The sequence below is a fragment of the Pseudophryne corroboree genome (assembly GCF_028390025.1).
Source record: "Pseudophryne corroboree isolate aPseCor3 chromosome 3 unlocalized genomic scaffold, aPseCor3.hap2 SUPER_3_unloc_16, whole genome shotgun sequence".
NCBI lineage: Eukaryota > Metazoa > Chordata > Amphibia > Anura > Myobatrachidae > Pseudophryne > Pseudophryne corroboree.
In genome coordinates, this window is record NW_026967504.1 from 1,889,478 (window position 1) to 2,003,799 (window position 114,322).

General features: G+C 47.5%; 1 protein-coding gene and 1 long non-coding RNA gene across 3 annotated transcripts; one reads left to right on the plus strand and one right to left on the minus strand.

Moving 5' to 3' along the window:
* Positions 1-49,041: 49,041 nt before the first annotated feature.
* LOC134983497 (uncharacterized) lies at positions 49,042-55,903 on the plus strand. The gene is made up of 3 exons (XR_010191653.1): positions 49,042-49,127; positions 49,246-49,347; positions 55,511-55,903. It is a non-coding gene; the product is annotated as an uncharacterized LOC134983497 (long non-coding RNA).
* Positions 55,904-61,840: 5,937 nt separating this feature from the next.
* Positions 61,841-100,540, minus strand: LOC134983487 (zinc finger protein ZFP2-like). 2 transcript variants are annotated; one of them, XM_063949157.1, is made up of 7 exons: positions 100,464-100,540; positions 99,543-99,574; positions 93,982-94,060; positions 93,766-93,867; positions 93,069-93,608; positions 66,075-67,292; positions 61,841-63,374 (listed from the first exon to the last, which is right to left on the minus strand). In XM_063949157.1, the coding sequence occupies exons 3-7, from the start codon at positions 94,013-94,015 to the stop codon at positions 63,106-63,108; spliced, it is 2,163 nt and encodes a 720-aa protein (XP_063805227.1). In that variant the 5' UTR covers positions 94,016-94,060; positions 99,543-99,574; positions 100,464-100,540; the 3' UTR covers positions 61,841-63,105. The 2 variants fall into 2 exon arrangements, with proteins under 2 accessions (XP_063805227.1, XP_063805226.1); XM_063949156.1 differs by having other exon boundaries at positions 63,305-67,289.
* Between the last annotated feature and the right edge of the window lie 13,782 nt (positions 100,541-114,322).

Consider the following 114,322-nt stretch of genomic DNA (forward strand, 5'->3'; position numbering starts at 1 on the left):
GGTCACATACGTCTCTTCTTCTCCCTCTGTATCTTCTGCCTTTATATCACTCACATACGTCTCTTCTTCTCCCTCTATATATTCTGTTTTAATATCAGACAGACGTTCTACCTAAAAACACAAAAATTTGCACAGTCAGACTTAACTGAGGTGAAACAGTATAATATCAGTGTATAAGACACACAGCTCCTCTACAGATCATATAGTGACAGTCACTGAGGTATATTGGAGAGACCCTAAATCCCACCTACCTGATCCTCCTGTGGGATCCTGTGATTCTCCTCTGTACAATCCTGGGAATACAGAGGACGGGGACATCTCTCTGGGGTATCTCTGTTACTGGGCCCATCTGTAGGAGACACACAGTGACTGAGTACAGTGTATATATGTGATTATCAGATGGTGTGTGTATATAGGAGCCCCCATACCTGCTCTACCCTGTACAATACATGACAGTCTCCTCTTACCCAGTGATGTGAGGGGCCGGTGATTCTCCATCATCACGTCCTTGTACAGACCCCTGTGTTCCTCTATATACTCCCCCTCCTGCATGGAGACATAGACCGTGACATCCTGACACCTTATAGCAGGCTTTCCCAACCACGGTCCTCAAGGCACACCAACAGTGCATGTTTTAGTGATATCCAGGCATCAGCACAGGTGACTTAATTAGTAGCTCACTTATTTTGATTTAACAGTCTGTGCTGCAGCCTGAATATCACTAAAACCTGCACTGTTGGTGTGCCTTGAGGACCGTGGTTGGGAAAGCCTGCCTTATAGGAACCTGACACCCACAGTGATACAGTCATCACCCAGACACATCCCCTGGTGTTACTGTATAATGTCCCATTCCCAGCAGTCACCTCTCCAGTCATCACCCAGACACGTCCCCTGGTGTTACAGTATAATGCCCGATTCCCATCAGTCACCTCTCCAGTAATCACCCAGACACGTCCCCTGGTGTTACTGTATAATGCCCCATTCCCAGCAGTCACCTGTCCAGTCATCACCCAGACACATCCCCTGGTGTTACTGTATAATGCCCCATTCCCAGCAGTCACCTTTTCCAGTCATCACCCAGACACATCCCCTGGTGTTACCGTATAATGTCCCATTCCCAGCAGTTACCTCTCCAGTCATCACCCAGACGCATCCCCTGGTGTTACTATATAATGTCCCATTCCCAGCAGTCACCTTTTCCAGTCATCACCCAGACACATCCCCTGCTGTTACTGTATAATGTCCCATTCCCAGCAGTCACCTCTCCAGTCATCACCCAGACACATCCCCTGGTGTTACTGTATAATGTCCCATTCCCAGCAGTCACCTCTCCAGTCATCACCCAGACACATCCCCTGGTGTTACTGTATAATGTCCCATTCCCAGCAGTCACCTCTCCAGTCATCACCCAGACACATCCCCTGGTGTTACTGTATAATGTCCCATTCCCAGCAGTCACCTCTCCAGTCATCACCCAGACACATCCCCTGGTGTTACTGTATAATGTCCCATTCCCAGCAGTCACCTCTCCAGTCATCACCCAGACACATCCCCTGGTGTTACTGTATAATGTCCCATTCCCAGCAGTCACCTCTCCAGTCATCACCCAGACACATCCCCTGGTGTTACTGTATAATGTCCCATTCCCAGCAGTCACCTCTCCAGTCATCACCAAGACACATTCCCCAGTGTTACTGTATAATGCCCCATTCCCAGCAGTCACCTCTCCAGTCATCACCCACACATCCCCTGGTATTACTGTATAATGCCCCATTCCCAGCAGTCACCTCTCCAGTCATCACCCAGACACACCCCCTGGCGTTACTGTATAATGCCCCATTCCCAGCAGTCACCTCTTCAGTCATCACCCAGACACATTCCCTGGTGTTACTGTATAATGTCCCATTCCCAGCAGTCACCTCTCCAGTCATCACCCAGACACATTCCCCAGTGTTACTGTATAATGCCCCATTCCCAGCAGCCACCTCTCCAGTCATCACCCACACATCCCCTGGTATTACTGTATAATGCCCCATTCCCAGCAGTCACCTCTCCAGTCATCACCCAGACACATCCCCTGGTGTTACTGTATAATGTCCCATTCCCAGCAGTCACCTCTCCAGTCATCACCCAGACACATCCCCTGGTGTTACTGTATAATGCCCCATTCCCAGCAGTCACCTCTCCAGTCATCACCCAGACACATCCCCCCCGGTGTTACTGTATAATGCCCCATTCCCAGCAGTCACCTCTCCAGTCAGCAGCTGAATTATCTTGTTAGGGAGTTCCAGGATCTTCTGGTCAATGTGTCTCATGTGTCAGTGAGTGAGGTGGAGGCACCGTGATGGGGCACTGGGGCCTGCGCAGTCCTCCTGACACACAGGGATGGCTGCTCGGTGTCTCACACTCACCGGATGTCTTCTTCACTACTGTGTAACCCTGCGAAATGGGGGGAGACATCACTGTAAATACACACGGATCCCCTCACCTCCCCAGTCATGTCCCTGTATTATTAATATAGATATGTGATGTCACTGTGACGCTCCCAGTTCCCCTCACGTCCCCAGTCATGTCCCTGTATTATTACTATAGATATAAGTGATGTCACTGTGACGCTCCCAGATCCACTCACCTCTCCAGTCATGTCCCTGTATTATTACTATTGATATGTGATGTCACCGAGTCTCCCAGATCCCCTCACGTCCCCAGTCATGTCCCTGTATTATTACTACTGTGCCAATAGACACACTCATCCCAACCCACACAGTGCACCTGTCCTGTAACGGGCACATTTACCTCTGCATTATGATTACCTCCTTTCTACTCAATGTACCTACCAGACATACACACCAGGGACGTGCAGTGAGGTACATTTATCAGGAGGCACTGGCTAGTACAAGAGCCAGATTTACACACAATATATGAGCCCAAGGATTACACATAGGTGCAGCGGTATACACACGTGGGCATTATACACAGGTGCAGAGGTATATACACACGTGGGCATTATACACAGGTGCAGAGGTATACACACGTGGGCATTATACACAGGTGCAGAGGTATATACACGTGGGCATTATACACAGGTGCAGAGGTATATACACGTGGGCATTATACACAGGTGCAGAGGTATATACACGTGGGCATTATACACAGGTGCAGAGGTATACACACGTGGGCATTATACACAGGTGCAGCGGTATACACACGTGGGCATTATACACAGGTGCAGAGGTATATACACACGTGGGCATTATACACAGGTGCAGAGGTATACACACGTGGGCATTATACACAGGTGCAGAGGTATACACACGTGGGCATTATACACAGGTGCAGAGGTATACACACGTGGGCATTAGACACAGGTGCAGAGGTATACACACGTGGGCATTATACACAGGTGCAGAGGTATACACACGTGGGCATTAGACACAGGTGCAGAGGTATACACACGTGGGCATTAGACACAGGTGCAGAGGTATACACACGTGGGCATTATACACAGGTGCAGAGGTATACACACGTGGGCATTATACACAGGTGCAGAGGTATACACACGTGGGCATTATACACAGGTGCAGAGGTATATACACGTGAGCATTACACACAGGTGCAGTGGTATACACACGTGGGCATTAGACACAGGTGCAGTGGTATATACACGTGGGCATTAGACACAGGTGCAGAGGTATACACACGTGGGCTATATACACAGGTGCAGAGGTATATACACGTGGGCATTATACACAGGTGCAGAGGTATACACACGTGGGCATTATACACAGGTGCAGAGGTATATACACGTGGGCATTATACACAGGTGCAGTGGTATACACACGTGGGCATTAGACACAGGTGCAGAGGTACACACACGTGGGCATTAGACACAGGTGCAGTGGTATATACACGTGGGCATTAGACACAGGTGCAGAGGTATACACACGTGGGCATTACACACAGGTGCAGAGGTATACACACGTGGGCATTATACACAGGTGCAGAGGTATACACACGTGGGCATTATACACAGGTGCAGAGGTATACACACGTGGGCATTATACACAGGTGCAGAGGTATACACACGTGGGCATTATACACAGGTGCAGAGGTATACACACGTGGGCATTATACACAGGTGCAGAGGTACACACACGTGGGCATTAGACACAGGTGCAGTGGTATATACACGTGGGCATTAGACACAGGTGCAGAGGTATACACACGTGGGCATTACACACAGGTGCAGAGGTATACACACGTGGGCATTATACACAGGTGCAGAGGTATATACACGTGGGCATTATACACAGGTGCAGAGGTATATACACGTGGGCATTATACGCAGGTGCAGAGGTATATACACGTGGGCATTATACACAGGTGCAGAGGTATATACACGTGGGCATTATACGCAGGTGCAGAGGTATACACACGTGGGCATTATACACAGGTGCAGAGGTACACACACGTGGGCATTATACACAGGTGCAGAGGTATATACACGTGGGCATTATACACAGGTGCAGTAGTATATACACGTGGGCATTAGACACAGGTGCAGAGGTATATACACGTGGGCATTAGACACAGGTGCAGTAGTATATACACGTGGGCATTATACACAGGTGCAGAGGTATACACACGTGGGCATTACACACAGGTGCAGAGGTATACACACGTGGGCATTATACACAGGTGCAGAGGTATATACACGTGGGCATTATACACAGGTGCAGAGGTATATACACGTGGGCATTATACGCAGGTGCAGAGGTATATACACGTGGGCATTATACACAGGTGCAGAGGTATATACACGTGGGCATTATACGCAGGTGCAGAGGTATACACACGTGGGCATTATACACAGGTGCAGAGGTACACACACGTGGGCATTAGACACAGGTGCAGAGGTATACACACGTGGGCATTATACACAGGTGCAGAGGTATATACACGTGGGCATTAGACACAGGTGCAGAGGTATACACACGTGGGCATTATACACAGGTGCAGAGGTATATACACGTGGGCATTAGACACAGGTGCAGAGGTATACACACGTGGGCATTATACACAGGTGCAGAGGTATACACACGTGGGCATTATACACAGGTGCAGAGGTATATACACGTGGGCATTATACACAGGTGCAGAGGTATATACACGTGGGCATTATACACAGGTGCAGAGGTATACACACGTGGGCATTAGACACAGGTGCAGAGGTATATACACGTGGGCATTATACACAGGTGCAGAGGTATACACACGTGGGCATTATACACAGGTGCAGAGGTATACACAAGTGGGCATTATACACAGGTGCAGAGGTATATACACGTGGGCATTATACACAGGTGCAGAGGTATACACACGTGGGCATTATACACAGGTGCAGAGGTATACACACGTGGGCATTATACACAGGTGCAGAGGTATACACACGTGGGCATGATACACAGGTGCAGTAGTATATACACGTGGGCATTAGACACAGGTGCAGAGGTATATACACGTGGGCATTATACACAGGTGCAGTAGTATATACACGTGGGCATTAGACACAGGTGCAGAGGTATACACACGTGGGCATTATACACAGGTGCAGAGGTATATACACGTGGGCATTATACACAGGTGCAGTAGTATATACACGTGGGCATTATACACAGGTGCAGTGGTATATACACGTGGGCATTATACACAGGTGCAGAGGTATACACACGTGGGCATTATACACAGGTGCAGAGGTATATACACGTGGGCATTATACACAGGTGCAGTAGTATATACACGTGGGCATTAGACACAGGTGCAGAGGTATATACACGTGGGCATTAGACACAGGTGCAGTAGTATATACACGTGGGCATTAGACACAGGTGCAGAGGTATATACACGTGGGCATTAGACACAGGTGCAGAGGTATATACACGTGGGCATTGTACACAGGTGCAGAGGTATATACACGTGGGCATTGTACACAGGTGCAGAGGTATATACACGTGGGCATTATACACAGGTGCAGAGGTATACACACGTGGGCATTAGACACAGGTGCAGAGGTATACACACGTGAGCATTAGACACAGGTGCAGAGGTATACACACGTGGGCATTATACACAGGTGCAGTGGTATATACACGTGGGCATTATACACAGGTGCAGAGGTATACACACGTGGGCATTATACACAGGTGCAGCGGTATACACACGTGGGCTATATACACAGGTGCAGAGGTATACACACGTGGGCATTAGACACAGGTGCAGAGGTATACACACGTGGGCTATATACACAGGTGCAGAGGTATATACACGTGGGCATTAGACACAGGTGCAGAGGTATATACACGTGGGCATTATACACAGGTGCAGAGGTATACACACGTGGGCATTATACACAGGTGCAGAGGTACACACACGTGGGCATTAGACACAGGTGCAGTGGTATATACACGTGGGCATTATACACAGGTGCAGAGGTATATACACGTGGGCATTATACACAGGTGCAGAGGTATACACACGTGGGCATTAGACACAGGTGCAGAGGTATACACACGTGGGCATTATACACAGGTGCAGAGGTATAAACACGTGGGCATTAGACACAGGTGCAGAGGTATACACACGTGGGCATTATACACAGGTGCAGAGGTATACACACGTGGGCATTATACACAGGTGCAGAGGTATATACACACGTGGGCATTATACACAGGTGCAGAGGTATACACACGTGGGCATTATACACAGGTGCAGAGGTATACACACGTGGGCATTAGACACAGGTGCAGAGGTATATACACGTGGGCATTAGACACAGGTGCAGAGGTATACACACGTGGGCATTAGACACAGGTGCAGAGGTATACACACGTGGGCATTATACACAGGTGCAGAGGTATATACACGTGGGCATTATACACAGGTGCAGAGGTATATACACGTGGGCTATATACACAGGTGCAGAGGTATATACACGTGGGCATTATACACAGGTGCAGTGGTATATACACGTGGGCATTATACACAGGTGCAGTGGTATATACACGTCGGCATTATACACAGGTGCAGTAGTATACACACGTGGGCATTATACACAGGTGCAGTAGTATATACACGTGGGCATTATACACAGGTGCAGAGGTATATACACGTGGGCATTAGACACAGGTGCAGAGGTATACACACGTGGGCATTATACACAGGTGCAGTAGTATATACACGTGGGCATTATACACAGGTGCAGAGGTATACACACGTGGGCATTAGACACAGGTGCAGAGGTATACACACGTGGGCATTAGACACAGGTGCAGAGGTATAAACACGTGGGCATTAGACACAGGTGCAGTGGTATATACACGTGGGCATTATACACAGGTGCAGAGGTATACACACGTGGGCATTAGACACAGGTGCAGAGGTATACACACGTGGGCATTAGACACAGGTGCAGAGGTATAAACACGTGGGCATTAGACACAGGTGCAGTGGTATATACACGTGGGCATTATACACAGGTGCAGAGGTATACACACGTGGGCATTATACACAGGTGCAGAGGTATATACACGTGGGCATTAGACACAGGTGCAGAGGTATACACACGTGGGCATTAGACACAGGTGCAGAGGTATACACACGTGGGCATTATACACAGGTGCAGAGGTATATACACGTGGGCATTATACACAGGTGCAGAGGTACACACACGTGGGCATTATACACAGGTGCAGAGGTATACACACGTGGGCATTATACACAGGTGCAGAGGTATACACACGTGGGCATTATACACAGGTGCAGAGGTATACACACACGTGGGCATTATACACAGGTGCAGAGGTATACACACGTGGGCATTAGACACAGGTGCAGTAGTATATACACGTGGGCATTATACACAGGTGCAGAGGTATACACACGTGGGCATTAGACACAGGTGCAGAGGTATACACACGTGGGCATTAGACACAGGTGCAGTGGTATACACATGTGGGCATTATACACAGGTGCAGTGGTATACACACGTGGGCTATATACACAGGTGCAGAGGTATATACACGTGAGCATTAGACACAGGTGCAGAGGTATATACACGTGGGCATTAGACACAGGTGCAGAGGTATACACACGTGGGCATTATACACAGGTGCAGAGGTATACACACGTGGGCATTATACACAGGTGCAGTAGTATATACACGTGAGCATTATACACAGGTGCAGTGGTATACACACGTGGGCATTAGACACAGGTGCAGAGGTATACACACGTGGGCATTATACACAGGTGCAGAGGTATATACACGTGAGCATTAGACACAGGTGCAGAGGTATACACACGTGGGCTATATACACAGGTGCAGAGGTATACACACGTGGGCATTATACACAGGTGCAGAGGTATATACACGTGGGCATTATACACAGGTGCAGAGGTATACACACGTGGGCATTAGACACAGGTGCAGAGGTATACACACGTGAGCATTATACACAGGTGCAGAGGTATACACACGTGGGCATTATACACAGGTGCAGAGGTATACACACGTGAGCATTATACACAGGTGCAGAGGTATATACACGTGGGCTATATACACAGGTGCAGAGGTATATACACGTGGGCATTAGACACAGGAGCAGAGGTATACACACGTGGGCATTAGACACAGGTGCAGAGGTATACACACGTGGGCATTAGACACAGGTGCAGAGGTATACACACGTGGGCATTATACACAGGTGCAGTGGTATACACACGTGGGCATTAGACACAGGTGCAGAGGTATACACACGTGGGCATCAGACACAGGTGCAGAGGTATACACACGTGGGCATTATACGCAGGTGCAGAGGTATACACACGTGGGCATTAGACACAGGTGCAGAGGTATACACACGTGGGCATTAGACACAGGTGCAGAGGTATGCACACGTGGGCATTATACACAGGTGCAGAGGTATATACACGTGGGCATTATACACAGGTGCAGAGGTATATACACGTGGGCATTATACACAGGTGCAGTGGTACACACACGTGGGCATTAGACACAGGTGCAGAGGTATACACACACGTGGGCATTAGACACAGGTGCAGAGGTATATACACGTGGGCATTATACACAGGTGCAGCGGTATATACACGTGGGCATTATACACAGGTGCAGAGGTATACACACGTGGGCACTATACACAGGTGCAGCGGTATATACACGTGGGCATTATACACAGGTGCAGCGGTATACACACGTGGGCATTATACACAGGTGCAGAGGTATATACACGTGGGCATTAGACACAGGTGCAGAGGTATACACACGTGGGCATTAGACACAGGTGCAGAGGTATACACACGTGGGCACTATACACAGGTGCAGCGGTATATACACGTGGGCATTATACACAGGTGCAGCGGTATATAAATGTGGACATTATACACAGGTGCAGCAGTTTACACACATTTGGGCATTATACACAGGAGGAGTAGTATAAATTTGGTGAGTGCGGGTAAGGTAGGTGGAGATGGGGGGGGGGGGGCACTGCCTCACCTACCATAGAATTTTTACTTCAGACTTTTGACTACAGAAATGATTAGAATAATACAAAGATGATATTTATATGTTCTTTGTATTTTTTATATACTGTATACAGTCTAAACTGTGGCGTATATGTTAGTATGACAGGAAAAGCTCCGTCTCCCCGCACGTCACTGATGCACAGGTACATCCAACCCCATGTGTGCGGAGCGTTCTACCCTCACTTCTGCTGTGCACACTTCTCCCACCACAACCTAACTGTGATGTGTGCGCATCCTGCCCTCACTGATGTGCACACTTCTCCCACCACAACCTAACTGTGATGTGTGCGCATCCTACCCTCACTTCTGCTGTGCACACTTCTCCCACCACAACCTAACTGTGATGTGTGCGCATCCTACCCTCACTTCTGCTGTGCACACTTCTCCCACCACAACCTAACTGTGATGTGTGCGCATCCTACCCTCACTGATGTGCACACTTCTCCCACCACAACCTAACTGTGATGTGTGCGCATCCTACCCTCACTTCTGCTGTGCACACTTCTCCCACCACAACCTAACTGTGATGTGTGCGCATCCTACCCTCACTTCTGCTGTGCACACTTCTCCCACCACAACCTAACTGTGATGTGTGCGCATCCTACCCTCACTTCTGCTGTGCACACTTATCCCACCACAACCTAACTGTGATGTGTGCGCATCCTACCCTCACTTCTGCTGTGCCTACTTCTCCCACCACAACCTGTGATGTGTGCACCTATCAGTCACACATCCTACCCCCAATACTGCCACCATTCACGCACCCCTCCCCCATGAAGCCACCGGTCACACACACCCCTGCCCCATGCAGCCACCGGTCACGCACCCCTCCCCAATGCAGCCACCGGTCACGCACCCCTACCCCATGCAGCTACAATCACATCCCACCCTCACTATGCTGTGCCTGCTGGTTATACCCCCAATGCAGCCACCGGTCACGCAACCTCACCCCCATGCAGCCACAAGGTCACACAACTCCTCCCTCATGCAGCCACCGGTCACGCAACTCCTCCCCCATGCAGCCACCAGTCACGCCGACAGGTGACGGCCAGGGGGAGAGAGGCGGGAACGACAGGTGACGGCCGGGGGGGGGGGGGGACACATGTGACGGCCGGGGGAGGCGGGTGGCGGGGAAACGACAGGTGACGGGGTGGGTTTGAAACGACAGCTGACGGCCAGGGGGGCGGGGGAGAACGACGACAGGTGACGATCAGGGGTGGGGGAACGACAGGTGACGGCCATGGGGGGGGAACGCCAAGTGACAGTCAGGGGGGACGGCAGGTGATGAAAAGGGGGTGGCAGGAGAGGAAGATGCGTCAGGGTACAGCCAGGCAGATGGAGGAGAGGCAGGTGATGAGTAGGGGGCTGCAGGTGAGGCAGCAGGGTACAAGCAGGAGAGCCAGGTGACGGACATGTGGGTGGCAGGAGATGCAGGTGGTGGAAGATGACGGGCAGGGGGTGGTAGAAGGGGCAATGGAGGAAAGGTACAGGCAGAGAGGCACAGGTAAGACAGGCGGTGGCAGGTGAAAGACAGCGGGTGGTAGTAGAGGCAGGTTACAGGCAGGAAAGTGGCAGGTGATGGGCAGGGGGGTGGTAGGAGAGGCAGGGGGCAGGGGGCAGCAGGAGTGTCAGGCAACTGGCAAGCGGCTGCAGACGACTGGCAGGGTACAGGACAGGGTGGTAGGGTATAGACTGAGGACGGCAGGTGGTGGCAAGAGAGACGGGTGACAGATGGGGTGGTAGGGTACAGGCAGGGGATGGAAGGAGCGGTGGGTGGCAGGGTACAGAAGGGTACAGGCAGGGGGTGGCAGGTAAAGGCGGGTGACAAACAGGGAGTGGCAGATGACATGCAAGGGATGGCATAAGAGGTGGGTGACATGCAGGGGGTGGTAGGAGAGGTGGGTGACATGAGAGGCAGGTGACATACAGGGAGGGGCAGATGAAAAAGCAGTGGATGGCATGAGAAGTGGATGACAGACAGGGGGTGGTAAGGTACAGGACAGGGTGGTAGGGTATAGACTGGGGGCGGCAGGAGAGGCAGGTGGTTGGCAGGAGTGGTGAGTGACAGGCAGTGGGTGGCAGGGTACAGGCAGGAGGTGGAAGGAAAGGTGGGTGACAGGAGTGGTGGGTGACAGGCAGCGAGTGACAGGGGGAGGCAGATAACATCTAGGGGATGGCATAAGAGGTGGGTGACATGCAGGGGCGTCAGCAGAGGCGGGTGACATACAGGGAGTAACAGATGACAGGCAGGGGATGGCATGAGAGGTGGGTGACAGGCAGGAGTGGCAGGGTAGAGGCAGGGGGTGGCAGGAGAGGCGGGTGACAGACGGGGTGGTAAGGTACAGGCAGGGGGCAGCAGGTGATGGGGCATTAGGACAATGTCAGGGGCAGGAGAGGGGGCATTAATTAGGAGAATGTCAGGGGCAGCAGGTTAGGGGGCTTTAGGAGAATGTCAGGGGCAGCAGGTGAGGGGGCTTTAGGAGAATGTCAGGGGCAGCAGGTGAGGGGGCTTTAGGAGAATGTCAGGGGCAGCAGGTGAGGGGGCTTTAGGAGAATGTCAGGGGCAGCAGGTGAGGGGGCTTTAGGAGAATGTCAGGGGCAGCAGGTGAGGGGGCTTTAGGAGAATGTCAGGGGCAGCAGGTGAGGGGGCTTTAGGAGAATGTCAGGGGCAGCAGGTGAGGGGGCTTTAGGAGAATGTCAGGGGCAGCAGGTGAGGGGGCTTTAGGAGAATGTCAGGGGCAGCAGGTGAGGGGGCATTAGGAGAATGTCAGGGGCAGCAGGTGAGGGGGCATTAGGAGAATGTCAGGGGCAGCAGGTGAGGGGGCATTAGGAGAATGTCAGGGGCAGCAGGTGAGGGGGCATTAGGAGAATGTCAGGGGCAGCAGGTGAGGGGGCATTAGGAGAATGTCAGGGGCAGCAGGTGAGGGGGCATTAGGAGAATGTCAGGGGCAGCAGGTGAGGGGGCATTAGGAGAATGTCAGGGGCAGCAGGTGAGGGGGCATTAGGAGAATGTCAGGGGCAGCAGGTGTGGGGCCATTAGGACAATGTCAGCGGCAGCAGGTGAGGGGGCATTAAGAGAGAGAGGTGGGGGCAGGAGACAGGTGGGATGAGAGGACATTACCTGGAGGATAAGGCAGCAGCTCACACACTGGCCTGGACGGAGAAATGTGTTCAGGAAGTGGGCGGGACGGCATTTCCGTGGGATCGTCAGCATAACGCATGGGATTATGGGTAGTGACTACCACGGTAACTCAGCAACCAGGAGCAGCCCCGCCCACTCACTGCTTATAGGCCGCAGCTTCCAGTCACTATCACACTCAGCCCCGCCCTTACTCCCTCTCATAGGCCGCAATGCTCTGTCACTCATTTACCTCCAGCCCCGCCCACTCATTGCCCATTGGATGCAGCTTCTCATCACACAACAACCTCTCCCTGCCCGCCCACTCTCCCGCCCATTGGCCGCCGTATCCTATCACTCTCCTGCTGTACATTGGCCGCGGCCACGCCCACTCTGCTGCTCATAAATCGCAGCTTCCAGTCACAGTTACATCCAGCCCCGCCCTCTCTCCCTCTCATAGGTCGCAATGCCCCGTCACTCAACTATCTCCAGCTCCGCCCACAGCACGCAGATTCCCGTCACTCAGCCATCATTAGCCCCGCCTACTCTCTGTCCCCGGCTCCCTGTTACGTCATTATCAGAGCTCAGAATCATTCCCACAAGGCAGCAGGAGCAGAGAGCAGCCATTGCTGTGTCTGGCAGCAGGTAATGATATTATTATTATTATTATTATTATTCTATAGGCTGAGCAGCCTCTGGTGTCAGGTTCTGTACTACAGGGGGAGCAGCCTCTGGTGCCTTGTTATAGTGCAGCTGGAGCAGCCTCTGGTGCTGCATTATCCCTGTACAGGTGGCTGACACTAGTGTCCTATTACCGTAATACAGGTGGTGCAGACCCCGCCGTTACCGTAATACAGGTGGCGCAGACCCCGCTGTTACCGTAATACAGGTGGCGCAGACCCCGCCGTTACCGTAATACAGGTTGTGTAGACCCCGCCATTACCGTAATACAGCGGACGCAGACCCCGCTGCTACCGTAATACAGGTGGCGCAGACCCCGCCGTTACCGTAATACAGGTGGCGCAGACCCCGCCGTTACCGTAATACAGGTGGCACAGACCCCGCCGTTATCGTAATACAGGTGGCGCAGACCCCACCGTTACCGTAATACAGGTGACAGCCCCCGCCGTTACCGTAATACAGGTGGCGCAGACCCCACCGTTACCGTAATACAGGTGGCGCAGTCCCCACTGTTACCGTAATACAGGTGGCGCAGACCCCGCCGTTACCGTAATACAGGTGGCGCAGACCCCGTCGTTACCGTAATAAAGGTGGCGCAAGACCGCACCGTTACCGTAATACAGGTGGCGCAGTCCCCACTGTTACCGTAATACAGATGGCGCACATCCCGCCTTTACAGTGATTCAGGTAGCACAGAACCCGCCGTTACTGTAATTCTATAAACGGGACATTACAGGTGTTGTGTCCTGTGGCATTGTACTATACAGGTGGAGCGGCATATGTTGTATTAATATTCAGTGGAGCTGTATTAAAATACAGGGGAGTGGCATGTGTTGTCCTACTGTACAGGGGGAGCGACCTGGGGCATCCACCTATACGGGGTAGTGGATTATGACATCCTACTATACAGGGGGAGCAGCCTGTGTTGCCCTTTTATACAGGGTAAGTGGCCTGTGGTGTCTTGTTACTTTTATTATATAGGGTGAGCGACATGTATTGTCTTTCTATACAGAAGGAGTGGCCTGTGTTGTCATATTACAGGGGTAGCATCCTGTACTGTCATAGTATACAGGGGGAGTGGCCTGTGTTGTCATAATATACAAGTGGAGGGACCTGTGGTGTCTTGTTACTATTATTATATAGGGTGAGCGGAATGTATTTTCTTTCTATACAGAATGCGTGGCCTGTGTTGTCATAATATACAGGGGCAGCGGCCTGTGTTGTCATAATATACAGGGGCAGCGGCCTGTGTTGTCATAATATACAGGGGCAGCGGCCTGTGTTGTCATAATATACAGGGGCAGGGGCCTGTGTTGTCATAATATACAGGGGTAGCATCCTGTGTTGTCATAGTATACAGGGGGAGCGGCATGTGTTGTCATAATATACAGGGGCAGCGGCATGTGTTGTCACAATATACAGGGGCAGCGGCCTGTGTTGTCATAATATACAGGGGTAGCTATCTGTGCTGTCATAGTATACAGGGGCTGCGGCCTGTGTTGTCATAGTATACAGGGGTAGCTTCCTGTGCTGTCATAGTATACAGGGGGAGCGGCCTGTGTTATATTTATTAGCAGTTTCTTATATAGTGCAGCATATTCTGTTGCGCTTTACAATTAGAACAGCAGTAATAGAACAAAACTGGGTAAAAACAGACAGACATAGAGGTAGGAAGGTCCTGCTCGCAAGCTTACAATCTATAGGGAAATAGGCATTGATACACAAGGATAGATGCTACCTGTTGCATAATGGTCCACCAGCTTGCCAGTTTCTTAATGGGTTGTATGATATGATCACCCAGCAATGAGATGAGGTTACAACAGAGGACCCAAGACTGAGACTTGCGGTACTCCAACTGATAGAGGTAGAGAAGAAGAGATAGAATCAGAGAAGTGAACACTGAAAGAGCGATTAGATAGGTAGGATGAGAACCAGGAGAGGGCTGTGTCCTGAAGACCTAAAGATTGTAGTAATTGAGAAGAGAGTGGTCAACAGTGTCATAAGCAGCAGAGAGATCTAGAAGAATGAGTAGTGTGTAATGGCCTTTAGATCTAGCAGTGACTAGATCATTCACTACTATGGTCAGCGCCGTCTCTGTGGAGTGTTGGGCATGAAAGCCTGACTGAAGTGGGTCCAATAAGTTGTGAAAGTGTGTTAGGCGAGTGTAGGCAAGTCTCTCAAGTAGCTTGGAGGGATATGGTAGCTGAGAAATGGGACGGTAGTTAGAGAGTGTGTTTGGGTCAGAGTTGTGTTTTTTTAGAATGGGAGTAATCACTGCATGCTTATACAGAGAAGGAAAGATACCAGTAGAGAGAGAGATTACAGATTTTAGTTAAGGTTGGGATAAGCACAGGAGACAAAGTTTTACTGACCTGTGAGGGTATAGGATCAAGAGGAGAGGTAGTGGAGTAGGAGGATGGAAAGAGTGTTGATACTTCATCTTCACTTGTGGGATCAAATGAAGAGAAAGTGCCAGAGGGTTCAGGTAGGGAATTGAGCAGGTCACTGGCTGAGGAAGAGCATACCATTTCATCTCGGATTTTATCACTCTTATCCTTGAAGTAGGAAGCAAGTTCTTGTGCACTGATACACAAGACACTAATATTTGCAGCGCCTGCATCAATTAAATAAAATCAGAAAAAATATTTTAAAAAATGAAATGGTGGGGACAATGCTTGGTATACGTTCACCAATATATAGGAGTTGTGTATTGCTCCTATTAGGAATAACTAGACAAAAGAAATATGATAGGGGCGCTCATATATCAAAACACTGTACCCAACAAGATAACAGCCATGGAGTCCCAATAGTTATTAAAATTACTTTATTATAAATAACAAATACTTTTGTATCTGTATATATTGCTATTAAATATTAACTATTCTTGTACAATTGTGTAGCAATTTCATAACACTTGTATAATTAATTAACAGTACTTACAGATTCATATAAAAAGCAGCTAGAAACCAAATACATATATTAATGTAATTGTTCAGTGGTAATATGACCAATATATCCAACCGGGCGTCCCCGGAAAGAAAATATTGGTTGTGGCTTAAAAACAACTGCTGGAAGATAAAAACACGTTTATATGCCAAGCCCAGGTGGGTGCCGGCGCGGAACTGATGAGAAGAGAACCGTCAAGTCCAGTGGTGGAAAATCCGTTATGCGCTTGATGTATATTCTCCTCCAGGATTACATCACCTCTTCCACTATAGCTGTATTGTATGGGTAACGGTCCCAAGATGTTATCACTGTTGATAGAAGCGGCGTGTGGACCGTGTCCACAGCGGGGATGGAATTGCCGCTAAATAGTGAAGATCTCGTGGTGGATATATAAACCATAGTCAATTTTTCAGACTGGGGGCAGTTTGGATTCCCGTCTCTTATATGGGACTTGAGGTGACTCGTACCTTGTTTGTGCTGCCGATACAGCTTTACCATTGGGCTGATTGGCCCTGGGATATGGGCGCTGTTGGTATTGTCGGCATGTGAACCGCTGTTGCGGCGAGATCGATAAGGCCGCTGTATAAGGCCGTATGGTGAGAGTCCCGTGGTGGATTGTCAGAATTCGTTTGGATCTCCCAGTGTGAAAACATATTAGCAGGGACTGAGGTTCACGGAATAATAACTAGTTTATTAAAGCAACGTACAACTGTAAACAATAAATATAAAGCAGGAATAACTAGAGAACACAAAGGGAAAACTGAGGAGACATGGGATGCCAGGAAACTGTGAGTACATGAGAATGATGTAGACTGTGGTAGAGTATGCACGTACCAGGGTTGCAGGATTGCACTGTAACTGGAACACAGGATGGCACTGATGATTTGTAAACTTGTGTACGGTGACCAAAGGTGCTGATGAGTTAAGGAACTTGTGAATGATGATTGAAGACACTGGTGATTTGCAGACTTGTAAATGGTGACTGAAGATCATACATGCCTACCTGGCCCTCTCCATGAGGGAGAAAATGCTCTGTTCCTGGACTTTCCTGGTAATGTATGATTGCCATCACCTGTGGTGAGCTAGTTCATTGATAAGAAAGGTGTTTCACCACAGGTGATGGCAATCATACATTACCAGGAAAGTCCAGGAACAGAGCATTTTCTCTCTCATGGAGAGGGTCAGGTAGGCAAGGATGCTGAAGATGCTGATGAGTTAAGGAACTTGTGAATGATGATTGAAAACACAGATGATTTGCAAAGTTGTAAGCGACGACTGAAGACGCTGATGATTCCAGGAACTTGAGAATAATGGTTAAAGACACTGGTGGTTTGCAGAGTAGTACACGGTGACTGGAGACACTGATGATTCTAGGAACTTGAAAATGATACTTAAAGACTGATGCAGACACTGACTCCCAGCACGCTGATGACCGAGACACATTAAAGTCCAGAAGCTGCTTGAGAACACTGGAAGCTGTGCAGCAGTTAATGCTGGAAGCACCGGAGACACTGGCGTAGACTGCGGAGAAACTCGCCGGGAACGAGAGCACTGGCAGTTCTTTGGTCGATTTAGCAGCAGAGATCAGCATGACCAGGACCAGGAGCTATAACAATCTTGACTCGATGAATTGGCAACAGGGAGCCTGTGTGGCTGGCCTAAGTAGTGAGTACAGGTGCTGCTCACAGCTGTGGTAGCAGCTACTAATCAAGCTGCAGATACAGAGCAGCACTCTGAACACCGGAGCAGAGAGCGCCACCCCAGGCATGGAGGAGAAACTACATGGGATTGATCGGTAACATTCAAACAGGGCCGGTATATGGAGTAACCACCTGGACTGGTTTGTGCTGTTGTAGGCACTGATAGTAGCTAGTGGGGGAGGTGAGGGAGGGTAAAGAAGTGATTTAAATGTATTAAAAAGTTGCTTGGGGTTGGTGGCATGAGAAGAGATGAGAGATTAGAAATATGTTTGGCAGTGTCCAGGGCCTGATGATAGGAGTGGTAGGTGGTCTTATATCTGAGGATTCTGAGATTTACGCCACTGACGTTCTACTTTACGTGACAGTTTTTGTAGGTGTCTTGATGATTTAGAGTGCCATGGTTGACATCTAAGCCTACGTGGAGTGTGATGGGTAGCTGGAGCCACTTCATCAAGGGCACTCTCTAGGGTCTTGTGCAGGTGGGATACAGCAGTGTCAGGTGTGGTAAATGTAGAGATTGGTGAGAGCAGTTTTTGCAGAGAAGTGGAAAGTTGTTGAAAATGTATATTGTTAGTATTTCTGTGGGTTAGAGGAGGCTTGCTAGGTTTTAGTGTCATAGAATTTAGAGTAATAGAAGAGATTGTGAAGGTGATCAGGATGTGATCAGAGAGAGGGAAAGGAGTGTTAATGAATTCAGAAACTGAGCAGTGCCTGGTGAACACAAGATCAAGGCAGTGGCCCTCCTGATGAGTAGAGGAGTCAGACCATTGGGTGAGGCCAAGAGAGGAGGTTAGAGAGAAGAGTTTGGAGGCATGAACAGATTGTGGACTGTCAAGAGCTAAATTGAAATCGCCCATAATGATGGTGGAGATGTCAGAGGATAAGATGTGCAGAAGCCAGGCAGAAAAATCTTCTAGAAATTGTTGTTCGAGTTGCCCAGGAGGGCGATAGATAGCTGCAAAATGCAGAGAGAATAGGTAAAATCCTGATAGAGTGAACTTTAAATGATGTGAATGCGAGTGATGGAACCTGAGGTAGAACAGTGTATGTGAAAAATTGGAACAGTAAGATTCCAACCCCACCACCTTTATAATTACCAGGCCTGGGGGTGTGTGTGAAGTGGAAACCACCGTGTGACAGTGCTGCAGGGGAGGCCGAGTCTGATTGTGTGAGCCAGGTTTCTGTTATAGTCAGCAGATTTAAGTTGTGAGAGATAAAGAGGTCATGGATGGATGGTAATTTGTTACAAGCAGAGCATGCATTCCATAAGCCACATTTTAGTGACTTGGAGGGGGATGGGAGACACGTGATATTTATGAGGTTAGATGGATTTCTATGTTGTTATGAGATAGCTGAGTGTGAGAGGGACAGGTGGTTGGGGCCTGGATTTGGTGATATGGCACCAGCTAATAAAAGCAGAAGAGTGAGGTAAATATTGTTGGATGTTTGCGAGTGTTTATTCTGGTGGCCAATTGTGGTTGTCAAAGTACTTGCAGAGAAGTAAGTATAAAGCTCATGAGTGGTTAGAAGAGGGGAGTGGAGAATAGAAGCTGTAATGTGCACAGAGGGGTGAGTTTTAGGGTGAGTGTAGAATGTGTTCAATTTGGTGAGAATTCCATGAATTGAAATAAGAAACAGTAGTTTGATGAACATGCTGTGGTCGTTTGTGAGATAAAAGTTCTTTAAGTAAATTACCTTTCCTTAATGGTGCTCAATGTTTGTTCAACTGTTTATTTAACTGTTCGGATAACACACTATATTATACATTATTACATTATACAGTAACACCAGGGGATGTGTCTGGGTGAGGACTGGAGAAGTGACTGCTGGGAATGGGACATTATACAGTAACACCAGGGGGGGTGTCTGGGTGATGACTGGAGAGATGACTGCTGGGAATGGGGCATTATACAGTAACACCAGGGGAAGTGTCTGGGTGATGACTGGAGAGGTGACTGCTGGGAATGGGACATTATACAGTAACACCAGGAGATGTGTCTGGGTGATGACTGGAGAGGTGACTGCTGGGAATGGGACATTATACAGTAACACCAGGGGACGTGTCTGGGTGATGACTGGAGAGGTGACTGCTGATAATGGGACATTGTACAGTAACACCAGATGTGTCTGGGTGATGACTGGAGAGGTGACTGCTGGGAATGGGGTATTATACAGTAACACCAGGAGATGTGTCTGGGTGATGACTGGAGAGGTGACTGCTGGGAATGGGGCATTATACAGTAACATCAGGGGATGTGTCTGGGTGATGGCTGGAGAGGTGACTGCTGGGAATGGGGCATTATACAGTAACACCAGCGGATGTGTCTGGGTGATGACTGGAGAGGTGACTGCTGGGATGGGACATTATATACAGTAACACCAGGGGATGTGTCTGGGTGATGACTGGAGAGGTGACTGCTGGGAATGGAGCATTATACAGTAACACCGGGGGATGTGTCTGGGTGATGACTGGAGAGGTGACTGCCGGAATGGGGCATTATACAGTAACACCAGGGGATATGTCTGGGTGATGACTGGAGAAGTGAATGTTGGGAATGGGACATTATACAGTAACACCAGCGGATGTGTCTGGGTGATGACTGGAGAGGTGACTGCTGGGAATGGGGCATTATACAGTAACACCGGGGGGCGTGTCTGGGTGATGACTGGAGAGGTGACTGCTGGGAATGGAGCATTATACAGTAACACCAGGGAATGTGTCTGGGTGATGACTGGAGAGGTGACTGCTGGGAGTGGGACATTATACAGTAACACCAGGGGACGTGTCTGGGTGATGACTGGAGAGGTGACTGCTGGGAATGGGGCATTGTACAGTAACACTAGGGGACGTGTCTAGGTGATGACTGGAGGGGTGACTGCTGGGAATGGGGCATTATACAGTAACACCAGGGGATGTGTCTGGGTGATGACTGTATCACTGTGTGTGTCAGGTTCCTATAAGGTGTCGGGATGTCACTGTCTATGTCTCCATGCCGGAGGGGCAGTATATAGAGGAACACAGGTTTCTGTACAAGGACATGATGATGGAGAATCACTGGCCCCTCACATCACTGGGTAAGAGGAGACTGTCATGTATTGTACAGGGGATAGAGGGTATGGGGTCCCTTATATACACATCACCTGATAATCACATTTCTCTGACGTCCTTGTGGATGCTGGGACTCTGTCAGGACCATGGGGAATAGCGGCTCCGCAGGAGACTGGGCACAAAAGTAAAAGCTTTAGGACTACCCGGTGTGCACTGGCTCCTCCCCCTATGACCCTCCACCAAGCCTCAGTTAGATTTTTGTGCCCGAACGAGAAGGGTGCATACTAGGTAGCTCTCCTGAGCTGCTTAGAGTAAAAGTTTAAATTAGGTTTTTTATTTTCAGTGAGTCCTGCTGGCAACAGGCTCACTGCATCGAGGGACTAAGGGGAGAAGAAGCGAACTCACCTGCGTGCAGAGTGGATTAGGCTTCTTAGGCTACTGGACATTAGCTCCAGAGGGACCGATCACAGGCCCAGCCATGGATGGGTCCCAGAGCCGCGCCGCCGGCCCCCTTACAGAGCCAGAAGACAAGAAGAGTCCGGAAAATCGGCGGCAGAAGACGTCCTGTCTTCAATAAGGTAGCGCACAGCACCGCAGCTGTGCGCCATTGCTCTCAGCACACTTCACACTCCGGTCACTGAGGGTGCAGGGCCCTTGGGGGGGGGGGGGTATTCCCTGAGACGCAATAAAAACACTTTACATGGCAAAAAATACATCACATATAGCTCCTGGGCTATATGGATGCATTTAACCCCTGCCAGTTTTCCATAAAAAAGCGGGAGAAAGGCCGCCGAGAAGGGGGCGGAGCCTATTTCCTCAGCACACAAGCGCCATTTTCCCTCACAGCTCCGCTGGAAGGACGTCTCCCTGACTCTCCCCTGCAGTCCTACATAGCGCTCTGGTGTGTGCTGGCAAACTCTCCCTCTGTCTCCCCAAAGGGCTAGTGGGGTCCTGTCCTCTATCAGAGCATTCCCTGTGTGTGTGCTGTGTGTCGGTACGTTTGTGTCGACATGTATGAGGAGGAAAATGGTGTGGAGGCGGAGCAATTGCCTGTAATAGTGATGTCACCCCCTAGGGAGTCGACACCTGAGTGGATGGTCTTATGGAAGGAATTACGTGATAGCGTCAGCACTTTACAAAAAACTGTTGACGACATGAGACAGCCGGCAAATCAGCTAGTGCCTGTCCAGGCGTCTCAAACACCGTCAGGGGCTCTAAAGCGCCCGTTACCTCAGATGGTCGACACAGACCCAGACATGGACACTGACTCCAGTGTCGACGGTGAGGAAACAAACGTGATTTCCAGTAGGGCCACACGTTACATGATCACGGCAATGAAGGAGGTTTTGAACATTTCTGATACTACAAGTACCACAAAAAAGGGTATTATGTGGGGTGTGAAAAAACTACCCGTAGTTTTTCCTGAATCAGATGAATTAAATGAGGTGTGTGATGAAGCGTGGGTTTCCCCCGATAAAAAACTGATAATTCCTAAAAAATTATTGGCATTATACCCTTTCCTGCCAGAGGTTAGGGCGCGTTGGGAAACACCCCCTAGGGTAGATAAAGCGCTCACACGCTTATCAAAACAAGTGGCATTACCGTCTCCTGATACGGCCGCCCTCAAGGAACCAGCTGATAGGAAGCTGGAAAATATCCTAAAAAGTATATACACACATACTGGTGTTATACTGCGACCAGCAATCGCCTCAGCCTGGATGTGCAGTGCTGGGGTGGTTTGGTCGGATTCCCTGACTGAAAATATTGATACCCTGGATAGGGACAGTATATTATTGACTATAGATCATTTAAAGGATGCATTTCTATATATGCGAGATGCACAGAGGGATATTTGCACCCTGGCATCAAGAGTAAGTGCGCTGTCCATTTCTGCCAGAAGAGGGTTATGGACGCGACAGTGGTCAGGTGATGCGGATTCCAAACGGCATATGGAAGTATTGCCGTATAAAGGGGAGTAGTTATTTGGGGTTGGTCTATCGGACCTGGTGGCCACGGCAACGGCCGGGAAATACACCTTTTTACCCCAGGTCACCTCTCAGCAGAAAAAGACACCGTCTTTTCAGGCTCAGTCCTTTCGTCCCCCTAAGGGCAAGCGGGCAAAAGGCCACTCCTTTCTGCCCCGGGGCAGAGGAAGGGGAAAAAGACTGCATCAGGCAGCCTCTTCCCAGGAACAGAAGCCCTCCCCCGCTTCTGCCAAGTCCTCAGCATGACGCTGGGGCCTTACAAGCGGACTCAGGCACGGTGGGGGGCCGTCTCAAGAATTTCAGCGCGCAGTGGGCTCACTCGCAAGTGGACCCCTGGATCCTGCAGGTAGTATCTCAGGGGTACAAATTGGAATTCGAGGCGTCTCCCCCTCGCCGGTTCCTGAAGTCTGCTCTACCAACGTCTCCCTCTGACAGGGAGGCAGTATTGGAAGCCATTCACAAGCTGTATTCCCAGCAGGTGATAATCAAGGTACCCCTCCTGCAACAGGGAAAGGGGTACTATTCCACGCTGTTTGTGGTACCGAAGCCAGGCGGCTCGGTGAGACCTATTTTAAATCTGAAATCCTTGAACACTTACATACAAAGGTTCAAATTCAAGATGGAGTCACTCAGAGCAGTGATAGCGAACCTGGAAGAAGGGGACTATATGGTGTCTCTGGACATCAAGGATGCTTACCTCCATGTCCCAATTTGCCCTTCTCACCAAGGGTACCTCAGGTTTGTGGTACAGAACTGTCATTATCAGTTTCAGACGCTGCCGTTTGGATTGTCCACGGCACCCCGGGTCTTTACCAAGGTAATGGCCGAAATGATGATTCTTCTTCGAAGAAAAGGCGTCTTAATTATCCCTTACTTGGACGATCTCCTGATAAGGGCAAAGTCCAGGGAACAGTTAGAGGTCGGAGTAGCACTATCTCAAGTAGTGCTAAGACAGCACGGGTGGATTCTAAATATTCCAAAATCGCAGCTGATTCCGACGACACGTCTGCTGTTCTTAGGGATGATACTGGACACAGTCCAGAAAAAGGTGTTTTTCTCCCGGAGGAGAAAGCCAGGGAGTTATCCGAGCTAGTCAGGAACCTCCTAAAACCAGGCCAAGTGTCAGTGCATCAATGCACAAGGGTCCTGGGAAAAATGGTGGCTTCTTACGAAGCGATTCCATTCGGCAGATTCCACGCAAGAACCTTTCAGTGGGATCTGCTGGACAAATGGTCCGGATCGCATCTTCAGATGCATCAGCGGATAACCCTATCTCCGAGGACAAGGGTGTCTCTCCTGTGGTGGTTGCAGAGTGCTCATCTTCTAGAGGGCCGCAGATTCGGCATTCAGGACTGGGTCCTGGTGACCATGGATGCCAGCCTGAGAGGCTGGGGAGCAGTCACACAGGGAAGAAACTTCCAGGGCTTGTGGTCAAGCATGGAAAAGTCATTTCACATAAATATCCTGGAACTAAGGGCCATTTACAATGCCCTAAGTCAAGCAAGGCCTCTGCTTCAGGGTCAGCCGGTGTTAATACAGTCGGACAACATCACGGCAGTCGCCCACGTAAACAGACAGGGCGGCACAAGAAGCAGGAGAGCGATGGCAGAAGCTGCAAGGATTCTTCGCTGGGCGGAAAATCATGTGATAGCACTGTCAGCAGTGTTCATTCCCGGAGTGGACAACTGGGAAGCAGATTTTCTCCGCAGACACGATCTCCACCCGGGAGAGTGGGGACTTCATCCAGAAGTCTTCCAAGTAATTGTAAACCGTTGGGAAAAACCAAAGGTGGACATGATGGCGTCCCGCCTCAACAAAAAACTAGACAGGTATTGCGCCAGGTCAAGGGACCCTCAGGCAATAGCGGTGGACGCTCTGGTAACACCTTGGGTGTACCAGTCAGTGTATGTGTTCCCTCCTCTGCCTCTCATACCAAAGGTACTGAGGATTATAAGACGGAGAGGAGTAAGAACTATACGCGTGGCTCCGGATTGGCCAAGAAGGTCTTGGTACCCGGAACTTCAAGAGATGCTCACGGAGGATCCGTGGCCTCTACCTCTAAGAAGGGACCTGCTTCAGCAAGGACCCTGTCTGTTCCAAGACTTACCGCGGCTGCGTTTGACGGCATGGCGGTTGAACGCCGGATCCTGAAGGAAAAAGGCATTCCAGATGAAGTCATCCCTACCCTGATCAAAGCCAGGAAGGATGTAACTGCACAACATTATCACCGTATTTGGAGGAAATATGTTGCGTGGTGCGAGGCCAGGAAGGCCCCGACAGAGGAATTTCAACTAGGTCGTTTCCTGCATTTCCTGCAAACAGGACTGTCCATGGGCCTAAAATTAGGATCCATTAAGGTTCAAATTTCGGCCTTGTCGATTTTCTTCCAGAAAGAATTGGCTTCAGTTCCTGAAGTCCAGACTTTTGTAAAGGGGGTACTGCATATACAGCCTCCCTTTGTGCCTCCAGTGGCACCCTGGGATCTCAAAGTGGTTTTGGGATTCCTAAAATCACATTGGTTCGAACCACTTGCCACAGTGGATTTAAAATATCCCACATGGAAAGTGGTAATGCTGTTGGCCCTGGCTTCAGCCAGGCGCGTATCAGAATTGGCGGCTTTATCCTATAAAAGCCCTTACCTGATTTTTCATTCGGATAGGGCGGAATTGAGGACTCGCCCTCAATTTCTCCCTAAGGTGGTTTCAGCGTTTCACCTGAACCAACCTATTGTGGTGCCTGCGGCTACTGGGGACTTGGAGGATTCCAAGTTACTGGATGTAGTCAGGGCCCTGAAAATATATGTTTCCAGGACGGCTGGAGTCAGGAAATCTGACTCGCTGTTTATATTATATGCACCCAACAAGCTGGGTGCTCCTGCTTCTAAGCAGACTATTGCTCGTTGGATTTGTAGTACAATTCAGCTTGCACATTCTGTGGCAGGCCTGCCACAGCCAAAATCTGTCAATGCCCATTCCACAAGGAAGGTGGGCTCATCTTGGGCGGCTGCCTTAGGGGTCTCGGCTTTACAACTTTGCCGAGCAGCTACGTGGTCAGGGGAAAACACGTTTGTAAAATTCTACAAATTTGATACCCTGGCTAAGATGGACCTGGAGTTCTCTCATTCGGTGCTGCAGAGTCATCCGCACTCTCCCGCCCGTTTGGGAGCTTTGGTATAATCCCCATGGTCCTGACGGAGTCCCAGCATCCACAAGGACGTCAGAGAAAATAAGAATTTCCTTACCGATAATTCTATTTCTCGGAGTCCGTAGTGGATGCTGGGCGCCCATCCCAAGTGCGGATTGTCTGCAATACTTGTACATAGTTATTGTTGCCAAAAAATTCGGATTTTGTTGTAGTGAGCCATCTGTTCTGGAGGCTCCTCATGTTATCATACTGTTAACTGGGTTTAGATCACAAGTTATATGGTGTGATTGGTGTGGCTGGTATGAGTCTTACCCGGATTCAAAAATCCTTCCTTATTGTGTACGCTCGTCCGGGCACAGTATCCTAACTGAGGCTTGGAGGAGGGTCATAGGGGGAGGAGCCAGTGCACACCGGGTAGTCCTAAAGCTTTTACTTTTGTGCCCAGTCTCCTGCGGAGCCGCTATTCCCCATGGTCCTGACGGAGTCCCAGCATCCACTACGGACTACGAGAAATAGAATTATCGGTAAGTAAATTCTTATTATATATACTGTACTCAGTCACTGTGTGTCTCCTACAGATGGGCCCAGTAACAGAGATACCCCAGAGAGATGTCCCCGTCCTCTGTATTTCCAGGATTGTACAGAGGAGAATCACAGGATCCCACAGGAGGATCAAGTAGGTGGGATTTAGGGTCTCCCCAATATACTAAAGTGACTGTCACTATATGATCTGTAGAGGAGCTGTGTCTTATACACTGATATTATACTGTTTCACCTCAGTTTAATCTGACTGTATGCAAATGTCATTATAGTGTTTTGTTTTTTTAGGTAGAATGTCTGTCTGATATTAAAATAGAAGGTACAGAGGTAGAAGAAGAGACGTATGTGACTGATATAAAGGCAGAATATATAGAGGAAGAAGAGACGTATGTGACTGATATAAAGGCAGAAGATATAGAGGGAGAAGAAGAGACGTATGTGACTGATATAAAGGCAGAAGATATAGAGGGAGAAGAAGAGACGGATGTGACTGATATAAAGGCAGAAGATACAGAGGGAGAAGAAGAGACGTATGTGACTGATATAAAGGCAGAAGATACAGAGGGAGAAGAAGAGACGTATGTGACTGATATGAAGACAGAAGATATAGAGGGAGAAGAAGAGACGTATGTGACTGATATAAAGGCAGAAGATATAGAGGGAGAAGAAGAGATGTATGTGACTGATATGAAGGCAGAAGATACAGAGGGAGAAGATGAGACGTATGTGACTGATATAAAGGTAGAAGATATAGAGGAAGAAGAAGAGATGTATGTGACTGATATAAAGGCAGAAGATATAGAGGGAGAAGAAGAGACGTATGTGACTGATATAAAGGCAGAAGATATAGAGGGAGAAGAAGAGACGTATGTGAGGGGTGATCAGCAGTGTAAGGAGGAGGAGATCCCTACAGATATCAGCACAGGTTAGTAATAAACACTTATTACAGAAGTCACATATTCTCATTGCTCAATCACTACAGCAATCTCTTATCCTACACCCTCCTCTGTCATCAGCCCTGTTCTCAGTTGGGTGTTTCTAACACAAGGCTATCCATGACAAATATCACATGTAGAGCGTTTTCTCATACGTCCTAGAGGATGCTGGGGACGCTTTGAGAACCATGGGGTAAAGATGGGATCCGCAGGAGACATGGGCACTTTAAGACTTTAAAAGGGGTGTGAACTGGCTCCTCCCTCTATGCCCCTCCTCCAGACTCCAGTTAGATTCTGTGCCCAGCGATACTGGATACACTTAGGAGCTCTCCACAGTTTCTCAGAAAAAATACTTTATTTAGGTTTATAATTTTCAGGGAGACCTGCTGTCTACAGGCTCTCTGCATCGTGGGAGTGAGGGGGAGAAGCAGGACCTACTTCTGTGAGTTCAAAGGCTCTGCTTCTTAGGCTACTGGACACCATTAGCTCCAGAGGTTCAGATCACTTGGTGCACCTAGCTGCTTGTTCCCGGAGCCGCACCGTCACCCCCCTCACAGAGCCAGAAGACAGAAGCCGGATGAGTAAAGGAAGATCAGAAGACTTCAGTGACTGCAGAAGACGGCAGTGGGATCCGACGACACGCCTGTCGTTCTTGGGTATGATTCTGGATACAGAATTACGGAGAGTTTTTCTTCCAGTGGAAAAGGCTCTGGAAATACAGAACATGGTAAAACAGATTCTGAAACCGGCAAAAGTGTCAGTTCTTCAATGCACTCGATTGCTGGGGAAGATGGTGGCGGCCTACGAGGCCATTCCTTATGGCAGGTTCCATGCGAGGGGTGCTTCAGAGACCTGTTGGACAAGTGGTCCGAGTCTCACCTGGACATGCACCGGAAAATACTCCTATCTTCCAGGACCAGGATCTTCTTTCTGTGGTGGCTGCACAGTTCTCACCTTCTGGAGGGACGCAGGTTCGGGATTCAGGATTGGATCCTGGTAACCACAGATGCAAGTCTCCGAGGCAGGGGAGCAGTCACACAGGGGTGAAACTTTCACGGAAAATGGTCAAGCCAGGAAGCTTGTCTGCACATAAACATTCTGGAATTAAGGGCCATTTACAACGGCATTCTGCAAGCGGAATATCTTCGCGGTCTGCCCGTCTTGATTCAATCAGACAACATAACAGCAGTGGCGTACGTAAACCGCCAGGGCGGAACAAATTTCAGCCTTATCAATTTTCTTTCAGAAAGAATTGCCCTACCTTCCGGAAGTTCAGACCTTCGTCAGGTGTGCTGCACATCCAACCTCCATTTGGGCCCCCAGTGGCACCGTGGGATCTTAAGTAGTCATGTTGTTGGCCTTGGCGTCATAAAGGTGAGTTTCTGAATTGGCGGCTTTGTCTCACAAAAGACCCTATTTAATCTTCCATGCTGATAGAGCGGAGTTGAGAACTCATCAGCAATTTCTACTAAAAGTGGTTTCCTCATTTCACGTAAACCAGCCTATTGTGGTGCCAGTGGCTACTGATGCCTTGGCGGAATCGAAGTCTCAATGTGGTCAGAGCTTTGAAAATCTATGTCGGCAGAACGGTGCAGATTAGGAAAACAGAGGCTCTGTTTGTCCTGTGGGCTCCCAACAAGATTGGGGCTCCTGCTTCCAAGCAGAGTATTGCGCGCTGGATCTGTAATACGATTCAGCAGGCTCATTCTACTTCAGGGTTGCCGTTACCGAAATCGGTGAAAGTTCATTCTACCAGAAAGGTGGACTCATTCTGGGCGGCTGCCCGAGGGGTTTCTGCATTACAACTTTGGCCAGCTGCTACTTGATCAGGTTCAAACACCTTTGTGAAGTTTTACAAGTTTGATACCCTGGCTGAGGAGGACCTCATGTTTGATCAGTCGGTGCTGCAGAGTCATCTGCACTCTCCAGCCCGTTCTAGAGCATTGGTATAAACCCCATGGTTTTGAAGCATCCCCAGCATCCTTTAGGACGTATGAAAAAATAGGATGTTAATACCTACCGGTTACAGACCTAGTCTCTACAGCTACTGCTGGAAAATCTTAATTTTTACCTTATGTTCCCCCAAAACATAAGAAAACGCATCATCAAATGCAGTCCTTTCGGCCCAATAGATACCGAAGAGGAAGAGGCTCTGCCTTCCTTGCTGCTAGAGGCAGGGAAAGAGGTAAAAGAAACCCAGGCTTCTCTGCCTCCCAAGAACAGAAGTCCTCCCCGGCTTCTGCCAAGTCTACCGCATGACGCTGGGGTTTCCCTGCGGGAGTCCTCGCCGGTTGGGGCACGTCTCAAGCTCTTTAGCCAGGTCTGGGTTTGCTCGGGCCTGGAACCTTGGATTTTAAAAATTGTGTCACAAGGGTACAAACTAAAATTTTAAGACGTTCCCCCTCGCCGATTATTAAAATCAGCCTTGCCAGCTTCTCTGACTGGCAGAGAGGTAGTGTGCGACGCAATACAAAAATTGTGTCAGAACCAGGTCATTATCACGGTTCCCCCTGCGCAACAGGGACAAGGCTTTTATTCCAGTTTATTCGTGGTTCCGAAGCCGGACGGCTCGGTCAGACCGATCCTCAACCTTAACCTAAATTACTTTCTGCAGAAATTCAAGATGGAGTCTCTCAGAGCAGTGATCTCCAGTCTGGAGGAAGGGGACTTTATGGTCTCCTTAGACATAAAGGATGCCTACCTACATGTTCCCATTTATCCTCCTCATCAGGCCTTCCTGCGCTTTGTGGTTCAGGATTGTCATTACCAATTTCAGACGTTGCCATTTGGGCTGTCCACGGCTCCGAGGATTTTTACCCAAGTGATGGCGGAGATGATGATTCTTCTTCGCATGCAAGGTGTCATGATTATCCCATACTTGGACGATCTCCTGATGAAAGCCAGATGCAGGGACAAGTTGTTACAGAACATTGCACTGTCCCTGAAGGTGTTGCAACAACATGGCTGGCTCCTCAACCTGCTGAAATCTCAGTTGATCCCTACGACCCACCTGTCGTTTCTGGGGATGAATCTGGACACAGAACTACAGAGAGTTTTTCTTCCGGAAGAAAAAGCTCTGGAACAAATCTTAAAATCAACCAGAGTGTCGATCCATCAATGCACTCGCTTGCTGGGAAAGATGGTGGCGGCCTACGAGGCCATTCAGTTTGGCAGATTCCATGCCAGAGTATTCCAGTGGGACCTGTTGGACAAGTGGTCCGGTTCCCACCTACACATGCAACGGACGATAGTCCTGTCCTCAAAGACAAGAATATCACTGCTGTGGTGGCTGCACAGTTCTCACCTCCTCGAGGGACGCAGGTTCGGTATTCAGGATTGGATTCTAGTGACCACGGATGCAAGTCCCCGGGGTTGGGGTGCAAGGAAGATGGTCAAGTCAGGAGACTTGTCTCCACATAAACGTTCTGGAATTAAGGGCCATTTACAACGGCCTTCTACAAACTGAACGCCTTTTTCAAAGTCGACCCTTCCTCATCCAGTCGGAGAATGTAACAGCAGTAGCTTACATCAACAGCCAGGGCGGAACAAAAAGCAGAGCAGCAATGACAGAAGCCACAAGGATTCTCCGCTGGGCGGAGAAACATCTAAGCGCTCTGTCAGTTATCTTCATTCCAGGAGTGGACAACTGGGAAGCAGACTTCCTCAGCAGACACGATCTCCATCCAGGAGTCTTCACAGAAGTGACAAGTCGCTGGGGTACTCCCCAAGTAGACATGATGGCGTCTCGTCTCAACAAGAAACTCCAAAATGATTGCGCCAGGTCAAGGTACCCTCAAGCCATAGCAGTGGGCGCTCTGGTGACACCGTGGGTGTTTCAGTCGGTATGTGTTCCCTCCACTTCCTCTCATTCCGAGAGTGTTAAAAATTATAAGAAGAAGAAAGGTTCCAACGATCCTCATTGTTCCAGATTGGCCAAGGAGGGCTTGGTATCCCGATCTTCAGGATTTACGCATAGGAAATCCCTGGCTGCTTCCTCTACGAGAGGACCTGTTACAGCAGGGGCCGTGTCAGTATCAAGATTTACTGCGGCTACGTTTGACGGCATGGCGGTTGAACGCCAGATTCTAGCCCAGAAGGGTATTCCCAGTGAAGTCATTCCCACTCTTATTCAGGATAGAAAGGATGTTACGGCAAAACACGATCACCACATTTGGAGGAAATATATTTCCTGGTGCGAGTCCAAGAAGGCTTATGCGGAAAAATTTTTACTTGGACATTTTCTCCACTTTTTACAAGCTGGAGTGGATGCGGGCCTTAAATTAGGATCCATTAAAGTACAAATTTCTGCATTGTCAGTTTTGTTTCAGAAACAATTGGCCTCACTTCCTGAGGTGCAAACGTTTGTAAAGGGGGTGTTACACATCCAACCACCTTTTGTGCCTCCTGTGGCACCTTGGGACCTTAACGTGATGTTACAGTTCCTTCAATCTCACTGTTTGAACCTTTTTCAAAAGGTGGATTTGAAATTCCTCACTTGGAAAGTGGTCATTTTATTGGCCTTGGCATCTGCACGGCGGGTGTCCGAATTGGCGGCCTAGTCTCACAAGAGCCCTTATTTGATCTTCCATGAAGATAGAGCAGAGTTGAGAACTCGTCAACAGTTTCTGCAGAAGGTGGTTTCTTCTTTTCATATAAACCAACCTAATGTCCGTCTCCCTCGGCACAGTTCCTATAACTGAGGTCTGGAGGAGGGGCATAGAGGGAGGAGCCAGTTCACGCCCTTATTAAAGTCTTAAAGTGCCCATTTCTCCTGCGGATCCTGTCTATACCCCATGGTTCTATTGATGACCCCAGCATCCTCTACGAACTCAGAGAAAAAGATTTACCGGCAGGTATTAAAATCCTATTATTTATAAGTGCGCAAGCAGGACAGCATTTTCTCTTCTTTGGTGTTTTATTATTACAACCATGTCTAGTAATCCCACATGAGCGTCCTTGTCACCTCCAGTAATCCCACACGAGCGTCCATGTCTCCTCCAGTAATCCCACATGAGCATCCATGTCACCTCTAGTAATCCCACATGAGCGGCCATGTCTCCTCCAGTAATCCCACATGAGCGGCCATGTCACCTCTAGTAATCCCACATGAGCGTCCATGTCACCTCTAGTAATCCCACGAGCATCAGTGTCACCTCCAGTAATCCCCCATGAGCGTCCATGTCACCTCTAGTAATCCCCCATGAGCGTCCATGTCACCTCTAGTAATCCCCCATGAGCGTCCATGTCACCTCTAGTAATCCCCCATGAGCGTCCATGTCACCTCTAGTGATCCCCCATGAGCGTCCATGTCACCTCTAGTAATCCCCCATGAGCGTCCATGTCACCTCTAGTAATCCCCCATGAGCATCCATGTCGCCTCTAGTAATCCCACATGAGCGTCCGTGTCACCTCTTGTAATCCCACATGAGCGTCCGTGTCACCTCTAGTAATTCCCCATGAGCGTCCATGTCACCTCTAGTAATCCCCCATGAGCATCCATGTCGCCTCTAGTAATCCCACATGAGCGTCCATGTCACCTCTAGTAATCCCAGATGAGCGTTCAGTGTTGATCAAGCTCCAGTCTAAGCATCCTATCTTTTTTTTTTTTTAATACACATAAAAATGATTACAGGTAAAACATGTCAGTTATAGAATTATATATTGTATCCTGTAACACCCTGGGTCTTGTCTACTTATTTTATATTTCTCTGACGTCCTAGTGGATGCTGGGAACTCCGTAAGGACCATGGGGAATAGCGGGCTCCGCAGGAGACTGGGCACAACTAAAAGAAAGCTTTAGGACTAACTGGTGTGCACTGGCTCCTCCCCCTATGACCCTCCTCCAGACCTCAGTTAGATCTTTGTTCCCGGCCGAGCTGGATGCACACTAGGGGCTCTCCTGAGCCTCCTAGAAAAGAAAGTATAGTTTAGGTTTTTTATTTTCAATGAGACCTGCTGGCAACAGGCTCACTGCTACGAGGGACTAAGGGGAGAAGAAGCGAACCTGCCTGCTTGCAGCCAGTTCGGGCTTCTTAGGCTACTGGACACCATTAGCTCCAGAGGGATTGAACGCAGGACTCGACCTCGATGTCCGTTCCCGGAGCCGCGCCGCCGTCCCCCTTACAGAGCCAGAAGCAAGAAGGTCCGGAAAATCGGCGGCTGAAGACTTCTGTCTTCTCCAAGGTAGCGCACAGCACTGCAGCTGTGCGCCATTGCTCCTCATGCACACCTCACACTCCGGTCACTGATGGGTGCAGGGCGCTGGGGGGGGGCGCCCTGAGCAGCAATAAATAACACCTTGGCTGGCAAATATACACCATATATAGCCCCAGGGGCTATATAGGTGTAAATTAACCCCTGCCAGATTTCCTAAAGTCCGCCAAAAAGGGGGCGGAGCTATCTCCCTCAGCATACCGGCACCATTTTCCCTCACAGCTCCGCTGGAAGGAAGGCTCCCTGGCTCTCCCCTGCAGTCCTGCACTACAGAAAAGGGTAAAAAAGAGAGGGGGGCACATATTTTAGGCGCATTATAGTTATTCTATGCAGCTATAGGGGAAAACACTCTGTATAGGTGTCACCCCAGTGTATATAGTGCTCTGGTGTGTGCTGGCATACTCTCCCTCTGTCTCTCCAAAGAGCTTTGTGGGGTCCTGTCCTCTTTTTTAGAGCATTCCCTGTGTGTGTGCTGTGTGTCGGTACGGCTGTGTCGACATGTATGAGGAGGAAAATTATGTGGAGGCGGAGCAAATGCCGGTAAATGTGATGTCACCCCCTGCGGGGTCGACACCTGTGTGGATGGACTTATGGAAGGAATTACGGGAAAGTGTCAACTCCTTACATAAAAGGCTTGACGACATGGGACAGCCGGCAACTCAGCTTGTGCCTGTCCAGGCGTCTCAAAGGCCATCAGGGGCTGTAAAACGCCAGTTACCTCAGATGGCAGACACAGACGTTGACACGGATACCGACTCCAGTGTCGACGATGAGGAGACGACTGTAACTTCCAATAGGGCCACACGTTACATGATTGAGGCAATGAAAAATGTATTACACATTACTGATATTACCCCAGGTACCACAAAAAAGGGTATTATGTTTGGTGAGAAAAAACTACCAGTAATTTTTCCTGCATCTGAGGAATTAAATGAAGTTTGTGAAGAAGCATGGACTTCCCCCGATAAGAAATTAGTAATTTCTAAACGGCTATTGGCAGCGTACCCTTTCCCGCCAGAGGATAGGTCACGTTGGGAAACACCCCCTAGGGTTGATAAAGCGCTCACACGTTTGTCAAAGAAGGTGGCACTACCGTCTCCGGATACGGCCGCCCTTAAAGAGCCTGCTGACAGAAAGCAGGAGACTATCCTAAAGTCTATATACACACACACTGGTGTTATACTACGACCAGCTATAGCCTCAGCATGGATGTGTAGTGCTGCGGTTGCGTGGTCGGATTCCCTGACAGAGAATATTGAGACCCTGGATAGGGACAATATTTTACTGACTTTAGAGCATATAAAAGATGCTCTCTTATACATGCGTGATGCACAGAGGGATATTTGCCGACTGGCATCAAAAGTAAGTGCAATGTCCATTTCCGCTAGACTGGATTATGGACTCGGCAGTGGTCAGGGGATGCCGATTCAAAAAGGCACATGGAGATTTTGCCTTATAAAGGGGTGGAGTTGTTTGGGGAAGGTCTGTCAGACCTCGTTTCCACGGCAACAGCTGGAAAATCAACTTTTCTGCCCCAGGTTACCTCGCAGCAAAAGAAAGCACAGTATTATCAAGCACAGTCCTTTCGGCCCCATAAGGGCAAGAGGCGCCTCTTTTTTGCCAAAAGGCAGAGGTAAGGGAAAAAAGCTGCAGCATACAGCCAGTTCCCAGGACCAGGAGTCCTCCCCCGCTTCCGCCAAGTCCACAGCATGACGATGGGGCTTCACAGGCGGATCTAGGTACGGTGGGGGCACGTCTCAGGAATTTCAGCACACAGTGGGCTCGCTCACAGGTGGATCCCTGGATCCTTCAGGTAGTATCTCAGGGGTACATGCTGGAATTCGAGACGCCTCCACCACGCCGTTTCCTAAAATCTGCCTTACCAACAACACTCTCTGACAGAGAGGCAGTGTTACAGGCAATTCACAAGCTGTATTCCCAGCAAGTGATAAACAGGGTACCTCTCCTTCAACAAGGAAAGGGTTATTATTCCACAATGTTTGTGGTACCGAAACCGGACGGTTCGGTGAGACCCATTTTAAATTTAAAATCCTTGAACAAGTATATCAAAAAGTTCAAGTTCAAGATGGAATCGCTCAGAGCGGTTATCTCCAGCCTGGAGGAAGGGGATTACATGGTATCTCTGGACATCAAGGATGCTTACCTGCATGTCCCCATTTACCCTCCTCACCAGGAGTACCTCAGGTTTGTGGTACAGGACTGTCACTACCAGTTCCAGACGCTGCCGTTTGGGTTATCCCGGCACCGAGGGTCTTTACCAAGGTAATGGCCGAAATGATGATTCTCCTTCGAAAGAAAGGGGTTTCAATTATCCCGTACTTGGACGATCTCCTGATAAAGGCGAGGTCCAGGAAGCAGTTGCTGGTGGGGGTAGCACTTTCTCAGGAAGTGCTACAACAGCATGGTTGGATTCTCAACATCCCAAAGTCACAGCTGGTCCCCACGACACGTCTTCTGTTCCTGGGGATATTCTGGATACAGACCAGAAAAGTGTTTCTTCCAGAGGAAAAAAAAAAAGGGGGTTGTCATTTCTAGTAAGAAACCTTCTAAAGCCAGGACAGGTGTCAGTGCATCAATGCACGAAAGTCCTGGGAAAGATGGTAGCTTCGTACGAAGCAATTCCATTCGGCAGATTCCACGCAAGAACCTTCCAGTGGGACCTGTTGGACAAGTGGTCCGGATCGCATCTTCAGATGCATCGGCGGATAACCCTGTCGCCAAGGACCAGGGTGTCGCTACTGTGGTGGCTGCAGAGTGCTCATCTTCTAGAGGGCTGCAGATTTGGGATACAGGACTGGGTCCTGGTAACTACGGATGCCAGCCTTCGAGGCTGGGGGGCAGTCACACAGGGACGAAATTTCCAGGGACTGTGGTCAAACCAGGAAATTTCACTTCACATAAATATCCTGGAACTAAGGGCCATCTACAACGCCCTAAGCCAGGCAAGACCTCTGCTTCAAAACCAGCCGGTACTGATACAATCAGACAACATCACGGCGGTCGCCCATGTAAACAGACAGGGCGGCACAAGAAGCAGGAGCGCGATGGCAGAAGCCACAAAGATTCTCCGATGGGCGGAAAATCACGTGTCAGCACTGACAGCAGTGTTCATCCCGGGAGTAGACAACTGGGAAGAAGACTTCCTAAGCAGACACAACCTCCACCCGGGAGAATGGGGACTTCATCCGGAAGTTTTCCAAATGATTGTAAACCGTTGGGAACGACCAAAGGTGGACATGATGGCGTCCCGCCTCAACAAAAAACTAGAAAGGTATTGCGCCAGGTCAAGGGACCCTCAGGCGATAGCTGTGGACGCTCTAGTGACACCGTGGGTGTACCAGTCGGTTTATGTGTTCCCTCCTCTGCCTCTAATTCCAAAGGTACTGAGAATTGTGCGAAGGAGCGGAGTAAGAACGATGCTCGTGGTTCCAGAGTGGCCAAGAAGAGCTTGGTACCCGGAACTTCAAGAGATGCTCACAGAGGACCCATGGCCTCTACCGCTAAGACGGGACCTGCTCCAGCAGGGGCCCTGTCTATTCCAAGACTTACCGCGGCTGCGTTTGACGGCATGGCGGTTGAACACCGGATCCTGAAGGAAAAGGGTATTCCGGAGGAAGTCATCCCTACCCTGATCAAAGCCAGGAAGGATGTCACGGCAAAACATTATCACCGCATTTGGCGAAAATATGTTGCTTGGTGTGAGGCCAAAAAGGCCCCAACGGAGGAGTTTCAACTGGGTCGTTTTCTGCATTTCCTGCAAGCAGGAGTGAATATGGGCCTAAAATTAGGGTCCATTAAGGTACAGATTTCGTCTCTGTCAATTTTCTTCCAAAAAGAATTGGCTTCACTGCCTGAAGTTCAGACATTTGCGAAGTGCGTGCTGCATATTCAGCCCCCTTTTGTGCCTCCAGTGGCACCTTGGGATCTCAATGTGGTTTTGGGGTTCTTGAAATCACATTGGTTCGAGCCACTTAAAACCGTGGATTTGAAATATCTCACGTGGAAAGTGGTCATGCTGTTGGCCCTGGCTTCGGCCAGGCGTGTGTCAGAATTGGCGGCCTTATCTTGTAAAAGCCCTTATCTGATTTTCCATACGGATAGGGCAGAGTTGAGGACTCGTCCTCATTTTCTCCTGAAGGTGGTATCAGTTTTTCACTTGAACCAGCCTATTGTAGTGCCTGTGGCTACTAGGGACTTGGAGGATTCCAAGTTACTGGACGTGGTCAGGGCCCTGAGAATTTATGTTTCCAGGACGGCTGGAGTCAGGAAGACTGACTCGCTGTTTATCCTGTATGCATCCAACAAGCTGGGTGCTCCTGCTTCAAAGCAGACTATTGCTCGGCATTAGGAGAGGATGGGGGCGGGAGAGGGGGCATTAGGAGAGGATGGGGGCGGGAGAGGGGGCATTAGGAGAGGATGGGGGCGGGAGAGGGGGCATTAGGAGAGGTTGGGGGCGGGAGAGGGGGCATTAGGAGAGGATGGGGGCGGGAGAGGGGGCATTAGGAGAGGTTGGGGGCGGGAGAGGGGGTATTAGGAGAGGTTGGGGGCAGGAGAGGGGGTATTAGGAGAGGTTGGGAGCAGGATAGGGGGTATTAAGAGAGGTTGGGAGCAGGATAGGGGGTATTAAGAGAGGTTGGGGCAGGAGAGGGGGTATTAGGAGAGGTTGGGAGCAGGATAGGGGGTATTAAGAGAGGTTGGGGCAGGAGAGGGGGTATTAGGAGAGGTTGGGGGCAAGAGAGGGGGTATTAGGAGAGGTTGGGGGCAGGAGAGGGGGCATTAGGAGAGGTTGGGGGCAGGAGAGGAGGCATTAGGAGAGGCAGGAGAGGGGGTATTAGGAGGGTTGGGGAAGGAGAGGGGGTATTAGGAGAGGATGGGGGCAGGAGAGGGGGTATTAGGAGAGGATGGGGGCAGGAGAGGGGGTATTAGGAGAGGATGGGGGCAGGAGAGGGGGTATTAGGAGAGGATGGGGGTAGGAGAGGGGGTATTAGGAGAGGTTGGGGCAGGAGAGGGGATATTAGGAGAGGTTGGGGCAGGAGAGGGGATATTAGGAGAGGATGGGGGCAGGAGAGGGGGTATTAGGAGAGGTTGGGGCAGGAGAGGGGGTATTAGGAGAGGATGGGGGCAGGAGAGGGGGTATTAGGAGAGGATGGGGGCAGGAGAGGGGGTATTAGGAGAGGATGGGGGCAAGAGAGGGGGTATTAGGAGAGGTTGGGGGCAAGAGAGGGGGTATTAGGAGAGGTTGGGGGCAAGAGAGGGGGTATTAGGAGAGGTTGGGGGCAAGAGAGGGGGTATTAGGAGAGGTTGGGGGCAAGAGAGGGGGTATTAGGAGAGGTTGGGGGCAGGAGAGGGGGTATTAGGAGAGGTTGGGGGCAGGAGAGGGGGTATTAGGAGAGGTTGGGGGCAGGAGAGGGGGTATTAGGAGAGGTTGGGGGCAGGAGAGGGGGCATTAGGAGAGGTTGGGGGCAGGAGAGGGGCATTAGGAGAGGCAGGAGAGGGGGTATTAGGAGGGTTGGGGCAGGAGAGGGGGTATTAGGAGGGTTGGGGCAGGAGAGGGGGTATTAGGAGGGTTGGGGCAGGAGAGGGTGTATTAGGAGAGGTTGGAGGCAGGAGAGGGGGTATTAGGAGAGGATGGGGGCAGGAGAGGGGGTATTAGGAGAGGATGGGGGCATTAGGAGAGGATGGGGGCAGGAGAGGGGGTATTAGGAGAGGATGGGGGCAGGAGAGGGGGTATTAGGAGAGGTTGGGGCAGGAGAGGGGGTATTAGGAGAGGTTGGGGCAGGAGAGGGGGTATTAGGAGAGGTTGGGGCAGGAGAGGGGGTATTAGGAGAGGTTGGGGGCAAGAGAGGGGGTATTAGGAGAGGTTGGGGGCAAGAGAGGGGGTATTAGGAGAGGTTGGGGGCAGGAGAGGGGGCATTAGGAGAGGTTGGGGGCAGGAGAGGGGCATTAGGAGAGGCAGGAGAGGGGGTATTAGGAGGGTTGGGGCAGGAGAGGGGGTATTAGGAGAGGTTGGAGGCAGGAGAGGGGTATTGGGAGAGAATGGGGGCAGGAGAGGGGGTATTAGGAGAGGATGGGGGCAGGAGAGGGGGTATTAGGAGAGGTGGGGGCAGGAGAGGGGGTATTAGGAGAGGATGGGGGCAGGAGAGGGGGTGTTAGGAGAGGTTGGGGGCAGGAGAGGGTATTAGGAGAGGTTGGGGGCAGGAGAGGGTATTAGGAGAGGATGGGGGCAGGAGAGGGGGTATTAGGAGAGGTTGGTGGCAGGAGAGGGGGTATTAGGAGAGGATGGGGGCAGGAGAGGGGGTATTAGGAGAGGTTGGGGCATGAGAGGGGGTATTAGGAGAGGATGGGGCAGGAGAGGGGGTATTAGGAGAGGATGGGGGCAGGAGAGGGGGTATTAGGAGAGGATGGGGGCAGGAGAGGGGGTATTAGGAGAGGATGGGGACAGGAGAGGGGTATTAGTAGAGGTTGGGACAGGAGAAGGGGTATTAGGAGGGTTGGGGCAGGAGAGGGGGTAGGAGAGGTTGGGGGCAGGAGAGGGGGTATTAGGAGAGGTGGGGGCAGGAGACAGGAGGGATGAGGGGACATTACCTGGAGGATAAGGCAGCAGCTCACACCCTGGCCTGGACGGAGAAATGTGTACCGGAAGTGGGCGGGGCGGAATTTCCGTGGGATCAGCATAACGCATAGGATTATGGGTAGTGACTACAACGGTAACTCAGCAACCAGGAGCAGCCCCGCCCACTCACTGCTTATAGGCCGCGGCTTCCAGTCACTATCACACTCATCCCCATCCTTACTCCCTCTCATAGGCCGCAATGCTCTGTCACTCATTTACCTCCAGCCCCGCCCACTCATTGCCCATTGGATGCAGCGTCAACAACCTCTCCCTGCCCGCCCACTCTCCCGCCCATTGGCCGCCGTATTCTATCACTCTCCTGTCCATTGGCCGCGGCAACGCCCACTCTCCTGCTCATAAATCGCAGCTTCCAGTCACTGTTACACCCAGCCCCGCCCTCTCTCCGTCTCATAGGCCGCAATGCCCCGTCACTCAACTAGCTCCAGCTCCGCCCACAGCACGCAGATTCCTGTCACTCAGCCATCATTAGCCCCGCCTACTCTCTGTCCCCGGCTCCCTGTTACGTCATTATCAGAGCTCAGACTCATTCCCACAAGGCAGCAGGAGCAGAGAGCAGCCATTGCTGTGTCTGGCAGCAGGTAATGATATTATTATTATTATTATTATTCTATAGGCTGAGCAGCTCTGGTGTCAGGTTCTGTACTACAGGGGGAGCAGCCTCTGGTGCCTTGTTATAGTGCAGCTGGAGCAGCCTCTGGTGCTGCATTATCCCTGTACAGGTGGCTGACACTCTAGTGTCCTATTACTGTAATACAGGTGTCGCAGACCCCGCCGTTACCGAAATACAGGGGGCGCAGACCCCGCCGTTACCGTAATACAGGGGGCGCAGACCCCGCCGTTACCGTCATACAGGTGGCGCAGACCCCGCCGTTACCATAATACAGGTGGAGCAGACCCCGCCGTTACCGTAATACAGGTGGCGCAGACCCCGCCGTTACCGTAATACAGGTGGCTCAGACCCCGCCGTTACCGTAATACAGGTGGCGCAGACCCCGCCGTTACCGTAATACAGGTGGAGCAGACCCCGCCGTTACCGTAATACAGGTGGCGCAGACCCCGCCGTTACCGTAATACAGGTGGCTCAGACCCCGCCGTTACCGTAATACAGGTGGCGCAGACCCTGCCGTTACCGTAATACAGGTGACACAGCCCCCGCCGTTACCGTAATACAGGTGACACAGCCCCCGCCGTTACCGTAATACAGGTGGCGCAGTCCCCACTGTTACCGTAATACAGGTGGCGCAGACCCCGCCGTTACTGTAATACAGGTGACACAGCCCCCGCCGTTACCGTAATACAGGTGGCGCAGACCCCGCCGTTACCGTAATACAGGTGGCGCAGACCCCGTCGTTACCGTAATACAGGTGGCGCAAGACCGCACCGTTACCGTAATACAGGTGACGCAGCCCCCGCCGTTACCGTAATTCAGGTGGCGCAGACCCCGCCGTTACCGTAATACAGGTGACACAGCCCCCGCCGTTACCGTAATACAGGTGGCGCAGACCCCACCGTTACCGTAATACAGGTGGCGCAGTCCCCACTGTTACCGTAATACAGGTGGCGCAGACCCCGCCGTTACCGTAATACAGGTGGCGCAGACCCCGTCGTTACCGTAATACAGGTGGCGCAGACCCCGTCGTTACCGTAATACAGGTGGCGCAAGACCGCACCGTTACCGTAATACAGGTGGCGCAGTCCCCACTGTTACCGTAATACAGATGGCGCACATCCCGCCTTTACAGTGATTCAGGTAGCACAGAACCCGCCGTTACTGTAATTCTATAAACGGGACATTACAGGTGTTGTGTCCTGTGGCATTGTACTATACAGGTGGAGCGGCATATGTTGTATTAATATTCAGTGGAGCTGTATTAAAATACAGGGGAGTGGCATGTGTTGTCCTACTGTACAGGGGGAGCGACCTGGGGCATCCTCCTATACGGGGTAGTGGATTATGACATCCTACTATACAGGGGGAGCAGCCTGTGTTGCCCTTTTATACAGGGTAAGTGGCCTGTGGTGTCTTGTTACTTTTATTATATAGGGTGAGCGACATGTATTGTCTTTCTATACAGAAGGAGTGGCCTGTGTTGTCATATTACAGGGGTAGCATCCTGTACTGTCATAGTATACAGGGGGAGTGGCCTGTGTTGTCATAATATACAAGTGGAGAGACCTGTGGTGTCTTGTTACTATTATTATATAGGGTGGGCGGAATGTATTTTCTTTCTATACAGAATGCGTGGCCTGTGTTGTCATAATATACAGGGGCAGCGGCCTGTGTTGTCATAATATACAGGGGTAGCATCCTGTGTTGTCATAGTATACAGGGGGAGCGGCATGTGTTGTCATAATATACAGGGGCAGCGGCATGTGTTGTCATAATATACAGGGGCAGCGGCCTGTGTTGTCATAATATACAGGGGTAGCTATCTGTGCTGTCATAGTATACAGGGGCTGCGGCCTGTGTTGTCATAGTATACAGGGGTAGCTTCCTGTGCTGTCATAGTATACAGGGGGAGCGACCTGTGTTATATTTATTAGCAGTTTCTTATATAGCGCAGCATATTCTGTTGCGCTTTACAATTAGAACAGCAGTAATAGAACAAAACTGGGTAAAAACAGACAGACATAGAGGTAGGAAGGTCCTGCTCGCAAGCTTACAATCTATAGGGAAATAGGCATTGATACACAAGGATAGATGCTACCTGTTGCATAATGGTCCACCAGCTTGCCAGTTTCTTAATGGGTTGTATGATATGATCACCCAGCGATGAGATGAGGTACAGACTGAGAACAGCAGAGGACCCAAGACTGAGCCTTGCGTTACTCCAACTGATAGAGGTAGAGAAGAAGAGGTAGAATCAGAGACGTAAACACTGAAAGAGCGATTAGATAGGTAGGATGAGAACCAGGAGAGGGCTGTGTCCTGAAGACCTAAAGATTGTAGTAATTGAGAAGAGAGTGGTCAACAGTGTCATAAGCAGCAGAGAGATCTAGAAGAATGAGTAGTGTGTAATGGCCTTTAGATCTAGCAGTGACTAGATCATTCACTACTATGGTCAGCGCCGTCTCTGTGGAGTGTTGGGCATGAAAGCCTGACTGAAGTGGGTCCAATAAGTTGTGGGAGTTAAGAAAGTGTGTTAGGCGAGTGTAGGCAAGTCTCTCAAGTAGCTTGGAGGGACTGGGTAGCTGAGAAATGGGACGGTAGTTAGAGAGTGTGTTTGGGTCAGAGGTGTGTTTGTTTAGTAATGGGAGTAATCACTGCATGCTTAAACAGAGAAGGAAAGATACCAGTAGAGAGAGAGAGAGATTACAGATGTTAGTTAAGGTTGGGATAAGCACAGGAGACAAAGTTTTACTGACCTGTGAGGGTATAGGATCAAGAGGAGAGGTAGTGCAGTAGGAGGATGGAAAGACTGATGATACTTCATCTTCACTTGTGGGATCAAATGAAGAGAAAGTGCCTTAGGGTTCAGGTAGGGAATTGAGCAGGTCACTGGCTGAGGAAGAGCATACCATTTCATCTCAGATTTTATCAACCTTATCCTTGAAGTAGGAGGCAAGTTCTTGTGCACTGATACACAAAACACTATTATTTGCAGCGCCTGCATCAATTAAATAAAATCAGAAAAAATATTTAAAAAAATTCATTGGTGGGGACAATGCTTGGTATACGTTCACCAATATATAGGAGTTGTGTATTGCTCCAATTAGGAATAACTACATGAAAGAAATATGATAGGGGCGCTCATATATCAAAACACTGTACCCAACAAGATAACAGCCATGGAGTCCCAATAGTTATTAAAATGACTTTATTATAAATAACAAATACTTTTGTATCTGTATATATTGCTATTAAATATTAACTATTCTTGTACAATTGTGTAGCAATTTCATAACACTTGTATAATTAATTAACAGTACTTACAGAGTCATATAAAAAGCATCTAGAAACCAAATACATATATTAATGTAATTGTTCAGTGGTAATATGACCAATATATCCAACCGGGCGTCCCCGGAAAGAAAATATTGGTTGTGGCTTAAAAACAACTGCTGGAAGATAAAAACACGTTTATATGCCAAGCCCAGGTGGGTGCCGGCGCGGAACTGATGAGAAGAGAACCGTCAAGTCCATTGGTGGAAAATCCGTTATGCGCTTGATGTATATTCTCCTCCAGGATTACGTCACCTCTTCCACTATAGCTGGATTGTATGGGTAACGGTCCCAAGATATTAACACTGTTGATAGAAGCGGCGTGTGGACCGTGTCCACAGCGGGGATGGAATTGCCGCTAAATAGTGAAGATCTCGCGGTGGATATATAAACCATAGTCAATTTTTCAGACTGGGGGCAGTTTGGATTCCCGTCTCTTATATGGGACTTGAGGTGACTCGTACCTTGTTTGTGCTGCCGCTACAGCTTTATCGTTGGGCTGATTGGCCCTGGGATATGGGCGCTGTTGGTAATGTCAGCATGTGAACCGCTGTATAAGGCCGTATGGTGAGAGTCCCGTGGTGGATGATATAAGCTGCAGGGGGATTAGCTTCCTGACTCCCATGCAGGGCTTGAGATGGATTGATCGGTAACATTCAAACAGGGCCGGTATATGGAGTAACCACCTGGACTGGTTTGTGCTGTTGTAGGCACTGATAGTAGCTAGTGGGGGAGGTGAGGGAGGGTAAAGAAGTGATTTAAATGTATTAAAAAGTTGCTTGGGGTTGGTGGCATGAGAAGAGATGAGAGACTGGAAATATGTTTGGCAGTGTCCAGGGCCTGATGATAGGAGTGGTAGGTGGTCTTGTATCTGAGGATTCTGAGATTTACGCCACTGACGTTCTACTTTACATGACAGTTTTTGTAGGTGTCTTGTTGATTTAGAGTTCCATGGTTGGCATCTAAGCCTATGTAGAGTGTGATGGGTAGCTGGAGCCACTTCATCAAGAGTATGATGGGTAGCTGGAGCCTCTCTAGGGTCTTGTGCAGGTGGGATACAGCAGTGTCAGGTGTGGTAAATGTAGGGATTGGTGAGAGCAGTTGTTGCAGAGAAATGGAAAGTTGGTGAAAATGTATATTGTTAGTATTTCTGCGGGTTAGAGGAGGCTTGCTAGGTTATAGTGTCATAGAATTTAGAGTAATAGAAGAGATTGTGAAGGTGATCAGGTTGTGATCAGAGAGAGGGAAAGGAGTGTTAATGAATTCAGAAACTGGGCAGAGCCTGGTGAACACAACATCAAGGTAGTGGCCCTCCTGGTGAGTAGAGGAGTCAGACCATTGGGTGAGGCCAAGAGAGGAGGTTAGAGAGAAGAGTTTGGAGGCATGAACAGATTGTGGACTGTCAAGAGCTATATTGAAATCCCCCATAATGATGGTGGAGATGTCAGAGGATAAGATGCGTAGAAGCCAGGCAGAAAAATCTTCTAGAAATTGTTGTTCGAGTTGCCCAGGAGGGCAATAGATAGCTGCAAAATGCAGAGAAAAGAGGTGAAAATCCTGATAGAGTGAACTTCAAATGATGTGAGTGCGAGTGATGGAACCTGAGGTAGAACAGTGTATGTGAAAAATTGGAACAGTAAGATTCCAACCCCACCACCTTTACTATTACCAGGCCTGGGGGTGTGTGTGTGAAGTGGAAACCACCGTGTGACAGTGCTGCAGGGGAGGCTGTGTCTGATTGTGTGAGCCAGGTTTCTGTTATAGCCAGCAGATTAAAGTTGTGAGAGATAAAGAGGTCATGGATGGATGGCAATTTGTTACAAACAGAGCGTGCATTCCATAAGCCACATTTTAGTGACTTGGAGGGGGATGGAATACACGTGATATTTATGAGGTTAGATGGATTTCTATGTTGTTTTGAGATAGCTGAGTGTGAGAGGGACAGGTGGTTTGGGGCCTGGATTTGGTGATATGGCACCAGCTAATAAAAGCAGAAGAGTGAGATAAATATTGGTGGATGTTTGCGAGTGTTTATTCTAGTGGCCAATTGTGGTTGTCAAAGTACTTGTAGAGAAGTAAGTATAAAGCTCATGAGTGGTTAGAAGAGGGGAGTGGAGAATAGAAGCTGTAATGTGCACAGAGGGGTGAGTTTTAGGGTGTGTGTAGAATGTGTTACATTTGGTGAGAATTCCATGAATTGAAATAAGAAACAGTAGTTTGATGAACATGCTGTGGTCGTTTGTGAGATAAAAGTTCTTTAAGTAAATTACCTTTCCTTAATGGTGCTCAATGTTTGTTCAACTGTTTATTTAACTGTTCGGATAACACACTTCTTAATTCCACACTTATTAAATTCCACGCAAGCTACCCCCAGAAAGCTGACCCCTTGACATTACACAGTGACACCAGGGGATGTGTCTGGGTGATGACTGGAGAGATGACTGCTGGGAATGGGGCATTATACAGTAACACCGGGGTCGTGTCTGGGTGATGACTGGAGAGGTGACTGCTGGAAATGGGGCATTATACAGTAACACCAGGGGATGTGTCTGGGTGATGACTGGAGAGGTGACTGCTGGGAATGGGGCATTATACAGTAACACCAGGGGATGTGTCTGGGTGATGACTGGAGAGGTGACTGCTGGGAATGGGACATTATCAGTAACACCAGGAGATGTGTCTGGGTGATGACTGGAGAGGTGACTGCTGGGAATGGGACATTATACAGTAACACTAAGGGATGTGTCTGGGTGATGACTGGAGAGGTGACTGCTGGGAATGGGGCATTATACAGTAACACCAGGGAATGTGTCTGGGTGATGACTGGAGAGGTGACTGCTGGGAATGGTACATTATACAGTAACACCATGGGACGTGTTTGGGTTATGACTGGAGAGGTGACTGCTGGGAATGGTACATTATACAGTAACACCAGGGAACGTGTCTGGGTGATGACTGGAGAGGTGACTGCTGGGAATGGGGTATTATACAGTAACACCAGGGAATGTATCTGGGTGATGACTGGAGAGGTGACTGCTGGGAATGGAACATTATACAGTAACACCGGGGGACGTGTCTAGGTGATGACTGGAGAGGTGACTGCTGGGAATGGGGCATTATACAGTAACACCAGGGGATGTGTCTGGGTGATGACTGGAGAGGTAACTGCTGGGAATGGGACATTATACAGTAACACCAGGGGATGTGTCTGGGTGATGACTGGAGAGGTGACTGCTGGGAATGGGACATTATACAGTAACACCAGGGGACATGTCTGGGTGATGACTGGAGAGGTGACTTCTGGGAATGGGGCATTATACAGTAACACCAGGGGACGTGTCCGGGTGATGACTGGAGAGGTGACTGCTGGGAATGGGACATTATACAGTAACACCAGGGGATGTGTCTAGGTGATGACTGGAGAGGTGACTGCTGGGAATGGGGCATTATACAGTAACACCAGGGGATGTGTCTGGGTGATGACTGGAGAGGTGACTGCTGGGAATGGGACATTATACAGTAACACCGGGGGATGTGTCTGGGTGATGACTGGAGAGGTGACTGCTGGGAATGGGACATTATACAGTAACACTAGGGAACGTGTCTGGGTGATGACTGGAGAGGTGACTGCTGGGAATGGGACATTATACAGTAACACCAGGGGATGTGTCTGGGTGATGACTGGAGAGGTGACTGCTGGGAATGGGACATTATACAGTAACACGAGGGGACGTGTCTGGGTGATGACTGGAGAGGTGACTGCTGGGAATGGTACATTATACAGTAACACCAGGGGACGTGTCTGGGTGATGACTGGAGAGGTGACTGCTGGGAATGGGACATTATACAGTAACACCAGGGAACGTGTCTGGGTGATGACTGGAGAGGTGACTGCTGGGAATGGGACATTATACAGTAACACCGGGGGATGTGTCTGGGCGATGACTGGAGAGGTGACTGCTGGGAATGGGGCATTATACAGTAACACCAGGGGATGTGTCTGGGTGATGACTGGAGAGGTGACTGCTGGGAATGGGGTATTATACAGTAACACCAGTGGATGTGTCTGGGTGATGACTGGAGAGGTGACTGCTGGGAATGGGGCATTATACAGTAACACCGGGGGATGTGTCTGGGTGATGACTGGAGAGGTGACTGCTGGGAATGGGACATTATACAGTAACACCGGGGGATGTGTCTGGGTGATGACTGGAGAGGTGACTGCTGGGAATGGGACATTATACAGTAACACCAGGTGACGTGTCTGGGTGATGACTGGAGAGGTGACTGCTGGGAATGGGACATTATACAGTAACACCAGGGGACGTGTCAGGGTGATGACTGGAGAGGTGACTGCTGGGAATGGGACATTATACAGTAACACCAGGGGACGTGTCTGGGTGATGACTGGAGAGGTGACTGCTGGGAATGGGATATTATACAGTAACACCAGGATATGTGTCTGGGTGATGACTGTATCACTGTGTGTATCAGGTTCCTATAAGGTGTCAGGATGTCACTGTCTATGTCTCCATGCAGGAGGGGGAGTATGTAGAGGAACACAGGGGTCTGTACAAGGACGTGATGATGGAGAATCACCGGCCCCTCACATCACTGGGTAAGAGGAGACTGTCATGTAATGTACAGTGGAGAGCAGGTATGGGGGCCCCTATATACACACATCATCTGATAATCACATATATACACTGTACTCAGTCACTGTGTGTCTCCTACAGATGGACCCAGTAACAGAGATACCCCAGAGAGATGTCCCCGTCCTCTGTATTCCCAGGATTGTACAGAGGAGAATCACAGGACCCCACAGGAGGATCAGGCAGGTGGGATTTAGGGTCTCACCAATATACCAAAGTGACTGTCACTATATGATCTGTAGAGGAGCTGTGTGTATTATACACTGATATTATACTGTTTCACCCTTAGTTTAAGCTAACACTATGCAAATGCCATTGTATTATTTCTCTATCGTCCTAAGTGGATGCTGGGGTTCCTGAAAGGACCATGGGGAATAGCGGCTCCGCAGGAGACAGGGCACAAAAAGTAAAGCTTTTACAGGTCAGGTGGTGTGTACTGGCTCCTCCCCCTATGACCCTCCTCCAGACTCCAGTTAGATTTTTGTGCCCGGCCGAGAAGGGTGCAATCTAGGTGGCTCTCCTAAAGAGCTGCTTAGAGAGTTTAGCTTAGGTTTTTTATTTTACAGTGATTCCTGCTGGCAACAGGATCACTGCAACGAGGGACAGAGGGGAGAAGAAGTGAACTCACCTGCGTGCAGGATGGATTGGCTTCTTGGCTACTGGACATCAGCTCCAGAGGGACGATCACAGGTACAGCCTGGATGGTCACCGGAGCCACGCCGCCGGCCCCCTCGCAGATGCTGAAGTAAGAAGAGGTCCAGAATCGGCGGCTGAAGACTCCAACAGTCTTCTAAAGGTAGCGCACAGCACTGCAGCTGTGCGCCATTTTCCTCTCAGCACACTTCACACGCAGTCACTGAGGGTGCAGGGCGCTGGGGGGGGGCGCCCTGGGAGGCAAATGAAAACCTTAAAAAAGGCTAAAAATACCTCACATATAGCCCCAGAGGCTATATGGAGATATTTAACCCCTGCCTAAATGCAATAAATAGCGGGAGACGAGCCCGCCGAAAAAGGGGCGGGGCCTATCTCCTCAGCACACGGCGCCATTTCCTCTCACAGCTCCGCTGGTCAGGACGGCTCCCAGGTCTCTCCCCTGCACTGCACTACAGAAACAGGGTAAAACAGAGAGGGGGGCATATTAATGGCTATATTTTAATATAAAAGCAGCTATAAGGGAGCACTTAATCATAAGGCTATCCCTGTTATATATAGCGCTTTTTTGGTGTGTGCTGGCAGACTCTCCCTCTGTCTCCCCAAAGGGCTAGTTGGGTCCTGTCTTCGTATAGAGCATTCCCTGTGTGTCTGCTGTGTGTCGGTACGTGTGTGTCGACATGTATGAGGACGATATTGGTGTGGAGGCGGAGCAATTGCCAAATATGAGGATGTCACCTCCTAGGGGGTCGACACCTGAATGGATGCCTTTATTTGTGGAATTACGGGATAGCGTCAACTCGCTTAAGCAGTCGTTTGACGACATGAGGCGGCCGGACAATCAATTAGTGCCTGTCCAGGCGCCTCAAACACCGTCAGGGGCTGTAAAACGCCCTTTGCCTCAGTCGGTCGACACAGACCCAGACACAGGCACTGATTCCAGTGGGGACGGTGACGAATCAACCGTATTTTCCAGTAGGGCCACACGTTATATGATTTTGGCAATGAAGGAGGCGTTACATTTAGCTGATACTACAGGTACCACTAAACAGGGTATTATGTGGGGTGTGAAAAAACTACCTATAGTTTTTCCTGAATCAGAAGAATTAAATGACGTGTGTGATGAAGCGTGGGTTGCCCCTGATAAAAAGCTGATAATTTCAAAGAAATTATTGGCATTATACCCTTTCCCGCCAGAGGTTAGGGAGCGCTGGGAAACACCTCCTAGGGTGGACAAAGCGCTAACACGCTTATCAAAACAAGTGGCGTTACCCTCTCCTGAGACGGCCGCACTTAAAGATCCATCAGATAGGAGGATGGAAAATATCCAAAAAAGTATATACACACATGCAGGTGTTATACTACGACCAGCTATTGCGACTGCCTGGATGTGCAGTGCTGGGGTAGTTTGGTCAGAATCCCTGATCGAAAATATTGATACCCTGGACAGGGACAATATTTTACTGTCGTTAGAACAAATAAAGGATGCATTTCTTTATATGCGTGATGCACAGAGGGATATCTGCACACTGGCATCACGGGTAAGTGCTATGTCCATTTCGGCCAGAAGAGCTTTATGGACACGACAGTGGACAGGCGATGCGGATTCAAAACGGCATATGGAAGTTTTGCCGTATAAAGGGGAGGAGTTATTTGGAGTCGGTCTATCGGATTTGGTGGCCACGGCTACAGCCGGGAAATCCACCTTTCTACCTCAAGTCACTCCCCAACAGAAAAAGGCACCGACTTTTCAACCGCAGCCCTTTCGTTCCTTTAAAAATAAGAGAGCAAAGGGCTATTCATATCTGCCACGAGGCAGAGGTCGAGGGAAGAGACAGCAACAGGCAGCTCCTTCCCAGGAACAGAAGCCCTCCCCGGCTTCTACAAAAGCCTCAGCATGACGCTGGGGCTTCTCAAGCGGACTCGGGGGCGGTGGGCGCTCGTCTCAAGAATTACAGCGCGCAGTGGGCTCACTCGCAGGTAGATCCCTGGATCCTGCAGATAATATCTCAGGGGTACAGGTTGGAATTAGAGACAGAGCCACCTCGCCGTTTCCTGAAGTCTGCTTTACCAATGTCCCCTTCCGAAAGGGAGACGATTTTGGAAGCCATTCACAAGCTGTACTCTCAGCAGGTGATAGTCAAGGTACCTCTTCTACAACAAGGGAAGGGGTATTATTCCACTCTATTTGTGGTACCGAAGCCGGATGGCTCGGTAAGGCCTATTCTAAATCTGAAGTCCTTGAACCTGTACATAAAGAAGTTCAAGTTCAAGATGGAGTCACTCAGAGCAGTGATAGCGAACCTGGAAGAAGGGGACTTTATGGTATCCTTGGACATCAAGGATGCGTATCTCCACGTTCCAATTTACCCCTCACACCAGGGGTACCTCAGGTTCGTTGTACAAAACTGTCACTATCAGTTTCAGACGCTGCCGTTTGGTTTGTCCACGGCACCTCGGGTCTTTACAAAGGTAATGGCCGAGATGATGATTCTTCTTCGAAGAAAAGGCGTATTAATTATCCCATACTTGGACGATCTCCTAATAAGGGCAAGGTCCAGAGAACAGCTAGAGATGGGATTAGCACTATCTCAAGAGGTGCTAAAGCAGCACGGATGGATTCTGAATATTCCAAAATCCCAATTAATGCCGACAACTCGTCTGCTGTTCCTGGGGATGATTCTGGACACAGTTCAGAAAAAGGTTTTTCTTCCCGAGGAAAAAGCCAAGGAGTTATCCGACCTGGTCAGGAACCTCCTAAAACCAGGAAAGGTGTCTGTACATCAATGCACAAGAGTCCTGGGAAAAATGGTAGCTTCTTACGAAGCAATTCCATTCGGCAGATTCCATGCAAGAATTTTCCAAAGGGATCTGTTGGACAAATGGTCAGGGTCGCATCTTCAGATGCACCTGCGGATAACCCTGTCGCCAAGGACAAGGGTATCTCTTCTGTGGTGGTTGCAGGAGGCTCATCTATTGGAGGGCCGCAGATTCGGCATACAGGATTGGATCCTGGTGACCACGGACGCCAGCCTGAGAGGCTGGGGAGCAGTCACACAGGGAAGAAACTTCCAGGGAGTGTGGACGAGCCTGGAAAAGTCTCTTCACATAAACATTCTGGAACTAAGAGCAATCTACAATGCTCTAAGCCAGGCGGAACCTCTGCTTCAAGGAAGACCGGTGTTGATCCAGTCGGACAACATCACGGCAGTCGCCCATGTAAACAGACAGGGCGGCACAAGAAGCAGGAGTGCAATGGCAGAAGCTGCCAGGATCCTTCGCTGGGCGGAGAATCACGTGATAGCATTGTCAGCAGTATTCATCCCGGGCGTGGACAACTGGGAAGCAGACTTCCTCAGCAGACACGATCTTCACCCGGGAGAGTGGGGACTTCATTCAGAAGTTTTCCACATGCTAATAAACCGTTGGAAAAAACCAATGGTGGACATGATGGCGTCTCGCCTCAACAAAAAACTGGACAGGTATTGCGCCAGGTCAAGAGATCCGCAGGCAATAGCTGTGGACGCGCTGGTAACACCTTGGGTGTACCAGTCGGTATATGTGTTTCCTCCTCTGCCTCTCATACCAAAGGTATTGAGGATTATACGGCAAAGAGGAGTAAGAACGATACTAGTGGCTCCGGATTGGCCAAGAAGGACTTGGTACCCGGAACTTCAAGAGATGGTCACGGACGATCCGTGGCCTCTACCTCTGAGAAGGGACCTGCTTCAGCAGGGTCCTTGTCTCTTTCAAGACTTACCGCGGCTGCGTTTGACGGCATGGCGGTTGAACGCCAGATTCTAAAAGGAAAAGGCATTCCTGAAGAAGTCATTCCTACCTTGATTAAGGCAAGGAAGGAAGTCACCGCAAAGCATTATCACCGCATTTGGCGGAAATATGTGGCATGGTGCGAGGTTCGGAATGCTCCGACGGAGGAATTTCAACTGGGTCGTTTCCTACATTTCCTGCAATCAGGATTGTCTATGGGTCTCAAATTGGGATCTATTAAGGTTCAAATTTCGGCCCTGTCTATATTCTTCCAAAAAGAATTGGCCTCAGTCCCTGAGGTCCAGACTTTTGTCAAAGGAGTACTGCATATACAGCCTCCTGTGGTGCCTCCGGTGGCACCGTGGGATCTAAATGTAGTTTTAGATTTCCTCAAATCCCATTGGTTTGAACCACTTAAGAAGGTGGATTTGAAATATCTCACATGGAAAGTGACTATGTTACTGGCCCTGGCTTCGGCCAGGAGAGTATCAGAACTGGCGGCTTTATCTTATAAAAGTCCTTATTTAATTTTCCATTCGGATAGGGCAGAGCTGCGGACGCGTCCGCATTTTCTCCCGAAGGTGGTATCAGCGTTTCACCTGAACCAGCCGATTGTAGTGCCTGCGGCTACAAACGACTTGGAGGACTCCAAGTTGTTGGACGTTGTCAGAGCTTTAAAGATATACATATCAAGGACGGCTGGAGTCAGAAAATCTGACTCGCTGTTTATACTGTATGCACCCAACAAGTTGGGTGCACCTGCTTCTAAGCAGTCGATTGCTCGTTGGATTTGTAACACGATTCAACTTGCACATTCTGTGGCAGGCCTGCCACAGCCTAAATCTGTTAAGGCCCATTCCACAAGGAAGGTGGGCTCATCTTGGGCGGCTGCCCGAGGGGTCTCGGCATTACAACTCTGCCGAGCAGCTACGTGGTCAGGGGAGAACACGTTTGTAAAATTTTACAAATTTGATACCCTGGCAAAAGAGGACCTGGAGTTCTCTCATTCGGTGCTGCAGAGTCATCCGCACTCTCCCGCCCGTTTGGGAGCTTTGGTATAATCCCCATGGTCCTTTCAGGAACCCCAGCATCCACTTAGGACGATAGAGAAAATAAGAATTTACTTACCGATAATTCTATTTCTCGGAGTCCGTAGTGGATGCTGGGCGCCCATCCCAAGTGCGGATTATCTGCAAGACTTGTACATAGTTATTGTTAACTATTTCGGGTTATTTGTTTAGGGAGCCATCTTTCAGAGGCTCCTCTGTTATCATACTGTTAACTGGGTTTAGATCACAAGTTGTACGGTGTGATTGGTGTGGCTGGTATGAGTCTTACCCGGGATTCAAAATCCTCCCTTATTGTGTACGCTCGTCCGGGCACAGTACCTAACTGGAGTCTGGAGGAGGGTCATAGGGGGAGGAGCCAGTACACACCACCTGACCTGTAAAAGCTTTACTTTTTGTGCCCTGTCTCCTGCGGAGCCGCTATTCCCCATGGTCCTTTCAGGAACCCCAGCATCCACTACGGACTCCGAGAAATAGAATTATCGGTAAGTAAATTCTTATTTTTTGAAAGTGCTTGGGAAAACCCGGATAAAAAATTCCAGATCCCTAAAATATGGCGTTTTGTTTCCCTGATGTGGATAGAAAAAAATGGGAAAACCCACCCATTGTTGACACATCAGTATCCAGACTCACAAAAAAGGTGGGTTTTACCTGTTCCAGGATCTACTGCCTTGAAAGAGCCGGTAGATCGTAAAATTGATAATACGCTCAAATCCATGTACACAGCTTCAGGGGCAATACTACGTCCTACTATTGCCAGTGATTGGATTGCCAAAGCTATAGTAAAGTGGTCAGGCACGTTACTTGAAGATTTGGATACTATGGAGAAATGTGATGTTGAATTGTTTTTGCTTCACATTCAGGATTCGGAAGGATTTCTGGTGGAATCCATGAAAGACCTGGGTTGCATGGCTGCAGGAATTTCTTCCATGTCTGTCTCCGCTCGTTGAGGACTGTGGCTGCGTTAGTGGTCTGCTGACGTGGAATCCAGGAGAAGTGTGGATTCCCAACCCTATACAGGTCAGGCTCTCTTTGGGGAAGCAGTAGATACATGGATCTCCACAGCTACAGTGGGTAAGTCACCTTTTCTTCCCTCAGCTTCAACTGATCTGAAGAAACCCTTTTCTTTAACTGCAATACAGCCCTTTCGGGCTGCCAAGCTCAGAAAGGCCAGGCTGTACAACACCTTCTTTTGGGGAGGTCGGCCCAAGTCCAAGATACCTGCTGCTGTAGGCTCCCAGGAACAGAAACCGGCTTCAGGTACACCAAAGTCCTCTGCATGACGGTGGACTGCATGCCCCAGAGGTGTGGCCAGTGGGAGCGAAACTCAGGCATTTCAGTCATGTCTGGGTGTCGTCCAGCCTGGGCCCTTGGGTGCGAGATATTGTGTCCAAGGGGTACAGACTGGAATTTCAAAATCTCCCTCCTCGCTTTCCAGCTCTACTGGCGGACAGGACTGTCCTGCAAAAAGCCGTCCAATGTCTGAAACTGGAGGGAAAGTCTGTTTGTATTCCACATGTGAGAATCGTCAGTAATGGCGGTCTAGGCCACAGAGGCAGGAGACGCCATACTTTGAACAGATGAATGCTTATTATGATGTTGCCATGTCAGAGCTGCTGCGATCACAGAGAAGCACCTTGGGACACAGATATGCAGCGCGCTGCCCGCAGACAGCGCAGGTGGAACCCTGGCCTGGAACGCCGGGCCAGTCTCAGAAGGCACTTAGCAGGTAAATAATGGGGGTAATAACCCGGATCGTGACACTTGTTACTGTGGCAAGTAAGGTAACAATTCACCTGTGGGTTCTATGTGACTGATGACATTTCTCCCTACACCATGAGCCATAATGGCTTAAGGAAAATAACATAAACATATAGTATGTTCCCCACACTGGCCATGGCATATGAAGATATAATGACACTAGGAATATGTACAAAATTATGTTTTGATAAGATACTGATGAATATGTACTTGAGCAGAAGAAGAAATATATCACTTATCAATTGAGACATGCTTACCAAAAGTATTTATTTATATCTCGTGGTTATAGAGCTAAAATACTATGATTTACAATTAATTTACTATAAAAAATACCCTTACTGATATGCCTTTTGGCTTACTATATAGACTTGTGATAGACCTAGGAAGTTTTACTTTTATGGACTAGCTAAAAATATAAAGGCTACAAGCACCTCTATAGGACTCATTAATGAAGAACTGAGAGACATTAGAGAATGTATGATTCAATATCCAGTAGCCATCCATTAGTTACTGCTCAGAGAAGGTAGCGGATGGGAACAATTTAAAGGAATGTGTTTTAATATCTCAGATAATTACAATCCCATTGAACAGAAGGTTAAATTACTACAAGATTTACAGGAACACATGAACCAATCGGCTGATTGGGATCTTTTTGGATGGATGGGAGCTAGTATTTCTAAGTGGCTATATCAAGTGTTACATTATGTCATGATGATAACTCTTATAATTTTCATACTCTATGTAAGCATCAAATGTCTGCCGGCCCTTGGTCGACAGTGTGGCAAAATACTAACACCCCAAAGAAAGCCAAAAACTAATCTTATGGTGATGACCCCGGTTACCTACACTGCGGTAGCCCACACATGATCACACTAACAGAAATATACACTTAATAGGTGCTTACATGCTTTTGCTTCATACACACACACAGCAAGAAGAATCTCAACCTATAGCCAGGGTAAAGAAACAACATGTTCTGTCGCTATCTCTTCCATTTCTCTTATCTATACAAGTTTTCGGGAGGGTTGAGGCTTTTCGCATCGATACTCAGCGGACTAGTGCCAGCGATTGTATCCAGAGAACGGGTTTTCCTTATTCTATCTCACACTACTCCACTCATCACCAGACAAATCATTTACACATGGTGAGTATTTGATTTATTATATGATAGTTGTTTAGAGATTAAACAAAACGGTGGAATGTTGAAGTTATATCAAATATCCTGTATTGTCTCATTAATTGTGCTATCATTCTTGATATTATAATGTTCCCTTAAACAGTGTTTTCTTTTAGTATAGAGTTACTATGCACAGAGTAATATTCTCCCTCAACCCTTGAGCATCATTTGATTAGGTGTTTACGTGGCTAGTAGCAAGGCCTGTGTGTAGATAACGAGAGCTCAATGATATTGTATGAGACTTTGTGTCAGAACAAGGACATATCATGGAATATCTGATGGACCTTCACTTTAGACAACACGTCATTATGAACAAGAATGACCTTTATGACAACGAAGCCTATTAGAGAACCTAATTGTTATGTATAGGAGATTCAAGATTCATGGACAAGTCTGCCATCTTATGGATAAAACCACTCTCTTTAATTAGCTAATCTGACCATATTTGGCATTTCCCCTAATTGTTCATCAACCAATGTATCTCCATGATTTAATCTATATGTACGCCTTGTGTGTAAATAAGCTCTGAATAATTGTATAATGTTATGGTATAAATAATGTAAAGTCAGTGTTCTAAAGACACAGGCTCATTGATGAATTCTGTCTTGGTCCACGCTCTTCTGCGCAGAATATTGGGTGTGGTTCCCTCTTTGATAATAAATTCTATATGCTGAATATCATCACAACGGAGAACTCTCTATTATTATTATAATTCGGCTTTAACACCAGACTTGTTGTATTGGGACTGTTTACCATCTCCTTTTCTTTTTGTTTTCCCTTGAGACAGAAAGGGCTGAAAAGCCGGAATTTTAGGCTTGAATTTACATGTGGAAGGAAACTTCACTTTTTTGGAGTCTGCTTCTGACTCCAAGATACTGGTTAATTCTTTACCAAAAAGAATATCTCCAGTAAAAGGTAAACACTCCAAAACCTTTTTGGATTCTGAATCAGCTTTCCATGTACGTAGCCAAACCACTCTGCGAGCGGCTACTGCTGAAGCTGATGCCTGAGAGGCAATAGTACCCATATTCATTGCAACCTGTTTGATATGTGCTACATGAAATTTTTGCTCTCTATGGCCCTCATTCCGAGTTGTTCGCTCGGAGTTTTTCATCGCATCGCAGTGAAATTCCGCTTAGAGCGCATGCGCAAAGTTCGCACTGCGACTGCGCCAAGTAACTTTACTATGAAGTTAGTACTTTTACTCACTGTGTTTTCATCGCTCCGGCGATCGTAATGTGATTGACAGGAAATGGGTGTTACTGGGCGGAAACACAGCGTTTTAAGGGCGTGTGACTCAAAACGCTACCGTTTCCGGAAAAAACACAGGCGTGTCTGGAGAAACGGTGGGAGTGCTTGTCCGAACGCTGGGTGTGTTTATGACGTCAGCCGGGACCGAAAAGCACTGAACTGATCGCACAGGCAGAGTAAGTCTGGAGTTACTCAAAAACTGCTAACTCGTTTGTGATCGCAATTTTGCGCATACATCGGTCGCACATTTAAGAAGTTTAGATTCACTCCCAGTAGGCGGCGGCTTAGCGTGTGTAACTCTGCTATAATCGCCTTGCGAGCGAACAACTCGGAATGAGGGCCTATATGCAATTGAAAGAACCATTTCCAATGCATCAGCCCAGGCAGCCACTGCTTTTGCCAGCCAGGCTGAAGCTTTGATTGATCTTATGATTGCCCCAGACGGGGCAAAATATTTTTTTTTACCAAAAACCATCAACTCTCCTATCCATGACACCATTTAATGATGTTGAAGGCAGAGGTAATGTGGATATTCCCACTAATAGAATTACATGCGTATCTACTTTGGGGGCCACCTCCCTGTTTAAACAGTCCTCAGCCAGAAGAGGATAACTGGAATTCCATTTCCTTGGAATTCTAAATTTCTTACTGGGTGTAACCAAAGCCTCTTCTATAAATTTCCTTCAGCTGTCCTGACCCAGGAAACTCAGTCCTGACTGTTTTGGGACATTTAAACACAGGTGACTTGGATTTTAACACAGGCTCTGCTGATTATTCTAAGGATAGAATGGCTTTCATCGCATTAATTAACTCAGATACGTCCACTGAGCTGAGACCTTCCGCCTCAGCTTCGTATGCAGAACCAGAGTGTAATGAGTCTTCATTCTCCAACGAATCCTCATCTGAAGCATGTGTAGACTGTAAAGATATTGTTTCATGTCTATGTGATTTACTTACCACTGTCCTTTCAGCCTGTTTTTGTTGTGAGGCTGCTGCTTCCCCTGCTGGATGTGATAAACCCCAGGTGGAATGCTGCATGTAAGGGTTAATAGTGTAACCTAACCCTGGTACAGAAGTTGGAATTATCCGCTCAGCTACACTGGATATTGTCTATAAAAAGGTAGCCCATGGGGGTTCAACTTGCACCTGTGTCCTCCTTGGATTTGTCAAGACTTTGATGAAAGCTAAAACTATGTTTCTGAACCAGATCCTGATAGGTTAACCCAGCTTTGACAAACATGATGAGTATTGGTGTTGCTGTGAGTGTATTTTCCTCACCCTTGCCGCTCTTAGACATGATAAATAATCAGACACTTGCACAGTGTACTACACAATTTGTGACTGTAATCACTTAAAATTTTGTTAAAGTGACATAAAATCCGACCCTACCTTGCTTTGCACAAGCATTGAAGATCGGAATAGTCAGAAAAAAACTGACAGAATTATAGTAAATGCAGCAGTCACAGGTTATACATTAGTATAATCAGCAATAGGAGCACATAGTCAACTACAAATACATTTCAAGTATGTTGGAGAAACCTATTACTGATTGAGCATCAAGCGACTGGAACCGGAAGTGACATTGGGCACGCACACACAAGGACGCACACGAGGATGGAGCGACAAGGTGCTAGAGCCGTGAGCCGGGGGAGCCAGAAGCCGGCAGCAAGGGGGAAGCCAGCGGCCGGGGAGAGACAATAGTCAGGAGGAAGCAGTGGCCGGAGGGAGCCAGCAGCTGGTGGGGAAGGGAGCCTGCAGCCGGGGAGAACAACTTCTGTGCAGATCAGTGGAGCAGATAAGTATTAACTTTCCCTATTAGCTTTTCCCACTGTGTTGTATAACTGATTGTCTTCCTTTGTCCATTACTGCATTTTATTGTTGAGTCCCTGTATTTGTACTAAATTTATCCTTATCCTATCCATTTATTTATATATATTTGTTTTTATTTGTTTATTGTCCCTTATTCCTTTATTTTATTTATTTATTATTTATTTGTCAGTGAGACAGTGTCTCTGGCACAGCTGTGTAATCATGATGTGAGTGTGTGTGTGTGCTGAGTAGTGAGTACTGCTAGCAGCAAGTCTCACAGCTTAACTGCAGTGTAGCAGTGTGGTGGGGTGGGGAGAAGGGGGTTGCTACACCAATGAGTCAAGGAATGGAGGAGTGGTTGGATGGGACTCACACAGCAGGTGGTGAAAAGCTTAAAAAGGAGGAGTGGTTGGAAGGGGAAGGAACTGGTAGGTTCAGAAGGGATTAGTAAGGACTCTCAAGGGAAATTGGAGTGGGATCCCAGAGGTACCAAACTGGGTAAAGAGCAGCTTTTAGGAAGGAAATTGGTGAGCCAGACCCTGTGTTTGACCCTTCCCTGCCTCATGTGGGGTGGATCCTTGGACTCTCCAGTTCCTCAGGAGGCTGTGGATTCTTCTTGCCCACTACCTGGTGGTTCTGTGGTCATCTCAGGCCATGAACCTCCCAGATACAAGGCCTCCAGATAAACATGAAATGGTCATGGAGATGGTCCTGGGCTCTGTAGAGGAGGAGGTGGAATAGCAAAGGAAAGTTGTGTCCCTTCTGAAGGGGCAATGGTGGACATTGTGAATGGTGAAGGGAAGGTTTTGTGGGTGAAGAGGGAGTTATGCCATATATCCCAGAAGTATGGGTCCTCAGCCTATATGATGTGCCACCATTAATGTGGCCTCTGTCTTGTCTGACCAAGCTTGATTTATGGGCTTTGTCATTTTTATAAGCAGGATAAAGGCTGAGTTTTTTATTTCTGCAGTAGACTAGAATAAGCCGAGACAGTCCCACTTCCATTATACCACCTGAATGTGACGGTCAGTGACCACCGTGCCATCACTTACCTGTATGCTTACACGAAACAGAATGATGGAACACTTACACGGTTTCTTTACATCTTCTGGGGTCCACTCCGAGATTAAACATTATGGCGTAATTACTCAGACGGGAATATAAAATAGAATAAAAAGAAGCTATAATGTAATAATTAGATGCAAACAAAAGCTTTTATTATGAAATCATACAGGGGAGTATCCGCACCATATAGATGTAACATACAACAAACCACCGCAGATGGAACCCGGGTGACTCTAATGCACATGGTAATGTACAGGGTATATATGGATAGGATCTTGTATCAGAAAACACTCAGCACTCCTTATCAAGATGAGTGTCTGCAACAAGTTAGGCAAACTAGAAGTGAAAACACGTTCCAATGGCCGCCATATTGTCGTGCAACAATACAGATTGTGGAAACTGGTATTAGACATTCACATTTACACAAAGCACAAGATACAAAATAAACAGCAGAAAAAAGACCTAAGCATTTGGGATGTATTATTTAGGAAGTAAATAGAGGTACATTAATGAAAAGCGTGAGTAACAGTCATTAGTCTGTTTGTGAAGGTCTCTAGAGTGGAGGCCTCTTGGACTGTGCAAGGCAGCGAGTTCCATGGTCAGGGCAGCAAAACTAAACGTTCAACCCATAAATGAATGACAGGAGATTCTTGGTACTGCTGGTAACAGTCCTTCATCTGTAGGAGCAAGCAAGCAGGGCAGTAAGGAGGCAGAAGCTGCTTCTAGTACCTTGGACCATGTAATGTTGGGCTGGGAAGGTCAGTTAGCCAATAATGAAATAGATTTTCCATCTTACAGGCAGCCGGTGAAGGGAGTAGAGAATGGGTGTTAGGAGGCAGGAACGGGCAGGTTAGGTAACAGCTTGGCTGCTGCATTCTGTACTAGCTGCAAGCTTTGTAATTCTTTTGCTGGGTGACCCAGGTAGATGGCATTGCAGTAGTCTATGAACTTCTGAGGGAATCAAGTGCTTGATTCTGGCTATGGTTCACAGATGGAAGAATGAGGATTTGTATGTGGCAGATACCTGATGTCTGTGTCAGCCACATACCAGGACAACACAAAGATTCAGCACATGTTCAGTATTTTGCAATTCTGAACACCAAAGCATAAATCCAGATGGTTGGTAAAGCTGTAGTCTTGTCCTTTGTTGGGGAGCTTCTATTATGTTTCACAAAGACTGAGTCACAGCCAACTGGCATCATCCACCCCTGGCGCTCAGCTAGACAACCATTTATTGGTATTCGGTTCTCAGTACATGGAGCAAAAAGCAGGTCATCTGCATAGCAGTGGTAGACCAGGCCATGACGTCTGATTATATCACCCAGTGGTAGCATGTATATTTTATAAAGCATAGGAGATAGGATTCACCCGAGGAACATTGGACGACAGTGATAATTATACTCCAGAAGATGTAAATGGTTCCGTACTTGGGTAATGTCTAATGTGTTCAACAAGAGCGGATTTATTTCTCTCACAGCATGAAAATGGCTTCTCATCTGTGTGACTCCTCTGATGTGTAACAAGATGTGATTTATATGCAAAACATTTCCCACACTCAGAACTGGAAAATGGCTTCTCACCTGTGTAACTTCTCTGATGTGTAACAAGATGTGATTTCTGTGCAAAACATTTCCCACACTCAGAACAGGAATACGGCTTCTCACCTGTGTGACTTCTCTCATGCCGATCAAGAGCTTATTTCCCGACCAACATCCTGCTGATATATCCTGCTCCCTACTACGTTCTCGTTGGAAATTGCTCCACAGGGGTGTTCCAGTGTGCTGCATCTTTTGGTGTCTGTGCTGTCTCTAGCTGCAGAAAAACCTTGGCATTGCGGAGCTGCGTAGTGCGGCCTACATCCTGGGTGTCGCGACCGGCCTCACTGCCTGACATTGTGCTGTGCGCAAGTTCACTTCCAGCTACGGCTCTCCTCTCCTGACCACTCCGGCTGGTGGGCTGCTGATTCGGGGACTGCTGGCACTGACTGGCTGTGGTGGGAGACTACTACATCACCGGGATTGACCGCATGTTTACTGTGGCCAAACTTACCTGCTGCGGATCCGCCACTTCTACTACCCGACTATTTACCCAAGCTGAATGCGGGGCGGCTTCTTCTGAGTGGTGCTTTTAACTCCGTGTCTGTGCCGCTGCTGTCGCCTTATATTGCGAGCGGAATCCTTGCATTTTGGCCGACCCTGTGAGCAGCTTATTAAGAGTGCTTTCCCGCCACGGAGATGCCATCTTTTGACCGGGCCCCTAGGAACTTCATTACTTCTCTCCTATGCTTCCCTAGTGAGTGCACACCTTTTTTTCACTATAGCTCTCTGCTGAACACTGAGGTCTCCTTCATCATGAACACACAGAACTGCCATTTCTTCTGCGTTTCATACCTCTGATATTGACTGTTTGAGACTGGACCTTTCTAATATTTCTATCTGCTATTCAGTGCTTCTTTACATATTACTGGCTTCGGTGAGGCACCCCCTGCAGCCATGTTTAACCCTGCTAGTACCTCTGAACATCTAACCTCCTCTATCCTGAAGGCTGCTATGGAATCTGAGAAAAGGATTCTTGCTATGTTTGGAGAAGAGACTGTTGCGGTGCCCGTTTCTCCTGAACAGTCTGCCTGCCTACCTGTGTTGATGCCCTCGGAGCCCTTGGGTGAGCCTGTGGGTTCCGCTACACAACAAGTTATAAATTGGGGGAGTTGCGGATTAATCCCATGCGTATTCGCCGTTATTCCTGGTTGGCGATGGTGCATGGGATGTCAGCGGCAGTCTCCATCTCGTCATTAGGACTGTGTGGACCCACACCATCTCATTCAGGGCCTCAAAATGTGACTTTTTGAACACTGGAGAACTGTACTGTATCACATTGCAGTCCGTTGAGGTGCTAGGGAGGGGGATGGATTTCCATTCTGTAATTTATGTGGACCTGAGGCCTTTACTCTTCTCTACTTGGATAATGCTGTACAAGATGGCTGATGACTCCATTTGTTTGCTGGTTACTGTTTGTGAATTGTTGGGCTATATGGTTCCGGAATGGGCCCGTCCCCCAGACTGAATTTGTTTCTTTCCAAGTCTGTGTACTGATTCACTGTTGCCAGGACCCTCGCTATGTTTTATTCTCACTGATTCTCTGTAAAATATTGTCCATTCTCATGTTTTTTGTATGTCTTATTATCGGCCTAACTTTATTACATAGTTACACACTATGTTTAATTTGAAAAATGTTCATTTAAGAGCTTATGTATCTAGATACGCATTGGAATATCTATTGGGTATAGCAAACACTATCCTTCATATTTTATGTTCACATATGTAAGTTTATACGTGGAAGTTCTACTAGAGTTAGATCCTTTGATATTATCTTTTCAGTTGCCCCAGTCATATATCTATTTTATTTATCCTCATTTTGGGTATGGGGTGGGGTTTAGGGCTTAGACAAGTTAAGTAGCTTAGGTGGGCGGGTTATGGGGATCCAGGTATACCTAGGTTGGGGTTAGGTTATACAGGGTGCGGGGTTTGTTTTGATTTAGTTAGAGACTGTAGGGTTTTGTTTTATTCTGTTTAGATTTATGGCAGATGTCTCCGGAATTATATATATTTTTTTCAATATTCCTTCACTCTATGCCTATTCTATTCATGGCCTGCAATATAGTTATCTCTGTATCTCTATATTCCTCAGCTATAGGTTACTCTCACTTTATCCTAGATATGTGAGCTCACATGGCGCCTGTGTGCTCCTATTGCTTAATGTTATACTGATGAGTGCTTTATATATCCTGTTTTTGTTGGGTATGTATTGTAATTTTATTTGGTATACATTGTCTGACAGTACTCCTGTCGGCATATTGCATGCTCTACTGTATCTGCCATGATTGTGACGCACAAAACGCGTTGGAGGCACAGAGCTAGTTTACCATTTGACCGTCCCGAATTCCCTGACGCCGAGCCGCAGTGTGACGTCATCGAGCCGCGACTTAACAACTAACCGCGATCTCCCACGGCTGGACGCAGTGGCACGGGAGAAGAGGACTTACCATACTACATCTTGGAGCCCTGCATGGTACCGGTTAGTAGTTAGGGAAAGTTAGAACTTCCACATTTTGTGAAATCGTGACGGACTGAGCTCAAATTCTCCAAAAGGAGCTGTAAACACGTTTTGTATTAACAAATTTTTCTTACAGGTGCCACTTTCTTATAATTCTCATAATTTTTAGCGCTCGTTACAAGTATTTTAATAATTGTTTGTTGTATTTTTTTTTGGGGGGGGGGGGGGGTTAAAAAACTTACAATAAAGAATACACAATTTAAAAAAAAGAGCTTATATCCCACACCGAGAACGGGAATATGGCTTCTCACCTGTGTGAATTCTCTGATGTGTAACAAGAGCGGATTTCTGTGCGAAACATTTCCCACACTCAGAACAGGAAAATGGCATCTCACCTGTGTGCGCATGCTGATGAATAACAAATTGTGATTTGTGTGCAAAACATTTCCCACACTCAGAACAGGAATACGGCTTCTCACCTGTGTGACTTCTCTGATGTATAACAAGATCTGATTTCCGTGCAAAACATTTCCTACACTCAGAACAGGAATATGGCTTCTCACCTGTGTGACTTCTCTGATGACTAACAAGTTGGTATTTCGATGAAAAACATTTCCCACACTCAGAACAGGAATACGGCTTCTCACCTGTGTGACTTCTCTGATGACTAACAAGTTGGTATTTCGATGAAAAACATTTCCCACACTCAGAACAGGAATACGGCTTCTCACCTGTGTGACTTCTCTGATGTATAACAAAATGTGATTTGTGTGCAAAACATTTCCCACACTCAGAACAGGAATACGGCTTCTCACCTGTGTGACTTCTCTGATGTATAACAAGATCTGATTTCGATGAAAAACATTTCCCACACTCAGAACAGGAATATGGCTTCTCACCTGTGTGACTTCTCTGATGTATAACAAGATGTGATTTCCGTGCAAAACATTTCCTACACTCAGAACAGGAATATGGCTTCTCACCTGTGTGACTTATCTGATGACTAACAAGATGGTATTTCGATGAAAAACATTTCCCACACTCAGAACAGGAATACGGCTTCTCACCTGTGTGACTTCTCTGATGTGTAACAAAATGTAATTTCTGTGCAAAACATTTCCCACACTCAGAACAGGAATATGGCATGTCACCTGTGTGACTTCTCTCATGTCTAACAAGATATGATTTATATGTAAAACATTTCCCACACTCAGAACATGGAAATGGCCTCTCACCTGCCTTAGCTGGCTGATGAGTAATAAGGTTTGTGTTCTGTGTAAAACATTTGGCATCTATAGACCAGGGAAACACTGTATCTACTCTCAGAGCTGTAACAGATGCACCAATATCAGAGTGATCAGGAGAACATTTCCCAGGATCAGAGGGATCAGCTGATAGAGCTGGATGTATAATTGGGGTAATGGGGTTAGCTCCTGGAGAATACTGTCTACTGTCATAATTGGTTATTTCAGAATCCAGGGATAACATTAGATGTCCTTCTGTGATATTCCTGCTTGTGTGTCCATCTGCTGGAAATAAAATACATTAATATATATAATGAGTAGACAAGACCCAGGGTGTTACAGGATACAATATATAATTCTATAACAGACATTTTTACCTGTAATCATTGCTTTTATGTTTATTAAAAAACAAAAAAAAGCTAGGATGCTTAGACTGGACCTTGATCAACACTGAACGCTCATGTGAGATTACTAGAGGTGACGTGGACGCTCATGTGGGATTACAAGAGGTGACGTGGACGCTCACGTGGGATTACAAGAGGTGACGTGGACGCTCACGTGGGATTACTAGAGGTGACGTGGACGCTCACGTGGGATTACTAGAGGTGACGTGGACGCTCACGTGGGATTACTAGAGGTGTCACGGGCGATCACGTGGGATTACTAGAGGTGACACAGGCGATCACGTGGGATCACTAGAGGTGACACGGACGCTCATGTGGGATCACTAGAGGTGACACGGACGCTCATGTGGGATCACTAGAGGTGACACGGACGCTCATGTGGGATCACTAGAGGTGACATGGATGCTCATGTGGGATTACTAGAGGTGACATGGACGCTCATGTGGGATTACTGGAGTTGACATGGACGTTCATGTGGGATTACTGGAGGTGACACGGATGCTCATGTGGGATTACTAGAGGTGACATGGACGCTCATGTGGGATTACTAGAGGTGACATGGGCTTTGCAATAAAAAAACACCAAAAAAGAGACAGTGCTGTCCTGTTTGCACACTAATAAATAATATATAACCTTCATTAAGTACAGTAAAGTATGTAAGATAAATCCGTGATATATTAAACACAAAGGTAAATGTATAAAGGTGAATAAAGTAATAAAGAAACAAGTGTATTTGTTGTTAAACATCAGCATGTATATTATATTGGGTGATAACTGATTCAGTGCTAATAATCCTGTTCAGTAAGAATATAGTAATACACAGGTTCTCAAACTCGGTCCTCAGGACCCCACACGGTGCATGTTTTGCAGGTATCCTCACAGAATCGCAAGTGAAATAATTAACTCCACCTGTGGATCTTTTAAAATGTGTCAGTGAGTAATTAATACACCTGTGCACCTGCTGGGTTACCTGCAAAACATGCACCGTGTGGGGTCCTGAGGACCGAGTTTGAGAACCACTGTAGTAATATATTACACCCATACGAGGATGGGATAAATTACACATTGAATAATATTGAGGCAGAGTATCCTCCAGCGGTAATCTCAATGTGAAATCATACTGTATGTATAAACATTTTATGGGGGGGATTCAGTTCATTGCAAAAACTCCCTATCCAATTAGCCGCAAAAAGTTATTGCTGATAATTCTCCATAGGTTTTTTATTTTGCTCACAAATATCTGCGCACTGAGCAGTTGTGCGGTGTTAGGAGGAACTCATTTAAAAAGGCTTTTTAGATGTTTCCTACTGTATTGTCTTACTGACCAATAGTTTCCAACTGTATTGTCTTACTGACCTATAGTTTCCTACTGTATTGTCTTACTGACCTATAGTTTCTTACTGTATTGTCTTACTGACCTATAGTTTCTTACTGTATTGTCTTACTGGCCTATAGTTTCTTACTGTATTGTCTTACTGACCAATAGTTTCCTACTGTATTGTCTTACTGACCTATAGTTTCTTACTGTATTGTCTTACTGACCTATAGTTTCCTACTGTATTGTCTTACTGGCCTATAGTTTCTTACTGTATTGTCTTACTGACCTATAGTTTCCTACTGTATTGTCTTACTGACCTATAGTTTCCTACTGTATTGTCTTACTGACCTATAGTTTCCTACTGTATTGTCTTACTGACCTATAGTTTCCTACTGTATTGTCTTACTGGCCTATAGTTTCCTACTGTATTGTCTTACTGGCCTATAGTTTACTGTATTGTCTAACTGACCTATAGTTTCCTATTGTATTGTCTTACTGGCCTATAGTTTACTGTATTGTCTAACTGACCTATAGTTTCCTATTGTATTGTCTTACTGACCTATAGTTTCCCACTGTATTATCTTACTGACCTACAGTTTCCCACTGTATTGCCTTACTGACCTTCTTTTCTACTGTATTGTCTTACTGACCTATAGTTTCCTACTGTATTGCCTTACTGACCTATAGTTTCCTTCTGTATTACATAGTAACATAGTTTCTCTAACGTCCTAGTGGATGCTGGGGACTCCGTCAGGACCATGGGGAATAGCGGCTCCGCAGGAGACAGGGCACAAAAGCAAGCTTTTAGGATCACATGGTGTGTACTGGCTCCTCCCCCTATGACCCTCCTCCAAGCCTCAGTTAGGTTTTTGTGCCCGTCCGAGAAGGGTGCAATCTAGGTGGCTCTCTTAAAGAGTTGCTTAGAAAAAGTTTTTAGGTTCTTTATTTTCAGTGAGTCCTGCTGGCAACAGGCTCACTGCATCGAGGGACTTAGGGGAGAGAATTTCAACTCACCTGCATGCAGGATGGATTGGATTCTTAGGCTACTGGACACCATTAGCTCCAGAGGGAGTCGGAACACAGGTCTCGCCCTGGGGTTCGTCCCGGAGCCGCGCCGCCGACCCCCCTTGCAGATGCTGAAAATTGAAGAGGTCCGGAACCAGGCGGCAGAAGACTTTCAGTCTTCCTCAGGTAGCGCACAGCACTGCAGCTGTGCGCCATTGTCTGTCAGCACACTTCACACAGCGGTCACGGAGGGTGCAGGGCGCGGGGGGGGCGCCCTGGCAGCAATGTAGAATACCTGTATGGCGAAAAATACATCACATATAGCCCTTGAGGCTATATGGATGTATTTAACCCCTGCCAGATATCACAATCTCCGGAGAAGAAGCCTGCCGAAAAGGGGGCGGGGCCTATTCTCCTCAGCACACAGCGCCATTTTCCCTCACAGAAAGGCTGAGGGGAAGGCTCCCATGCTCTCCCCTGCACTGCACTACAGAAACAGGGTTAAAACAGAGAGGGGGGGGGCACTGATTTGGCGATATAAATATATATTAAATGCTATAAGGGAGGAACACTTATATAAAGGTTGTCCCTGTATAATTATAGCATTTTGGTGTGTGCTGGCAAACTCTCCCTCTGTCTCCCCAAAGGGCTAGTGGGTCCTGTCCTCTATCAGAGCATTCCCTGTGTGTGTGCTGTATGTCGGTACGTGTGTGTCGACATGTATGAGGAAAATGTTGGTGAGGAGGCGGAGCAAATTGCCTGTAATGGTGATGTCACTCTCTAGGGAGTCGACACCGGAATGGATGGCTTATTTATGGAATTACGTGATAATGTCAACACGCTGCAAGCCGGTTGACGACATGAGAGGGCCGGCGAACAAATTAGTATCTGTCCAGGCGTCTCAAACACCGTCAGGGGCTGTAAAATGCCCATTTACCTCAGTCGGTCGACAGACCCAGACACGGATACTGATTTCAGTGTCAACGGTGAAGAAACAAACGTATTTTCCTTTAGGGCCACACGTTAAGGGCAATGAAGGAGGTGTTACATATTTCTGATACTCCAAGTACCACAAAAAAGGGTATTATGTGGGAGGTGAAAAAAACTACCGGTAGTTTTTTCCTGAATCAGATAAATTACATGAAGTGTGTGATGATACGTGGGTTTCCCCCGACAGAAAATATTGGCGGTATACCTTTTCCCGCCAGAAGTTAAGGCGCGTTGGGAAACACCCCTTAGGGTGGATAAGGCGCTCACACGCTTATCAGAACAAGTGGCGGTACCATCTACAGATAGGGCCGTACTTAAGGAGCCAGCCGATAGGAGGCTGAAAAATATCCAAAAAAGTATACACACACATGCTGGTGTTATACTGCGAGCAGCGATCGCCTCAGCCTGGAGGTACAGAGCTGAGGTGGCTTGGTCGGATTCACTGACTAAAAATATTGATACCCTTGACAGGGACAGTATTTTATTGACTATAGAGCATTTAAAGGATGCATTTCTATATATGCGAGATGCGCAGAGGGATATTTGCACTCTGGCATCAAGAGTAAATGCTATGTCCATATCTGTAAGAAGATGTTTATGGACACGACAGTGGTCAGGTGATGCAGATTCCAAACGGCACAAAGATATATTGCCGTATAAAGGGGAGGAGTTATTTGGGGTCGGTCCATGGGACCTGGTGGCCACGGCAACGGCTGAAAAATCCACAGTTTTTTACCCTAAGTCACATCTCTGCAGAAAAAGACACCGTCTTTTCAGCCTCAGTCTTTTCATCCCTATAAGAGTCATATCTGCCCAGGGATAGAGGAAAGGGAAGAAGACTGCAGCAGGCAGCCCATTCCCAGGAACAGAAGCCCTCCACCGCTTCTACTAAGTTCTCAGCATGACGCTGGGACCGTACAGGACCCCTGGATCCTACAAGTAGTATCAAAGGGGTACAGATTGGAATGTCGAGGCGTTCCCCCCCTCGCAGGTTCCTGTAGTCTGCTGTACCAATGTCTCCCTCCGACAGGGAGGCAGTATTGAAAACAATTCACAAGCTGTATTCCCAGCAGGTGATAATAAAATTACCTCTCCTACAACAAGGAAAGGGGTATTATTCCACACTATATGGTGGTACTGAAGCCAGAAGGCTAGGTGAGACCGATTCTAAATCTGAAAAATTTGAACACTTACAAGGGTTCAAATCCAGATGGAGTCACTCAGAGCAGTGATAGCGAACCGGGAACAAGGGGACTATATGGTGTCCCGGGACATCAGGGAGGCTTACCTCCATGTCCCAAAATTTGCTTTTCTCACCAAGGGTACCTCAGGTTCGTGGTACAGAACTGTCACTATCAGTTTCAGACGATGCCGTTGGATTGTCCAAGGCACCCCGGGTCCTTACCAAGGTAATGACCGAAATGAGGATTCGTCTTCAAAGAAAATGGACGACCTCCTGATAAGAACAAGGTCCAGAGAACAGTTGGAGGTCGGAATAGCACTATCTCAAGTAGTTCTACGACAGCACGGGTGGATTCTAAATATTCCAAAACCGCAGTTGTTCCGACGACACGTCTGCTGGTCCTAGGATGATTCTGGACACAGTCCAGGAAAAGGTGTTTCTCCCGGAGGAGAAAGCCAGGGAGTTATCCGAGCTAATCGGGATCCTCCTAAAACCAGGAAAAGTGTCAGTGCATCATTGCACAAGAGTCCTGGTAAAAATGGTGGCTTATTACGAAGCACTTCCATTCGGCAGATTTCACGCAAGAACTCTTCAGTGGGATCTGCTGGACAAATGGTCCGGATCGCATCTTCAGATGCATCAGCGGATAACCCTATATCCAAGGACAAGGGTGTCTCTCCTGTGGTGATTACAGAGTGCTCATCTTCTAGAGGGCCGCAGATTCGGCATTCAGGATTGGATGCTGGTAACCACGGAGGCCAGCCTGAGAGGCTGGGGAGCAGTCACACAAAATTTCCAGGGAGTGTGATCAAGTCTGGAGAATTCTCTCCACATAAATATACTGGAGCTAAGAGAAAATTTTTAATGCTCTAAGCTTAGCAAGGCCTCTGCTTCAAGGTCAGCCGATATTGATCCAGTGGGATAACATCACGGCAGTCGCCCACGTAAACAGTAAGGGCGGCACAAGAAGCAGGAGGGCAGTGGTCAAAACTGCAAGGATTTTTCGCTAGGCGGAAAATCATGTGATAGCACTGTCAGCAGTGTTCATTCCGGGAGTGGACGACTGGGAAGCAGACTTCCTCAGCAGGCACGACCTCCACCCGGGAGAGTGGGAACTTCATCGGGAAGTTTTCCGCATGATTGTGAACCGTTGGGAAAGACCAAAGGTGGACATGATGGCGTCCCGCCCGAACAAAAAACGGGACAGGTATTGCGCCAGGTCACGAGACCTTCAGGCGATAGCTGTGGACGTCCTGGTAACACCATGGGTGTAACAGTCGGTGTATGTGTTCCCTCCTCTGCTTCTCATAACCAAGTATTGAGAATTATAAGACGTAGAGGAGTAAGAACTATACTCGTGGCTCCGGATTGGCCAAGAGGGACTTGGTACCCGGAACTTCAAGAGATGCTCACAGAGGACTAATGGCCTCGGGAGCTAAGATGGGATTTGCTTTCAGCAAGAACCATGTCTGTTCCAAGAGGAACCGTGGAATCTGCCTCTAAGAAAGGACCTGCTCCAGCAGGGACCTTGTCTGTTCCAAGACTTACCGCGACTGCGTTTGACGACATGGCGGTTGAACGCCGGATCCTAAGGGAAAAGGCATTCCGGAAGAGGTCAGACCTACCCTGGTCAAAGCCGGGAAGGAGGTGACCGCACAACGTTATCACCACATGTGGTGAAAATATGTTGCGTGGGTGAGGCCAGGAAGGCCCCACGAAAAAATTTCAACTAGGTCGATTTCTGCACTTCCTGAAAACAGGAGTGTCTATGAGCCTCAAATTGGGGTCCATTAAGGTTCAAGTTTCGGCCCTGTAGATTTGCTTCCAGAAAAAATTGGCTTCAATGCCTGAAGTCCAGACGTTTGTCAAGGGAGTATTGCATATACAGCCCCTTGTGTGCCTCCAGTGGCACCGTGGGATCTCAACGTAGTGTTGGGATTCCTCAAATCATATTGGTTTGAACCGCTCAAATCTCTGGATTTGAAATATGTCACATGGAAAGGGACCATGTTGTGGCACTGGCCTCGGCCAGGCGATTGTCAGAATTGGGGGCTTTGTCTTAAAAAAGCCCATATTTGTTTTTCCATTCGGACAGGGCAGAGCTGCGGACTCGTCCCCAGTTTCTTCCTAAGGTGGTGTCAGCGTTTCACCTGAAACATCATATTGTGGTGCCTGCGGCTACTAGGGACTTGGAGGACTCCAAGTTGCTAGACGTTGTCGGGGCCCTAAAAATATATAGATATATATATATATATATATATATATATTTCCAGGACGGCTGGAGTCAGAAAGTCTGACTTGCTGTTTATATTGTATGCACCCAACAAGCTGGGTGCTCCTGCTTCTAAGCAGACTATTGCTTGTTGGATTTGTAGTACAATTCAGCTTGCACATTCTGTGGCAGGCCTGCCACAGCCAAAATCTGTAAATGCCCATTCCACAAGGAAGGTGGGCTCATCTTGGGCGGATGCCCGAGGGGGTCTCGGCTTTAAAAATTTTGCAGAGCAGCTACGTGGTCAGGGGGGAACACGTTTGTAAAATTCTACAAATTTGATACCCTGGCTGAGGAGGACCTGGAGTTCTCTCATTCGGTGCTGCAGAGTCATCCGCACTCTCCCGCCCGTTTGGGAGCTTTGGTATAATCCCCATGGTCCTGACGGAGTCCCCAGCATCCACTAGGACGTTAGAGAAAATAAGATTTTACTTACCGATAAATCTATTTCTCGTAGTCCGTAGTGGATGCTGGGCGCCCATCCCAAGTGCGGATTGTCTGCATTACTTGTACATAGTTATTGTTACAAAAATCGGGTTATTATTGTTGTGAGCCATCTTTTTTAGAGGCTACTTCATTGTTATCATACTGTTAACTGGGTTCAGATCACAGGTTGTACAGTGTGATTGGTGTGGCTGGTATGAGTCTTACCCGGGATTCAAGATCCTTCCTTATTGTGTACGCTCGTCCGGGCACAGTACCTAACTGAGGCTTGGAGGAGGGTCATAGGGGGAGGAGCCAGTACACACCATGTGATCCTAAAAGCTTGCTTTTGTGCCCTGTCTCCTGCGGAGCCGCTATTCCCCATGGTCCTGACGGAGTCCCCAGCATCCACTACGGACTACGAGAAATAGATTTATCGGTAAGTAAAATCTTATTATCTAAGGTATAAAAAATAGAATTTTAATTACCTACCGGTAAATCCTTTTCTCGTAGTCCGTAGAGGATGCTGGTCCATATCAGTACCATGGGGGTATAGACGGGTCCACTAGAAGCCATGAGCACTTTAAGAGTTTAATAGTGTGGGCTGGCTCCTCCCTCTATGCCCCTCCTACCAGACTCTAGAAACTGTGCCCGAGGAGACGACATACTTCGAGAGAAGGAAATACACAGATAGTGGCAAGATTCATACCAGCTCACACAACAGGCAAATCCGGCCAACATGCCGAAAAACTCAGCAACAGCTGAAACAGTAAATAACGCAGAACTTACCTAGGAACCAGGCAGTACTGAACTATAAAACCAAAGCAGGAAAACAAAGCGCTGGGCGGGCGCCCAGCATCCTCTACAGATTACGAGAAAAGGATTTACCGGTAGGTAATTAAAATCCTATTTTCTCTTAGAGGATACTGGGGTCCATATAAGTACCATGGGGATGTACCAAAGCTCCCAGAACAGGATGGAGAGCGCGAAGGCTCCTGCAAAACTGCTTGACCAAACTTGAGGTCATCAGAGGCCAAGGTATCGAACTTGTAAACCTTAGCAAACATAGTGAACAGATAAAGTAAGTGCAATAGGATGCGCTAAATGCGGAAATGGGTGGACAGATCTAATTATCCCTTGTGTGTAATATTAAAAGTTGATACTTCCCTTAATATCACCTATATGCATACACTTCTTGAATCCGTTCCACATGTGAAAAAAATAGATAAATGCATATAGTGTAGTATATTTTAGATAGGACAAAATTTAATACAATCAATTGTCAGATTTATACATAAAAAATGCACAAAAAATGCAGATTAAATTCCTAAAAACACTTTTTCACCCAAATGTAGGGTAATAAAGGTGGAGGATTACCAGATGAAAGTGATCAGTGAGCGTATCAGATGTAACCTTAGGGTAACTGGCTCCGGAACCGGGTTCCCTCGTCCACGTCCCAATCGTCTGGTCAGCCTTACACCTGTTGATAATTCAATGCATACACCACTCTCCTGCTGCTACGCGTTTCGGGAATGTCCCTTCATCAGGCAGTGAGAGTGGAGTGAAAAGACTTCCTTTTTGTACCTTCAACCTAGATTACTTCCGGGTCAGGAGTCATATATTACTTCCGGGTCAGGAGTCACATATCCCTCCTTCACGTATGGGACAGGAGGGATATGTGACTGTATGTGGTGTATGCATTGAATTATCAACAGGTGTAAGGCTGACCAGACGATTGGGACGTGGACGAGGGAACCCGGTTCCGGAGCCAGTTACCCTAAGGTTACATCTGATACGCTCACTGATCACTTTCATCTGGTAATCCTCCACCTTTATTACCCTACATTTGGGTGAAAAAGTGTTTTTAGGAATTTAATCTGCATTTTTTGTGCATTTTTTATGTATGAATCTGACAATTGATTGTATTAAATTTTGTCCTATCTAAAATATACTACACTATATGCATTTATCTATTTTTTTCACATGTGGAACGGATTCAAGAAGTGTATGCATATAGGTGATATTAAGGGAAGTATCAACTTTTAATATTACACACAAGGGATAATTAGATCTGTCCACCCATTTCCGCATTTAGCGCATCCTATTGCACTTACTTTATCTGTTCACTATTTCATATTGGTACAAGGGATTACCACTGGTGCAAAGGGGTTGCTGCTTGTTGCTATTGGCGCCATTCGTGTTCTCTATTACTTCTTTAAACCTTAGCAAACATGTTCGACACAGACCAAGTAGCTCAGCAAAGCTGTACAGACGAGACACCCCGGGCAGCCGCCCAGGAAGAGCCCACCTTACGAGTAGAGTGGACCTTTACAGATTTTGGACACGGCAATCCTGCCATAGAATATGCATGCAGGATGGTGAACCTGATCCAGCGTGAAATCGACTGCTTAGAAGCAGGACACCCAATTTTCTTGGGATCATAGAGGACAGAGTCAGTTTTCCTATGATGAGCCGTCCTCTTCACATAAATCTTCAAAGCCCTTACAACATCCAAGGCCTTTGAAGCAATTGAGGTGTCAGTAGCCACTGGCACAACAATAGGTTGGTTGATATGAAAAGCTGAGACAACCTTAGGCAGGAACGACAAGTCCTGAGTTCCGCCCTATCTTCATGGAAGATCAGATAGGGACTTTTACAGGAAAAAGCTCCCAATTCTGACACGCGTCGAGCAGATAGCTAAGGCCAACAAAGTGACCGCCTTCCACGTGAGAAACTTGATTTTAGCCTCCTGTAGAGGCTCAAACCAATCCGACTGCAGGAACGAATACCACACCAAGATCCCAGGGTGCCATTGGCGCCACAAAGGGAAGCTGGATGTACAGAACCTCTTCAAAAAGGTCTAAACCTCAGGGAGGACAGCCAATTGCTTTTGTAAGAAAATGGATAAAGCCGGGATCTGAACCTTGATAGATCCCAATCTCAGGCCCATATCCACACCTGCTTGCAGGAAAAGGAGCAAACGTCCAAGTTGAAACTCCACAGCAGGAAATTTCTTGGATTCACCCCAAGACACATATTATTTCCAAATTCGATGGTAATATTTAGATGTTACCCCATTCCTAGCCTGTATCAGGGTAGGAATCACCTCGCTTGGGATACCCTTTCGAGCTAAGATCTGGTGCTCAACCGCCATGCCATCAAACGTAGCCTTGGTAAGTCTTGATAGGCGAACAGCCCCCGCAGCAGCAGATCCTCCCGAAGAGGTAAGAGCTGTGGATCTTGCAGAAGATCCAGCAGATCCGCGTACCAAGCCCTCCTTGGCCTGTCTGGAGCAATGAGGATTGCCAGAACCTTTGTTCTTCTTACAAGTTGAAGAACTCTTGGAATCAGAGGAAGTGGAGGGAACACATACACTGACGTGAACACCCACAGTGTTACCAGTGAGTCCACCGCCACTGCCTGCGGGTCTCTCGACCTGGAAAAGTACCTCCGCAGCTTCTTGTTGAGATGGGAGGCCATCATGTCTATGTGAGGAACCCCCCACCAACAGGTTACCTCCTCAAACACCTCTGGGTGAAGGCCCCATTCTCCTGGATGGAGATAGTGTCTGCTGAAGAAGTCTGCTTCCCATATTTCTAATCCCGGAATGAAGATTGCTGACATCGCCACTGCATGCCTTTCTGCCCAGAGGAGGATTCTTGACACCTCTGACATTGCAGCCCTGCTCTTCGTTCCGCCTTGTTGGTTTATGTAGGCCACTGTGGTCACGTTGTCCGACTGCACCAGAACAGCTCAATCCTGTAGGTGTGCTGCTTGAAGAAGGCAGTTGTACATGGCCCTTAGCTCCAGGATGTTTATTGGGAGAAGGGATTCTTGATACGACCACCTTCCTTGGAAGGTTTCTCCCTGAGCGACTGCTCCCCAACCGCTTAGACTTGCATCCGTGGTTAGAAGGATCCAGTCCTGAACCCTGAACCTTCGGCCTTCCAGAAGGTGTGGTAGTTGTAGCCACCAGAGGAGTGAAATCCTGGCTTTGGTGACAGATGTATCCTCTGATGCATATGTAGGTGAGATCCCAACCACTGGTCCAAGAGATCCAGCTAAAGGAGCGAGCATTGAATCCTCCATACTGCAGAGCCTCGTAGGAGGCAACCATCTTCCCCAGAAGGTGGATGCACTGATGAACCGATACCCATGAAGGCTTCAAGACATCCCGGACCATTGTTTGAATCACTAGTGCTTTCTCTACCGGTAGAAACACCCTCTGCACCTCCGTGTTGAGGATCATTCCCAGGAAAGGCAGCCTCCTTGTCAGCTCCAGATGAGACTTTGGAAGGTTCAGGATCCAACCGTGCTCCTTGAGCAGATGTGTCATGAGGGCATTCAATCTTAATAACTTCTCCCTGGATGTTGCCTTGATCAGGAGATCATCCAGATACGGAATTGTGTTCACACCCTGCTTGCGGAGGAGAACCATCATCTCTGCCATCACCTTGGTGAAGACCCTCGGTTGAAACGGATAGTGATCGTCTAAAGAGTGCAAACTTGAGATAAGCCTGATGCGTCGACCAAATGGGAATGTGGAGGTACGCATCCTTGATGTCCAGGGACACCAAGAATTCCCCCTCCATCAGTCCTGAGATGACAGCTCTCAGAGACTCCATCTTGAACTTAAACTCCCTGAGATAAGGGTTCAAATACTTTAAGTTCAGAATTGGCCGTACAGAACCATCCGGCTTCAGTACCATGAGAAGGTTCGAATAGTAAACCTTGTTCCACTGATGAGGCAGAACTGGAACAATGACCTCGGACACTACCAATTTTCAGATAGCTTCCAGAAGAATTGCTCTATCTGCCTGCAAAGCCGGTAAGCCTGATTTGAAGAAACGATGAGGTGGGAGAGTTTGAAACTCCAGACTGTACCCCCAGGACACCATATCCTATATCCAAGGGTCCAGGCCAGACGACACCCAGACGTGGCTGAAATGCCGGAGTCTTGGTCCCATCTGACTTTCCTCCAGGCTGTGTAGTCCACCGTCATGCGGAGTACTTGTGGGTACCAGAAGCAGGCTTCTGGTCTTGGGAACCTGCGGGAGCAGGCTTTTTTCCTTTAGCACGACCACCTCTAAAGAAGGTGTGAGGTTTGTTCTTTGTAGGCCTCGCAGAATACTGAATGTTACGTACGAATAAATCAACATCACCTTTATCCATCGTAGTCAAGTCGTCCTGCAGAGTGATTGACCATCTGGCTATAGCCCTGAAGCCGTATATTTGGATTTGAGCATAGCATCCACCTTGCGATCAGCCGGGTCCTTCAACGCGGTAGATCCCGGGACTGGTAAAACCACTTATTTTTACAGCCTGGAAACAGAGGCGTCCACTATAGGTGGAGACTCCCATTTCATTCTATCATCCTCTGGGAATGGAAAAACAACCAAGACCCTTCTTAGGGATCTGTAATTTTTTCACTGGATTTTCCCAGGCCTTTTCAAATATAGCATTTAATTCCTCAGATGTTGGAAAGGTAAGAGGGGCCTTCTTACTGTCCATGAAAAAGGCCTCCTCTACCTGCTCAGGAGGAGTGTCCGAAATACGCAACACATCCCGTACGGCCTCAATCTTCAACTGCAACCCCTTAGCAAGTGATGCCGTCCCCCATGACACATCCCCGTCACCGTCTGCAGTGTCAGAATCGGTGTCTGTGTCATCCTGCATAATCTTGGCAAGCGCACGTTTGTGAGAATGTACCGCAGGGGACCCTGAGGGAGCAGTATCAGACCATACAACCATAGAGGATTGCAGTACCTGAGTGACATGCTCAGATCTTGTAACCCTCTCAGAAATCTGAGGAATAGTTCCTCTAAGAGAGGTTAACCACTCCGGTTCTCTAGCTGGGATCTGCGCTACAACAGTGCAATCCTGATTACATGGGATGGGATCTTCCTGAGAAGATGAATCCTCTGCAGCATATGAGACAGAGTCTGTAGACATGTTTGCTGTTACACACCACTCACACCACATACACACAGGGTACAGGGCAGACAGTGGCTCAGACCCCGCAGGGTGGACACTGCTCTCCCCCTCAGTCCCTCGATGCAGGGAGACTGTTGCCAGCAGCCTCCCTGTAAAATAAAAACTCTAAGAAAAACTTTTACTAAGAAAGCTCTGTAGAGCTCCCCTAGCTGTGACCGGCTCCTCCGGGCACATTTTCTAAACTGAGTCTGGAAGGATGGGCATAGAGGGAGGAGCCAGCCCACACTATTATACTTTTAAAGTGCCAATGGCTCCTGGTGGACCCGTCTATACCCCATGGTACTAATATGGACCCCAGCATCCTCTAGGACGTGAGAAAAGACAATTTGTCCATCGAGTTCAACCTATTTGTGGTTTCCTGTGCAGTATTGTTTTTGGACTAAATTTAGTCTGATGCTGATGTCAGCCGTTGTGTTTATTCCTTTTTTTTATAATAACTATAGTGCGTTACTACGCACCATAATCCTGAATTTCATTATCCATTAGGAATTTATCCAACCCATTCTTAAAGGTGTTGACCGAGTCCACCATTATAACTCTCAGGCAGGGAATTCCAAACACGTATTGTCCTTACCGCGAAAAAAACATTTCCCCGCTTTGTGCAGAATTTTCTCTCCTCTAACCTAAGCAAGTGTCCATGTGTCCTCTGTGCTGATCTTACCAAACACAGGTCCCGCGCAAGCTCTGTGTATTGTCCCCTTATATATTTGTAGATGTTGATCATGTCCCCTCTTAGTCTCCTCTTTTCCAGTATAAACATGCCTAGCCTAGCAAGCCTTTCCTCGTATTCCAGAGTCTCCATGCCCTTAATTAGTTTGGTCGCCCGCCTCTGAACCTTTTCTAGCTCCAGGATATCCTTTTTGTAGTATGGTGCCCACAATTGTACACAGTATTCAAGATGTGTCCTCACTAGTGATTTATATAACGGGAATATAATACTCTCATCCCTAGCATCAATACCCCGTTTTATGCATGCTAATATCTTATTAGCCTTCTTTGCTGCACTCCTACTTTGGGTACTACTGCTTAGCTTGCTATCTATGAGGACACCTAAGTCCTTTTCCAGTACAGAATCCCCTAATATTACCCCATTTAGTAGGTAGGTGTAAGTTTTGTTCTTGCTACCACAGTGCATTAACTTACACTTGTCTGTGTTGACGCTCATTCTCGATTGGCTGCCAATGCTTCTAGTTTAACCAAGTCGTTCAGAAGACTCAGCACCCCCCTCCGTTATTTATAACCTTACACAATTTGGTATCGTCTGCAAAAATTTACACCATGCTCCATAGACCTTCTGACAGGTCGTGAACAATAGTGATCCTGGTACAGACCCTTGCGGCACACCACTTAGCACTTCAGTCCAATTTGAAAATGATCCATTAACCACAATGCACTGCTCCCTATTATCTAACCAATTACGGACCCAAGTGCATATTGTGCTCCCTAGCCCTATTCCTTGTAGTTTATAGATAAGACGCATGTGTGGTACTGTGTCGAAAGCTTTGGCAAAGTCTAAAAAGATTACATCCACCTCCTTACCCTGATCAAGGATCGCACTTACTGTTTCATAAAAGCCAAGTAAGTTGGTTTGACATGATCTGTCCTTCACAAATCCATGTTGGTTCCTTTTAATGACCTTATTGAACTTCTGAATACTATCTCTTAGAATACCTTCCAATACTTTCCCCACTATAGATATAAGACTAACTGGTCTATAATTACCTGGTTCAGCTTTACTTCCCTTTTTGAATATTGGCACTACAGATGGGTCCACATTTATCTTGACCTTTAATAGGAGTAACTGAGACTGGCCAGTCGGACTTAATCCCCTGCTGTAATTACTTAATCCCCTGCTGTATTGTTCTCTGTATTGTATTGCTGCTGAAAACAATAGATGAAGGGTTTATGCCAGGCCTGGCCAACCTGTGGCTCTCCAGATGTTGTAAAACTACACATCCCAGCATGCCCTGCCACAGTTTTAGCCTTCCCTACTAGCAAAACTGTGGCAAAGCATGATGGGACTTGTAGTTTTACAACAGCTGGAGAGCCACAGGTTGGCCAGGCCTGGTTTATGCTAATAAGTCATGTTGTGCCTAGGCGCAGAAAACTAGTCAAGATAACCGTGGATCCATCTGTACTTCAGCTATACGCCAGTCTTTGGGAACCATACCTGATATAACTGAATCTTTAAAGATCAAAGATAGCGGCCTTGCAAGTTCAGAGTGAAGCTCCATAAGAACTCTTGGGTGAATTCCATCGGGACCCGGTGACTTACTAATCTTTACATTAATTAATCGGTCACAGACTACATCCTCACATAAATAAGCACTTAGCAGTGGGACATTATCTTTGGTGACATTGTGTGTTAGTCCCTGCATTTGGTCTTCTCTTGTACATACAGTTGAAAAAAAAACTAAATTAATTTGTCCGCTATGTCATTATCATTTTTGATTAAGACTCCCATTTTGTCTTTTAAAGGGTCTATATCAGGCATTCCCAAACGCGGTCCTCAAGGCACACCAACAGTGCAGGTTTTAGTGATATCCAGGCTTCAGCACAGATGGTTAAATCAAAATAACTGAGCTACTAATTATGTCACCTGTGTTCAAGCCTGGATGTCACTAAAACCAGGACTGTCAAGGCCCGTACACACTGGTCGATATATCGGCCGTTCTCTTGAATGGCCGATATATCATTGGACCGTCGGCCAGTGTGTACGGCGATACATCTGTGAACTCCGTCGTTCACAGACGTATTGTGTCGGCCGCGCAGTACAGCCGACAGCCAATATATCTACCGATATATTGACGCGTCGCTGTGTGTGTACGGGGCGGTTGGCCGACCGCCCGTACACATGCTGCGGCGGCCGGCGGTGATTGACAGCTGGACTGGGCGGCCGTGTGTACACGCCTGCCCAGTTCATGACGTCAGTCCCCGACGGATCGGGCAGTGTGTATGCTGAACACACTGCCCGATCCGTCCATAGATATACAGGTTGAGTATCCCTTATTCAAAATGCTTGGGACCAGAGGTATTTTGGATATGGGATTTTTCCGTATATTGGAATATTTGCATAATATAATGAGATATCATGGTGATGGGACCTAAATCTAAGCACAGAATGCATTTATATTACATATATACCTTATACACACAGCCTGAATGTCATTTTAACCAATATTTTTTATAAATTTGTGCATTAAACAAAGTGTGTCTACATGCATACAATTTATTTATATTTCATATACACCTTATACACACAGCCTGAAGGTCATTTAATACAATATTTTTAATAACTGTGTGTATTTAACAAAGTTTGTGTACATTGAGTCATCAAAAAACAAAGGTTTCACTATCTCAGTCTCACTCAAAAAAGTCCGTATTTCGGAATATTTGGATAAGGGATACTCAACCTGTATCTGCAGATCAATTGATCTGCAGATATATCTATTAGTGTGTACCAACCTTTAGTGTGCCTTGAGGACCGTGGTTGGGAAACACTGGTCTATACTCTCCTTTAATATCTTGCTGTTGATATATTTAAAAAAAAATGGGATTTGCTTTGCTTTCCTTTGCTGCTAGTTTTTCAGTTTCTACTTTAGCCTCTTATTTCTTTTTTGCATATTTTGTTACAATCCTTGAGCCAGTATAGGACTGCTTATGAACGCTGATATTGACTGAGACCATATCGTGGTCGCTGTTTCCTATGGGCTCCCCTACTATAATATTTGATACCAATTCCCCATTGTTTGTTAATACCAGGACTAAGATTGCATTGTACCTGTCACGATCCGGGTATCTGGACGCCATTACTTACCCTTCAGATGCCTCCTAAGGCGGGCTCAGCGTTCCAGGACCGGATTCCGCTGTTCCTGAGTTTCCACATGCAGAGTGTCAGAGTGGTGTTTTCATCAGCCGCGGCCTCCGCTGTGCCCGCGTGGTTAAATGTGCATCTATCAGCCTGGCGTCTCCTGTCTCCGGTGGCCGGCGCCGCCATTACTGTTTCCCAGACCACATGGATTACAAACCAAACTTCCCTCCAAGTGTCTGCATGGGCGCAGCCATCTTGGATTCTGTCATCTGATCATTTCCACCAATCTGCTGTCTGTATTGTTGATTTGCATAATTGCCTAGCCAACCCCTTCCTTGCTGCAGGTATAAGTAAGCTGTACCTGAGCAAGGAAGACGTCAGTGCTTTGGTTGTCAAACCTAGTTCCTGTTTGTCTCTCTCCTGTGATTGTCTTTCAGGTTCCAGCTCCTGTCTCAAGACTTCCACCATAGAGACCCGCACCAGCATTCCACCTGCGGTGTAGCCTGACTCTCCAATCCATTGTGGATTCATCTGTTTCCAGCTACAACATTACCTGCTTCCAGCAGAGTACAGCTTCCCTTAAAGGGCCGGTGTCCTTTCTACACTTTACCACTCTCCACCGGTATTATTATTTCTCCGCTCCCAAGTTCTACATTTCAGTTCATATTTCATCGCTCCCAAGTTCATTTATTATTTAACTGGTTCCAGCCAGTATCCACTCCGTGCTAACAACAGTCTGGTTCCAGCCAGTATCCACAGCAGCTGTTTTACCTTCAGCAACCCAGCTTTTCCTGGAACACCAGCTGGCACAATCCTGGGTTATCTCCATTGCTACAGTCGGGCCTGGTAAGGACTTTCCATCTAGAAGATCATAAGAACTATCTCACACTACCAGTGCCCTGTGGCTCCTGCCATCCTGTAGTACTCAGGAACTGTATTTATTCTTTGCTGACTTTTACGTTTTCTTTTACTGCTGCTGTGTTGCGGAGTTGTCATAATAAACATCATTGACTTTTATCCAAGTTGTCGTGGTCACGCCTTCGGGCAGTTATTATTCATGTTACTTACATGTCCAGGGGTCTGATACAACCTCCCAGGTTCCGGTACATCTCAGCCCCTACAACTGAGGCTGCCTCCCGTCAGCTCAGGCCCTCAGTTGTGACAGTACCAGTTGGTTCCTCGATTAATTGAATATAGTAGATATCATTTAGTGTGTGTAAAAACATATTGCCCCTAGCAGTATCACATGAATGGATTTTCCAGTTTATCTCTGGATAGTTAAAGTCTCCCATCACTACTATGTCTCCTACTCCTGCTGCTCTTTCAATTTGCTGCAGTAACAATTCCTCATCAGACACATTAATACCAGGCGGCCTGTAGCATAACTCCAATAACTTTTCTATTGCTTTACCCCCGCATGCAATTTCTACCCAGAACGTCTCAACAGTATTTACAGTCCCCTGTTGAATATCTTCCCATATATGAGGTTTTAATAACGGCTTTACATAAAGACATACCCCTCCACCCCGTTTATTTAAGCGGTCTCTCCTGAACAGCGTATAACCCTCTAGATTGACTGTCCAATAATGAGATTCGTCCCACCAAAGTTTCAGTAATGCCTATAGTATCATACTGTTTGCTTGCTGCAAGGATTTCTAGTTCCCCCTTTTTCCTGTAAGGCTTCTAGCGTTTACATACATACAATTAAGATCAGTATTTCCCCCTGTGCTAGGGGCATCATTCTCTTTATGCAGCAACGGTGACCCATAATCATTATTAGCTAGTGTTTTGGTAAAAACTTTAATACCCATGTTAATACTCTTGCCGGCTGCTCTTTCCCTACCCCCTACTCCTTCCCCCTTTCATTCACTACTGCCATCCCCAGTATTCTCACTGCATTGTCTTACTGACCTATAGTTTCCTACAGTATTGTCTTACTGACCTATAGTTTCCTTCAGTATTGTCTTAGTGACCTATAGTTTCCTACAGTATTGTCTTACTGACCTATAGTTTCCTTCAGTATTGTCTTAGTGACCTATAGTTTCCTTCTGCATTGTCTTACTGATCTATAGTTTCCTTCTGTATTGTCTTACTGACCTATAGTTTCCTTCCATATTGTCTTACTGACCTATAGTTTACTACTGTATTGTCTTACTGACCTATAGTTTCTTCTGTATTGTTTTACTGACCTATAGTTTCTTCTGTATTGTTTTATTGACTTAGTTTCCTTCTGTAATGTCTTACTGACCTATAGTTTCTTACTGTATTGTCTAACTGACATATTATTTCTTACTGTATTGTCTTACTGACCTATAGTTTCCTACTGTATTGTCTTACTGACCTATAGTTTCCTACTGTATTGTCTTGCTGACCTAGTTTCTTCTGTATTGTTTTACTGACCTAGTTTCCTACTGTATTGTCTTACTGACCTAGTTTCTTAGTGTATTGTCTTACTGACCTATAGTTTCCTACTGTATTGTCTTACTGACCTATAGTTTCCTACTGTATTGACTTACTGACCTAGTTTCTTCTGTATTGTCTTACTGACCTATAGTTTCTTCTGTATTGTCTTAATGACCTATAGTTTGTCTTACTGACGTATAGTGGCTTACTGTAGTCTTTCTGACCTATAGTTTCCTTCTGTATTGTCTTGCTGACCTATAGTTTATTCTGTATTGTTTTACTGACCTATAGTTTCCTTCTCTATTGTCTTGCTGACCTATAGTTTCTTCTGTATTGTCTTACAGACCTATAGTTTCCTATATACATAGTTTTCCTGTCTATGTATGGTAGGTATGGAAGGGATACCTACCATACATAGACAGTATATATAAGCCTCAGCGTCTCCCTTCTGAAAATGATAATGAATAAGGTGTATGTGTGGATACCATGCACATGTAACTGATTCTATTTACAGGAAACAATAGGGAGAGCCCACGGCTGTCTGGCATTGTTCTAGATGGTAAAGTATTACACATATGAATATATTTCTTCTAAATAAAATATTTTTCACCCTGATTGATATAATACTGATAGTAAGACAATTCAGTCAATAGTAATCTTTCTTTTAATTAAGTAGGATCAATTTATATGAATTTTTAGTGTATATTTCCTAAAGGTTATATTTTAATTGCAATTAAATTAACAAGAGTGCTCCCAAAAAAACGTCCGAACTTACAGTCTACGGACCCAAAGGTATCAAACTTGTCAAATTTCACGAACGTGTGGGCTGAGGACCACGTCGCCGCTCTGCAAAGTTGAGTAGTGGAATTGAATGGGAGCAGCATTTGGAAGGCATGCTGTTCCTTGTAGTGCCAATGGGAGATCCTGGGGGTGACTCCAGGGTAAGTTAGCTGTCTGTCTGGAAGTGTTTTAGTAATAGCCTTTATCATGAGGCCTACTGTGACAAATTACATGGCCCTATGTGGGCACTGCTATTATGTAGGTTAGGACTGCTGTATCAGAGAAGGCGTGACGTGGCTCAGCAGCTAAACATGTGTTTGCAAACATTTGTGACTAATTCTCTGAATTTTATTACCAGATAGGTTCAGGTATGGTTACAGGGTCATTTTCAGCGTGCGGAAGGGAATTTGGGGGAGTGGATTTGCACCCACTCCTCATTGTCTGTTGAGTAGTGGAAACACATCTGGCAGCCGCCCATGAGGCACCCACTGATCTGGTGGTATAAGCACCCGTCTGAACCGTAACCTGTTTGCCACAGGAAATATAAGCTTGCCGAATGGCAAGTCGAATCCATCTAGACAAAGGCTGCTTAGATGCTGGCACCCCTTCTTTGGCCCATCATAAAGAACAAACAATGGTCCGACTTTCTGAAGGACGACGTAACTTGTACATATACCCTTAAAGCTCAGACAACATCCAAGGACACTTCCCCATCTGCGAGACCCTGAAAAGATGGGACCACAATTGGCTGGTTTACGTGAAACAAACCTTAGGAAGGAAACCTGCTCTTGTACGGAGTTCTGCCCTATCCTCATGAAACATTCATAGGACTCTTACACGATAAGGCTCCCAACTCAGAAACCCGCCTGGCCGAAACCAAGGCAATCAATAATGTGACCTTCCAAAAGAGATATTTCAGGTCTGTTCTTGCTAACGGCTCAAAAGTTGGAGATCTCAAAAATTCCAACACCAAATTTAAGTCCCATGGCGCAGTGGTAGGACTAAAAGGGGGTTGTATCCTCAGAACCCCCTGTAAAAAGGTTTGAACCTCTGGCAAGAATGCTAACCGCTTGTTGAAATAGTATAGAGAGAAACGAAATTTGAACCTTCAGAGGGCCTAGCCTCAGTCCTACATCTAGACCGGCCTGAAGGAAAAGTAGAAGTCTGGATAAGTGGAAGATCGTTGAATTCCACCCACATTCTTGACATAAGTCCATGTACCTCTTCCAAATCCTGTAGTAGTGCATGGCTGTGACCGGCTTCCTAGCGGCAAACATTGTAGGAATGGCCGTTCTTGGTATCCTTCCGTTTCTTAAGATCCGGGTTTCAATAGCCACGCCGTTAAACGCAGCCTGTGCAGGTGTGGGTGTTGGAACAGTCCCTGAGATAGCAGGTCCTCCCTCTGAGGTAACCGCCAAGGATCTTCCACTAGTAACCCTCGCAGGTCTGAGTACCAACTCTTGCGGGGCTAATCTAGTGCGATTAGAAATGCCCACACTCGTTCTCGTTTCAACCGTTTCAGAACCCTGGGTATGAGTGGGAAAGGTGGAAAAATGTAAACCCTCCTGTAACACCAAGGAAGTGTTAATGCGTCCACTCCTTCTGCTGCTGGATCTTTTGTCCTGGACACATATCTAGGCAGCTGATGGTTTTGCCAAGACGCCATTAGATCGACTTGAGATAGACCCCATCTCCTCAACACCATTTCGAAAATCCGTGGATGTAGGCACCACTCTCCCGGATGCATGTCCTGGCGGCTGAGATAATCTGCTTCACAGTTTTCTACACCTGGAATGAACACTGCCGAGAGGATGATGTTTCGCCTTTTTGCCCACAAAAAGATCTTTGTGGCTTCCTTTAACGCCATCCTGCTCTTTGTTCCTCCTTGATGGTTTATGTAAGACGTCATCGTGACATTGTCCGACTGTATCTTTAAGTGTTGACCCATGACTAGGTCTGCGGCTAAGAGAAGCACATTGTAAACTGCTCTCAGTTCGAGAATGTCTATGGGTAGGCTGCTCTCCTGTAACGTCCATCCTTTATGTCCATGGATACCATGACCCCTCCATGTTCTAAACCCACAATAACTGACTGGATTTATTCCATCTTGAATCTGCAAACCATTAGGAATTTGTTCCACTAGGACGGCACCGCAACCTCTGAGAGTGGCGTCCGTTGTCAGGATCCTCCAATCCCAAATGCCGAATCTCTTGCCTGCTGCGAGATTCTTGTGCAACGACCACCAAATCAAGTAGGTTCGTATGTGTGGTGGAAGCTGGATTCTTCGATGTAGAAGCCAGTGCGAACCTGCTCCCTGAGCAATGAGTTTCATCTGGAATGGTCAGGAATGAAGTCCGCCGTACCGGAGAGCTGCGAACGGCGCCACCCTCTTCTCGAGAAGTAGCACAGAGGTGTAGAGAACCCGTCTGTGTCCTTAGTACCTGAGCCACTAACCTCTGTGGGTCCTAGATCTAGTTCTCTGGTAGGAATACTCTTAATTGTATCGTGTCCAAGATGAAATCGAGGAAATGAATCTGTGGAGTTGGCATGTGGTTGGATTTCTGGAGGTTCACAATCCACCCATGTTGAATGAGAAATTGATGAGATGCCTGAGCATCCTTTATCAGCTGTTTCTGAGATGAGGCCTTGATCAGTAGATTGTCTAGATAAGGTATGATCGTGACCCCTGTCTCAATCCTGTCACCACTATTGCTTTGATCTTTATAAAGATTCTTGGAGCTGATGATAGACCGAATGGCAGAGCCCTGATTCGGTAGTGATCCCACACCGGTGCAAATCTTAAGTAAGCTTGGTGAGACGTCCAAATCGGGATATGAAGGTATTTTGCACTACCAAAAGTTTTGAATAAAATCCTGTTCCTCATTGAGGATATGGGACTGGCGACTTAACCCTTTGTATGCAGGAGTCTTTGAAGTTGCCTCCTGTAACGCTCCTGCTCACAACGGGCACCTAGGCCCTCGCGCTGCAAATAAATGGACCGTGTGGACGCTCTTGTAAACTATCCTATAACCCTGGGAAATATCTGGATGATCCAGACGTCTGGTGATGTTTTGGTCCAGGCGTCCCGAAAACCTTCCAACTCTGCGCCCCCCAAGGGGGACCCCAGGTGAGCAGGAAAACCATCATACCACGGGTTTGTCAGCAGGTCTGCCCTGCTTTTCTGGTGTCGACTGTGAATGACCTCTACCTCTGGTTCCACGAGTCTGTTGCTCCAAAACCTCTTCTGGCTCGGTACGACAGCGATCAAATGAATTTAAACACTGGTCCCGAGCAACCTCCTCTAACGTGTGACGTGGTGCTCGAGTAAGAAGTAGGTAGAAAGGTAGATGTCACTGCAGTTGCTTGTGAAATCCACTTGTCTAACTCATCAAACATCATCTAACCCCCAAATGGAATAGCCTCTACTCTCTATAAAAGGGGAGCGGCGGAGGAGCTGCGCTGCTAGCCTACCAGGTCTTAAGTTATAAGGCAGCAGCGTATGAGAAGCCGCTGCTGCTCGTTCCCCCGTCATCTTTTCCAGCCCTCCGCGCCCTCGTACTAGCGCCGACGGTGGGAGGAAGTGTGCGGGGGATATAGCCCGGGTCCCGGCGAGTGCAGGAGAAGCTGCGGCTGCAGCCATGAGAGATATGTCGTTTCAGTGGGCGGCGGCGCTCTTTTCAAGCGCCCCGCTGTGTGTTTAAGAGGCGGCGGTATACGCTGCCGCTGACAGCCGCGCTGCTTCTCCCTCAGCCCTCTGTCGGTAGAGGAAGGAGGGCGGGGGAGCTGACATGAAGCGGGAGTGTATAGACGGCCAGGGAGTGTTTCAGACCGATTGTTCTGTCACAGCGGCAGCGGAAGGAGGGGGCAGCGGGGAAGCTGCGCTGCTGAGTCCCAGGGCTAAGAGCCAGAAGGTAGCAGCGTTGTGTGCGGTCCGTGGGAGGAAGTCTGTCAAACTGCCTCCTGGATCCATGAAGAAGCTATGGTTACCGTAAGTGTAACTGTAACTAGGGCCCCTTTACAACCAGTACTCACTGCTGACTCTGTGCTCCGGATTTTCTGAGGAGAGATGCAGATCCCATTTAGTAAGGATCATTGTCTCTCTATTCTTAAGACTTTCGTCCCCCTTTACATTAGGTTAACTCAGTCTCAGTACTGAAATGGAGGAGGAGCTCCCTTCTTGTGCTTGTACCTCCTTGGCACAATTTTTCAAACTGAGGGATGTGAAGGGGGAGGAGCCGGCTGTGCAGACAATACTAATTTTTAGATTGTGCCACACCTCCGGTTGAAAGCTTCACACCCCTACTGTATAAGACTCCAGTGTCCCCTAGTGGATGAAAGAGAAAGGATGTTTACTTCTTTCTTTCCCAACCGCTTTTCTATGCAGAAGGGAAATATCTGCTGTTTATTGAGAGATGCTCCCTGTAAGGAATATAGAAATTTGCCACTTGTAGCTGAACTTGCAAAAGACCCCTCCCAATTTGCATCAGTTAAATTAAAGTCTCCCATGATTATGACTTCTCCCTTTAAAGCCATTTTAGTGATGTCCAACAATAGATTCCTATCCAAATCCTGCCCCTGGCCAGGTGGTCTACAGATCACCCCAATGCGAATAATGTCCTTCTCCACGGTTTCTGTGGTGACCCAAAGGGCCTCAGATTTTCTTCAATGTTTTGTGTCAATTGAAGTAGCATTTATGCTTTTTTCCCACATACATTGCTACCCTTCCTCCTATACTGACTATTCTATCCTTCCTAAATAAATTGTATCCTGGTATAGCTATGGCCCAGTCATGATTCTCATTGCACCATGACTGTAATTGACACAATATCCCGGTTATCCTTGGTCATTATCACAATTAGCTCTGGAATTTTGTCTCCTAAGCTTCTAGCATTTACACACATAGCTATAAGAATTATGTTTGTGCATCTGTTATTAGTAGCCATGTCCAGACAGTACAAAATAAATGACAAGTTTAAAGTTGAAATTACCTGTTTCGTGATGTTGCTCTGTATTTGGTATTTGTTTTTTTAACTAATCAGGAATCACACTCTGTCCTTTACACCACGACTACACCTCGCTAAATGTAAAGATATAGTAAACCTGACCACAAATGGCCAAATAGGTCTACTATATACAAGGAGTTATTTAATACGTGCATCATCTAACAAAATGAAGGTTATTTAATAAAAGGTTGCTAAACTGAGAAATTTAGATCCCATACAAATTAGACGCTACACAAAAAACACAATACTACTTATATATGATCCCTAAAAATAAACTTCTGCTTGTTACTTTTAATAACACTATAGTGATGTGTGTAATAACTCTCTTCATCTGATGTTTGTCATGGATAGCCTTGTGTTAAAAACACCCAACTGAGAACAGGGCTGATGGCGGAGGAGGGCGTAGAATAAAAGATTGCTGTAGTGACTGAGCAATGAGAATATGTGACTTCTGTAATAAGTGTTTATTACTCACCTGTGCTGATATCTGTAGGGATCTCCTCCTCCTTACACTGCTGATCACCCCTCACATACGTGTCTTCTTCTCCCTCTGTATCTTCTTCCTTCATATCAGTCACATATGTCTCTTCTTCTCCCTCTGTATATTCTGCCTTCATATCAGTCACATACGTCTCTTCTTCTCCCTCTATATCTTCTGCCTTCATATCAGTCACATACGTCTCTTCTTCTCCCTCTGTATCTTCTACCTTCATATCAATCACATACGTCTCTTCTTCTCCCTCTATATCTTCTGCCTTTATATCAGTCACATATGTCTCTTCTTCTCCATCTATATATTCTGCCTTTATATCAGTCACATACGTCTCTTCTTCTCCCTCTAGATCTTCTGCCTTTATATCAGTCACATAAGTCTCCTCTTCTTCCTCTATATCTTCAGCCTTTATATCAGTCACATACGTCTCTTCTTCTCCTTCTGTATCTTCTGCCTTCATATCTCTCACATCCGTCTCTTCTTTTCTCCTTATAGCTTCTGCCTTTATACGAGAAAGATGTTCTACCTAAATAACCCAAAAAATACAATGGCATTTGCATATTGTTTGATTAAATTGAGGTGAAACAGTATAATATTACTGTACTATACGCACACAGCTTCTCTGAACATCATATAGTGACAGTCACTTTGGTGTATTGGATGAGACCCTAAATCCCACCTACCTGATCCTCCTGTGGGGTCCTGTGATTCTCCTCTGTACAGTCCTGGGAATACAGAGGATGGGGACATCTCTCTGGTGTATCTCTGTTACTGTGCCCATCTGTAGGAGACACACAGTGACTGAGTACAGTGTTTATATGTGATTATCAGATGATGTGTGTATATAGGGGGCCCCCATACCTGCTCTCCCTTGTACAATACATGACAGTCTTACCCAGTGATGTGAGGGGGCGGTGATTCTCCATCATCACGTCCTTGTACAGACCCCTGTGCTCTTCTATATACTCCCCCTCCTGCATGGAGACATAGACAGTGACATCCTGACACCTTATAGACACCTGACACACAGTGATACAGTCATCACCCAGACACGTCCCCTGGTGTTACTGTATAATGTCCCATTCCCAGCAGTCACCTCTCCAGTCATCACCCAGACAAATCCCCCGGTGCTACTGTATAATGTCCCATTCCCAGCAGTCACCTCTCCAGTCATCACCCAGACACATCCCCCGGTGTTACTGTACTCCCAAGTCTCCTCAGACCCCAGTCATGTCCCTGTATTATTACTATAGATATGTGATGTCACTGTGACACTCCCGATCCCCTCATCTCCCCAGTCATGTCCCTGTATTATTACTATAGATATAAGTGACGTTATTGTGACACTTCCAGATCCCCTCACGTCCCCAGTCATGTCCCTGTATTATTACTATAGATAGAAGTGACGTTATTGTGACGCTCCCAGATCCCCTCACCTCCCCAGTCATGTCCCTGTATTATTACTATAGATAGAAGTGACGTTATTGTGACGCTCCCAGATCCCCTCACCTCCCCAGTTATGTCCCTGTATTATTACTATAGATAGAAGTGACGTTATTGTGACGCTCCCAGATCCCCTCACCTCCCCAGTTATGTCCCTGTATTATTACTATAGATAGAAGTGACGTTATTGTGACGCTCCCAGATCCCCTCACCTCCCCAGTCATGTCTCTGTATTATTACTGTAGTACCCTAGTGATCTGAAGGCCTTGGGACACTATGAGGGGGCAAATCAATGAATGAATGTGTAGATTTATAAGGTAATAGAGATGCTGCCAACTGATGTATACCATATATGTGATAATAACTTGGATCTTTCTAGTGATACAATAATGTATAGTGTTTATGCATGTTATTATTCTGTGCCTGCTGAAGGTGAGGGGACTCTGGTAAGCGCGCAGTGTGCGGGGGAGATCACGGAGAAGCTTCCAGAGGTCCCGTGTGCTGAGAGAGGTGGCTGGGCGCGTGTAGCGGCGGTTTTGTTGGTGGGCTGACTAAGGGGAGAGAAAAAGGCTGGCGGCTGAGACAAGGGAGATTACAGGAAGGCGGTTCCCTGCGAGTGAGAGAGCCCCTGTGGGGGAAAGGAATTGGATGTCTCCCGCTGCGGGTGAGAAGCGCTGTGTTAATTTCCCCTGGTGGACGCTGAGCAGGGACGTCCCGGTGGCTGGTTGTCACGGAGAGTGCTGGGAGGCGGAGCGCTGGCGGGGCAGGCTAGTACATGGGAGGAGACCGCAGTGCAGGCAGCAGCTACCAGGAGTCCAGCAGTAGCAGACAGTTTCCCCCCCCCCCCGAGGCAGAGCTGTGCCCCTCATCCCATCCAACCCGCAGGGAGAGCCCGGTTGCTGGAGGAGGTGGAGTCGGGGGGAGGTCCAGACCGGGCACACTATCATTGTAAATGCAGGATGCCCCCATATAAATCCTGCTAATCTGCATACTTCCCTATCATCCTTTAACTATTACAGTACCAGCCCCCAGCACAGTAGCACAGGGACCAGCAGCATCGGTGGATCTGAGAAGTACAAATATCACCTCTAGAGACTCCATATCCATTAGAGCACAGGTTCTCAAACTCGGTCCTCAGGACCCCACACGGTGCATGTTTTGCAGGTCTCCTCACAGAATCAAAAGTGAAATAATTAGCTCCACCTGTCGACCTTTTAAAATGTGTGAGTAATTAATACACCTGTGCACTTGCTGGGTTACCTGCAAAACATGCACTGTGTGGGGTCATGAGGACCGAGTTTAAGAACCACTGCATTAGATAATGACCAGCAGGATAGCAGTCATAGAGTGCGGTGGTGTATAATGATGAAAGCAGCTCGGAGAGGGCGCAGGGTCACCTAAACTTGGAAATAATACACTATGGAGACTAAGTACCCCTCACCTATCAGAGACAGGTGCCAATAACAGTGACTTCTGTACGTTCTGGAGCCACCCCCACGGATCTACAGTGGGGCTATGCTTATACTGGGACAGGTAACACAGATCATCACCCCACTATATGTAACGAGTAGACCACGGGTGTCATGGATTCCAGGGTGGAGAGCTCCACGTACTACCTTCCTGTTTCAGGTTGTCTAGGAGCGCTACAATTAGATCTTCCATGGAAACCATGCTATTCATTGCCGTGAAGTAGGCATTGCTCAACAATTGTGAGGACAATTGCTCCTAGTGGATACCCATATAACCCAGAGTACTTCTTATACACAGACATGAAAGGGCCCCAACCGTGCACGATTATAGTAAGAGAACCTGGGTGGTTTTTCAAACGCAGCCCCACAACTTTCTTATGGAATCATATTTTTTGTATTGCATGCATTACCTTATGTATAGGTGGGGTATATTATTATGTATAGGTGGGGTATATTATTATGTATAGGTGGGGTATATTATTATGTATAGGTGGGGTATGTTATTATGTATCAGTGATCGCGCTGAGCCTAAAAAAAGTGGGTCCCAGGGACCCTTCACTTTTAAAAATTGGGGTCCTACCTGTCCTATTCTGGGTCCCATCGGAATGAAGGTTATTAATCTTATTAATTATTCAAATATGAAACCCCACAACTTGATTTGGACACTACAAAAGTGTTGCAAGGGGAAGAAGGGGGTGACAGCTCTGCTGGGCTGTGTAGTATACAGAACACTGCTCCAGAGCTGTACCTAGACATTTTGGTGCCCTTTGGCAGAGAGTGAATTGGTGGTCCCCCTCCCATATTGGAAAGTATGGACAGTGCGCGCCGAAGGCGCGCTTAAAAAATGTAAGGGTCTGGCTTTGTGGGGAAGGGGCTTGGCCACATAATAGTACCAATTCACATTACACCACAGAGTAGCGCCGCTTATACACATTACACCATGTAGAACCACCTATACACACTGCGCCAGGTAGAGCATATTAATACACATTGCACCAGTTAGAGCACATTATACACATTGCACCAGGTAGAACCGCCTATACACACTGAGCCAGGCAGAGCACATTATACACATTGCACCAGGTAGAGTACATTATACACTTTGCGCCAGGCAAAGCACATTATATATACACATTGCACCAGGTAGAAGCACCTATATACACACTGAGCCAGGTAGAGCACATTATACTCATTGCATCAGGTAGAACCACCTATATACATTGCGCCAGGCAGAGCACGTTATACACATTGCGCCAGGCAGAGCACGTTATACACATTGCGCCAGGCAGAGCACGTTATACACATTGCGCCAGGCAGAGCACGTTATACACATTGCGCCAGGCAGAGCACGTTATACACATTGCGCCAGGCAGAGCATGTTATACACATTGCAACAGGTAGAGAACGTTACACACATTGCGACAGGTAGAGAACGTTATATACATTACGCCAGGTAGAGCACATTATACACATTGCGCCAGGTAGAGCAGTATATAATTGCCACTGTGGGTGTGCATGTGATGGTCACTCTGTGGGTATGTGTTGGGAGGGTGTATGTTGCCCACAGTGGAAGAATTTGGTGTGTTTATAATGGACACTGAGGAGGTATGGGCAGAGTGTATGATGGGCACTGCCCCATCCTCCATATCTGCATCATTAGCTGCCGACACTCTCTTCCCTCCCACACACATACGCTCCCTGTTAGTTGATTATAAGTATGCAGCCAGAGAGACACAGGCTTCCTCAATGATTGCGCTGCGCTGGCTAGTGAGCAGCCACTGTGTGTCATAACACAGCCCGCCCCGGCGCCTGCTTGCAGCTGCTTCTTACTGTAGTTTGGAGCAGAACGGCGAGTACGCTGGCGGACAGGGAGGAGGGACGTCACATCTCAGCCGCACTTGAATGGGGAGACATTGCCGGCAGCGCGATTGGATGGGGAGAAGCTGCGGGCAGCGCGATTGCACAGGGAGAAGCTGCGGACAGCGCGATTGGACAGGGAGAAACTGCCGGCGGCGATTTAATGGCGAGAGAGGCACTGAAGAACGGTATTGGCAGAGACGCACTGGTCAGTTAGAGACAGCACGTCTTACAGGACCCGCTCATTTAAAAAAAAACAGTCCCCCTCTGCTTGTAGCACGTAAAAACGCGCCATAGCACTTATTTTGCAATCACTGCATTATACACATTCCACCAGGCAGAGCACAGGGGAAGGGGGGAAGTTATTACACACACAGGGGAAGGGGGGAAGTTATTACACACACAGGGGAAGGGGGGAAGTTATTACACACACAGGGGGGTGGGGGGGAAGCAGTTATACACACAGGGGAAGTGGGGAAGTTATTACACACACAGGGGAAGGGGGGAAGTTATTACACACACAGGGGAAGGGGGGAAGTTATTACACACACAGGGGAAGGGGGGTGGGGGGGAGGCAGTTATACACACAGGGGAAGTGGGGAAGTTATTACACACACAGGGGAACGGGGGTGGGGGGGAGGCAGTTATACACACAGGGGAAGGGGGGGAAGTTATTACACACACAGGGGAAGGGGGAAGTTATTACACACACAGGGGAAGGGGGGGAGTTATTACACACACAGGGGAAGGGGGGGAGTTATTACACACACAGGGGAAGGGGGTGGGGGAAGTTATTACACACACACAGGGGAAGGGGGGTGGGGGGGGAAGTTATTACACACACACAGGGGAAGGGGGGCGGGGGGGGAGTTATTACACACACAGGGGAAGGGGGGTGGGGGGGAGGCAGTTATACACACAGAAGAAGGGAGGAAGGGGCAGTTATTATACACACTGGGGAAAAGGGGAGGGGGGGCAGTTCTTGTATTCCTCCAGTATTACCCTGCTCCTGTGCCCTGTGGTGTTTCAACAGAGTATCGTGGAAGAGGGGAGCGGGTGACAGGGTTTAGATTACAATACAGAGCGGCAGGTTAGAGGGAATGAATGGGGCGGGTCTGGTCCTGCAGGAGCTTCCCCCTACTCCTCTCCAGCCCATATGACCCTCATGCTGTAGCACCCGCAGCCGCCTCTTGTCCCTCCACTTACCGCTGGCATCTTCCTGCTTCCTCCGCTGTCTGACTCCTGTAGGTCGCTGGAGGGGCACCGTGGATTTCCTCAGCCCGCCCGCGGAGGTCACAGCCCTAGCTACGGCCCACACACACAGCAGGATGATTCCTGTCATGTGCGGCGCGCGCGGAGCAGACGGTGAGGAGAGGCGGGGCGGGAGAACACACAGACACACTCTCACAGGGTCTCCTCCCCTTCCAAGTTCCTCCCTCTGCTGCCGTGGAGACGGAATCTGACTGACAGCGCTGCTGGTCAGAGCGCGTCCTGCGGGACCCTGGGTGTTTTTATTTTTGAGTCCCCTCAATCAATTATTGGGTAAAATATGCGCCATAGCGCATTTTTGCGATCACTGATGTATAGGTGGGGTATATTATTAGAACGGTTCATGGTTTGAGTATTATATGATAGAACTGTATAAAGTGGCCTATAACTTCTTGCATATTAAAACTAGTATACTTACGGGTGGAACTGTCTCCGTATCTGTGGAAGAGCCTGAAATCACAAAGGAAAGGTACGATAGGTAAATGTGCATAGTCCTATCTGGTTACATCACATACTAATGTTATAGGCGACCACTACAGGGGTAGTTTAATTCCTAAGCGATTAGAGTATTGGGCTCTGAATAGCTTGGGTGGAGGCACATTGCACATATACACTTTACCCCCAGGTAAAAAAGGGGTTACATTACTATAGATATAAGTGATGTCCCTGTACACTCCCAGGTGTGTGATATACATTTGCTTCATACTAAGCAATATTTTCAATCCCCAAAATTACATATAATAAAATTAATAATAATAACGACACTAAAGGCTGCACCCCAGTATAAAAATAATAACAGATGTCTTTAAAAGCAGGACACATCAGGCCATTCCTCCTGTATTGTAGGACATCACCACCACTCCCAATGTATAATAATAATACCTGGACACCACAAGCCGCTGTCCCTGTACAATAACCGTACACAAAAACCTGCTCCCCCTGTATAACAGTAATAGCAACAGGACACCACAGGCCGCTCCTTCTGTATAATAATAACAACAACAGGACACCACATGCCGCTCCCCCTGTATAAAAATAATAACAACAGGACACCACAGGCTGCTCCCTCTGTATAATAATAATAATAATAATAACAGGACACCACAGGCCACTCCCTCTGTATAATAATAACAACAGGAAACCACAGGCCGCTCCCTCTGTATAATAATAACAAGACACCACAGGCTGCTTCCCCTGTATAGTAATAATAATGACAGGACATCACAGGCTGCTCCCCCTGTATAGTAATAATAACAGGACACCAAAGGCTGCTCACACTGTATAATAATAATATCAGGACACCACAGGCTGCTCCCCCTGTATAGTAAGACGCCATTACCTGATCTCCACGGACACTGGGAGGCTGCAACAGTCGACGAAAACTCACTTCCTGTATGTGGAACGCACAGTACGGAAGTAAGGTGGACCGCACAGACAGGAAGTAGGGTATGATTGGCACAGGCCGCTTACTGGTTGCTGGCCCCTCCCCTCCTTCACCCCGCCTACAGCCCCGCCCTCTGTAACGATTATTACTGGACATGTCATCAGTGCAGGAGGCCGGCGGCCATTTTCTTGTAGACCAGTCTGGCAGCAGCAATAGGTTCCCTGGCCGAGTAGTGACGTCAGGAGCGGCGGCCATTTTCCCCTGGTCTGAGCTCCGCCTTCCTTCTATCATTCCCACAAGGCAGCAGGAGCAGAGAGCAGCCATTGCTGTGTCTGGCAGCAGGTAATGATATTATTATTATTATTCTATAGGCTGAGCAGCTCTGGTGTCAGGTTCTGTACTACAGGGGGAGCAGCCTCTGGTGCCTTGTTATAGTGCAGCTGGAGCAACCTCTGGTGCTGCATTATCCCTGTACAGGTGGCTGACACTCTAGTGTCCTATTACTGTAATACAGGTGGAGCAGACCACGGCGTTACCGTAATACAGGTGGCGTAGACCCCGCCGTTACCGTAATATAGGTGGCGCAGACCCCGCCGTTACCATAATACAGGTGGCGCAGATCGTGCCGTTACCGTAATACAGGTGGCGCAGACCCCGCCGTTACCGTAATACAGGGGGCACAGACCCCACCGTTACCGTAATACAGGTGGTGCAGACCCCGCCGTTACCGTAATACAGGTGGCGCAGACCCTGCCGTTACCGTAATACAGGTGGCGCAGACCCCGCCGTTACCGTAATAGAAGTGGCGCAGACCCCGCCGTTACCGTAATACAGGTGGCGCAGACTCCGCCGTTACCGTAATACCGGTGGCGCAGAGCCCGCCGTTACCGTAATACAGGTGGCGCAGAGCCCGCCGTTACCGTAATACAGGTGGCGCAGAGCCCGCCGTTACCGTAATACCGGTGGAGCATACCCCACCCTTACCGTAATACAGGTGGCGCAGACCCCGCCGTTACCGTAATACAGGTGGTGCAGACCCCGCCGTTACCGTTATTCTATACATATAATGGCATTGTACTATACAGGGGAGCGCTATGTGTTGTCCTACTCTACAGGGGGAGCGAACTGTGTTGCCCTTCTATACATGGGGAGGTGCCTGTGGTGTCGTGTTAGTATTATTATATAGGGTGAGCGGCATGTAATGTCTTTCTATACAGAAGGAGCGGCCTGCGTTGTCATAATATACAGGGGTAGCATCCTGTGTTGTCATAGTATACAGGGGGAGCGGCCTATGTTGTCATAGTATACAGGGAGAGCGACCTGTGCTATCATAGTATACAGGAGGAGCGGCCTATGTTGTCATAATATACAGGGGTAGCATCCTGTGCTGTCATAATATACAGGGGGAGCGACCTGTGTTGTCATAATATACAGGGGTAGCATCCTGTGTTGTCATAATATACAGAGGGAGCGGCCTGTGTTGTTATAATATACAGGGATAGCATCCTGTGTTGTCATAGTATACAGGGGTAGCATCCTGTGCGATCATAATATACAGGGGTAGCATCCTGTGTTGTCATAGTATACAAGGGGAGCAGCCTGTGTTGTCATAATATACAGAGGGAGCGGCCTGTGTTGTTATAATATACAGGGGTAGCATCCTGTGCGATCATAATATACAGGGGTAGCATCCTGTGTTGTCATAGTATACAAGGGGAGCAGCCTGTGCTGTCATAATATACAGGGGTAGCATCCTGTGCTGTCATAATATACAGGGATAGCATCCTCTGTTGTTATAATATACAGGGGGAGCATCCTGTGTTGTCATAATATACAGAAGGAGCGGCCTGTGTTGTCATAATATACAGGGATAGCATCCTGTGTTGTCATAATATACAGGGGTAGCATCCTGTGTTGTCATAATATACAGGGGTAGCATCCTGTGTTGTCATAGTATACAGGGGGAGCAGCCTGTGTTGTCATAATATACAGAAGGAGCGGCCTGTGTTGTCATAATATACAGGGGTAGCATCCTGTGTTGTCATAATATACAGGGGTAGCATCCTGTGTTGTCATAATATACAGGGGGAGCATCCTGTGTTGTCATAATATACAGGGGTAGCATCCTGTGTTGTCATAATATACAGGGGGAGTGGCCTGTGTTTTCATAATATACAGGGGTAGCATCCTGTGTTGTCATAGTATACAGGGGGAGCCGGCTGTGTTGTCATAATATACAGGGGGAGCATCCTGTGTTGTCATAATATACAGGGGTAGCATCCTGTGTTGTCATAATATACAGGGGTAGCATCCTGTGTTGTCATAGTATACAGGGGGAGCCGGCTGTGTTGTCATAATATACAGGGGGAGCATCCTGTGCTGTCATAATATACAGGGGGAGCCGGCTGTGTTGTCATAATATACAGGGGGAGCATCCTGTGTTGTCATAATATACAGGGGGAGCGGCCTGTATTGTCATAATATACAGGGGGAGCATCCTGTGTTGTCATAATATACAGGGGGAGCCGGCTGTGTTGTCATAATATACAGGGGGAGCGGCCTGTATTGTCATAATATACAGGGGGAGCATCCTGTATTGTCATAATATACAGGGGGAGCATCCTGTATTGTCATAATATACAGGGGGAGCCGGCTGTGTTGTCATAATATACAGGGGGAGCATCCTGTGTTGTCATAATATACAGGGGGAGCGGCCTGTATTGTCATAATATACAAGGGTAGCATCCTGTGTTGTCATAATATACAGGGGTAGCATCCTGTGTTGTCATAATATACAGGGGTAGCATCCTGTGTTGTCATAATATACAGGGGGAGCCGGCTGTGTTGTCATAATATACAGGGGTAGCATCCTGTGTTGTCATAATATACAGGGGTAGCATCCTGTGTTGTCATAATATACAGGGGTAGCATCCTGTGTTGTCATAATATACAGGGGTAGCATCCTGTGTTGTCATAATATACAGGGGTAGCATCCTGTGTTGTCATAATATACAGGGGTAGCATCCTGTGTTGTCATAATATACAGGGGTAGCATCCTGTGCTGTCATAATATACAGGGGTAGCATCCTGTGCTGTCATAATATACAGGGGTAGCATCCTGTGTTGTCATAATATACAGGGGTAGCATCCTGTGTTGTCATAATATGCAGGGGGAGTGGCCTGTGTTGTCATAATATACAGGGGGAGTGGCCTGTGTTGTCATAATATACAGGGAGAGCGACCTGTGCTGTCATAGTATACAGGGGTAGCATCCTGTGTTGTCATAATATACAGGGGGAGTGGCCTGTGTTGTCATAATATACAGGGGGAGCATCCTGTGTTGTCATAGTATACAGGGGGAGTGGACTGTGTTGTCATAATATACAGGGGTAGCATCCTGTGTTGTCATAATATACAGGGGAAGTGGACTGTGTTGTCATAATATACAGGGGTAGCATCCTGTGTTGTCATAGTATACAGGGGGAGTGGACTGTGTTGTCATAATATACAGGGGGAGTGGACTGTGTTGTCATAATATACAGGGGAAGTGGACTGTGTTGTCATAATATACAGGGGTAGCTTCCTGTGTTGTCATAGTATACAGGGGGAGTGGACTGTGTTGTCATAATATACAGGGGGAGTGGACTGTGTTGTCATAGTATACAGGGGGAGTGGACTGTGTTGTCATAATAGACGGGAGGAGCAGCCTGTGGCATCCTACTCTACAGGGGGAGCGGCCTGTGTTATAATATTCCTTTCTTTCCTCACACTCACTGCTTGACCCATTCCAGTCTGGCTTCCGTCCTCCCCACTTCAGTGAACTGCCCTTACAAAGGTCTGCAATGACCTCCATGCTGCTAAATCCTACTCTCTACTTATTCTTCTTGATCTCTCTGCTGCTTTTGACACTGTGGACCACTCTCTCCTACTGCAAATCCTTCACTCCATTGGTCTGCGTGATACTGCTCTCTCTTCCTATCTGTCTGGCCGTTACTTCTCTGTCTCCTCTCATGACTCCACCTCCCCCCACTTCCACTAACTGTAGCTGTCCCCCAAGGTTCTGTCCTAGGTCCTCTTCTTTTCTCTCTATACGTCCTCACTAGGTAAGCTCATTCATTATTTTGATTTCTAATATCATCTCTATGCTGATGACACTGAAATCTATCTTTCCTGTCTCCGGACCTCTCTCTTGCTCTCCTCACTCGTATATTCAACTGTCTCTCTGCTGTCTCTGTTTGGATGTCCCAGCGCTTTATTACACCTAACATGTCTAAGACCGAGCTGATCATCTTCCCTCCCTCCCGCATAACCTCACCTCCCACAATGTCATTATCTACTGATGGCACTACTATCTTCTCTAGCCCCCAAGTGCGCTGTCTTGGTGTATTCCTTCCCTCCTCCCTCTCCTGTACTCTCCTCCTGACTGGCAGCCCTAACACATACATATCTCCACTCCAATCTACCCTCAATGCTGCTGCCTGGCTCATCTTCCTCATTAAATGTACTACGTCCACCTCCCCTCTCCTACAAGCCCTTCACTGGCTCCTGTTAAAGATGATTAACTTACAGGACGAAAAAGCAACACCTGATTTCAATAAAGTTCCAGCCGCTGCGGCCGCTGAATATAATCCTTAACCTCTGTACTGTTTACGCACCTTACGTACACAAGCTAGCACCGTGTATGCACTATGCGTACTCATGCCGAACGGGCGTAATAAGTACACACTTTGTGTACACAAGCCTACATGCTGTGAGCACAATGCAGCAGCCCGAGTGGCTGAGATACACTTTAAACCTTTAGCAGGAAAGGAACACGACACCAATTGTATTTAAAATATGTTGGGGTCCGACCCACCAACGGTTATTTACTAGCAGGGGGTTACAACAATAATACAAACACAATAAGAGAAGAGGCTACAATCAATGGTACATACGTTTGTTCGCCAGCTCCACCCGGTCCTCAATCAATCAAGATAGATGACCTTCAGAGAATGTGTGTGGCCGGCCATGCAGCTGGGTTTTTATACATTTGTCCAAAACATGATACAATGGAAACTGTAATCTCTTCACCTATAGGTCACTGGGATGGTCATTTACAGTACAGGAGGGGTCATAGGTCGGTTTGAATAGGTGGGCGATGCCTGGTCCGGGTGCAGTTACAGTTGTTCTCCAGTGGGTTCCCGCCGAATATCATGTGTACAGTAAGATATTAATATTCTGTTCCTGCGCATAATTATGCGCAGGAGCATGCTACCTTCTGCAAACTGCTATCGGAATATTGCTCTTAATATACCTTACAGATGGATACCAAACACCACCTCCTAACCTAATTCTGTCCCCTCATATCCTCTAAAGTCAAATCCCTCTGTTGTTTTACCTTTTACATAAATGAAACTCGCTGGTGGGGTGCATGTAGGCTATGTGTAAATTCTGTGCTATGTGACTTAAATATAGAATATGTCTTTGAGGCTTTTCCATGCGAATGCATATGCTACCATAAATACTCATACCACGCGCTAACACGCACGATCGCGGGAGTGATCATACGCAACTTGCGAGTATGCGCACGCACAGTGGAACAAGTACCCGCACGAAGGCCATCTGTGTGAAGTTTTTACGTGATGTGTATGGCTGTAATATATTCGACTTCGACACTCTCCTTCCCCTTCAGAATCCAATTCAAACTTCTCACACTCACTTACAAAGCCCTCACCCACTCCTCTCCCATTTACATCTCTGACCTTATCTCTCTTTACACCACCACCCGCCCTCTTCGCTCTGCTAATGCACGCCGCCTCTCCAGCCAAATGATTACCTCCTCCCACTCCTACCTACAAGATTTAAAACCTGCTGCTCCCTTTCTCTAGAATTCTCTACCTCTCCCCATCCGACTCTCTACAAAACTTCAATTGAGCTCTCAAGACCCACTTCTTCACCAACCCCAGCCAACTATCCTCCTAACCCTCTTGTCCACGCTCACAGTCTACCCCTTCTATGTCACCATGGTCTGTTAGCCCTTCACCTTTTAGATTGTAAGCTTGCAAGAGTAGGGCCTTCTCCATCATGTGCCTTGCCTTCTCTTACTTAGTGTTCACGCTAGGCTGTTTTAGCAGGGTGCAGCGCCCTGCCCGATTTTTTTTAAGGGCAAAATCCGCCCTGCAATTTCTGCGGCGCCCTGCTAGAACAGCCACCCGCTTCCTGCCCTCCCAGTTTGTAAAGATGCCATGCGCATGCGCGCGGCATCCATTCGCGCTGTAAGAGAGCTTGGGGAAAGCCCAGCACCTCCATAGGTGCTGGGCATGCCCCAAACAGTGATGCCGCCAGCCACTTACGCCCCGTTTTAACGTCTGTGGGCTGAACCGCCCACTTTTATTACGTGAAATGACCACACCCTTTATTTTGCATGGGCACACCCCTTTTTCAGCGCACACACTTCTGCCTCTCACAGTCCGGCGCCCTGCCCAAATCCTAGAGTGAACAATATTACTTACACTATCTTATACTTCATACTCCCTTTGATGGCATCTAACCCCTGGTTTTCTGCATGTACCTTGTATTTGTCCCATATTGTCTCACACTGTGTTTTCTGCTCATTTGTTTATGTACTGTGTAATGGGCACTGCAGATCCCTTATGGCACCATATAAATAAAAGATAATACTAAATTGTTTTCTTTAACTGATAAAATTCACCATTATTGTTTCTTCTAAATACTTTGTATCCATTTATTGTTGAAACATTAGCATGCAAGATTTACAGTATGATCGTATCATTACAGTGACTAGACTGGGGAGGTGAGGGGAGCTGGGAGTGTCACAGTGACATCACTAATATCTATAGTAATAATACAGGGACATGACTGGGGAGGTGAGGGGATCTGGGAGTATCACTGTGACGTCACTTATATCTATAGTAATAATAAAGGGACATGACTGGGGAGGTGAGGGGATCTGGGAGTGTCACAGTGACATCACTTATATCTATAGTAATAATACAGGGACATGACTGGGGAGGTGAGGGGATCTGGAAGCATCATAGTGACATCACTTATATCTATAGTAATAATACAGGGACATGACTGGGTAGGTGAGGGGATCTGGGAGTATCACTGTGACATCACTTATATCTATAGTAATAATAAAGGGACATGACTGGGGAGGTGAGGGGATCTGGGAGTGTCACAGTGACATCACTAATATCTATAGTAATAATACAGGGACATGACTCGGAAGGTGAAGGGATCTGGGAGCATCACAGTGATGTCATTTATATCTATAGTAATAATACAGGGCCAAGACTCGGAAGGTGAAGGGATCTGGGAGCATCACAGTGATGTCACTTATATCTCTAGTAGTAATTCAGGGACATGACTAGGGAGGTGAGGGGATCTGGGAGCATCATAGTGACGTCACTTATATCTATAGTAATAATACAGGGACATGTCTGGTGAGGTGAGGGGATCTGGGAGTGTCACAGTGACATCACTTATATCTATAGTAATAATACAGGGACATGACTGGGGAGGTGAGGGGATCTGGGAGTGTCACAGTGACATCACTTATATCTATAGTAATAATACAGGGACATGACTGGGGAGGTGAGGGGATCTGGAAGCATCATAGTGACATCACTTATATCTATAGTAATAATACAGGGACATGACTGGGTAGGTGAGGGGATCTGGGAGTATCACTGTGACATCACATATCTATAGTAATAATACAGGGACATGACTGGGTAGGTGAGGGGATCTGGGATTATCACTGTGACATCACTAATATCTATAGTAATAATACAGGGACATGATTCGGAAGGTGAAGGGATCTGGGAGCATCACAGTGATGTCATTTATATCTATAGTAATAATACAGGGCCATGACTCGGAAGGTGAAGGGATCTGGGAGCATCACAGTGATGTCACTTATATCTCTAGTAGTAATTCAGGGACATGACTGGGGAGGTGAGGGGATCTGGGAGCATCATAGTGACGTCACTTATATCTATAGTAATAATACAGGGACGTGACTGGGGAGGTGAGGGGATCTGGGGGTGTCACAGTGACTACAAAGTGAGTAGTTCCGCAACAGGTTGAAACATAAGACTATAACCTTTGATGGATATTAATCCCTAACCGACTATATTACCAATTTACACATGGTGTGTTGATTTCAAATGTCGGTGGTGTTCCCAGAGTCAGTAAAATGCATAGCAAACAGGAAAAAAAAAAAAGAACAAGCCCACTTGAGGTGAAACGGTCCATTTGGTCCACGTGGGTATTGAGACTGCGCAGCCCATACCTACTCCAGGGGTTCCCCGGTCCAGTAAGCGCCCATTTGGGCTTATTTGATTGTACTCTATATGATTACTTTTAAGTGTAATTTTCAAAGTTGCTGATGTAACATTTGAGTAATTAGTAGATACTGAGAAGTCGTACAATGTGAATGTTTCTATTTGGGTATGATTAGTATCTCACAGGTTACCATTCACTCTCTGGTATAACAGACATGTAATACAACAGCTGATCATCACATACTCCAGGACAAAGGTCCACCTATAATTTTATTATTATCTCTTAACCCTTGCTGGTAAACAGCAATTCACCTGTAAGAAATAAGTGTTTTCTTCTTCTGCACTCGGACGATTAGTTTTTTGAGTGATATACCAGAATGTCTCTGCGGCAGGATAAGCCTCTGTTTTCAGTAAATATATCGGCCTCCCAATTATAGGAGCTGTCTCATTTATCAACCAGGTGCATCCATGGTGCAGATTTTCAACATACAGGGGTATATTTACTAAAATTCGTAATTTTCAGAATGAGGTTAAAGTTCAAACACGAATTACATCGAGTGTGTGAAACTGCAACTTTTTGAATTTTTTCCGACTAATTTACTAAGCTGTCGTATTTTACATTTTCGTGTTTTCCGATGTCGATGTCATTCGTATTTTCTGGCAGTGTTTTACGGGAGTGAATAGTAAAACACTGCCGACATTAAAACAATGAAACTCGGACGGATCTGTGAGATCCGTGCAGGGTTTCATTGTGCATCTTTAAAAAAATAAAAAATAGTTTAAAGTCGGAAAAAAAATGCGTGGGGTCCCCCCTCCTAAGCAAAACCAGCCTCGGCTCTTTGAGCCGGTCCTGGTTAAAAGAATATGAGGAAAAAAATGACTGGGGTTCCCCCATATTTAATCAACCAGCAACGGGCTCTGCGCCTGGTCCTGATGCAAAAAATACGGGGGACAAAAAGCGTAGGGGTCCCCCGTATTTTTTGAACCAGCACCGGGCTCCACTAGCCAGGTACATAATGCCAGAGCCGGGGGACGCTTTTATTGTGGTCCTGGCGGCCCTGGCATTACATCCCCAACTAGTCACCCCTGGCCGGGGTACCCTGGAGGAGTGGGAACCCCTTAAATCAAGGGGTCCCCCCCTCCAGCCACCCAAGGGCTAGGGGTGAAGCCCAAGGCTGTCCCCCCCATCCAAGGGTGGCGGATGGGGGGCTGATAGCCAAGTGTCAAAATTCAGAATATTGTTTTTAGTAGCAGTACTACAAGTCCCAGCAAGTCCCCCTGCAAGCTGGTAGTTGGAGAACCACAAGTACCAGCATGCGGTGGAAAATCCGGGCCCGCTGGTACCTGTAGTACTACTACTAAAAAAATACCCAACAAAAAACAGGACACACACACCGTGACAGTAAAAGTTTATTACATACATGCACACCTCTATACATACATACTTACGTCGTGGCACTCTCCTGATTGGCTGTGTGCTCCTGTAGTGTCAGTGAGCGGCACACGGCAGAGATACAATGTAGCGCCTATGCGCTCCATTGTATCCAATGGTGGGAACTTTGCGGTCAGCGGTGAGGTTACTCGCGGTCAGTTTCTTATATGATTCTTGAATTTAATTTATGTCACAATTTGGTCATTTTGTTGCCAATAAGACTGTGTAACCCTGGATTGCCAACCTCACGCATATCTTTACCCGTAAAACTTGGCTAGCTCCATTATCATCTTTCATTTTCTCTATTCTTCTTTCTCTTTTTTCTTCTCTTTTCTTTATTCTAAGCGTGCTCTCTCATCCGGTTGGACAGCAGAAGCTCTTGTTTCCTGCTTGGTAAGAGTACTCACTCATTCAGCAAAGATTACTGCCATACTCCATAGGATAAGCTCAATCTCTTCCGATCTTGGAAGCCAATCTCCGGTAGGCCTGGTCAGTAATTGATGGGGAGACCTGCAATGAATACCAGGTGCAGTAAACCTATATGCTGAACAGCAGAAGGAAACTACCCACCTACCATCTATTTTCCATCTAATTTTCACTGTCTACCTGGACACTCTATGTGAGACCTTCTTTATAAAAATACGAGGGGTATGTGATATGGATCCGTTTTAGGTATCATGAACCCCCACAACAAAGGGGATACCCCATACTAATAGCCCCCCTTCTGCAAGGGGCATTGAGAGATACGGGCTTTGTAACTAATGTCTTTTTGATGATCACACCTCAATAGTGTTCATTCTAGCACCCTGCACCTTTCAAATCCTGTGCAGTTCCTCTTTGCTGCCTGAGGTGTCGCTCTCTGCTCTGGTGCTTCTCAGCACACACAGGCCTGTATCACAGCACTGACTAACAGATCAGAGTATGCTGAGAAGCACCACAGCAGAGAGCGACACCCCAGGCAGGAAAGAGGAACTGCATTGATTTTGAAAGGTGCAGGGTGCTAGAATGAACACTACCTCAAGGAGGTACTAATCCTTTGAATTAAAAAGCCTTATGCTAACACCACTGTCTCAACGTAGAGCAGCAGGTGTTTAAGTACCCATAGAGGCAACACTTTTACTCACTGAGATCTATGACTTGTACCGTTGAGAGTGATAATAGTAAGGAATTATTTGCAACTATACAGACCGCTGAACGATGAACCCTGTGGGGATAATTAATCTGTCTTGTGATGCTGAGTATAGACAGTGACATTCAAGTAATTATTTATTAAGTCAAATATTTTCACCTAGGCAGTTATTCATTATCAAGTGCAACTCCATCTATGGGGTGCCAATTATGCAAAATAAACTGTTAATTTGCATATATACAAAAAATAATGCTTTGAAGTTGTGTGCTACTTAATATTATTTTAATATTGAATTAAAAGTTACGTTTTATTGTTTGACTACAATCATAAGAGTGCCCCAACACAGAGTCTTTCTTTTTTCTTTTTCCTTTTTGGTGTCACAGTGACATCACATATATCTATAGTAATAATACATTTACATGACTGGGAGGTGAGGGGGTCTGGAAGCATCACAGTGACATCACTTATATCTATAATAATAATAATAATAATACATAGACATGACTAAGGAGGTGAGGGGATCTAGAAGTGTCACTGTGACGTCACTTATATCTATAATAATAATTCAGGGACATGACTGGGGAGGTGAGGAGATCTGGGAGCTTCACAGTGACATCACTTATATCTATAGTAATAATACAGGGACATGACTGGGGAGGTGAGGGGATCTGGGAGCTTCACAGTGACATCACTTATATCTATAATAATAATAATAATACATAGACATGACTAAGGAGGTGAGGGAGTCTGGGAGCGACACAGTGACATCGCTTATATATAGTAATAATACAGGAACTGGTAGCATCACAGTGACATCACATATATCTAAAGTAATAATATAGAGACATGATTGGGGAGGTGAGGGGATCTGGGAGCGTCACAGTGACGTCACTTTTATCTAAGGTAATAATACAGGAACATGACTGGGAAGGTGATCTGGGAGTATTTACAATGATATTGATGTTTCCCTCATTTTGCAGGATTACACAGTAGTGAAGAAGACATCCAGCAGCCGTCCCTGTGTATCAGGAGGACTGAGCAGGACCCAGAGCCCCATCACGGTGCCTCCACCTCATTTACTAATACATGAGAGACACAATGACCAAAAGATCTTGGAACTCACCAACAAGATCATTCAGCTTCTGACTGGAGAGGTGACTGCTGGGAATGGGGCATTATACAGTTACACCAGGGGATGTGTCTGGGCGATGACTGGAGGGGTGACTGCTGGGAATGGGACATTATACAGTAACACCGGGGGACGTGTCTGGGTGATGACTGGAGAGGTGACTGCTGGGAATGGGACATTATACAGTAACACCAGGGGATGTGTCTGGGCGATGACTGGAGAGGTGACTGCTGGGAATGGGACATTATACAGTAACACCGGGGGACGTGTCTGGGTGATGACTGGAGAGGTGACTGCTGGGAATGGGACATTATACAGTAACACCGGGGGACGTGTCTGGGTGATGACTGGAGAGGTGACTGCTGGGAATGGTACATTATACAGTAACACCAGGGGATGTGTCTGGGCGATGACTGGAGAGGTGACTGCTGGGAATTGGGCATTATACAGTAACACCAGGGGATGTGTCTGGGTGATGACTGGAGGGGTGACTGCTGGGAATGGGACATTATACAGTAACACCGGGGGACGTGTCTGGGTGATGACTGGAGAGGTGACTGCTGGGAATGGGACATTATACAGGAACACCAGGGGATGTGTCTGGGCGATGACTGGAGAGGTGACTGCTGGGAATGGGGCATTATACAGTAACACCAGGGGATGTGTCTGGGTGATGACTGGACGGGTGACTGCTGGGAATGGGACATTATACAGTAACACCAGGGGATGTGTCTGGGTGATGACTGGAGGGGTGACTGCTGGGAATGGGACATTATACAGTAACACCAGGGGATGTGTCTGGGTGATGACTGGAGAGGTGACTGCTGGGAATGGTACATTATACAGTAACACCAGGGGATGTGTCTGGGTGATGACTGGAGGGGTGACTGCTGGGAATGGGACATTATACAGTAACACCGGGGGACGTGTCTGGGTGATGACTGGAGAGGTGACTGCTGGGAATGGGACATTATACAGTAACACCAGGGGATGTGTCTGGGCGATGACTGGAGAGGTGACTGCTGGGAATGGGGCATTATACAGTAACACCAGGGGATGTGTCTGGGTGATGACTGGAGAGGTGATTGCTGGGAATGGGACATTATATAGTAACACCAGGAGATGTGTCTGGGTGATGACTGGAGAGGTGACTGCTGGGAATGGGTCATTATACAGTAACACCGGGGAATGTGTCTGGGTGATGACTGGAGAGGTGACTGCTGGGAATGGGACATTATACAGTAACACCAGGGGGTGTGTCTGGGTGATGACTGTATCACTGTGTGTGTCAGGTTCCTATAAGGTGTCAGGATGTCACTGTCTATGTCTCCATGCAGGAGGGGCAGTATATAGAGGAACACAGGGTTCTGTACAAGGACGTCATGATGGAGAATCACCAGCCCCTCACATCACTGGGTAAGAGGAGACTGTCATGTATTGTACAGGGGAGAGCAGGTATGGGGGCCCCTATATACACACATCACCTGACAATCACATATATACACTGTACTCAGTCACTGTGTGTTTCCTACAGATGGGCCCAGTAACAGAGATACCCCAGAGAGATGTCCCCGTCCTCTGTATTCCCAGGATTGTACAGAGGAGAATCACAGGATCCCACAGTAGGATCAGGTAGGTGGGATTAAGGGTCTCCCGAATATACCAAAGTGACTGTCACTATATGATCTGTAGAGGAGCTGTGTGTCTTATACACTGATATTATACTGTCTCACCTCAGTTTAATGTGACTGTATGCAAATGTCATTATAGTGGTTTTTTTTTTTCTTTTTAGGTAGAACGTCTGTCTGATATTAAAACAGAAGATACAGAGGGTGA

What these genes read in the sequence shown, in the direction of transcription:
- LOC134983487 (XM_063949157.1), bottom strand. Translation starts at nt 94,015, where the DNA reads ATGATGGAGAATCACCGCCCCCTCACATCACTGG. An exon ending in CCCTACAGATATCAGCACAG is followed by an intron (nt 67,293 to 93,068) that starts GTGAGTAATAAA and finishes TTTTATTTCCAG; the next exon opens with CAGATGGACACACAAGCAGG. An exon ending in ACATCAGAGAATTCACACAG is followed by an intron (nt 63,375 to 66,074) that starts GTGAGAAGCCAT and finishes GAAGTCACACAG; the next exon opens with GTGAGAAGCCGTATTCCTGT.